Here is a 144,179-nt window from a genome sequence, read left to right as displayed (position 1 = left end):
ACGAAGAAATTCAGGTGAGAAACAGTGGCGACTCATAACAGAGTGAAAGCAACAACATGGTGAGAGTAGTAGCCACAAAGCAGCGTGAGAAGCATGTGGGTTCTAGGTAGGTTTTAAGATATAAACAACAGAATTTATGGAAAAATCAGATTAGTAAAAGAGAGGAGCCAAGGATGATTCCAAGTATTTTGGCTTGAGTACTAGAAGGATGGAGTTGCGGCCAACTGGACGGGGCAGCTATCTGTGATGCTCGTTTGGGAGGAGAGTGAGATGGGGAACTCAATTTGGATATGTTGAATGTGAGGCTCTTATTACACGTCTGCTAGAGATGCCAAGGAAGAAAACGTTCAGAACATGGCATCACTGCAGAGGTTTGGGTTGGAAGTTGCCAATGTATAGACAGCAGTTTAAGATATATGACTAGTACAAAATATTGTAACAACTTTGTATGGTGATAGCTGGTAGCTAGAATTATCATGTATATAAATGTTGAATCACTGTTTTGTACACCTCACCTGAAACTAATGTAATACTGTGTGTCAACTACCCTTCAATAAAAAATAATTATCTACAAAAAAAAAAGATATATGACTAGTAAATCACCTAGCAAGTGACTGTAAATATAGACAGAATCAAAAGTTTCCCTTGAGATGTGCCAGCATTTAGAATTAGGGAGATGATGAGAAAGGAGTAATAAAAACTGAGAAGGCATAGCCAGTGAAATAGGAGGAAAACCAGGAGGGAATGTGCCCTGGGGGGCTAGGTAAAGGATCTGTTCAATAACGATCAGGTGATCAATGTGCAAATCCTGTGGACAGGTCAAGTACTGTGACACCTGAGAAATGACATGGGTTTCAAGGAGGTGGAGCTCACAGAAGACATTGATTAAGTGGAGTGGTAGGAAAGGAAAAATCCGACCGAAATGGGGTCAAGATACACAGGGAGATGACAGGGAGGGTAGACAACCCTTTGAAAATTGTAGCATAAAAGGGGTCAGAGAGAAGCAGATTGAAGAGGCCAGAGCGCAAAGCTGGAAAACAGGAGACCTAGGACTTTGAGGACTTCTATTTAGAAAACACAACAAAAGCAACTGCAGCAATCTTGGAACAGAGTGGAGGCCAGCTCAGAGGGCTTGAAGAGCAGTGAAAGGGCAGTGAGTGGGTCAAATGGGATTAGAGACACAGGCAGGAGCTAGATCAGGTTTGGATTTAGGGAACAGAGTAGTAGGGTGGCTTGAAGCGTAAGCACAGGTGAGAGATCATGTTTACTTTTTGTGCTGGCTGCTCCTAACCTAAACCAGTATGTATGACCAGTCTGGCAATGTTATCTAGTATGTATGACCCATTTGCCAATGGTTAGCTAGTGTTTTGCAACATGCCTTTTCTCTTTTAACCTAATATCTGACTTAATGTTACCTTTAGTATTTACCCAATTTCCTCCTTAACCAAAATCAAAAAAGAACAATTTCTCAAATTGCTTTCTTTTTACAAACAATTCTGGGAAAAACTGAACACAAACAAGTATCTTTAAAAGTATTATTTACTTCTCAATCATAATGTAAGTTGGTCACCAGTACAACATGGAGAATACAGCCAATAATTCTGTAACATGTTCCTATGTTGACAGACAGTAACTGCATTAGCTGGGGTTAGGATTTAATAATAGGGGTAACTGTTGAATCACTGTGCTGTGTACTTGAAACCACTATAAGATTGTATAGCAGTGATACTTCAATTAAAGAAAAAGCATAGTTAGAGTGGGCACCCTTCAGATTCTGAATCTGGTATTGTCAGTACCGAGGCCACTAATTCTGAAAGCCACTTGACCTTATAATGCCTTGATTTCTTCAATTCTTAGAAATGAAAAGCATAAGGTTGTATGGGGACAGGATAGGATTATGAATGAAAAATATTTTAAAAACTGTATACAAATGTAGTCTATTATAATTAGTATTGTGCTATAAAGTATCATGAAATATGGGGGTCAAACTTGAGTGTTTTGATGAATACATTTGTGTTTGGAAATAAAATTCTCTTATTTGTGTTTTATAGAAAGGAAGTTAATTAATTTACTAGTCAAACTCATCCAAATAAGTTAATCTTTTATAACTAAATGACAAAATATGATCTTCAGTTTTAGCCTGGGAAGTGATCATAAATTTATTAGCCTTTCTCCACTATTGAGTATAGTAACTTCACAGTTTCCCCAAAATAAATCAGAAATGGGTAAAAAAATAGTGGAAGGCATGTAAACATCACATCAAGGATATGATTAAATAAATTATGATAAATTCATAAGATGTTGAAAAATCCAAATATTAAATATATGAGAAGAAATTACAGAAATATTCTTTATATATCATTAAGAAATACAATGTGCAGAGATGGCTCCCGAGGCCCCGCAGCGCCGCCGCTGTCGCCCGGGAAGCTCCGCTCGGGGCCATGTAAGGCAGCGGCGGGCTCCGGGCAGCCCCGTCCTTCCGCAGCTCACGGCCAGCGCGGCAGCGGGGCCACGATGACGAAGCAGTTCAATCGCACCGCCAGCTGGCCAACCAGACCGTGGGCAGGGATAGAGACCAGGGAGAGGATTAAAGAGGGCGGCGTGAGAGGAGAGACAGAGGCTTCCTCCTAAAGCTGGATACAATTAGAAAATATAGTTGGCTCAACTAATCCTGAGAGAGCAACAGGAAGAGGGCGGCGCCAGCCTGCACACACCGGGAGAAAAGAGCAGACCTCCCTGAACGGGGTGACGCACCAGAGCTGGGGCTCCGCGACCCGAGCCCCTCCCCCACCCCAGCTCACCGGCGGGAGGAAGAGAAACAGAGCAGGGAGGGAATGGAAGGCCTGGGACTGCTGAATACGTGGCTCCTGAGATCTGCGCTGGGAGCACAAACCTACATTTCATGGTACTTTTCATGAGACTCGCATGACTACCGGGTTGGAAAGTTAATACAGGCAGAGTTCCTGGGGAGACTGGAATTCCGGCCGCTTGTGGAAAGCAGGGATCCATATCCGGCTGCTCTGGGACAAAAACTTACACCTGTGTCCCCGGCCCACTGGCTCAGGCAGTGGACACAGGCACAGCAGCTGGGAGGCGGGGAACAGCTCTTTCCTCCCCCCAGGCACAAGTACCGCTCCCCTGCGACCCCCGAATTGCTTCAGGGGCTCAGCAGCTCCAGAATAGAGCTTCTGGACACTAGAGGGCGCGATATACAAACATGAAACGCCAAAGGAACCTTGTCCAGAGTAAAATTATTAATACAACTCCCCGAGAAAGATTTAAATGATATGGACCTCGAGAAATACTATGTGCAACTGAATATATAGTTAGAGGCAAATTTTAAATAAAATAAAATGCATTGAAATATATATTCATAGAAAAAAATTTTGGAATGAAATAAAATTGTTAATAATGATTATGTACATGGTAGATAAATTGGTAATTTGGATTTTCTTTATTTTGTTTTCTAAAATATACAAAGACCATGAATGGTTTTTATAGACAGTAAAAAAAAGAAGACAATGATAAAATATGAAATGAAGTGATGCAGCCAAAATACTCAGTTTCAAGACCTAAACTGGCCACATCATAGTACTTTATTGGAAGAGCCATAAAGATAAAAATGCAAATGTTTGCATGTGCCCGCATGTGTGCCTGAATTCTTGGGTACTTGTGTCTATAAGACAGACACACACACACACTCTGTGTGTGACACAGTGATCCATTATAACACAATACATACTTATAGAGACTTAAGAGCTCAATTTCTTTTTATAAACATGAGTATGTCAACTTCTGTTTACTGAGTTTGTCTAATGGCTTGAAACTAGGTAAACTACAACTCATAGGCTAAATGAGGCCCTTGGCTTCTTTATATACTGTCTATGTCCGCTTTCATGCTAAAATGGCAAAGTTGAGCTAATGTGAAAGACTTTATAGCCTTCAAACCTCAAAATTACTACCCAGTACTTTAGAGAAAATGTTTTTTGAACTCTAACAGTCTAACAGGTCTGTAATATATCCCTCAAGTAAAAATGAATGGTATCCAATTAGTTGAAACTACATTTTCAGATGATTTATATTGTATGCCCATTCAAATAAAATTAGGAATATTTATAATATGATAAATATTAAAATATTAAGTTTAAAAAGCCAATATGAACTTGTGTATATAACAAAATCAAAAGGTAACAATAACCCAATGAATAGAAAAAGACTGAAATAAAATACGTCAAAATATTAAGAGTGGTGATTTTTAAGAGGGGAGAAAATAAGGGATTTCCCTCTCTTCTAAGTTTAGTGTATTTTTCTCAAATTTGTCATAATATGTTTTGCTTTTATAATGGAGAAAATGTTAAATGAATTCATTATAAAAATAAAATTCAATAGATAAGCATCAAAAACATCCATTTTGGACCATTTCCATACATTTAAAAAGCCAAGCTAATTTTTAGAAATTAAACAATCTAAGAAATGAAATAGCTGAATATTAAATAATTGGAAAATTAAATGAGTTTATATTAGCTAGTTTTTTAATAGATTTTTATTTTTGACAGAAATAAAGAAATTTAAGCTAAATGTGTTTATACTGGAATCCTTTAGGACTGTGTACTGTACAAGTTCATGTTTAAAAAAGTCAAGGGAAAGAAAAGAAATAGATAATGACCATCAGTTAACCTTCTAATTATTTGCCTATGATGCACAGTTCAGTATTTAGGCCTTAACTGAACACTTCAGAGAAGCATAGCTTGGTTGCCCAAGGTAGGAGTACTTTTATATCCATAATATTAAGATATTTGTCAAGCGAGAAATCTCCCAATGGTTCACCGCAGCTTAGTCCTGCTGTAATAAAAAGCCAATGATGCCATAACAGGCATAGAACCTGTGCTATAAAGTATACTAACTGCAGTATGTGATTGAGGAGCAACTAATTTGCAGAAGATACTCCGGCTGGTCCTGAGAATTAAGTGATTAAGTATAGAAGAAAATTTTGCAGATGAAGGCTGTCAGATGATTTCCCTCTAGAAATGAAACCATCATATTATGTTTTGAGTTAGGTTAGTTATAATGTGGTTTGAATGTTTCTTTAAAAGTTTTGCGATAATTTGTACTCTTACTAGGATATATTCTGCTAGGAACAGAGTCAATAAAAAACAAAATATAAATCAGGCAAACACCAGTTTTCACATAAGTGGGATTTTTGGCCATGTACTTAAAAAATATAAGATTTGGGTACATAAAATAAATGAAATTGCTCTTTTATATTATTTGGTTTGAAAAAAATATCATTATATGTGGCTGTTTTGTTCAACCATTTAGAGGATTGTGTATAAACTTGTCCCCCAGGTGGAAAAAAATGGTCGTTAAAAAGTTTTATCCAGAAGGCATAATATGAATTTTGAAAAATAATCTATTTTAAAAACTGAAAACCCCAGCAGTCTCTCTAAAAATGTAGTTTAATAAATTAAAGTTCTATTATTCTGCTAAAAAGTTAAACTAAGTAGACATTTTATGTAACATTTAGAGGTTCTAACAGACTTACTAATTAACTATCTATGAAATGGATTAATGTAGCAGTTTATAATCATTGGGAAAAAAATTATATATCCTGGAGAAAAAAATATTGAGGCAATATTGTCATGTTATAAAGAAATCATAAACAGCGGTTACCCTGCTATGCATATATCTTGATCTTTAAATATAAGATATAATTTTTGTTTCTCATTGGCAAAAATAAAAATGTTTAATGTGCTCAGTTGGTACAGGTACATAAACTTTGATTAGAAATCTATTGGTAGAATCTCTATGGAGGGCAATTTGGCATTATATAGTAAAATTTTTTAAATATTCATATCCTATGATAAAGAAAATTCTACATATATACAAGAGCAGTCATTGCAGTACTATTGATAAAAGTTTGAAACACCTTAAATACCCAATAAAAGTGACTGATTAAATAAAAATGGTGCTGCATCCATCCAGTGGACAGTGAAGCCATAAAAAAGAATGAGGCAGTTTTATATGTAATAAAATTAAAAAGTTGGGATACTATTCTATTTTAAATTAACAAATTACAGAATATTGTGGATATATTGGTCTCATTTCTGTAAAATAATATAAGGAATTCACATAAATGCTTACAAATGAATAGAGTATTTCTGGAAGGATACACAAGAAACTTATAATAGTGGTTGTTCTAGAGGTGGGATTATGAATGACTGGGGGACAAGAGTGGGATAATGACTTGTCACTTACGCATCCTTTTGTACTAGGTATGATTTGATGCATTGGTCCAAAATATTTCTTTGACTATGACATTATAATTTCAACCACAGAAGTCATTCTTTTAGAATTTAGATGTGCTTTCTAAAAATCTAAGATAATTTCAGTTTTAGAAGCATGGAACTATGAGTGAGATTAGACTGGGATAGGATTGAGACTGGTGGGGAAATAGAAGCGGCACGGCGTATGGGCGTTCATGGGGCAGCAGTCGATTTTGGTGGGGAATTGTGGATATTCAATGGCATCTAAAGGAAGGAAGGGCCAAGGATTCACCCACTTGAATACCTCTGGTTTACTAGTGCGCTCTGGGCTAAGCCTACACTGAAATTCTCTCTAAAGCACTTGTACATTTTTTTCCTACTTAAAAGTACTTTCGTATTTACTATACAGTCTTGAAGGACTTTGGTGACTTCCATTCTTGATAAAGGAAACTCAGTCTTTAATTTGAAAAACAGTGGAAGCCATAACAAATCTTGCATTAGTAGCTATTGATGGAAGTATTCCATTTTGAACTCAGGATGATCAGGTAAAGACTTAATCTGTTCTTTTTAAGGTGCACTATGATTTTCTATTTTAGATTCTTAAAAACCGTTTAGGTTTAATTTTAATTTTAATTTGTGAATTTAACACACAAGGAACACTGGGAAACACATTACTGGGTAATCTTCCTTCCTTCTGATTAAATATGTCTTTGGTGGAAAATTATCTCAACATTGAACATTGAAAACTTAGCTCAACATAGAACTTTCCAGAGAAGTCTGGAAAATTCTAGAGCAATTTAATTAAGGATTTTTAATGGTGTATGATGTTAACCATAAATGAACAAAACTGGGAAAAGAGGCAGGCCTGAGCATCATGTCTGTGATGGCAAACTGTCACAGGGGAGGAATTTGTCCATGGAGTTTGCCCCCTCAGATAATCTTAATAGATTTCTCAAACCTGTCCTCCAAGAGGTAGAGTACTTAATGTATTTAATGACTCTAATCTTTAGTGAAAATACCTGAATCTTATCTCATAAATGTTAGATTGTCATTTCTGTTCTAGAAATCTTATGGCAGATTAAATGACATTACAATCTCTCTTTATCTGTGGTGCAATGGCCAAATTAATAATCCTTAATATATTTTGGTCAACACTTAAATAATTTTAAATTTATATAGATATGCATAGCTATCTTATGTTGATAATTTGTATTCATCAATTTACAAAAACCCAATGTTACTTTGTGGCTAGAAGAGGTCTTTCTACAAAATATCTCCATGGTTTTGGTGTAATGAAATAAATACACATGAATTAGATGTCTTTTAAAACATAAGTCAGCCTAGAAATTAAAGGGTGTTATAAATTTTAACAATTTATTTAACAACATAAAATTTTAACAATTGTGATTTTTTTAAGTGATAATGTGGTAATACTGTGAACAAGTGAGTGTCCTTGTTTTCTGATGGTGGTTCAATAAATTAGGGCAATTTGTGGAGGAGAAGAGATTTGGCAGTTTGTGATCAAATACTTAAAAATATTTAAACCTTTCTACTCAACAACCTTGGTCTTAAGACAATATAAAAAACCAAGGTAGACACTCATGTGTACAGATTGGACAGATTTGGAGACAAAGATGTTCACAGCAGCATTATTTCTACTAATGAAAGAAATTTTAAAAAACACCATATATTCAAAGATTGGGTAATAAGTAAACAAATGACAACATATGCCTAAAACAGGATTGTGGATAAAATGAGAGTTCCTGTGGCCAGGATTCTCACCTGGCCATGGCTGACTAGCTCACTGCACACCTGTGGGCAATACGAGGCTGTTGACTCTATATAAAGAGCTCCGCCCAGTGCTCTGGGCACGACGTGGTAGCAGGGCTGCAAGGCTGCAGGAGAGCAGAGCAGAGGCTGGAGTGGTGGCAGTGCCGAGGACAGAGGCCCAGAGGATGGCTGTGCAGACAGAGGGGCCCAGAGGCAGAGACCGGCTTGCTGCATGCAAACTCCCTCTGAGTGAATGGGATTTTAGTGACTGACCTGCCACCTGGAAATAAAGTTGGGTACAACACTTTCACCCCAAGAACGTTTTGCTGTCAATTTCTTTGGTTACACTGAATCCATAGCGAACTTGCCCAGGCCTGAAACCCATTGGCAAGTGAAGGCTATATACAGTCAAGAGAAGGATATATACAGTCACTAAAGTAGTATTCTGAAGAGCAACCCATAGGAAAGTGGGGAAAAAAAACAGTCTACAATTTTGCATATATATATTTGATTCTATTTTTCATGTTAATTCAATTTCTTATAAAAAGAAAAGAAACAAAAGAAAATACAAGGCATGATTATTGGCTGGAATTATGAGTACTTTGTATGTTCATTTCATTTGAACTCTTAAATGTTTTCCAAATTCCCTATGATGACCATATATTTATGTTAAAATAAAACTCTAGTTTTTAATTTTAAAAAAGCAAATAAATGAAGATGAATTTAATATAACCAGCAAACCTAAAATTAGGTTGGGTCTTTCAATTTCAATTTTAATATCCCAACAGCTAACATGCAGAAAACATGGCATATATAAAATATACTCACAATATCAATGCTGATTAGCTAAGATTTGCCATATCGGAAAAAAAACAGGGTAAAATTAAACTTAATATAATTGCTTATCTTAGAAGATGTATCTAATAAAAATATGAATATTTTTCAAGTTTATATTACTCAGTTTGATATATTACTCAGTTTAATTACTTACAGTAATTAAATTATATTCTTAATAATTGCTCTAGCAGGGATAATTTCTCAATTATTCTTTGCATTCTGCAGCTCTGATCTGGGCTTGGTATTCCCAAGGATTCTATTTCCAATGGTACAGAACTAAAGGAGAAATGAGTTGAGTCACTTAAGTGCCCATTTAAATGGTGATATGTAGCCTTATATGAGATGGCCAATTGACAAACTACCCACACTAAATTATTCAAAATTTTTGCATCTGCCCTTTTTTTTTACCCAAGGAAGCACAATTTGCCATGAGCCCTTTACAATTCATATCCTAGTTCTCCTTTCACAAGAATTTCATTGGGAATCAAAATTACGGCTTTTGAATAGCTTTCTTCCACATAACACTAATTACCCTATATGGGAGTCAAACCTGCAATTTTAACCTCATTAGTACCATATTCTAATCAATTTAGCTGACTCCTATTTATTCAAAAATCAGCAAATGGAAAATTATTTTTATTCAGCGTAATGTAAAATCACAGTACTCATTTTATTCTTTCCAGGAAAAGGCTTATAATAATGAAAGATACTGAAGTTATTAGGCCCTTTTGCATGGAGTTGTACAAGAAATGAACGGAAACATTAATTTAAAGAAAAATGAATAAGAAAGAAAAATCTATAGGAAATTAGGGTAAAATGTGAGGGACCTAAAACATTCATATTGAATATTGAATATTTGTTCTATCTAAGTAATACAAAGTAGATAATTGGTAAGAATTCAGCATTTAGTAGCTGATATCAACATCAACTTGGAACTGTTTTCACAATGTTTTATCTCTGTTAGAAAGATGGGTGTCTGTTACACTAAGATAAAAATCTAGAACGAAATCTCATCATTTAGTCAGTCCGTCAGTCAGCTCCTCACTTCCCATTTGTTAGGATTTCCCAGGTGTGCCAACTTGCTACAGTGCACTTGAAGGAACTGAGTTAATCCTTGGTGTTTTCTTACAGCCTTAGCCTTTTTCCTTGCCCCAGGACCTCATCTTTTCCCAGAAAGCTACTTAAATCAAAGTTCTATTGATGGAAACACATTGCATCCTCTGGCCAGGAACCCCTGGGGTAAGGTGAGTTTACAGATGCTTGGATCAAATGAAATTATGTTGGTATACTAAAATAGTTTTTACAGACTTGAGTGCCACACAATCAGAGGTAGGGTTCATACAATTAGAGAGAAGGATTTTCTCCTACGATTGTTGGGGACTAAGTAGCAGACTAACATTTGGAAACACCTGCTTTGCTTATGGAACTCCAGTGTTACGGTGTCTGTGGAATTATTCATAAGCCCCTGTAAAGGCACATAGCATGAGGTAATGATGGCAAATGGCAGGAGCTTATGCCCACTACAAAGCTAGTTTAAAGTTTCATTTTTAGTTTGTCTGGTGACTGTTGAATCTTTAGAGAGATTTCCAGTTCACCTTAATTAAATTAGATAATGTAACTCGTGGTTGTTTCTGGACCACTGCTCTTCTCACTGTAGTGGAAATCAATGAAAAAGTAAGAGGCTTACTTATAAAATAGGAAATAGTGCTTTTAAAATTTCAGAAAAGCAGTTCCTGATTATATGGGCAGTATACTAACTGGCTAGAATTGGTTAACAGTATACATTATTTCAGTTTAATATTTGCAATATTTTTAACTTTCTGGACTAAAAATTATTTTGCTTTGAGAAGATTTTCTTATAACTCCTATAAATAAATAGCGTTTCCATTAGAAAATACAAAAGCTTGTCAATGACCTGGAGTTGATGCTACTAATCTGTTAGTAGCAGGAAAGGTAGCTTCTGTGTATTGGGTTATTTTCTCTTTAAGTGTACAGAAAAAAACATCAATAATAATAGCATCCTAGAGTTGGAGATGGTAATTTCCTTCAATTTTTTATTAAAGTATTATTATTGATATACAGTCTTACGTTGGTTTCAAATATACAACACAGTGGTTCAACAGATATTATTAAATCCTCAGCGCCTCTGGTGGGATTACTATCCATCTCCTTCATGTTTTAACAAAGAAGAAAATCCATTTGAAGAGAACCTTCCTCTCTGCCTCTTCTTCACGTTTTTTGCAAAAACAGGTTATTCAATTATTTATCAAGTACCTAATATATGGTGACCTCTGTTTTGTTAGAGGTACACAGATTTTTTAAAAAAATCCCAAACAACAGATTCCTGCCTTTAAACTACTATAACTTTGTAGGGAAGACAGTCAAAAAGGTTAACTTTTATGCATATAAAGAAGTACTTGGGTGGCATCTAGGACAAGCAGGTAACCTATACGGGGGGTGGTCACAAAACTGAAAACTGAAATAGATCCTGGAGAGCAAGTAGGACTTCCAGGTATGATCAAATCATTATGGCGGCAGCATGACATGTTTGTAATGTCCTTGACAGGGCAGTCATAGGAAAAAAACCCAGCAAAAACAAAGTAATAATAGATGAAATGACATAGTTTCTACTTTGTGTCACTGTTCTAAGGATTTTACATATGTGAATTCATTTAATACACCTTTCTCAGTAACAGTACTATTATTTCTAACATTCTACAGCTGAGAAAATTGAGGCCCACAGAAATTAAATGACTTGCCAGAAGTGACCCAGATAACAAACGATTGAACTGAAATTTAAGCTTCCTCTGACACTTGGGTTAGAGCTCAAGATGAGAGTGGTAGGCACAGTACATCACAGTAAGGTCTGGAATGAATTCTGACAGTGATACGGAACCACTGAAACAATTTGAGCCAAAAAAATAGTTGGGATTTATAAGGCAGAATTGTTGAGGATGGCTTGGAGGGAAGCAGGATCCCGGCAAGACAAACATTCAAACGTTCTGGAAATAGTCCAAACGAAGTAATAAGGGCTTCAAGAAGGCAGAGGGCAGATGTCAAATGCCCCTTGGCAGAAAAAAAAAATTCAGTTGAATTTTTCAGTATATTGAACAGAAACTTCTAGCTTATGTACAGTATCACAGGGTTAAATAGGGGGTCCAAAACCATACTAGTAGCACAGATGGGGAAAACCCTTTGGACAAATATGATTAATGTCCATTCTAATATTTACTTCACAATAAGTATTGCTAGAATACACTGAGTACATAAAGAGGCCTGGAAAATTTATGTAGTTTATATTGTGGCCTAATAAAGTTAATTTTTACTTAGAATAGTTGTTTTACTAGACTATTCTTTAACCATATTACATAAAAGTCACTATAATAAAAATATTTTGATTGTCCTGTAAGGTTGAAGAGATTCACTAGATAAATATGTCCTGAAGACGTCTAAAATTTAAGTCAATTGCATCATGCATTTTAGAATAAAATTTTTAGGGAAACTTGCTTTATGATGGGTTTGAGTTCCTTGGGAAATCAAAGTAATTGAAGATAGTGAGATCAGAAACAAAGCCAACATAAACATTTCACCCTATTAAACAATAATGAGGTGGCTTTACATTCACCATAAAGATAAAACAATGAATAGCTGCACGTCCTCCCTGAGACGGTAATCTGCTCACAGAGGCACTTCTCAGCATTTTTATTTATGCTTCACTATAATATGATGGTTTATCAGCTGATGCTTGAAGTTAACTTAACATTAACTAACACTATTGAATGACACACAGCTAAGAATTCTTTTGTAAACTCCAGAATAAATATGAGGACATTTCAAGTGAGTATCCCCCATCCCAAGTGTGTTTCTGAGGGTTGCTTGATTGGCCTAAACATACTGAATGAAATAATAATATTTGAAGTAGATATGTACATCTGACCTGATGTACCTAACTAAAATCTGTTTATCTCCTTCCCTGCGGAGGAAAATCTCTTTCATATCTCTGGATTTTCCAAGCTCCATTGGGTTAGCTCAGGCTGAAGACATTAATTATTTTCATTCCTTAGTAATATTCTGATTATTAAATGCAATATATTAAAGGTTGTCACCTGTAAAATGAATGTGTGAATGATAAGATTAAAAATAGTCAAATTAGTTACTAATTATCAAAATATTCATGCTTTAAATTTTTTAAACTAAACTTTGGGTGTATTTTTACATTAAAAATACGAATCACAATGATGATCATAACAGCAAAATGATAATTATAAAAGTGGTACAGGAGCTCACATTTATTAACCAGGTATTATATGATCAGGCTACTCATGTTACTTCACTGTTTCTTCACCACAACCTTAGAAAGTAGGTATGATTATTATTCCCTTGATGTGCCTGAAGAGATTGTGTCTTGCAGAGAGCCAGTAATTTACCCAAATGCAAGTTAGGATGTAGCAGCTTTCTAAGTCTATATTATTAGTCATTATTCTATATAATTTACATTGTTTGATGAGAAACAAAACAATAATACTGGATGAAACTTCAGTGCATAAAAAAACAGATACACTGCTTGGCAGTGATTATTGTTACAGTCCCAAATTTACTCATATGTGGTGAAACTGGGTTTGGACCTCGGAACTTTATTTCTCCTTTGCCACATGATTTCTAATTAGAATCTTTCATTAAAGAGAGATAGTAGTCACAAAAGAGAGAGAGAGAGAGAGAGAGATTGTAAAGCAGGAAGAAGAGAGAGAAAGGACGATCTTTGTTCCTGTTTTCTGCAGGGAATTGTTACTGGTTAACGATCATCTCATGTTCAAAAATAAATATTTTTTAAAACTGCCATGATTTTGCTCATTCAGTTTAAACATTTATTTTCTTCTCTTACAAGATGAGATAATTGATATCTGCTTCAAAATGTGCTTAAAATGTCATTTGAAAGTAGCGAGTAAAATATGTAGCAATTCTGAACATTCAAAGTTAAACTTGCATAGAAAGGAAGAACAAGGTAAATTAGCTTATGGCAACAGCAGAATTAATACTGTAGCAAAGACTACATTTGTGAGCTAACAATACCTTTTTATTCTGTTTTATATAAAAAATTTAACTCTTTACAACAGACGTTTTCAATATGCACAAAAATGAAACAGAAGAGTATACTGAACCTACACATAATCTTGTTTTAACAAATCTTGTAATTTTGGTTCATCTATTCCACTCCCGCTCGCTTTTTATTTTACTTTTTCTTTGAAGTTTTTTAATCCCCCAAATCATATAATTTCTCTTGAAATCCTTCAATATATATCTCTAAAAGACAATCATTTTTTAAAACTATAGTACCTTTAATATGCCTAAGAAATTTAATCACAATTTCTTAATATCTTCCACTATCCAGTTTATATTCAAGTTTCCACATTGTCTCAAAATGTCTTCTTCTTCTGATTTGTTCAGATTAAAACCCAAAAGTTATCTATACTTGCATTTGTAACAACTAGTCCTTTCATTTCTCTCTATTTTTAATAGGGGGTAGAAAGTACAGAAAGTACAATTTGAAATAGAAGCTGTGATAGCAAGATTTCAATTTTTCACTATTTAATTTGATGAAGAAAACAGGTCATTTAGCCTGCAAAACTTCTGTTATTTATATTTGGCTGATTACTTCTTTATGTGTAATTGAACTTGTTCCTAACTCTCCCAGATTTTCTGTGAACAGATAGCTAGAATTAGAGGTTTGGATAGATTCCACTTAAATTTTGGGGGTGGGGGTCAAGACTACTTTATAAATGGTGCTATGAATTCTTCCAAACATTTAAGGAAGAAATAATAGCAATTGTACTCAAATTTTTCCCACCAAATATAAATATATTTTAAAATTAAAATATAAGCATGTGTATTTATATAAATGACACATAGAGCTTTACATGAATATAAAAATAAATTTGCATTTATAAGTACACATACTAATATAAATTTATGTAATAAATACAAACTAAGTGGGTTTAATGCAGGAATACCGTGTTGTAGCCTCAACATTGTTTAATGTATTTCACCACATTGACAGAATGAAGAAGAAAAATATTAGCTCAATAAATACATAAAAAAGAATTTGATAAAATTCAAAATTTATTCATGGTAACAACTCAGAACACTGCAAATATAAGGGATACTGTATAACCACTACAAAGTTTCTACAATCTGTAGCAAACATCATATGTAATAGTTGGAATATTAACATATCTTTTCACATGGGTAATGAGAAACGTTGCTTTGCTGTCACAGCTTCTATTTCAAATTGTGCTTTTAATTTAAAGTGTGTCATCAATGTAACGACTAGCCCTGTGTCCTGCTTCATTTGTCTCCAGAGAGCCTATCGCTTCCCAAGATACTGGATGTTTCTTTTTATGTCTCTTGGGGTCAGAGAGTGAGCTTCACAAAGAAGGGATTTATTTGTGGGTACTGCTATATCCCTGTGCTGGGCCCTGTGGGTTCTCAATAATTGCCCTTCAAACGAGCGAAAATAGTAAGTTAAAAAATGTTATTAAAATTCAAGTCCACCTTACTAGTTGTCTTTACATTTTTCACAGAATTCATTGTTCCCTTGGTTTCAGATAACTTTTTTCTGAATGTATAATTTATGCAGAAAATTTAGAAAATACAGAAAAGTAGAAAAAGGAAAACCTACCATTCAATAATAATTATTTGCTGAATTTGGAAGACTCTCCTCATTAAAAAAGAGAAATCAATGCCAAATTTTATTTTCTGCTCTATCTAAAAATCACATAGATTCTTACTCTATTTTACTTATTTTTATTTTCCATATATTTGTCCATTATTTTTAAAGAATGAATGAATAAAATAGTTAACTATTTTTTATCATTTGTATTTTTAATGTCTTCTCATTAAAATAACACTGTAATAAATATACTTCTACATTTCTATGATTATCCCACAGGGTAAATTACTTAAATGAAAATTTCTGAATCTCATTTTTTTTTAATAGTTAAGTCACATAAAAATTGAAAAGAAAATACAAAGTGTAACGAGTGAAAAATTTCCCTTGCATTTTTTCATTTTAATCATCTCCCCTGTCCCTCCAAAGTCATCAGTATAATCAGACCTTAACATAATATTCCTGTTATATGCTATGTATATGTTCTGATATATCCTCTGTATTTGTAGATTTACCCATATTCCTTTTTATTTATATTTATACAGATAGTAGCATATCACGCATACTGATCTGCAGCTTGCTTGTCACTTCATATATTTTGGAGATCTCTCTGTATCAGTATATAGAGAAATAATGTATTTCTGCTTTTTTATGGCTATATGTATTATATCGCATAGATGAACCTTAATTTGCTCAATCAGCCATCAATGGAAATTGAAGGACTTTCTGATAAGTCATTTTCTTTATATTTTTTTCTTTATTACTAGCTTAAGAGAAAAGAAGTAACTGTATTTAGCAAATAGTCCTATAATTTGCCTTCCCATGAAAACCAATCACAATGAAAACAGTAAAAAGTAGACTTTTAAATTCAGCATGATTCATTTTGAGATCCTTAAAACTGACGAGTGCTTATTTTCTTAGCTCACATATACCCGCATACAATATGGAATCTTGAGCTACTTATATCTACTACTAAGATATAGACTCTAGGGTAGAATTGTATCCATTCCAACTCAATGTTCTACACAGTATCAGGAAATGATTACCCCTAAATAAATAAGGCTAGCTAAATAATAATAGACATTCAATCTATGGTCTTGGCACAGAACTAAGAAACTTCATTATGATTCAAGTACAGCTTCTAAATTCTGAGAGTATTTTAACTTCTTCACGATTGGAAGCAATTGATCTGTTATAGAATTGTACCCACTGTATATTAATCAAGGGAGTCAGAAAGTTCTGGCGATGATGCAGCAGCTCTTTTGCTTGCTTGTGGTTATTGTCTGTTCTTTTTCATCAGTCCAGCAACACGCATTTATTAGACAGTGAATACGGGCAAGTATCCTGACTTTAAGTCAAAACACCCTGGTTTAAGTATAAACTAGAAAGTTGAATTTGAAACATAAAAAGGATACCTAGAATATAGGACAACAGAAATCTGTTGCAAGAACGGAACCTATGCACAAAAGGAAGATAAGAAAGTGCACATGAAATTGAACACAAGAAAAGCAATCACACTTTTGCAACTGCTATCAAGCAGATGCGCGTCCAGGAATATGGAATGGTATTAGAGAACTTGTGTGATTTCTAAAATTGGAACTCATATAAAAGCATCTAGTGAGGTGACCAGAGATGATGTTATGAAAACTGAGTAGGCAGGCTTTTGAAGAAGAGAAATTGCAGGGTCATTTTACCTGGAAGGATGGAATTTCCTAGAGGTAAGGTAACTTCAGGTACATTGGAAGAAAAGTACGTGAACTGTTTTGGCCAAGGCATAAAATCTGTGTTGGGAAGCAGTAGGTGACATGCTGGAAATGCAGGTTGGAGATCACATTGACTGTAAAGAGTTTTTAGTGCCAAGCTACTATATTTTGACATTATCACATAAAATACATCAGCTATTGGAAGCTTTAAAAGGTCTATGATGATAAAAAACTTAACAGTAAGCTCTTCTATTTTTTGCAGGTGTTCAGGAACTGGGAGTATAGCCCGTGTGATTCTGACATGGAAGCAAACAAGGCAGGCAGATGATCGGCAGATCTTGATATTTTAAGTATACCCACCTCTGAATTTTTCATGAATAATTAGCTCATGAACAACCATCAGGTCTATTCCCTGCTTGTAAACACTTTTGTAATAGCTGAGTCAATCCGTGAGATTGGGTAGGAAGAAGGATTATGAAAAGATATTTAAGAAGTTCTAGTATGTCCATAACCTTAAAGTTTAAAGTGTCATGAAATAATCTACATAAATTGAAATCCTTTACAATTACATTTGTGGCCTATAGTTTTGTTCAGGAAACATCCTAAAGAATAAATCCTGAGACCTTTCTGGTTGCTTTCCCTGAGATGTTCCCCTTCCCTTCACCTGTCTTTCTCCTAGAGATTCCCACCCCTCTGACAGTGCTAAGGCATCCTGTGATATTTGTTCCCTTTATGGCACTTCTCATAATTGTACCTATGGAAAGATTGGTGAAATATTTATCTGTTTATCCACTACTAAAATGTAGATGTAAAACAAGTTTATTTCACTGAGACACTTAAAGCTTCAAAGGAATTAACACTTGAAGAATTTAGAGTGGAAATGAGACTCTAGAGTCTTTCCATAAATGTCACATGTAACACTACTCTGAAGGCTAAATGCCAAGAAATAAGCAAGCACTTCAAGGTAAAGTCCGAGGTACTTAATCACAGCAAGAGTAGCACAGCGGTGGCTCAACTCCACTGACATTCTTTGGCTGCTACAGATGACTTAACCTCAGAATTACTATTTTTGAGAGCTGTCTTTAAGGGCAAGAACATTTCCAAATTTGGGAAAGATCTAATTGATTTTATATTTACATGGCAAATAAAAAGCAACTGCAAACTGTTTCATAACATTTAAAACATTGGTTTTCTTTTGTAAATGCTCTGGTGTTTTAATTTTGGTATACTGTTGTCTAAATATGAACTGCAAGCTAAATCAGGAAATTTTTAAAAACCTATTAGAAGCTTAAGTAGAAAAAACAGAAAACTTGAGATTTGAAAACTAGAAATAGTTATTGGCTATCTTTTCTATTAGTAGTACTGAAACATGATAATTATAAAGTAATATTAATATATTTTTGAATTTTGAGTTAATAAACATATTTCTGTTTGCTGTCACTTATTATGTAATAGATATTAAAAAATGAATTAGTCAAAATATCCACTTTAAGGCATTCTCTAGTGTTGTAAATCAAAGCCCATTCCATTTGCTTCCACTATACACTATCTTATAAAGTCTGTTAAAAAGAAAATAGTTTTATAGTTGCTGTACTTTATCACAACATATCATTAAATTGTTTACCTAATTGGCTCCTTAAGTGTCAATTTTTAAAGGGTATCCTATTATTTTCCTATAGGAATTTAGCAGCAAACCAATGAATGAATCTAATTATTCTATTTACAGTTAGTAGTTCCACTATCCCAGATACTAAGATAGACCTACTACTGTCAGTAAAGGATTGTGGTTCAATCAACCAATCATTATTAAACAGCCTATAATTACCTCTTTAGAATCAATCTCTTCCTATAAATCATTCTTCAAAAGAATTTTCAGTTCTCAGCCAAGAATAAGTTAGAATCAGCAAGTGAACTGAAAGTTCCAATAGCATTAGCCAAGAGATGGTCAGCTACGTTCACCTTGAGATCTATGTACTAGCAATGTATTCAAGAATTGCTGATGCTCACAAAAATGAAGCTGTGGGCAAACACTCTTGTCTTTATAACAAGCACAGTGAGGGAATTTTCCGCCCCCCTTTTTCCTAAGTCAAGTTCTACTTGGGGTCCTAGTGTGGCACAGAGGCTCTTAGATGCTTGCAGTTACCATAGTAATGGATAAGCCATATTATCCAGATATGGTCAAATCAAGGGAGGAACCCACAACACATAAAATGAATAGAAGTTTCTTCACAGGAAGAGAATTTTCTTCAAAGACTTTATCAGTTTCACACCATGAAAATTTTTTCTGATTAGTTAGTGTTTAAAGTAGTGAAATAAAACTGGGCATATTGAAGCCATATTGTAGAAGTGCCACTGAAGAAGGTTCACTTGTAATTTTCTGGTCATTACATAGCTAGCATTCTAACAGTTTCTAAAGAATTATTCTTGGCCGCCTTCTATTCTCTACAACTGACAGTTTGATAACGAACCCATCAACTTCTCAATGTTAAATTAAGACTGATAGAGGCTGAGAACACCTTTGCAAAACTACATCTTCTATTCTGAGAGTTCTTAAAGACTTTTAGCAGAAACTATTAAAATGTTCCTGTGAGGCTATTGTAACATTTAGTGGATGTTTTTCTCAGAAAAATTCAGATGCAAGAAAGTGATATGTTTCCAAAGCAACAAAAGCCATTGTGAGTGTCCAACCATAAACTTGAGAGATAATCAAATATCTCCTTGTTTGGAACTCAAATTCTTCTGAGTTTGTTCCCTGTGTCTACCTCTTAGATTGTCTCTCTGATACCCCCCGAAACACACACTCTCTCTCTTTCTCCTTACCCCTTCCCCACCTTCTACAAAATTTACTAAGATTGTACTTAATAGTAGAACAAATAAATCAGTTTAACTATGGAATCTCTAGGTTCTAGCTCGGTCATACATTCTCCCTTGATTTCTGTATTTCCTCCATCCAAATTGCTTTTTTGCTGCTCTTTGCTGGAGAAGGAAAGACAATTCTTTCATCTTTTAATGCAGAGTTTTGAGATGCTTTGATAAAATTTGTTTTTTCTCTTACACTTGTTAAAATCAAAACAAGTGAAACTAACTTTAAAAATTCTGCGAGCAGACAAAACCAGTTTATGCAAGAAAAGCTTAATTTAGCTTATTATGCAAGACTAACCTGACCTGGGTCATTTCTTGCTTATGCCTCTGGAAGTCACAAGCAAAACTTAAAGTGTTTTCTAAGGTGGATATGAGGTAACCATTGACCAATTCCCTATCACTTCAGACATTTCTAAAATACAATCAATTGTGAAGAATAAACAGTCCCTGAACCTCATTCCATGTTTCGGTTCGAGGGCTCCCACTTTACAAATTGTCTTTTTGGTGTGTGCATAATAAACTTTTACTAATTACTACTTAGGTGATTCACTGGTTTTACTTCTCTTATTTCTGAATGTTTGACATTTCATGGTGTCAGAAGTAAGATTCAAACAAGACCCCCTCAATGGTTCTGAGGCTGAACAGGAGCTGGTGCCCACAGAGCCTGCTGAGTTCACTACTTCCTTGCTGACCCTGGCATTTGAGAGTAAGTCTCTCCTGGACCTGAGCTCTGCTCTCTTTGCATTTTGAGCTCTCCAACTTTATTGTGCATAACCATATTTTATTTAGTGAAGCTTATTGGTAAGTCACCCTACTCTGTTCAAAAGGTGGGAGGAAATACATGATACCCTGTGTTTTGGAAACAAGAAAACAAGGCCCTTTGTAGTTAGGATGTCATAGGGCATCTACAGGCAAAGATGGTTTCTGCCTGGTCTATGGCCCAGGATCTTGTGCCTTTTGGAAAAACTGATGAACTTTTGGAATTGTAGTGGTCACTTTGGGGAGCCTTTAACTTAATAAGTTCACATTATGGGATACCTTAAAAGAGAGGATCCCAAACTTCTCAGAGACAATGGAATACATTCTTTGGTATGAAGAGTTTCTTATGACAAAATTACTCCAAAAACAGCTCTAAAAGGATCCTTATGGCATGTGAAGGTAAAAAATCTTTAGTAAAAACTCTTTGGCCATCTAAGCATGAAACCTTAACAGTCCATCTGATTTATGTTACAGATATGTGATTTTTTTTACTTCCAATGGTATTGCCAAAGTTAATTTGTAAAGAGCTCTATTTAATTGGCTTGAAGAAAAACAAGCCCTTATATAAATTAGATATTCTTAAAGCTCTTGGAAATATAGAAACTAACCCAAATGTCTTTCAAATTCACATCATCTGAGACAATCTTTGATGTGTAATAGCTAGTTTAAATTTGTTGGCTTAATAAAAACAGGCATGTCTTCAGAATAATGAAGTGTAACATAAACATACAACTTTTCCTAGGTGGGTTTACCAATCAAATAAACTCCATGCTATCTCCAATGTCTTCAAAATTTGTCAACAAGAAATTTAAGATGATGGTTAAGTGTTTAATGTCTAATCCAAGCATAATTGTTAAAAACATGTTATTTATTTTATTAAGGTATCATTGGTAGACAATCTTACGGAAGTTTCACATGAGCAACACTGTTGTTACAACATTCACCCATATTATCAACCCCCTACTCCAAACCCCATTGCAGTCACTGTCCATCAGCATAGGAAGATGGTATATATGACTTCTAGTCTTCTCCAAACAGCAAATAATTTAAATAAAAATAAAAAGGATACAATTTATACAAGTTAAACTAAATAATGGATATTCATTGAATAAATCATTTCCAAGTAAGATAAACACTAAATGCTAAACATAAGTTTATCTATTTTGCCTTTCAAATTTTTTTACCAAGAGACAAAAGATATTGGGGTCTATTAATAAATGTTTTGTGCAACATTGAAAATTTACTACAAAGACAAATATACTCAAGAAATGATAAATTTGCCATCCCACACTTGGCTTACTTCTTAAGTTTTCATTGGAAATTAAGGATTCTAAGGGTTAAGAATTCTAATTTATACATGTAACTAAAACTACTAGAAATAATAAGGGTGAAAGAAAATGACTGTGTATGAAAAGTAAGGAAAATAGAATTTTTTTTGGATTAGGAAAGGTATGAAGGACTTTTTTTGTTTGTTTTTGTTTTATTGTTTCCTTTGTTTTTGGCAAGGAAAAAAGGAAGGTAATTTTGTTCTAAAGTAAAATGACTGTTTCAGAATAAGAAAGGAAAAAAGACTAAAGTTAAAATATTATAAAAAGTTTAGAAGGTTTGTGAAAAGGAATTTTGAGAAGAAATTTTATATGTGGTCATGCTGACTGGAATAGATTTATTTAACTTAAAAAAGAAAAAAGGAGTTTTGTATAAAAGTACAGTGCAAAATTAGAATTTATTTTATTCTCTGTGTTAAAAGGATAAAGTTTTCTTATATTATTTGTTTGCTCTTAATCAGAAATTATAAACAAATGTTTTTTCTTTACCTTTAATGTAATCTGCTTAAGAAACAAAGATTCTAGGTCTTATGAAAATAATTTCCTGTACTTCACATTGTCTTATCAGGTCTTTGATGATTTCAAACAAACAAACTGGTTCTGCTCTATTAAAAGAACTAAGGGTTTTTTTACAAGTATATAACTTTCTGTATTTGCCTTTGAAATCTTTTAACTGTCATTTCGTTAAACAGCTAACAAAGCATTGTTTCACAGATCCAATTTGATCAAGTATTTAACTTTTTTGACAGATCTTAAACAAACTTCCCTAAATCAAATTCTGAATAAAAAACAAATGCTATCTATACATTAAATTGCATGAGAAACATTATCAAATAAAAGGCAATGATTAAGCATCTTAGATCATATTTATATGGTACATATATCATTAAATAAGCAATTCAGAAATTATATGAAATTAAAAAAAATATGATATATCCTGGTATAATGTTACCAGTCATAATTCCAGCTATTACTGTGAAATATTTTATATCACAAAAATAACCAAATTGACTTTTCAATTGCATCATTTTTTGTGTGTGTGTATATGTGAACTCCTACCAGATATTTAACCATGGCTATTTTTGAGTCTTCTGTCACTCACTAAGTTTTTGTTTTACTCTTGATTCTTCTCTGAAAGCATTTACGATCAACTACAGGAAAAGTGCTTCGACTTCAGGGCAATTCAAAACTGACAAAAACTCTAAAGTGTAGATTTCTGGTAACATAAAGCTTATAATACTGAACAGGTAAGAATTTCTAGATTTCTAATGGAAAACTTATTGATTCATAAAGCTGTTAGCACAAGACGAAGTAAAAAAGGAATACATAATACTGAATGAACTATTGAAGATGATTATAATTTTTAGGACTTCTTTTAAAATATTGCTCATTCTTTATTGTTTTGCATTCCAGATTTAAAGGACCCCTTTTCTTTCTCTCTTTTAAGCTATTTATAAGCTATTTACAGCAGTTTGGTAAAGTGTATCTGTGTAACAAAGGCTGACACTTTTAATCTTTTTCTCCTAACCTGATCCCTCCAGAATTCAGAGAGTTTTATGAACTTTTCATGATAATACATGTATTTGCATAAGTTCAATACAACTTTGTAACAGGACACAACTGGACAAGTCCTTCTGAGGTAGAGCAGGACATGGACAAACATCATGATTACTTTTTCCTGCCTTTGATTAAAAAATGCCAAGATATAAATAGTGTAGTAAGAACAGGAAGGACTCCATCTTAAGGCTAAAATCCCATTTGAAAAAGCAGGGAATTAGGAGGTAATATTCCTAACACATTTTATGATAATCAGCCAGTAACCTACCCTATATGAAGGCAGGGCATGCCATCCTAAATGATATGTTCCTATTGCTTAAGGAAAACCACTATCTTGGAGAAGAACAGAATCAATAAATTCCTTGTGTTCTTTATCTTATAGAATATCTAGAGGACAGACTATGGATGGTGACATAAAGTCTCTCACTGGAGATAGACATCATTGGACTACATGTCAAGCCTATGCTCCCAAGGCCCGTTACCCCATTCTCAAAATCCTGAGAAGACCTGAATCCTAAGACTTTAAGCACACCTCCGCTCAGAGGCTGTCCATGCTCCCCTTTCCTTGATAGTACACTTTGCCTTAAATAAAGCCTTCTTGCTGCTTAATTTACTATATTTTGTCTCTGTGTTCTCCCAAGCCTTTAGGGAGGTTAAGGGAAACCCCTTTCCCAGTGGTAACCACTTTTGTTACTTCACTATTTCATTTAATTTTCTAGACTAAAGCACTAGTCTTCAGTCTCTCTGTTCTACTTCAGACAAGTACGAAGGGCCACTGAGAGCTCTGATTTGGGCTTGCAAGTTCCTGTCGCTTGGGTAACCCGTAGAGACTACAGCTGTACCATCATGCTCTTTCGTAGCCTGCCTGAAAATCTCCTTTCTTTGCTTTTGGGAAGTTCTCAGAGCATAACCTCACTCCTTCCAGTGCTCTGTGACTCCCCCAATTCTGGGGTGGTAGGGACTTAGTTCCCATAACATGCAGATTCAAACAGACACTGGATGCCAGGCGACCCTGTTTCAGGAGTTGGCAAAAGATTTGCCCTCTCTGAACAGGAGTTCAGTAAACTTTCCTATCCTCACTCTGCTCTTCCTTGCTCTCTACTGCCTGCATGGCTACTGCCATTCACTAGTACTGTTGCTTTGAATTCCTTCCTCACCTACAGTTGTCTGACCTGTTGGAGAATTGTTTCTCAATCAGTCAAGAGCCCTCCTGTGTCTGGGTTGAGGCTCAGCTAGTGCGGAGAGAGAAATACCCAGATGCAGCTGCCTGGCAACCCTCTGCTTCTCTTCCTAGCTTTGAGAGACTTCTGAAAGTGCAACCTGAAATTCCTTTGAAAGAGCTTCAGCAAGGCAGGTTTAAAAGTCATGGTCAGTTGTGGTCAGTCACTACATGTCAATTACTATTCTTGCTTCATTTATGTAAATATTCAGGCCAAGTTCATTGAACCTAAACTTAAAATGTACAAAGGTGATTAGTCTCACTGTGGTTACATTTGATAGAAATGGGGACCATCATAGAGAGAAAATCTTTGAAAAATACATCTAGTGCTTTAACTGTCTTTGGGGTTTTGCTTTCTACCTGTAAACTGGAGTGGATCCTGAGTTCTAGTTTCTTCCAGTATTTGGCTAGAATGATCCAAACTAACATTTTCAATTTTCTGCCAACTCTTTTGACTGGGAATCATTATGAAACTAAAACTGGCCTTTTTCCTGAAGCCATGCAAACTAAAGCTGGGCAACTTAATACAGACTTCAGAGAAATCACTGCAATAGTTCATGTGTGGACAACCTTCACATCTGTGGCCATGTGGCCGCTCAAAAACATCACCAGAGACATTCATACCACAAATGAGGAAAACCTGTCAGATTGCCACTGCTTGCCCTTGATGCTTAGAAGCAACATCTACCAATCTCAGTGGGCTCCTCTCCAAACTCAGGATATTAACTTTTAATTTGCTGAAACTTCTAATGCTTTTCTTTTGTTTCCATAGAAAAGTCTCTCATTAAATTACCTTTTGCTCACACCAAATAGAGGGGTTATTTAGACAGATATTCACTTCCAACACCATCTCCTAAAATAAAACATCCTCATATTCATCCTAAGTAGTCATGAGGATATATACTTGCTAATACATCATGTTGTGCCTATGTAAATAACTTTTAAAAATTATAATCCTTTTGAGTTATTTAACTGGCAAAGTCTTGACTCCTAGGAATCTGTGCTTCAGAGAATTCTTCAATTATTGGCTATTGTTCTCCTTTTAGTCATCATATTAACCTCTCCAGTGGGTTGTATACTTTTGAGGGTTTTAAATGCCTGTTGGCAGCCACTCACACACCAAATGGTATGTATCAGCATCAGAAACTGGATGAAATCAACAATAATCACATAAAAGATGGAGATGGTGACTACATGACCTTCCAGCCTGATGATTCAACTGGGTGAAAACACCCAGTGTGTGATTCTTTGGCCTGACAGCATCAGCAGAGATAAGCAAGAATAATGCTACACTGGTTGGTCATACACAGCCTCCTGGAAGAAGAACCAACAGCGGGCAGTTGTTAAACTCAAAAAACAAATAGAGACTGGCTTTGAAAATCGTCTGAGTAGACAAAACCAGCTTAGCCATACAAGCAAAGTTAATTTAGCTCCCTTTGCAAGACTAACTTGACCTGGGTCATTTTTTGCTTATGCCCTTATGCCTCTGAAAGCCACTGACCAGTTCCCTACCACTAAAGGGAATTCTAAGGTCATAACCAATTGCTGTGGAAAACAAACGGTTCCTGCTTTCTCACTACATGAGTTGCTTTCTAATAATATACTCCAAAGCCTCATTCCCTGCTTGGGTTTGTGGGCTCCCAGTTTACAAACTGTCATTTTGGTGAGCACAATAAACTTTTACTAATTACTACCTAGGTGATTCATTGGTTTTACTTCTGTTGTTTCTGAACTTTTAACACTCTTTCTGTAAAATACATGTCTTGTGTATTTATGGATATTGAATAATTTTTTTTAAAATGTGCACTTCTGTGCTTACAAAAATTAAGAATGTTGTTATTAGTGCAATTACAATGACTAATTCAAATAAAAAGCTTTAAGAAAGGTTTAAAGTAACCACTCTTAGAGTTGCCAGATTCACAAATGCAGCAATTCAACTCTCTTCCTCTGAGCAAAATATGCGTATTTTTTCTTCAGTATGATTTCTTTTTACTGCTAAATTCTGGGGTATCATAATACCAAATATACTAGATTACCATCTTACCACTCTGATGAATGGTCTTCCCCTTCCAAGAAATGACACCAGTAGTGCTGTCTTTCAAAAATCTCTACCTTCAAGGAAAAAGTGGTGATTTTATCACAAAATAAAATCTGAATTTTAATATTTTTCTCATTTGAAACATAATGATGGACATATCAAATAGTACATAGTAAAGGCAACATGCAACTTCTGCAGCTATCATTTTTTATTTGCTAACATATTTGGTTGAATTAATTGTGGAGTTAAGAAAGAAAAAGTCAGGTTCATTAAAAGACAAATCTCATCATGTTGCAATTATGGGAACCATACAGTTCCTGAAATATAAAATAGTATCAAAAAATAAATATAAATGTGCAGCCACCAAGTCAAAATAAACCCCTAAAATTCCTGACATCTCACATACAGACTGAGCAGGCCAATTTGTAATTATTTTAAATGGTGACACAACCTTCCTTTCCTGTTTGAAATGTAAATACACTTGAGAGAATAACACATGGATTTAAATTCATACACAGCTGTAAAAGACTGCCAGTGGATCTATTCCCAAGCACAGGTTTTAATAGGGACAGGATGATAAGAATCTGGGAAGAGGAAAGAGAATAAGGGGCAAAGGATTGACCTTAAATATTAATCTGATCTCCTTCAGAAAGTTCTTGCAGTCAGTCCTGAAATCCCACCATCGATCACCTCAACTTTAACACCCTTTCCCTATTTGTATTCCAGAATAACAAGCTCATTCCTATTATTCTATTACCGTGTTTTTACATTCTTTAAATATCTAACCTCTCACTGCTTTCAAAGAATTTTTTTGATAGCTCACTACGTAACAAAAAGATATTTTAAAAAATGGATTCTAGGTCACAGCAGAGGGAGCAGGAGCCGCAGGTGATTGTGCTAATTGTATAACTCCCTGACTTCTGCACAACTTTGTATTGTCATTCTGACAGAAATGTCATGAGTCATTATTTATTGTTATATTTTTATTCTTGCAGATTTTAAAAGAAATCCAGGATCACGGGAAGATGGCAGCGTGAGTAGTTCAGAGGAAATCTCCTCCCCAAAACATATATATTTATGAAAATACAATAAATACAACTATTCCTAAAAGAGACAACAGTGGATGTAGTACAACAGCCAGGATACATCTACATCTGCAAGAACTTAACATCACATGAAGGGGGTAAGATACAAGCCACGGCCAGGAGGGACCTGAACCCTTCCCCACCCCAAAACCCGGCAGGAAGAAAGGAGTCAGAATGGGGAGGGAGTGAAAGCCCAGGACTGCTAAACAACCAGCTCTAGAAATCCACACCTGGAACGCAGACACAAGGTGCACAGGGTGCTGGATATTAAAGAAACGGAAACACAAAACCTGCGGGCAGGTCCCCGCAACTGGCGCCCCTCAGACAAAAAGAAAAGTGAGTGCTTTCTGCAAGTCTTAAAGAGACAGGGACCCCATAGCTGGACGAAGTTGTCCCGGCAGCTGGGAATACTGGGGAAACTTTGGCGCCCTAAACCCCGGGGAGGCAGTGCAGCTCTGAAGCCCCTCACAGCAATAAGCAGCCTGCCAGTCATTCCTCCAAGTGGCGCTGACCCCAACACAACGGCCCAGTAGCAGGAGAGTGGCAGCACGTGCCAGGGACGGCAGCACCAGAAGGGACCGAGAGCAGATCCGTGCACTGCAGGAGAGGCTTGTGCTAGTCTGCAGCGGTGCAACCAAACAGCCTGGGCGTGGGTTGCGCGCACTGGTGGCAGTGAAGCCAGAGGAGCCCGGTAGAAACCTGTGTGGAAGAGCCCCGCATGCACCTGCAGCAGAGCCAGAGGGAGCAGACGCGCTCCCAGCAACCAACCGGAATCCCGGCCCAATGCACAGCCACCCAGGCCAGACCCAAAGGCCGCTGCTACCACACAGCTGCCCGGCAGAATCGCCGCTAGCACAGAGGAGCGCACATGGCATGCCTGCCACTCCCCGCAGGGCTCCGCGCTGCTCTGACAGACACCCCGCCAACAGCAGCTTAGGGGACTAACCCGTGGGTGCTCCAGGAGTGCGAGTAACTGTCACAGGCAGCAGAGAAGGGCAAGGCATCCAGAAAGCAGGAAAGGACTTTCTTCTTCCAGCTGACACACCCGCAACCTGCGTACAGCCACTGCTACCACCATGAAAAGGCAAAAAAATCTGGTCCAGTCCAAGATAGTTACACCTGAGAAAGGCTCTGCAGAGGCAGACCTAACCAGTCTCCCTGAAAAGGAATTCAAAATAAAAATCATAAACATGCTGACAGAGCTGCAGAGAAATAGGCAAGAGCAAACAGATGAAGTCTAGAGGGAGATTACAGACGTCCAAAGGGAGATTACAGAAGTGAAACAAACTCTGGAAGGATTTATAAGCAGAATGGATAAGATGCAAGAGGCCATTGATGGAAGAGAAACCAGAGAACAGGAACGCATAGAAGCTGATGCAGAGAGAGATAAAAGGATCTCCAGGAAAGAAACAATATTAAGAGAACTGTGTGACCAATCCAAAAGGAACAATATCCGCATTATAGGGGTACCAGAGGAAGAAGAGAGAGAAAAAGGGATAGAAAGTGTCTTTGAAGAAATAATTGCTGAGAACTTCCCCGAACTGGGGGAGGAAATAGTTGCTCAGACTACGGAGGCACACAGAACACCTGCGAGACGGGACCCAAAGAGGACAACACCAAGACACATAATACTTAAAATGGCAAAGATCAAGGACAAGGACAGAGAATTAAAGGCAGCCAGAGAGAGAAAAAAGGTCACGTACAAAGGAAAACCCATCAGGCTATCATCAGACTTCTCAACAGAAACCTTACAGGCCAGAAGAGAATGGCATGATATATTTAATGCAATGAAACAGAAGGGCCTTGAACCAAGGATACTTTATATCCAGCATTATTATCATTTAAATATGAAGGAGGGATTAAACAATTCCCAGAAAAGCAAAAGTTGAGGGTATTTGTCTCCCACAAACCACCTCTACAGGGTATCTTAGAGGGAGTGCTCTAGATGGGAGCAATCCTAAAAAGAGAACAGAACAAAACACCCAACATATGAAGAATGGAAAAGGAGGAAAAAGAAGGGAAAGAAATAATCATCACTGTGTTTATAACAGCTCAATAAGTGAGTGAGATAAGACAGTAAGTTAGTAAACAAGCTAACCTTGAACCTTTCGTAACCACAAATCTAAAGCCTGCAATGGCAATAAGTACATATCTTTCAATAAGCAACCTAAATGTAAATGGAATGAATGCACCAATCAAAAGACACAGAGTAATAAAGTGGATAAAAAAGCAAGACCCATCTATATGCTGCTTACAAGAGACTCACCTCATACCCAAAGACATGCACAGATTAAAAGTCAAGGGATAGAGAAAGATATTTAATGCAAACAACAGAGAGAAAAAAGTAGGTGTCACAATACTAGTATCAGACAAAATAGACTTCAAAATAAAGACAGTAACAAGAGATAAAGAAGGACATTAAATAATGATAAAGGACTCACTCCAACAAGAGGATATAACCATTATAAATATATATGCACCCAAAACAGGAGCACAAATCTATGTGAAACAAATACTAACAGAATTAAAGGAGGAAATAGAATGCAATGCATTCATTTTTGGGAGACTTTAACACACCACTCACTCCAAAGGACAGATCCACTGGACAGAAAATAAGTAAGGACACAGAGGCACAGAACAACATACTAGAACAGATGGACCTAATAGACATCTATAGAACTCTACATCCAAAAGAAACAGGATACACATTCTTCTCAAGTGCACATGGAATATTCTCCAGAATAGACCACATACTAGGACACAAAAAGAACCTCAGTAAATTCCAAAAGATTGAAATCCTATCAGCCAACTTTTCAGACCACAGAGGTATAAAACTAGAAATAAATTGTACAAAGCAAGCAAAAAGGCTCACAAACACATGGAGACTAAACAACATGCTCCTAAATAATCAATGGATCAATAACCAAATTAAAATGGAGATCCAGCAATACATGGAAACAAATGACAACAACAACACAAAGCCCCAACTACTGTGGGATGCAGCGAAAGCAGTCTTAAGAGGAAAGTATACAGCAATCTAGGCATATTTAAAGAGGGAAGAACAATCCCAAATCAACAGTCTAATGTCACAATTATGGAAATTGGAAAGAGAAGAACAAATGAGGCCTAAGGTCAGCAGAAGGAGGGACATAATAAAGATCAGAGAAGAAATAAATAAAATTGAGAAGAATAAAACAATAGAAAAAATCAATGAAACCAAGAGCTGGTTCTTTGAGAGAATAAACAAAATAGATAAGCCTCTAGCCAGACTTATTAAGAGAAAAAGACAATCAACACACATCAACAGAATCAGAAACGAGAAAGGAAAAATCACGATGGACTCCACAGAAATACGAAGAACTATTAGAGAATACTATGAAAACCTATATGCTAACAAGTGGGAAAACCTAGGAGAAATGGACAACTTCCTAGAGAAATACAGCCTTCCAAGAGTAACCAGAAAGAAACAGAAAATCTAAACACACCAATTACCAGCAATGAAATTGAATCGGTAATCAAAAGACTACCCAAGAACAAAGCCCCCGGGCAAGATGGATTTACCTCAGAATTTTATCAGACATACAGAGAACACATCCTCCTTAACGTTTTCCAAAAAATAAAAGAGGAGGGAATACTTCCAAACTCATTCTATGAAGCCAACATCACCCTAATACCAAAACCAGGCAAAGACCCCACCAAAAAAGAAAACTACCGACCAATATCCCTGATGAACGTAGATGCAAAAATACTCAACAAAATATTAGCAAACCGAATTCAAAAATACATCAGAGGATCATACACCATGACCAAGTGGGATTCATCCCAGGGATGCAAGGTTGGCACAGCATTCCAAAATCCATCAACATCATCCACCACATCAACAAAAAGAAGGACAAAAACTACATGATCATCTCCACAGATGCTGAAAAAGCATTCGACAAAATTCAACATCCACTCATGATAAAAACTCTCAACAAAATGGGCATAGAGGGCAAGTACCTCAACATAATAAACGCCATATATGATAAACCCACAGCTAACATCATACTGAACAGCGAGAGGTTAAAACCTTTTCCTCTGAGATTGGGAACAAGACAGGGATGCCCACACTTCCCACTGTTATTCAACGTGGCACTGGAGGTCTTAGCCTCAGCAATCAGACAAAACAAAGAAATACAAGGAATCCAGATTGGTAAAGAAGAAGTCAAACTGTCACTATTTGCAGATGACATGATATTGTACATAAAATACCCCAAAAACTCCACCCAAGAACTACTAGAATTAATATTGGAATTCAGCAAAGTTGCAGGCTACAAAATTAACACACAGAAATCTGTAGCTTTCCTATACACTAACAATGAACTAATAGAAAGAGAAATCAGAACAACAGTTCCATTCACAATAGCATCAAAAAGAATAAAATACCTAGGAATAAACCTAACCAAGGAAGTGAAAGACCCATACCCTGAAAACTACAAGACACTCTTAAGAGAAATTAAAGAGGTCACTAACAAATGGAAACTCATCCCATGCTCTTGGCTGGGAAAATCAATATCGTCAAAATGGCCATCCTGCCCAAAGCAATATACAGATTCGATGCAATCCCTGTCAAATTACCAACAGCATTCTTTAATGAACTGGAAAAAATAGTTCAAAAGTTCATATCAAACCACCAAAGACCCCGAATAGCCAAAGCAATCCTGAGAAGGAAGAATAAAGTGGGGACGAATCTCGCTCCCTAGCTTCAAGCTCTACTACAAAGCCACAGTAATCAAGACAATTTGGTACTGGCACAAGAACAGAGTCACAGACCAGTGGAACAGATTAGATACTCCAGACATTAACCCAAACATGTATGGTCAATTAATATTTGATAAAGGAGCCATGGACATACAATGGCGAAATGACAGTCTCTTCAACAGATGGTGCTGGCAAAACTGGACAGCTCCATGTAGGAGAAGGAAACTGGACTATTGTCTAACCCCATACACAAAAGCAAATTCAAAATGGATCAAAGACCTGAATGTAAGTCATGAAACCATAAAACTCTTAGAAAAAAACATAGGCAAAAACCTTTTAGACATAAACATGAGTGACCTCTTCTTGAACATATCTCCCCGGGCAAGGAAAACAACAGTAACAATGAACAAGTGGGACTATATTAAGCTGAAAAGCTTCTGTACAGCAAAAGATACCATCAATAGAACAAAAAGGAACCCTACAGTATGGGGGAATATATTTGAAAATGACAGATCCGATAAAGGCTTGACTTCCAGAATATATAAAGAGCTCACATGCCTCAACAAACAAAAAGCAAATAATCCAATTAAAAAATGGGCAGAGGAGCTGAATAGACAGTTCTCTAAGGAAGAAATCCAGATGGCCAACAGGCACATGAAAAGATGCTCCATATCGCTAATCATCAGAGAAATGCAAATTAAAACCACAATGAGATATCACCTCACACCAGTAAAGATCGCCATCATTGAAAAGACCAACAACAACAAATGTTGGCGAGGGTGCGAAGAAAGGGGAACCCTCCTACACTGCTGGTGGGAATGTAAACTAGTTCAACCATTGTGGAAAGCAGTATGGAGGTTCCTCAGAATGCTCAAAATAGAAATACCATTTGACCTAGGAATTCCACTTCTAGGAATTTACCCTAAGAATGCAGCAGCCCAGTTTGAAAAAGAGAGATGCACCCCTATGTTTATTGTTGCACTATTTACAATAGCCAAGATATGGAAGCAACCTAAATGTCCATCAGTAGATGAATGGATAAAGAAGATGTGGTACATATACACAGTGGAATATTAGGCAGCCATCAGAAAAAAAACAGATCCTACCATTCGCAACAACATGGATGGAGCTAGAGGGTATTATGCTCAGTAAAATAAGCCAGGCAGAGAAGGACAAGTACCAAATGATTTCACTCACATGTGGAGTATAAGAACAAAGGAAAACTGAAGGAACAAAACAGCAGCAGAATCACAGAACCCAAGAATGGACTAATAGTTACCAAAGGGAAAGGGACTGGGGACGATGGGTGGGAAGGGAGGGATAAGGGTGGGGAAAAAGAAAGAGGGCATTACGATTAGCATGTATACAGCGTGGGGGGCACGGGGAGGGCTGTCCAACACAGAGAAGACAAGTAGTGATTTTACAACATCTTACTACACAGATGGACAGTGACTGTGAAGGGGTATGTGTGGGGGACTTAGTGAAGGGGAGAACCTAGTAAACATAATGTTCTTTCTGTAATTGTAGATTAATGATACCAAAATAAAAAATTAAAAAATTAAAAAAAAAAGAAATCCAATAAGGGAGTTAATGAACAGTCAATGATATTGATAGGATCCACTCTTACTCCTATGATAACCATATGTTTCTGCTGGTTTTTTGAAACCATAACATCACTGTATTCTAGGAAAAGGCCTGATGCATTAATAAAATACAAGCTTTGTGGATGTCCTGAATAAAACTATACAGTTGACCCTTGAAAAACATGAGAAGTAGAGGTGCTGTACACCCTCCACCCCCTCAACCCATGCAGAAGGAAATTTCATGTAACTTTTGACTCCCCTAAAACTTTACTAATAGCCTATTGATCTTTCATCACACTTGGCACCCAGGAGCCTCCTTTTCTTGGCTAAGGCCTCTTTATATAATTTTACGGATAGACTCCATCGTTTTTCTTTTTGTTTTTCCTGACTGCTCCAGCCTCCCATGCTTTCTCTAAATGACTTTAACTCTGGGCAAGGCCGAAGGCTGACTCTTCTTTTTCCCATCTCTTTCATCCTTTAGGAATTTAATCCAATTTGGCCCGAAGCAGAACTACAAAGAAAGAAGAGTCTTTCCAGCAGCAAAATCCTCTGTCTCAGTAGTTGGTGACTGCTGGAATCAAGCATCTTGCCTTGAGATAGATTTTTTTTTATAGGGGAGTCAATGCTCAATGCAGAATCATTAATCCACCCCAAGCCTAATTCTCGTCAGTCTCCAATCTTCTGAAGCATAACGAACAAGTTCTTACTGCCTGTAGACTATGTGTTAATCCGAGCTAGACAAGGGCATTAAAACATCCACGGATGCAGAAGATTTCTCTCAAAACAGGGGGGGGGGTGAGGTTCTAAGCCTCACCACTGTTGATCCCCAATTTCTCACCTGATGGCCCCCCTGCAACTGTGCCTGTCTTAGGTTGTTCCTCCCTTGAGGAATCTTACCCGTCTCTGGCTAACCAGTCATCTTTTGGGGCCATACAGGGAAAAGTAAAGTTGGTAAGTGAGAGAGAAGCCTTATTGTTTGAAAAGGTTAGCTTTTTACTTCTTTGCAGATTTATGCCCTGTGGCTTTTATGCCCAGCATTTGTCTTGAGGTATCTTTACCACTTGGAGGAATTATGATACTTAGTAAATTCGATATGAGGCATGAATTCTATTTAAGGGCTGTAATTAGGAAGGACGAAGGAAAGCCATAGAGGTAGCAGATGGAAGAAAACATGGGAGGATTGATTATTTCTTTGACGTATCTTCTTGTAGAGTCACTTAAGCATGTATAGGTTTTAACTACTAATTAAATTGAGCACACACATTAACATAATAGGAATACAGTTACATAACAAAAGCAGATCTATAATTACCAGCCATCTCCAGTGAAGCCAAGAAAACCAGTTAGACACCCTAGGCATTTGTGAAAATTTATCTATGATATGATGGATATTGTCCTACTGTACTTGAACAGTCTGAGAGAAATCAGACAAATTAAAACAACCAATTCCTGGGAACTGTTCACATCCCATATGTTCTTTTAACAGTAGATAGTCTGTAGTCGTAAGATTTTGGAGCGCTACAACTTTCACTTCTCCTAATTCTTGGTTGAGTTCCAACCGTATAGATCCAGTCAAATGTGTTGCTTTACAGAAAGCACAGGCCAGCTTAGATATCTCCTTCTTCATTCCAATGCCATGTCCAGGAACCGGTGGGATGGATGCAGCTACAACTGCAGCATCTCCTGGATCTTTGTTGAGGTTTTTTGAGGATCATCTTCTGGAAGAACTCTTCCAGAGAGTGCTGATGTTGGAAGTTCTTCTTCATATCGTATCTTAGTTCATTTTCTGGGTAGCCAAATTAGGCTTTGATCCTCTGTATAAACACAAACAGACCCTTTGCCCACACTTTGATATGCCCTTTATACCATTGTGTAGAACTCACTGGAGGTCACCACACAGGAACTGCTTTTTATTTTTTAAGAGAAAGAAATATTATCAGAAAAGTATACCTCCATAGCCGATCATCTGACACCCTTTAAGTGATCAAAATTAAGGATATTTAAAGCATGCATTAATTGTTGATTTACAGTTAGTTTTATCCCATTAAGGAGTAATCCCCCTTTTCTCTTTCTCTCTCTTTCTTTCTTCCTTCCTTCCTTCCTTCCTTCCTTCCTTCCTTCCTTCCTTCCTTCCTTCCTTCCTTCCTTCCTTCCTTCCTTCCTTCCTTCCTTCCTTCCTTCCTTTCTTTCTTTCTTTCTTTCTTTCTTTCTTTCTTTCTTTCTTTCTTTCTTTCTTTCTTTCTTTCTTTCATCTTAAATCTACACTTACATGAAGGATATTATGTTTACTAGGCTCTCCCCTATACCAGCTTCCCAATATAGACCACTTTACAGTCACTGTCCATCAGCATAGCAAAATGTTGTAGAATCACTACTTGTCTTCTCTGTGTTGTACAGCCCTCCCCTTTCTCCCTCCCCCCCATGCATGCTAATCTTAATACCCCCTTTCTTCTTCCCCCCTTATCCCTCCCTACCCACCCATCCTCTCCAGTCCCTTTCCCTTTGGTACCTGTTAGTCCATTTTTCGGTTCTGTAATTCTGCTGCTGTTTTATTCCTTCAGTTTTTCCTTTGTTCTTATACTCCACAGATGAGTGAAATCATTCTGCATTTGTCTTTCTCTGCTTGGCTTACTTCACTGAGCATAATACCCTCCAGCTCCATCCATGTTGCTGCAAATGGTAGGATTTGCCCTCTTCTTATGGCTGAGTAGTATTCCATTGTGTATATGTACCACATCTTCTTTATCCATTCATCTACTGATGGACATTTAGGTTGCTTCCAATTCTTAGCTATTGTAAATAGTACTGCAATAAACATAGGGGTGCACCTGTCTTTCTCAAACTTGATTGCTGCGTTCTTAGGGTAAATTCCTAGAAGTGGAATTCCTAGGTCAAATGGTATTTCTATTTTGAGCATTCTGAGGAACCTCCATACTGCTTTCCACAATGGTTAAAATAATTTACATTCCCACCAGCAGTGTAAGAGGGTTCCCCTTTCTCCACAGCCTCACCAACATTTGTTGTCGTTTGTGTTTTGGATGGCAGCCATCCTTACTGGTGTGAGGTGATATCTCATTGTAGTTTTAATTTGCATTTCTCTGATAATTAGCGATGTGGAGCATCTTTTCATGTGTCTGTTGGCCATCTGGATTTCTTTTTTGGAGAACTGTCTATTCAGTTCTTCTGCCCATTTTTTAATTGGATTATTTGTTTTTGTTTGTTGAGGCATGTGAGCTCTTTATATATTTTGGACGTCAAGCCTTTATCGGATCTGTCATTTACAAATATATTCTCCCATACTGTAGGGTTCCTTGTTGTTCTATTGATGGTGTCTTTTGCTGTACAGAAGCTTTCAGCTTAATATAGTCCCACTTGTTCATTTTTGCTGTTGTTTTCCTTGCCTGGGGAGATATGTTCAAGAAGAGGTCACTCATGTTTATGTCTAAAAGGTTTTTGCCTATGTTTTTTCCTAAGAGTTTTATGGTTTCATGACTTACATTCAGGTCTTTGATCCACTTTGAATTTACGTTTGTGTATGGGGTTAGACAATGGTCCATTTTCATTCTCCTACATGGAGCTGTCCAGTTTTGCCAGCACCATCTGTTGAAGAGACTGTCATTTCGCCATTGTATGTCCATGGCTCCTTTATGAAATATTAATTGACCATATATGTTTGGGCTAATATCTGGAGTCTCTAATCTGTTCCACTGGTCTGTGGCTCTTTTCTTGTGCCAGTACCAATTGTTTTGATTACTGTGGCTTTGTAGTAGAGCTTGAAATTGGGGAGTGAGATCCCCCCTACTTTATTCTTCTTTCTCAGGATTGCTTTGGCTATTTGGGGTCTTTTTAAATTATTTGTTCCAGTTCATTGAAGAATGTTGATGATAATTTGATAGGGATTGCATCAAATCTGTATATTGCTTTGGGCAGGATGGCCATTTTGATTATATTAATTCTTCCTAGCCAGAGCATGGGATGAGTTTCCATTTGTTAGTGTCCCCTTTAATTTCTCTTAAGAGTGACTTGTAGTTTTCAGGGTATAGGACTTTCACTTCTTTGGTTAGGTTTATTCCTAGGTATTTTATTATTTTTGATGCTATTGTGAATGGAATTGTTGTCCTGATTTCTCTTTCTATTAGTTCATTGTTAGTATATAGGAAAGCTAGAGATTTCTGTGTGTTAATTTTGCAGCCTGCAACTTTGCTGTATTCCGATATCAGTTCTAATAGTTTTTGAGTGGAGTCTTTAGGGTTTTTTATGTACAATATGATGTCATCTGCAAATAGTGACAGTTTAACTTCTTCTTTACCGATCTGGATTCCTTGTAGTTCTTTGTTTTACCTGATTGCCATGGCTAGGACCTCTAGTACTATGTTAAATAACAGTGGGGAGAGTGGGCATCCCTGTCTAGTTCCCGATCTCAGAGGAAAATCTTTCAGCTTCTCGCTGTTCAGTATAATGCCGGCTGTGGGTTTATCATATATGGCCTTTATTATGTTGAGGTACTTACCCTCTATTCCCATTTTGCTGAGAGCTTTTATCATGAATGGATGTTGAATTTTGTCAAATGCTTTTTCAGCATCTTTGGAGATGATCATGTGGTTTTTGTCTTTCTTTTTGTTGATGTGGTGGATGATGTTGATGTATTTTGGAATGCTGTGCCATCCTTGCATCCCTGGGATGAATCCCACTTGGTCATGGTGTATGATCCTTTTGATATACTGTTGAATTCTGTTTGCTAATATTTTATTGAGTATTTTTGCATCTACATTCATCAGGGATATTGGTCTGTAATTTTCTTTTTTGGTGGGGTCTTTGCCTGGTTTTGGTATTAGGGTGATGTTGGCTTCATAGAATTTGTTTGGGAGTATTCTCTCCTCTTCTATTTTTTGGAAAACTTTAAGGAGAATGGGTATTATGTCTTCTCTGTGTGTCTGATAAGATTCCTAGGTAAATCCGTCCGCCACCGGGGTTTTGTTCTTGGGTAGTTTTTTGATTACCCTTTCAATTTCTTTGCTTGTAATTGGTTTGTTTAACTTTTGTGTTTCTTCCTTGGTCAGTCTTGGGAGGTTGTATTTTTCTAGGAAGTTGTCCATTTCTTCTAGGTTTTCCGGCTTTTTGGCATATATGTTTTCATAGTAGTCTTTAATAATTCTTTGTATTTCTGTGGAGTCTGTCGTGATTTTTCCATTCTCATTTCTGATTATGTTGATTTGTGTTGACTCTCTTTTTCTCTTAATAAGTTTGGCTAGAGGCTTATCTATTTTGTTTATTTTCTCAAAGAACCAGCTCTTGGTTTCATTGATTTTTGCTATTGTTTTATTCTTCTCAATTTTGTTTATTTCTTCTCTGATCTTTATTATGTCCCTCCTTCTGCTGACTTTAGGCCTCACTTGTTCTTCTTTTTCCAGTTTCGATAATTGTGATGTTAGACTATTCATTTGGGATTGTTCTTCCTTCTTCAAGTATGCCTGGATCACTATATACTTTCCTCTTAAGACTGCTTTCGCTGCATCCCACAGAAGTTGGGGCTTTGTGTTGTTGTTGTCATTTGTTTCTATATATTCCTTGATCTCTATTTTGATTTGTTCATTGATCCATTGATTATTTAGGAGCATGTTGTTAAGCCTCCATGTGTTTGTGAGCCTTTTTGTTTTCTTTGTAGAATTTATTTCTAGTTTTATACCTTTGTGGTCTGAAAAATTGGTTGGTAGAAGTTCAATATTTTGGAATTTACTGAGGCTCTTTTTGTGAGCTAGTATGTGGTCTATTCTGGAGAATGTTCCATGTGCACTTGAGAAGAATGTATATCCTGTTGCTTTTGGATGTAGAGTTCTATAGATGTCTATTAGGTCCATCTGTTCTAGTGTGTTGTTCTGTGCCTCTGTGTCCTTACTTATTTTCTGCCCGGTGGATCTATCCTTTGGGGTGAGTGGTGTGTTGAAGTCTCCTAAAATGAGTGCACTGCAGTCTATTTCCCTCTTTAGTTCTGTTAGTATTTGTTTCACCTATACTGGTGCTCCTGTGTTGGGTGCATATATATTTAGAATGGTTATATCCTCTTGTTGGACTGAGCCCTTTATCGTTATGTAGTGTCCCTCTTTATCTCTTGTTACTTTCTTTGTTTTGAAGTCTGATATTTTGTCTGATATTAGTACTGCAACCCCTGCTTTCTTCTCACTGTTTACCTGAAATATGTTTTTCCATCCCTTGACTTTTAGTCTGTGCACATCTTTGGGTTTGAGGTGAGTTTCTTGTAAGTAGCATATAGATGGGTCTTGCTTTTTTATCCATTCTATTACTCTGTGTCTTTTGATTGGGGCATTACATCCATTTACATTTAGGCTGACTATTGAGAGATATGTACTTATTGCCATTGCAGGCTTTAAATTCATGGTTACCAAAGGTTAAAGGTTAGCCTCTTTAGTATCTTACTGCCTAACTTAGGTCGCTTATTGAGCTGTTATATACACTGTCTGGAGATTCTTTTCTTCTCTCCCTTCTTATTCCTCCTCCTCCATTCTTCATATGTTGTGTGTTTTGTTCTGTGCTCTTTTTAGGAGTGCTCCCATCTAGAGCAATCCCTGTAAGATGCCCTATAGAGGTGGTTTGTGGGAAGCAAATTCCCTCAGCTTTTGCTTGTCTGGGAATTGTTTAATCCCACCATCATATTTAAATGATAGTCGTGCTAGATACAGTATCCTTGGTTCAAGGCCCTTCTGCTTCATTGTATTAAATATATCATGCCATTGTGTTCTGGCCTGTAGGGTTTCTGTCAAGAAGCCTGATGATAGCCTGATGGGTTTTCCTTTATAGGTGACCTTTTTCTCTCTAGCTGTCTTTAAAACTCTTTCCTTGTCCTTGATCCTTGCCATTTTAATTATTATGTGTCTTGGTGTTGTCTTCCTTGGATCATTTCTGTTGGGGGTTCTGTGTATTTCCGTGTTCTGTTCGATTATTTCCTCCCCCAGTTTGGCGACGTTTTCAGCAATTATTTCCTCAAAGACACCTTCTATCCCCTTTCCTCTCTCTTCTTCTTCTGGTACCCCTATAATATGGATATTGTTCCTTTTGGATTGGTCACATAGTTCCCTTAGTATTGTTTCGTTCCTGGAGATCCTTTTATGTCAGCTACTACACGTTCCTGTTCTCTGGTTTCTATTCCTTCAATGGCCTCTTGCATCTTATCCATTCTGCTTATAAATCCTTCCAGGGTTTGTTTCACTTCTGTGATCTCCTTCCTGACATCTGTGATCTCCCTCTGGACTTCATTCCATTGCTCTTACATTTTTCTCTGCATCTCCGTCAGCATGTTCATGATTTTTATTTTGAATTCTTTTTCAGGAAGACTGGTTAGGTCTGTCTCCTTCTCTGGTGTTGACTCTGTGATCTTTGTCTGCCTGTAGTTTTGCCTTTTCATGGTGGTAGAGATAGTTTGCAGAGCTGGTACGAGTGATGGCTAGAAGAGCATTCCTTCTTGTTGGTTTGTGGCCTTCCTCTCCTGGGAGAATAGTGAACTCTAGTGGCTTGTTCTGGGCAGCTGTGCACAGACAGGGCTTTTACTTCCTGCCCGGCTGCTATGGAGTGTATCTCCGCTATTGCTGTGGGCGTTTCCTGGCTCCAGCTGCTGCTCCAAAATGGTGGAGCCCCGTTGGAGGGGGAGCGGCCGGGAGGCTATTTATCTCCGTAAGGGGCCTCCATGCTCCCTGCTGCCCAGGGGGTTAGAGTGCCCAGAGATCCCAGATTCCCTGCCTCTGGACTAAGTGTCCTGCCCTGCCCCTTTAAGACTTCCAAAAAGCACTCTCCAAACCAAAACAACAGCAGAAAAAAAAAAATGCATGATTTTCTTTGTCCTCACGTGCCAGTCTCAGGCACCCACTCACTGGTCTTGCTACCCTGTTTCCCTAGTATTGAGGTCTCTGTCCCTTTAAGACTTCCAAGAAACACTCGCCAAAAAAAAAAAAAAAAATGGCTGCTCCTGTTTCTTTGTTTTCTGGCGTCAGCCTCAGGCAGCCGCTCACCGGTCCTGCCGCCCTGTTTCCCTAGTATCCAGGACCCCGCGCATACACTGTGTCTGCACTCTGGTCCGGATGGCTGGGGCTGGGTGTTCAGCAGTCCTGGGCTCCTTCTCCCTCCTGCTCATATCTCTCTCTTCCCACTGGGAGCTGGCGGGAGGGGGGCACTCGGGACCCGCCGGGCCGGGGTTTGTATCTTACCCCCTTCCTGAGGTGCTGGGTTTTCACAGGTGTCGATGTGGTCTGGATGTTGTCCTGTGTCCTCTGGTCTCTATTTTAGGAAGAGTTGTCTTTGTTATATTTTCATAGATATATGTGGTTTTGGGAGGAGATTTCCACTGCTCTACTCACGCCGCCATGTTGGCTCCACCCTTGTGTCTTTTGATTGGTGCATTCAGTCTATTTACATTTAGGGTGATTATTGAAAGGTATGTACTCATTGCTATTGCAGGCTTTAAGTTTGTGTTTACCAAAGGTTCAAGGTTTGTTTCTTTACTATGTTACTGTCTAACTTAATTCGCTTATTGAGCTATTATAAACACAGTCTGTTGATTCTTTCTTTCTCTCCCTTCTTATTCCTCCTCCTCCCTTCTTCATATGTTGGGTGTTTTGTTCTCTGCTCTTTTTAGGAGTGCTCCCATCTAGAGCAGTCCCTGTAAGGTGCCCTGTAGAGGTGGTTTGTGGGAGACAAATTCCCTCAACTTTTGCTTGTGTGGGAATTGCTTAATCCCTTCTTCATATTTAAATGATAATCGTGCTGGATACAGTATTCTTGGTTCAAGGCCCTTCTGTTTCATTGCATTAAGTATATCATGCCATTGTCTTCTGGCCTGTAAGGTTTCTGTTGAGAAGTCTCGTGATAGCCTGATGTGTTTTCCTTTGTAGGTGACCTTTTTTTTTTTCTCTCTGGCTGCGTTTAATACTCTGTCCTTGTCTTTGATCTTTGCCATTTTCATTATTATGTGTCTTGGTGTTGCCCTCCTTGGATCCCTTGTCATGGGAGTTCTGTGTACCTCTGTGGTCTGAGAGGCCATTTCCTCCCCTAGTTTGGGGAAGTTTTCAGCAATTATTTCTTCAAAGACTCTTTCATCCCTTTTTCTCTCTCTTCTTCTTCTGGTACCCCTATAATGCAAATATTGCTCCATTTCAATTGGTCACACAGTTCTCTTAAAATTCTTTCATTCCTGGAGATCCTTTTATCTCTCTCTGCATCAGATTCTCTGTGTTCCTGTTCTGTGTTTTCTAGTCCATTAATGGTCTCTTGCATCTTGTCCATTCTGCTTTGAAGTCCTTGCAGAGATTGTTTTATTTCTTTATTTTCCCTTCTTAGTTCTTGCATATTTCTCTGCAAGTCCATCAGCATGGTTACGACTTTTGTTTTGAATTCTTTTTCAGGAAGACTGTTTAAATCTATCTCCCCACATTCCTTCTCAGGGGAAGATGTAGAAGATGTCAAAGCTTCCTGGGTTAATCTTGTCTGGATCAAATATTTTTGCCTTTTCATGTTGATATGTGCAGTGTTATGCTATTGACGCATCTGTCAGCTGGGAGAGCATAGACTTTTTCCAATTGCTCCTGGCCTTTCTTTACTGGGACAACCGTGACCCCTAGTGGCTTGTGTTGTGCAATTGCATGTAGACTGGGTCTCTGTATCTTGCCCGGCCAGCCGGTATGGAGGAAGCTCCCTTGCTGTGAGCATTGCCAGTCTCAGGCAGTTGCTCTGCTATGGCAGGGCCCCGGAGGGGTAATGGACGATGGGTTCTTTGGCTGTTTACCTCTTTGAGGAGTCTCAGAGCTGTTGCCCAGGGGGTTAGTGTGCCCAGAGTTCCCTGGAATTTCCAGCTGCTGGACTGTTACCTGGGATGCTTCCGTCCAGCTGTGGGGTCCCTGTCCCTTTAAGACTTTCAAAAAGCTCTTGCTTTTCTGTGTCCCAGGAGTGCCAGTTGTGGGACCCACACACAGGTCTTACTGTCCTGCTTCTCTAGTTTCTGGCACCCATGCATGCACTGTGTGTCTGTGCTCTGGTGTGGATGGCTAGGGCTGGGTGTTTAGCAGTCCTGGGCTTCCTCTCCCTCCCGTCTCTGACTCCTCTCCTCCTGCCGGGAGTTGTGGTGAGGTGCATCAGGTCCCGCCATGTTGTGGCATGTATCTTACCCCTTTCACCAGGCACTGGGTTCTCGCAGGTGTGGATGTAGTCTGGCTGTTGTCCTGTGTCCTCTGGTCTCTCTTTTAGGGATAGTTGTATTTGTTCTATTTTCAAAAATATATATGTTTTTGGGAGGAGATTCCCACTGTCCTACTCATGCCGCCATCTTGGCTCTGCCTCCGGAAGGCATGTTTTAAAGAAAGACTCTTCTCAAGCTAAGAAAAAGCAAGAGGGCAATTTGTTTAAGATATTTACCTCTAAATTGCATGAGGATTTAAAAGGGTAGAACCTTGTTAATTGTATCTCATTAAAGCTGGAAAAAATATAAAGTGCATTGCTTAAAGTAAATTGAAGAAAAGTAAGGGGATAAAGCTCTTCAGTACTTCTAAATGTATGGATCCCAAAATGTTAGGGATAGCTGCACGAGGTGTAACAATCCCTGTCAGAGTCTAAAAACTAGTCAGTGTGACTCATCAGAAATGTGCTCAAAGGTTCTTCTTATATACTGTGTTAAATACACTTGGAAAACAGCACATTCGTATCCTAATGGAAGCCCCCTGAAGTGGTTCCCCTGGGACCAAGGGGTGACTCAACAAGAGGAAAAATAAAAAGAAGAATTTAAAGGCTGGCAATGGCCTTTGCAAGAAATAAACTATTACCAGTTGCTCAAGCACAATGTTCTGGCAATGATTTTGGTGATGTTTATGCAGAACACCAGAGCTTAGTCACACTTACTTCTTGACCAGTCGGACCAGAGGGATCTGGACTAGGAGCCGAGCAAGGAAGGCAGCTGGGGGCGCAGGTGGGGCTTTGTCTTTTCTGAGGCTGGTTTTCTGGACAGGTCTCTAAGGTCCTCTCATGCCCCTCCCACACTTGTGGACACTTGATGCACAGAATTTGTCCCCCCCTCCTTCAACATGAACCTTCTCTGTTGCCAGAGTCCGCTCCTTCTCTGGGGTGTCATGCCATGTTCTCCCTCTCTGCCTAGCCTCTTTGGGTGGCTGAGTCCCCCAGCCCATCTCCTTCATTGGAGTTGATAGCCAGTCCTAAGTGCTACTTGTCCAACCACTTTGTCAGCTCCACACACCTCAGCTCATAGGAAGGTTGTGTGCTCAGCGCTGGTTCCCAGGAATCCATTGTGTATGACCTAAATCTCCACTTGACTAAGATGGAAATTGGCCAGGCATGAGGTATAACTACAGAGTCAACACCAGAGGCAGGTATGTTCAGCATAGAGGGTCTCCAGAGAGCGGAGAGGCACGTGTCAGGGACTGGCATGTGACGAGGTGGCCAGAGCAGGCGTGATCCTATGACTGGGGACAGCCCCTCAAGAACAAGCAGATTCTTATGGCAATGACCCTAATATTACTGCTGGCCCAGGTCTGGCACATCAGCCTCCAGGTGACTATCTGGCTTGGGTAAAGATGGGCCCATGGGTATCCTGCCCCACAAAAAGGAGCTCAGTTCTACAGAGTTCTGGGAATATCATTAGATCAATGGTTCATAATCCAAGGGTGTAAGCAGAATTATCCTTGGAGTTTTTTTCAAAATCAACACACAAGGGCTTCACTCTGCACATGACAAATTAGAATCTCAGACAAGTTTGGGGTGGGATGAGCAGGAAAAGATAACATTACACTCAGATACAACCTGCCACTCCCTGCCCAAGGTGAGTTGTGCCATTTGAGGACAGAGACCATATCTTTTTACTTTATATTCAGTACAGTTCTCCCCATACAATAGGCCTCAAATAATACTTGTTAATTGATTGAATGAATGAATATGATTATATGCAAACACTTCCAGTGGCTGAAAGAACTGTTGGTTCTGTCAACAAATGCAGGGAAGGAACCGATTTCTCATAATAGATTTTTAACTACAGTTGTAAGGAAGCCTTCCAGTTATCCATTCATAAGAACAGCTAACTATGACAACACTAATGTGTATTTTATCAACTAGGGTGATATGGCAATATATGGGGTTACTGAATGAAGCATGTATTTGTATTAACATCATATATGAGAGCATAAAATGAAAGGAGGCAGTCTACGTAAGTCTCAACTAATTATAAAATCTGAGTCTTAATTCTGGCTTTGGAAACAATGGGTACCATAACTGCAAGCCCAAATAGAACCCCACAAGTGTTTGACAAGAAGCACGTAAGGCTCCTTAACAGGATTAAAGATGGCAGTGTGAGATGTGAGACAGAGACCTCCTCCTAAAACCATATATAATATGAAAATATAATTAATACAATGAATACTGAGAGAGCAATAGAAAAGAAGGCTGCATCAGACTGCACATACCTGGAGAAAAGAGCAGACCCCATGGGACAGCATAACATGCCAAAGCTGTGACCCAGCAGGGCCCAAGCCCTTCTCCCACCACAGCTCACTGGTGAGAGGAAAAGAAACAGAGCAGAGAGGGAGTGGAGGCCTGGGACTGATGAATACCTAGCCCTGGATATCTGCTCTGGGAGCATCAACCTACATTGCATGGTGCTCTGGTGATTTAGTGGGGTTGGAAAGCTAAGACAGGTGGAATACCTGGAGAGATGGAGATTCCAGCTGCTTGTGGAAAACAGGGTTTCATATCTGGCTGATCTGGGTGGGCAGTCTGAGAGACTTCCTAAAAGCAATAGGGCTGCGAAATGGGCAAGGATTGCACAGAGCTTACTTCTCAGGAGTAAGGACAGGTAGACAAAATGGTCCAGGTACACTCTGCCCAGCAGGTTGAGAACTTAAACGATCTTCAGGTACTACATCCCCATGGATGGTTAGCAGCTCCAAGGCCCCTGAATGTGATATGCAGCCTGCTGTGTCTTCCTCCTGGCTAGCATGTACCTGACTCAAGCTCACAAATCAGCAACCCCTACCCTGGTGTCAGGACAGCCAGAGGGAAGCCCTGCCTACAGCAGCTACAAACACAAAGCATAGAGGCTTACACCTTTGTGTTTATCCCACTGGTTCTGGCAGTGGAGACAGGCATAGGAGCTGAGAAGCAGGAAATTGCCCTTTCCTCCCTTCAAGCAACAACGCTGCTCCCTTGTGACCCCCAACATTGCTTCAGGCGCTGAGCAGCTCTGGAGACTAGAGCTTCTGGGAACTAGAGAGCACCACAGACAAATTATAAAACTTCAAAGGAACCTGGTTCAGAGCAAAATTATGTGTACACCTGAAAAAGATTCAAATGAAATCGACCTCATGAATCTTCCTGAAAGAGATTTCAAAATAAAAATCATTAACATGCTCATGAAGGTACAGAAAAATATTCAAGAACTCAAGAATGAATTTAGGATGGAGATCCAATCATTGAAAAACATAATGGAGGGTATTAAAAGCAGATTAGATATGGTAGAGGAGACGATAAATGAAAGAGAAATTAGGGGAGAGGAATACAAAGCAGCTGAGGCACAAAGACAAAAAGGATCTCTAAGAATGAAAGAATACTGAGAGAATTGTGTGACCCCAATCCAAACAGAACAATATTCGTATTACAGGGGTACCAGAAGAAAAAGAGAGGAAAAAGAGAAAGAAAGTGTCTTTGCGAAAGTAATTGCTGAAAACTTCCCCAATCTGGGGAAGGAGATAGTCTCTCAGGCCATGGAGGTGCACAGATCTCCCAACACAAAGACTGAAGGAGGACAACACCCAAACACATAATAATTAAAATGGCAAAGATCAAGGATAAAGACAGACTATTAAAGGCAGCCAGAGAGAGAAATAAGATCACATACAATGGAAAACCCATCAGGCTATCATCAGACTTCTCAGCAGAAATCTGAACAGGGCAGAAGGGAGTGGCATGATGTATTTAATGCAATGAAGCAGAAGGGCCTTGAACCAAGAATACTTTATCTGGCAAGATTATCATTTAAATTTGAAGGAAGGATTAACAATTTCCAGATAAGCAAAACCTGAGAGAATTGACCTCCCACAAATGATCTCTACAGTACATTTTGGAGGGTCTGCTATAGATGGAAGTGTTCCTAAGGTTTAATAACCTTAGTAATTAAGGTTTTTCCAGGAATAATAAAACCACAGTAAAGAAAGTAGAACAGCTAATTACTAAGCAAATGCAAAATTAAATTAACCATCCCCAAAGTCATTCAAGTGATAGACAAAGAGTACAGAATATGGTACCTAATATATAAAGATGGGAGGAGGAAGAAAAAGTAGGAGAAAAAAAGAACCTTTAGATTGTGTTTGTAATAGCATGTTAAGTGAGTTAAGTTAGACTTTTTAGACAGTAAGAAAGTTAAACTTGAACCTTTGGTAACCACGAATCTAGAGCCTGCAGTGGCAATAAGTACATGTCTATCGATAATCACCCTAAATGTAAATAATCTGAATGCACAAATCAAAAGACATAGAGTCACTTAATGGATAAAAAAACAAGACCCATCTATATGCTGCCTACAAGAGACTGGCTTCAAACCTAAAGACATACACAGCCTAAAAGTGAAGGGATGGAAAAAGATATTTCATGCACCTAAGAGGGAGAAAAAAACAGGAGTTGCAGTACTTGTATCAGACAAAATAGACTTCAAAAGAAAGAGAGTCACAAGAGACAAGGACATTACATAATGATTAAGGGGTCTATCAAAAAGGAAGATAGAACCATTATAAACATTTATGCACCCAACACAGGAGTGTTGAAACAAATACTAACAGAATTAAAAGGGGAAGTGCAATCCAATGCATTCATTCTAGGAGTCTTCAACACTCCACTCACACTGAAGGATAGATAAAGTAGACAGAAAATAAGTAAGGACACAGAGGCACTGAACAACACATTAGAACAGGTGGACCTAACAGTCATCTACAGAACTCTACACCCAAAAGCAGCACTTCTTCTCAAGTGACATGGAACATTTTCAAGAATAGATCATATACTAGGCCACAAAAAGATCCTCAGTAAATTAAAAAAGATTGAAATTGTACCAATCAGTTTCTGAGACCACAAAGGTATGAAACTAGAAATAAATAATACAAAGAAAATTAAAAATCCCACAAATACATGGAGGCTTCACAACATGCTCCTAAATAACCAATGGATCAATGACCAAGTAAAAACAGAGATCAAGCCATATATGGAGACAAATGAAAACAATAATTCAACACTGCAAAATCTGTGGGACACAGTGAAGGCCGTGCTAAGAGGAAAGCATGTTGCAATACAAGCTTACCTCAGGGAAGAAGAACAATCCCATATGAACACTCTAAACTCATAAGTAATGAAAGTAGAAAAAGAAGAACAAAAAGACACAGTCAGTAGAAGGAGGGACATAATAAATATTAGAGCAGAAATAAATAAAACCGAGAAGGTTAAAATAATAGAAAGAATCAATGAAAGCAAGAGCTGGTTCTTTGAGAAAATAAACAAAAATAGATAAACCCCTAGCCAGACTTATCAAGAAACAAAGAGAATCTACACACATAAACAGAATCAGAAATGAGGAAGGAAAAATCACTATGGACACCAGAGGAATACAAAGAATTATTAGAGCATATTATGAAAAATTATATGCCAACAAACTGGATAACCTAGAAGAAATGGACAACTTTTTAGAAAAATACAACCTTCCAAGGCTGACCCAGAAAGAAACAGAACATCTGAACATATCAATTGCCAACAACCAAATTGAATTGGTAATCAAAATACTACCTAAGAACAAAACTCCTGGACCAGGTGGCTTCAACACTGAATTTTATCAAACATTTAGTGAAGACCTAATACCCATCCTCCTTAAAGTTTTCTAAAGAGTAGAATAAGAGGGAATACTTCCAAACTAGATGACGCCAGCATCACTCTAATACCAAAACCAGGCAGACACCACAAAAAAGAAAATTACAGACCAATATCCCTGATGAACATAGATGCAAAAATACTCAACAAAATATAACTGAACCAAATTCAAAAATACATCTAAAAGATCATCCATCATGATCAAGTAGGATTTATTCCAGGGATGCAAGGATGGTACGACATTTGAAAATCCATCAACATCATCCACCACATTAAAAAAAAAAAGGACAAAAACCACATGATCATCTCCATAGATACTGAAAAACCATTTGACAAATTCAACATACATTCACGATAAAAACTCTCAATAAAATGGATATAGAGGGAAAGTACCTCAACATAATAAGGGCCATATATGACAAACCCATTGCCAGCATTGTACTTAACAGTGAGAAGCTGAAAGCTTTTCCTTTAAGATCAGGAACCAGACAAGGATGCCCACTCTCTCCACTTCTATACAACATAGTACTGAAGGACCTAGCCGCGAAAATCAGAGAACACAAAGAAATAAAATGCATCCAGATTGGCAAGGAAGAAGTTAAACTGTCCCTCTTTGCAGATGACATGATATTGTACATAAAAATCCCTGAAGAATCCACTCCAAAACTACTAGAACTAATATCTGATTTCAGCAAAGTTGCAGGATACAAAATTAATACCCAGAAATGTGTTGCATTCTTATACACTAATGATGAAGTAGCAGAAAGAGAAATCAGGAAAACAATTCCTTTCACAATTGCATCAAACAGAATAAAATATCTAGGAATAAACCTAACCAAGGAAGTGAAAGAACTATACCCTGAAAACTACAAAACACTCAAGAGAAATTAAAGAGGACACTAACAAATGTAAACTCATCCTATGTTCTTTGCTAGGAAGAATTAATATTGTCAAAATGGCCATCCTGTCCAAAGCAATATACAGATTCAATGCAATCCCTATCAAATTCCAACAGCATACTTCAATGAACTGGAACAAATAGTTCAAAAATTCATATGGAACCACCAAAGATCCTGAATAGCCAAAGCAATTCTGAGAAGGAAGAAAAAAGTTGGGGGAATTATGCTCCCCACTTCAAGCACCACTACAAAGCCACAGTAATCAAGACAATTTGTTACTGAATAAGAACAGAATCATAGACCAATGGAACAGACTAGAGAGCCCCGATATAAACCCAAACATATATGGTCAATTAATATATGCTAAAGGAGCCATGGACATACCATGGGGAAATGACTGCCTCTTCAGTATTGGCAGAACTGGACAGCTACATGCAAGAGAATGAAACTGGATTATTATTTAACCCCATATACAAAAGTAAACTCGAAATGGATCAAAGACCTGGATGTAAGTCATGAAACCATAAAACTCTTAGAAGACAGCATAGGCAAAAATCTCCTGAATATAAGCACGAGCAACTTCCTCCTGAAGGCATCTCCTTGAGCAAGGGAAACAAAAGCAAAAATGAACACATGGGACTACATCAAGCTAAAAACTTTCTCTATGACAAACGACACCATCAACAGAACAAAAAAGGCATCCTACAGTATGGGTGAATAAATTTGTAAATGACATATCTGACAAAGGGTTAACATCCAAAATATTTAAAGAACTCACACACCTCAGTACCCAAAAAGCAAATAACACTATTAAAAATGGGCAGAGGATATGAACAGACAATTCTCCAAAGAAGAAATTCAGATGACCAACAAACACACGAAAAAATGTTTCACATCACTAATCATCAGGGAAATGCAAATTAAAACCGCAAATGAGATATCACCTCATACTAGTAAGGATGGACAGCATCGAAAAGACTAAGAACAAAAAATGCTGGCAAGGATGCAGGGAAAGGGGAACACTCCTACTCAGCTGGTAAGAATGTAAGCTACTTCAACCATTGCGGAAAGCAATATTGGGGTTCCTCAGAAAACTAAAAATAGAAATATCATTTGACCTGGGAATGCCACTCCTTGGAATTTACCCAAAGAATACAACTGCTCACACTCAAAAAGACATATGTACCCCTATGTTTATTCCAGCACTGTTTACAATAGCCAAGATATGGGAGCAACCTAAGTGTCCATCAGCAGATGAAAGAATCAAGAAGAAGTGGTACATATACACAATGGAATACTATTCAGCCATAAGAAAGAAAGAAATCCTACCATTTGCAACAACATGGATGGAGCTGGAGGATATTATGCTCAGTGAAATAAGCCAGGCGGAGAAAGACAAGTGCCAAATTATTTCCCTCATTTGTGGAGTATAACAATGAAGCAAAACTGAAAGAACAAAATAGCAGCAGACTCAGAGACTCCAAGAAGGGATTAGTTGTTACCAAAGGGGAGGGGTGTGGGAGGGTGGGTCGGGAGGGAGGGAGAAGGGGATGGAGGGGTATTATGTTTAGTGCTCATGGTGTGGAGGGTCATGGGGAAAACAGTGTAGCACAAGAGAAGGCAAACAGTGAATCTGTGGCATCTTACTACACTGATGGACAGTAACTGCATTGGGGTATGGGTGGGGACATGATAATTTGGGTAAATGTAGTAACCACATTGTTTTTTCATGTGAAACCTTCATAAGAGTGTATGTCAATAATACCTTAATAAAAAATAAAAAATTAACATTAACCTGAGATTATTATCTCAATTCTATGAGGTTTTTGTAGATTTATAAGAAGATGGTAGAGAACACAATAGAAAAACAAGCAATGTGCATGGAAAAGCAATTCACAGAAGAGGAAAACAAACAGCTAATGTATAGGCGAAGAGATGCTCAACATCATTAGTTATCATTGCAGTGCAAGTGAAAGTAACAGGGGAACACCTCATAGGAACATCAGTGTACTTCTGACAGTATAGCAATTGGTCACCAGCCCAGAACTGGCATGACAGGTACATGAGTGGAATGGCTATGGTGGCAAAGAGAGAGGACATTGTTTTGGTCCACGTCCCGAGACCGATCTAGATACTGCTGCCTCTGAATATTCAACTTGTCAGCAACAGAGACCAACGTGTGTCCTTGATAGGGCACTACTTCTTGAGGAGACCAATGGCTACTTGGCACCCGGTTGGTTGAGCACATCAGGCCCCTTCCATTGGAAAAGCCACTGGTTCATCCCCCAGGAATGAATTTTCCAGGTATGAGTTTGCCTTCCTGCCTGCAAAGCCGCAGCTGCAACACTGTCTGTGGTTATCGGATCCACAGGCATAGGACCTCACATAGCAAAGCTCACTGCACAGTGAGCAGAGGTGCAGGAGCAGCCCCATGAGCATGGAACCTGCTGGTTTTGTCACGTACGCCCCATCCAGAGGCAGCTTTCTGGAGCGGCCTTCTCAAGGAGCAGCTGGCATGCTAGCTTAGAGAAGACTCGGAAAGAATAGGGGTGCCATGCTTCAAGATACAGTATATTTATATCAATTCAGAGAGCTGTACGTGGTGCTCTGTTCCCAAATAGGAAGAGTACAGGGGTCCAGGAATCAAGGTTTGTAAATAGGTATGGCCCCACTGACCACCACTCCTAATGCCTAATCGGAGGATTTTGTGCTTCCGTTCCTGCAACTCCGAGCTGTTCAGTGTTGGAGGTTCTGATCCCAAACAGAGCAGATTGTTGCCAAGTGACACAGCAAGTCTCATTGAATTGTAAACTGCTGCAGGGCATGTTGGATTTATTTTGCCCGGGGACCCGCAAGTAAAGGGCCCAGTTCTCTGGTGGAGGTAATTGACTCTGATCAGCAGCAAGAGGTCAGGCAGCTTTTACAAAAGCAGTGGGTGGAACCTCAGGGATGCATTTGGGGGCCTCCTGGGGCTCCCCTACCCCAACAACTGTGAGCAGACATGGGCAGCAGCTGTGAACTGGGAAAGGGCATGACTCTGGAGGGTTCAGGCACTTCAGGGTGATGAGCTATACAGCCTGTTAGCTGCCCACACCTGATGAGATGACCTCTGAGGATGAGGGGCGTTCAGAGTGGATAAGGGAGGAGGGAGTGGATGAATTGCAGCCCGGAGATCAACTACAATGACCGGGACTTTACTTCATCTGCCTAATATCCTTCCTATTAGTTTCTCCTCAGGAAAAGGCCCATGGGAACCATGGAGGCACTGCTCCCCAACCCGTGCAGACAAGCAGATCTGTAGCTCACGAAGTGCATGGCAGTAGCCGTGATAATGTGCCTCATGAACCCCCAACCAGAAGGAGCACAACTGACCGAAGGCCCTCCGTGAAATACACCAAGGCCACGCCCCTCAAGGGCTTCTCCCAGCATCGACTGTGTGGCGAGAACGCTGAGGCCCCTCCTGGGAGTCCCAAGACCCCCGGTGGCCAGCTGGTTTGAGGACTCACTGAGGCCCCGACTCTTCCTTAGATGGGGCGGCGCAGGCGCAGGACTCTTCTGCCCCGGCTTCTCTCCGATTTGCCCTGGGAGTTGACAGCTGTCCCAGCCTTACGCAGCTCCTCCCCTCATTTCTTTCACACAGGCATTTCCCCTAATAAGTCCTTGCACAGTTAATCTCGTCTGGTGTCTGCTTCTCAGAGGAGCAGAACTAACATACCTTGTACGTGAGGGACGTATGGAGGGAGAAGAGCTAAGAATGACGCCCTGATTTCGAACCTGGGTACTGGGAGCACGGTGATTGTCAGGCACGGAGATTAGGAGACCGGACACCTCTGTTAGGGAGAAAAGGCACAAGAGGACAGAAGAAGGGCTGTGAAGGACCAAGGTGGGCAGGCAGCGGCCCCAGGCCAGGGCGGCAGTTCAGCCTGTACAGGTTCCTGTTGCTGATGAAGTTGTCCTTGGGTGGGTGGTCAGCGAAGGCCTGGTCCCAGTTCCCCGCATCTTAAGAGGAACTCCAACTGCCCCCACGGCTCAGAGGCAGATTCTCATGAAAACGTGGCCGGAGATCAGAGACACATATCCTACCGTGGGGCTTCTGTCTTCGTCATCTCAGGCTCCTATAACAAAATACTACAGTGTTGCTCACAGTTCTGGAGGCTGGAAGTCCAAGGTCAAAGCGCAGAGTGGGTTTCTGGTGAGGCCCCTCGTCCTGGTTTGCAGACAGCTCCACTGGCTGTGTCCTCATATGGCCGTTCCCTGGTGCGTGTTCATGGAGGGAGATCTCGGTCTGCCTCTTCTAATAAAGATCCCACCCTCATGACCCCATCTAAATCCAATCACCTCCCAGAGGCCCCACCTCCAATACCATCACACTGAGGGGTTGGGATTACTGTATGAATTTTGGTGGTCGGGGTGAGTGTGTGTTGGGGGGACACAATCATTTAGTAGTAACAGTTTTTTTCCGCTTTATTAGGAGGTGCTCATTGTAACGGCTGCTCGTCTTTACAAAGTTCCCATACCATGTGGATTCTTGGCCTAGATGGCTCCAAGATGTTCCCCATTCCTGATAGGAAGAAGAAACTAAACATTAACCTACAGAAAGTAATAGCAAAGCACCTTCACCCAACTCTCCATTCTCCAACTGGTTCCACTGTTTTCTGTAGACTTTTTACAGACCCTGTTCTTTAGGCTGAAAGAGTGGTGTTTTGGACCTAAGTGCTTCACCAAGGACTATTTTTTCCTTATCTCGCTGTCCTTATTCTCCATCCCTTTTTTTATCTGCAAGTACATTTTAAAACGGGTGAAATTTCATGTGTCAGTACAATTCCAGAACAAACCCAGAAACACCTTCTTGACAACTTTGTCAGGTTTCCTAAGCAAGAGCATGGTGTGGCTGAGTGGAGAACAGAAGAGCAGTGCCTCCAGCAACGCAGGGCTAGAACCGTTTTCTTAGAAATGCAGAACAGTTTAAAGTATTGCCTTGGGACAATGTGATTTTATTCTGGCATGTGAACCCCCTGGTTTCTAATAAAAATTTTTTCCCCAAGTCTTAGTGTTAACAATGTCACACCTCAATATGCTTCAATTATTCGCCCATGGGTTCCCAGAGGTTAGGCTATGGATTATTTCTCACTCAGCCTCTGTCTAGCTATTTTCTTGATATTCACATAAACCCAACATTGCAGTCCCTGTTCAGAACTCTGGTTAAAGAATTGGCAATGTCAATAAGATATTGTTCTGGGTATTGGTTTTTCCCTGTTAATAACTGAATGCTTTGACACGTTTATCAGTCTCACTTGCTTAACAAATATGTTTAAAACTGGAACTCTGGTTCTACAGGCTCCAAGGTAAATGGAACAAGTATTGTTGGCTTGAACATTTCCTTCTTGCAGTAAATCAGGGTTCAAAGAAGCAACGGAATTAAGCAGTGCGGTTTTCGTGTGTAATTCAGTTCAGCAAACATGCATTGTGAAAAATTTCTTTCTTTTCCTTCTTGATACAGTGGGTCCTTTATAGCAGAGGGAGTTCAGTTGTGGCTATTTCCAGTTGTGGTTATCAGTGGTGCAGGGTTGGGGAAATCTCTGCTCTGCTGCTGTGTTTGTCTCCCCTGTACTGCCTTTTCTTTGCACTACCTCCAAACATCCAAAGAATAGCACCATAAAACAGAAGGAACATTGGATTCAGTTTCTCCCCACCCTGTTCATTTATTTGGGGCTACAGCAACCCACACTTCTCATCACTCAGCCACAATCCCCCAGGCCCACTGCCCAGTGGACTGGCCAGGTCTGGCTTACTCCATAGCGGACAATGTAAGAACCCTCTCATGGGAGGCAGAGACTCCTAGGAAAGTAGTGATATCTGGATGCATATGGGACTGTCATCTGGGTAGTCAGACCCACCCATTGCTCAGAGATAAATAGCTCTTCGCACACTCCTACTCGGATTTGTCTAACTTGGGGTATCTAGTGGTTGCTTAGCTTGTTGGAGAAGGCCTGAGATAGCGTGGTGAAGACATTTAGAGGGATTTTGAACAGAGGAAATGTCACAGAGGCTCAAAGGGCAGGGAGGTTCTGTGTGTGATAGGTAGAAGCTGTGGATAAGTGGCACCTGGAATAAAGAGAGTAGTGCTGCCATGGCTCCAGGGTGCAGGGTTTCCTGAAGCCCATCCTTGGGGCCTCGAAGGACCCGTGGGGTCCAGGTGAGATGCTGCTGCCGTGGTACCTGCCCACACAGGCAGAATGGCGGGCAGCGGGGAGTGCAGGCCGTGCTGCTGTCACACAGGGAAAGCTGAAGGGCAGGTCTGGGGTCCTGGGGAGTTACTGGCGGAGGGCTCGCATGTTGGGAGGCCCCCCCACAAAGGCCTGGGAGGGACATGGGGCTGTGAGGTCCTGACCACGCCCCAGGAACCGTGACTGACTGCTGGTTTTGGCACAATCGCTTCAACTCTCACACCGGGCTGAGGATTTCCTTCTTACTGTGTTGTAGGGAAAAAGATGTCATTCATCTGAAAACAACAACTTAATGTTTGTCATCAGGGAGCCCAAATACCACTACAATATTTTCCCGTCTTTTCCTCGGTGGGCAGTGTGAGGTGCTTCTGTGGCTTACAGAGGCCTTTCCTCCTCGTGATAAGCCCGAGGTCAGTCACTGTCCACCCAGCACAGGGAAGCTGAGGCTCTGGGCAGTGTAGAGGCTTGTCCTGGTGTCCTCAGCCTGTGGTGGGTAGAGGCATGGCTCCAAGCTCAGTGCCTTCTCCATCACACCCCCTACTTGGTTCTTGGTCAGACCAAGTAGGTCTTTGTGTTTAGGATTTCACTGCATCAGTAGTGCTCACTGTCATCCCTGTAACAAAGACCACCCACCAGCTACTTCTTTGCTCTCTGCCTCAGTTGCAAGGTTCTGCAAGTGGTTGGAAGGCACTAGGGTGTGTGACCTCCCTGGGATGTGACTCTAGGAACTCTGCTCTCCCTCCCCTCCACAAGGAAAGAATTACCCATCTATACAATGCCGGGGAACTTTGGAAAGGTGCCAAGGCTCCCTGAGCCTAGAGTTGGTGAGGTCTAGAGAAGGAATCCAGCTCCAAAAGGAAGAGATGAGTGTAGAGACTCAAGGAGCTGTTACGGGAGCCTTGGGCACAAAGGTGAGTGGGGCAGCTCTGTCTCCCATGATGTAGGACCTCTGTGTCCATCCAGAGTCTGCTCAGGAGGGGACCTGTGTTCACACCAGACCACCCAGGGTGAACAGTGGATACCTATTCATGCCTAAGAGAAGGCTCTGGACCAGAGATGTATGACTTCCTGAGCGGAAGGTGGCTCCCAGGAGGATCACTAAGCCTCAGGCCAATGGGGAACAGCCCACAGGAGAGTGACACTATCTTGGGAGATGTGGGGAGGGACTGCCGCCTCAGTGGAGGGCAATGAAGCTGACCTGGGGAGTCCGGGAGGAAGCCGATTCACCACTATGGAGGACCTCAGGGCAAAAGGAACCTTCCTGAAATCATAGTAACTGGAGTTGGGGAACCGATTCTTGTTCCAGATCGCCAGGCCCTCAGACTAGGTTTTGTCCATTGCTTATTTGGATTTTCTTTTATTTTAATCAAACAGTTTTTGCACAGTTTGGGTGAATTTACAGGATAATCTGATGAAGACATTTTCCCAAGTCTCTGCCCATGATTTGGATTGAAGCTGCCCTGCTGAGGCGCATGATCTGTTGGACCCAGGGCTATGCCATGACACAGCTTTCTCCAGGTGAACCCTCCTGATGGACCCACAGGGAGTCCTAGTGTGTAAGTCACCTAAAAATTTATGTGAATCCCTTATTTCTCCCAAGTCTCTGTGGGGTAACTTAGTAAAGGGAGGAGCTTCTTGAGAACTTCTTGTGTTTTGTGGCCATCTGCCAATGATTTCCTTCCCTCAGTTATTGAAATGGAAGATTAGGTGGTGATTTATCAGGTAGTGGGAAAAGCTTGTCGTCATTGCTAAGGTCTCAGATATTGGCAGGCTGCAAGTCTCTGGCTAGAAGGTAAGCTCTGATTCATTGGTTTTGTATTTTCTAGAAGAGTTGTATGTAATGTGAAAACTAGACGGCCAACGAACTGAGATCTCTGCTCTTCTGCAGTTAGGAAGAGTTAGAGCTAATATTTATGGAGAGGGAGGCATGGCTGGGAATGGCTCAGGGCTGGGGCTTTGTTGGCAGGTAGACCCAGGTTAGGGTCATGGCTCTGCTAATTGGGATCTTGGAAAGTTACTCAAGTCTAACCTTCAGTTTGCTTCCTTAGGTTAATTTTCTTCTTAATTCTATTAGTTTTTCAGTAAATTCTCTTGGATTTTCTAGGTAGGCAATCCTATTTTCTACAACTAATGATACTTTTCCTCTTCCTTTTTAGTATATATTAGACATTCTCTGCTCTTGTTTTACTGCAGTGGTTAGATGTAGCACAATGATATTGGATGGGAACAGTGAGAATGGATCACATTCCTGGTCCTTAATGGGGATGTTTTGAAAGCTTCCTGTTAAGTATGATGATTGCTCTGTGTTCTCGTAGACATTGTTTGTGAGCTTAAGAAACTTTCCATGTGCTTTTTAAATATCATGAATGAATGTGACATGTTCTTCTCATCTTTTGAGCAAAGTGATCAAATAGCTTTTATTCTTTAATCTGTTAAGGTATTGCATTTCATTCATAGTTTATCTATTAATGAATTATTTTCCTCTTTCAAATCATCCTTAAATTCCTTACATGAGCCTTAGTTAATGTATTTTTCTTTTTAATATTGCTGGACTTGACTTGATCAGATTTTATTTAGGATTTAAAAAATCTTAGTTAAGAAGTATTCAGGTTCCATTTTCTTGTGTGCCATCTTTTATCAGGTTTTGCGGATCTAATTTTTCATTAATTGTGTTGATTTAAGGAGCAGGCCGGGAGGGAGAAGTAGACATGCTGAAGGAGCTCCAGCTCTCCCTGTCGGTCATCCTGCTGCTTGCTTGTGTCTTCTTCTACCAGCTCACCCTGAAGTCCACCTGCCTCTTCTCCTGCCTGCCTCCCTACAAGTCCCAGCAGGGGCTGGAAGCCCTCCTGAGCCATGGGCGCAGCATCGTGTTCCTGGAGAACTCAGAGAGAATGGAGCCATCGCCCCTGGTCTCCTGTGCTGTGGAGTCTGCTGCCAAGATTTATCCAGAGCAGCCTGTGGTGTTGTTTATGAAGGGTCTCAACAATTCCGCACAGCTGCCCACCAACTCCACCTACCGAGCCCTTTCCCTTCTCGTAGCAATAGACAATGTTTTCCTCTTCCCTCTGGATATGGAAAGGCTGTTTGAAGACACACCATTGCTTTCATGGTACTCTCAAGTAAGTGTTCAGAGAATCTTAGAATGTCAGTTTTGGGAGGGACCACAGAATATGGGGGCCATCTACTCACTTCATAGATGAGTAAACTGAGGGTAAGGACTCACTGTCAAAGACAGGACTAGAGCCCAGATCCTTTGACCCTTGCCTGGCCTTTTCCTCTGGCATCAGCATCAACTCATGATTCAAATAAAAAGAAGACTTAAGCAAGGCTGATCTTTCCCCTGGGGTCATTTGCTTCCAGCCTTACCTCTTAGGATCTAGGTTACTTTGAGACTATTCTTAACTAATGAGTTTCTGTATCTTCTCTAGGTATACAGACTACTTATTTTTTACTGACAGTTTTAAATCCATCTATGTGAAACTTTAGCACCAGAAGGAGAAACTAGGTAATATTTAACTGTAAAATGATATAAATAGAAAATTCATGAGAGATCAGGTGGCATGCTATGTGAGATTGGATTATTATTAAGATATGATCAAGAAAGCCCTGGAGCTCTTGGGAATTTTGTAATCTCCATCTCAGTAACATAGCATAAAAAAGAAATAGTATTTCAATTAAACAGCTCCCTCATGAGAACCCACAACCAGGTAATGCTTACGGAAATGATAGTACAACCACTCAATGATTCCATTCTGCAGGTTTTAGCTATGGCATCATATATAGGCTACAACTCAATGAGGATTAAATATTCCTACATTATAATGTCATTATAATTATTTTAGCTCTTCAAAACTCCCTATATCTATGTGGAAGAAAAGACCTGAAGAAAATACACAACACACAGTAAAAGTAGATGTTTAAGTATGATTATGTTATGAGTGAATTTAGTGATGAGAATGTTAATTTATAAATAAAATTATTTAAAAAAAATTAATTTAAAAATTGTCATCAAAGTAGTATAATTTGTTTACCATACAATGTCCAATCTAAGTTCCAACCACAGGCTTAACTAAATGTCAGCAACCTTTTTCTCTGTAAAGGGCCAGATGTTAAATACTGAGGATTTGCAGACCCAGAGGCAACACTGAGTCCCTTGTGTTAGTTGTACTGTGTCAGTTGCCTATGGCTGCTGCAGTGGATAACCGCAAAGCTGGTGACCTGAAACAAGATAAATTCATTCTCTTACAGTCACGGAGACCAGAAACTCCACCGGTGTTAATGGGCAAGGCAGGTGCTGGTGGGCCTTGTTCCTGGGGGGCTCCAGGGAGAATCCCCTCCTAGAAGCCAGTCCCTGCAGTCTCTGCCTCCATCCACCATCCCCCTTTCCTCTGTGTGTGTGTGTGTAAACTCTCCCTCCCCCTCTCTGGAACTGACACTTTGATCGCATTTAGGGCCCACCAGGAAAATCCAGGATAATCTCTCCATCTTAAGATCCTTAATGTAATGATTTCTGCAAAGACTCCTTTCCCATATGAGGTCACGGTTCCAGGTTCCAGGACTTAGGGCCTGATGTGCTTGAGTGGCCATTATTCCACCAACAAGGATAGTTACATATACAAAAGGAAAACTTGTGTTCCGTCCTGACTCATTCACCTGGGGTTGGGCGGGCTGTCCTGGGTGGAGAACACACTTGTGCTTGGTTGCTGTCAGCTGGAGACATTTTCCGGACAGGCCCGAGTATTTGTGAGAGGGGCAGTGGTCAGTGTGACTCTTGGCCCCATGTGACTTCTAGATCCCAGTGTGCCCATCTCTTCTCCTGAAAAGCCTGAAAGTCTCAGACTGGGACCTGTCAGGCGGAGGTGGAGTGACTCACCGGACTGAGATTTTATCTGCAGTTGTCAGCTCAGAGGTCCTAACCAACAGGTGACAGGCAGCGCAGCTGGGCAGTGTCCCGGCAGGCTGTGGGCCGGGAGATAGGCACTGGCAGAGGAGAGGGACCTAGTGGGGCGACACACTGGCTAGGTTCCTGTGTCTTTTCAGTGCTAGCCTGCTAGCGGGTGCTCCAGGACTGTACCAGGGCAGGCGGCCTGCTAGCTCCAGGCCTACTGTCCCCACGCCAGCGCTAGAGTAACATTACCTAAAGTACCTTACTCAAATTGTTTTGGATGACACTATGTGCTACAGCTTTTTCTCACAGAGTAATCCCTGTGGATGAGGAGATGAAAGGCTCGATGTTGTTCTGAACTGTGGAAACTTTAATTTGAGTCAACCCAGCATTTTCTAAAAGCATGGACCCTCTTTCAGTTCTGACATAGATCTTTTCTTGGAGCTCTTGTTCCTTGGAGCACAGTCTGAGCTGCATACCTCACTGTTCCTGTGTTCGGTTTCAGGACTAAGGTGGGCCTGGGATGCAGAGCCCCAGATGAGCCGGTAGGGCACCCTACCAGGCCATGCGCCTACGATGGTCACGTAAGATACCCCTGGGATGCCTGGCTGAGGCGCGCTCTGCCTTTGTTAGACACCTCAGGATTGCCGGGGGCCAGCTTGCAGAGGTGACTCAATGTGCCATCACCTGCTAGTGGCCACTGGGTATGCTGTGTGGACTGGCAAGTGCAGGCCTTGAAGATGCCCAGGGATGAGTAGTGGGGGCGGAAAGGGATGAGCAGCCAGAGGCCTAAGCCCCTTTCCGGTGCGTCAGGGGTTTCTTGAGTTTTAGGTTGTTGTCTGTGCAGTGCCCACATCAGAGCAGGCTTCTTCCTTCTCTGGTTCCGTGTGGCTTCTGATGTCTAGTGTTTCTGGGTCTGTTCACTCACAATCATCAATTTACCAAATAATCAACTTTACTTATTTTTACCAAACCCTTGATTCTTTTGAATGGATGGATCTCTGGAGCCAGGCTGCCTGGGTTCAAACCCAGCCTCTGCCTCTTAGCTTGGACAGATTACTGAACTTTTCTGTCCTTTCAGTTTTGTACTTAAAAAATGGGAATAGTTACAATACTGCTCTTTGAGGTTTTGTGTAGATTAGAAAGAGCTTGGGACACAGTTTTGATAAATTTAGCTCTTATTATTTATGAGGTTTTCAGTAGTTGCATACATCAATGGGACACTGACAACTCATGTGATGATTTCTGCATGGTATTACTTGGCCTGCTCTCCTTGGGCTTTGAGGTGGAATTTTAAAGAACATTTGTTTTGTTAAAAGCCAAGTGTTGTCCTTTAATCTTCTAATCAGCATATATCAATTACAAAAATCTAATTTGTTTTCTGTACTCAAAAGTTTAGCATTTCATGTGGGAACATTGTCATTTATGTTGATTTATTTTTATATGTTTTCAAAGTCGTTTCCTGCTTTGCTCCCATTTTAGCATTTGCAGTCATCCCTGACCCCTCTCTCCCCACTCCACATCCAATCCAGCAAAACCCAGACTGGCATTATCTTTACCATGTGCCCAGGGTCTGACTGTTTCTCCCACTGCCTCCATTATCATCCTCCTGCACTCTCATCTCTTGCCTGCATTATTTCAACAGCCTCTTAACTTGTCTCTGTGCTTCTGCCCCTGCCCCCCCAAACTCCTCCCCTGTTTTCCACACAGCAGCCAGTGTGACCCTTTTAAGACTGACTCAGATCACATGTCTCCTTTCTTCCAACCTTTCCAAAGAATTTCAGTCTCTACCCCAGCCTATGTGACCTGCTGCCATCCCGATCCCAGTGTTTTCTGATCTCATCTCCTTCCTATTCTGCCTGGGCCACAAAGCCTCCTTCCTATTTATGCATACAGAGCTCCTCCCTTTGCACTTGTAGCAAAGCCCTCATAGAGCTAACTTCCTTTGCACTTGCTGTCCCTTTGCCTGGCACCTTCTTTTCCAAAATGTCCGCATGGTTCACCCATCCACTTCATTCAAGTTTCTCCTGGAACCCAAAATAAAGCAGTGTTCCCCCACTGCCCCCTTCAGAACCTCCTCATCTAGCTTTTTTTCCTTCATAGTCCTTCTGAACATCCAACCTATTGTGTATTTACAATTGATCCTTGAATAACACCAGTTTTGAACAGCACAGACCCACTCACATGCAGAATTTTTTCAGTAAATATATTGGAGAATTTTTTGGAGAGTTGTAACAATTTGAAAAAAAAAGCATTTTCTTTTCTGTAGGTTACTTTATTGTAATCAAACAGTATATGATAGATATGACATACACTGTATGTGCTAATCAATTTGTTTATCTTTTCAGTAAGGCTTCTGGTCAACAGCAGGCTATTAGTAGTTAAGTTAAGGTTTGGGGAGTCAAATATTATACATGGATTTTCTAGTGTGTGGGGGCTGGCACCACTAACCCCTGTGTTGTTCAAGAGTAAACTGTATTTGTTTACTGTCTATCTCTTCCCAGGAGGGACTTCTGTCTTTCATTGATAAGTGCTTAACAGCTGTGACAAAGCTTGGCACATTGCATGTAAGCCTTCACCTAATATTATTAGTGTAATTAATTAGTGAATGAAGGCATGCATGCAAGTATGCATTTTAAGATTCTTTTACCAATTCCCAAAGAGCACACGTAGTGAACTATTGCATTTTCCTAGGTTTTTTTTTTTGGTCAGTTTCTGGCACTTTTAGGACTTGGAGAGAATTCTTTCTTCACAGTCATATTTGTGGCTAATGTACACCCTGCTTTAAATGACTCACCCAGTTCATGTTGAAACCCCTTCTGGGTTTCTTCTTTACCTTTCCACTGCTTTTAATTTTTCTTTTTTAACAGTTTCATGAAATCTTTAAAGCTGCTAAAATCTTCCCATTGATACTGATTGCAGTGACCTTTTTACTTAAAGGCAACTCTTTTGTGAAAGGAAAGGAGCGACACATAGCAGCAATTCACCAGAGAGTTACGCTTTATTAGGGAAAGGTGCTGGGTTATATAGGAAGGGGCATGAATTGATTGAGGTGTCACTTCTACGGGGCTGTTGGCTGTTGGCTAGGTGCTGGGATTGGGAAGGGGGCGAGAGGTGATTGGGCTTCAGGTGGCGCCGGCGGGAACTGAGGACCCCGAAGAGAAGCTGGAAGTTTGCCATCTTACTGGTGGGGACCCTTCATTCCCCCCTTTCTCCTCTATGGGTTTGTGGATGTTGCTTTCTCTCTGGCTGCTTCCTGCTGAACAGGGGCGGAGAAGGGAGTGAGGGCTTGAGGATTGGGAGGAAAGGGTTGATAGGACTCCCCTCAGTAAGGACGAGTAGATGTGGACTTCTTCAGGTTTGGAAATCAATGAAGGTTCCCTGTAACCATAGGTTGAGGACCTGTTGATTCCAATGGTGCCAAGAGGATATGGGTGTCAGGAGCCAGGCGTCTGCGGCCATTGTTTCCAGGAACAGTTTCCAGTGGAGAGAGGGGTCCATCTCAGCGTGTAGTGTGGAGGTCACGTGAGGGTGAGAGTTCTTCTGTGGCCAGAAGCTGGTAGTTCCTAAGTAAAAGCTGGTTGAAAGCTTGATTAGAGACTTTTCCGACTTGGGATTTGATGAACTTTATTATACAGGGTAAGAAGAGACAGGCGAGAAGAATGATTATTATGGGGCCTGCAATGGGCCAGAGCTAGGTGAGGAGGGGGTTTGTTAGTATTGAGGAGAATGGGTTGGAATTGGAAGCAGAGTGGAGGCTGGAGGCAAGGTCGGTGAGTTTGGTAATGTTAGTTTCTACAATGCCGGAATAGCAGCACTCTTCCCAGAGGAAGACACAGGTGCCGCCCTTCTTGGCTGTAAGCAGATCTAGGGCCCCCCGGTTTTGAAGGGTGACTTTAGTTAGCGAAGTGACCTGTCTTTGGAGAGAGGCTAGAGAATCGGCAGTGGATGTCAGGGCTCCCTCAAGGTTGGCGTTGAGATCTCTAACTGCCCATAGAGAGTGACCCAAGGCTTCTCCCGAAAACCCTGCCCCAATGGCTGAGGTGATCAAAGAGATACCGACCATGATGGGAAGGAAAGCAGCTCTTTTTGTGTAAGAGGGCAAGGGAGGTTGGAGCTCAAGAAATTCTGCCATGCTGTAAAGTGTAAGCTGTGGAATTAGGGTGACGAGAATGCAGGGTGTATTGGAGCTGAGAGGCAGTGAGTTGAAAAGACTGCCATTACACCAAAAGAAGTGTCTCGGTTGCATAAAAGTCTTAGAGCCGGAGGTAGGGGTGTAGATAGAGAGGCAGTGAAGTGCGCTGGAGGGGGGTGGAGTTGGGCCTACACAGTGGTGGATGGTGAGATTATCTGCGTATTCTGGTTCCCATAGGGGTATGTCTGCCAGGGGGCAGAGGGGTTGTCCTTCTGCATGGAAGGAGTAGTTGGAAATATTAAGGGGCATGGCGGCCAGCAGTGGGCGCTGTAGTGATGCACACAAGAAACAATTGGCGGTGTTGAGGGTGTGGTTGACAAAGATGGTGGTGTCCTAAATGAGCTGTAATGAAGAGTAAGAGAAATGGGAAGAGGTGCAGGGATAAGAAGATGAAGAGGCACCGTCAAGAGTTTGGATAATGACTTTTTCGGAATGTCTGTTATCTGATGCAACTTGAGAGATCTGGGAATGAGAGGGAACATAATTTTGAGAGATATGAAGGGTACCGTGGGGGGTCAAGGAACCCCCTGTAGTAAACTGAGGCTGTGACTCTGGCAGCCTATCGAGAGTCCCAGGGATCTGGGATTGATAAGGAGAATGAGCCGTTGGGATATTTCATGAAACGGTTGGAGGAGTAATACTGTGGGTACTGGAAGTTACTCATGTAGTGAATGGCGCAAGACCAGTAGGGACATCTCCTGTAGGTGTCTGGCCATCGCCTGCAATAGGCTTGTTTTTGGTCATAGAGGAAGCAGAGGTAGGGAGAATAAGGGTAGCTGCTAGTGAACACTTCAGTGGAGGGAGGAAAGTGGAGGTATAAAGGCTCAGAGCAGCTTTTCAGAGGGCAGTCTGGTGTGGCAATGAGGGCAGTAACTTTTGTTTGATGCTGTGTGTAAGTCTGTCTGACTTTGAATCGCCATACAAAGGATGCTGGGGTGGTGGGTAAGACAATAAGAATGAGGAAAAAAGCAAGAGAGCAGTAAAGGAGGAAAAAGTCATGATTCGGGTATGGATTGCAAAGGGGGTGAACGGGATTTTGGAGGAAAGAGGACAGTAAGGTCAGGAGTCTGGAGGGAGGGAGAGTCTGTAAACTTTTGTAGGTTAAGAGGTCCTTTAGGTGATGTGGGGACAGAATGGTAAGGGGCACCCTGAATGTTGGTTTATGAGCTGCCTTCTGCAAGAGCTGTCTAGCAGCTAATGCTCGTAGGCAGGGGGCCCATCCCTGAACTGTGGGGTCTAATTGCTTGGAGAGATAAGCTACTGGGGCAAAGGATGGGCCATAATATTGGCTTAGGACTCCTAGAGCTTGACTGGACCTCTCATGAATGTATAATGAGAAGGGCTTCGACAAATCAGGAAGATGGAGAGCTGGGGCTTCTACAAGGGCTTGACAGAGCTTAATGAAGGAGTGTCAGGGTGAGAAGGATAATGGTTCTTTAGGGGAGCTCTTGCTGAGGTCGTATAGGGGTCTTGCCAACAGGGAGAAGTTAGGGATCTACGCTCTAAAATATTTAGCCAGGCCTAGAAAGGAAAGGATTTCTGTCTTGGTTTTGGGAACGGGCAGGTCAGAGAGGAGCCATTTTCTGTCTAAGGTAATGGACTTTCTTTGTTGAGATAGAAGGAATCTGAGGTAAGTGCCAGGAGGGGAAGAGATTTGAGCTTTGACAGGGGATACTCGGTAACCTCTGGAAGCTAGAAGGTTAAGTAGGGAGGCAGTGTCAAGTAGAGACTGTTCCCACGAGGGACTGCAGAGTAGAAGATTGTCCATGTATTGTAATAAGGTGGACTTGGAGTGATCATGATGAAACTGTTTGAGGTCCTGAGCTAGGACCTGTCTAAAAATATGGGGACTATCTCCAAAGCTTTGTGGCAAAACTGTCCAAGTGAGTTGTTTAGAATGTCTTGTGTATGTGTCCGTCCAGGTGAAGATGAAAAAATCATGGGAGCTGGGGTCTAGAGGGATAGAAAAATGGGTCTTTGAGATCTAGGACTGAGAAGTGGGATGCTGAGGCAGGGATCTGCGATAAAAGGCTGTATGGATTTGGAACTAAGGGATGGATAGGGACAACGGCCATGTTGATGAGGTGAAGGTCTTGGACAAGGCGGAAAGATACGTTGGTTTTTTTAACAGCTAATATGGGGGTATTAAATGGGGAGTGAGTGGGTCTGAGGTAATTTTTGTTTAAGAGATCTTGAATGATGGGTTGGAGGCCTATGAGGGCTGAAGTGGTTAGGGGGTATTGGGCCTGACAGATATACTGAGAGGGGTCACGTAATTTGACAGAGGCAGGGGGACATAGGGCCACGGAGGGGCTTGTAATGTCCCAAACTTTGGGATTTACAGGGTGTATGAGGGCGGAACCGGAGCTTTCATTGGGTAGACGGGGGTTGTCGGCTATGAGGGCCATCAGAAAGGGAGTACTGGGGGCTGTGGGAGTGGATATAGTTATGGAAACGTGGAGGAGGGAAAGGAAGTCTCATCCTAGTAAAGGGATGGGACACTGGGACATAACTAGGAAGGAGTGGGAGAAAGGTATGGGACTGTCTAGGATTGTGCATAAAAGAGGGGGGGCATTTAATGGGAAAATCTGTTTACCTCCTACCCCAACTATAGGAGTAATGGCTGGCATGGTAGGGCCCTGGTATTCTCACAAGACTGAGAAGGTGGCTCCTGTATCTAGGAGGAAGGAGATGGGGCGACTGTCTACTGTTAAAGTAACCCTGGGCTCCTGTTTGGTGATGGAAATGGTCGGGCGAGAAGCCCCCGGGCCCCGTCAATCTTCTTCTGCCAGCCTCACTACGGCGGGCGTAGGATGGGGGTTGTTCGTCTAGCCTCCCCTTTGGGTGGTTGGGCAATTAGACCCCCAGTGGCCCTTTCTGTGGCATCTGGGGCATGGGGTGGTAGGAGATCAGGGGGAGGGGCATGCCCTTGACCAATGTCCCTCTCTTCCGCACTTGAAACAAGCTCCTGGGGGGGGGCTTGTTTGTAGAGGGGCGCCCAGGTTGTGGTTTTATCAGCTGGGCCAACATCTGGAAATTGGCCTGATCAGCCTTTTGTTTACGGCATTCTTCCTCCTCCTTTAAAGTTATGGAAGACTTTAAAGGCTACTGTTAGGATCTCAGTCTGTGGGGTAGCGGGGCCCTGTTCTAACTTTTTGAGTTTAGCTTTAATATCGGGGTAGCTTTGAGCTAGGAAGTATGTCATAAGGACCTGTCTTCCTTTAGGTGTTTCTGGGTCTAGGCTGGTATACTGTATAGGGCTTGAGTGAGTCTGTCTAAGAACTCGGAGGGGGTTTCATCTCTCTTTTGAATTATGTCTTGGAGCTTTTGAAAATTGACTACTTTACGAGCTGCCTTTTTCAGACCTGCTATTAAGCAGGAGGCAAAAATATTTCGAGAGCAGAGACTCATGGCGGTGTTATAATCTCAGTGTGGGTCTTGTTCAGGGACAGCAGTGGGGCCAGGGGGATAGGTGGGGTCAGTCTTGTGGGTTTCGGTAGCGTGCGTTTGGGCGAAGTCCCAAACTCATCTACGCTCTTCAGGGAGGAGAGTATTGGCCAGGAGCATGAAAATGTCATGATGTGTGAGGCTGTAAGACTGGAGGGTCCATTGAAACTCCCTGATGTATGTCGTGGGATCAGTGGAAAAGGAACTTAGGTGTTTCTCTAGTTGGGCTAAATCTCCTAAGGAGAAAGGGATGTGAACGCACACGATGCCTTCGGATCTTGCTACTTCCCAGAGGGGGGTGATAATTTTGGGAGGCCCTCGGGACCGAATCTGAGGGGGACTGAAGGGTTCCGGCTCAGTCTGTGGGGGAGTGACGTGGTCTAGCCATGCCTAGTCGAGCAGGTCCTGAAGTGCAGAAGGGGGGGCAAAGAAAATAAAGAAAGATAGAATTGGACCCACGTGTCGCCAGCTAGCAGCCCAGCTGCTTGCCTCTGCTGCTTTAGTTGGGCTTGAACTCATAACTCTGAGGTTAAGAGTCCCATGCTCTACTAATTGAGCTACAGCAGGGCTCCAGTTAATTGCTTATGGAATGCATAAACAGAATGTTCTTTGTTCTCCATTCCTGCCACATTGGCAAGTGGGGGAAGGGCATATTTAGAAGCAGGGGCGGTGTTTCTACACATCTTCAAGGTCTCCCTATTTTCAGAGTGAGGAGTCTTGGCTCATCTTCGAGGACAAGATATGTTTTTGTGCACAGATAACTTCCAAGGACTGCACCGGTTGTTCTCTAGCTTGTGCTTTCCCATGCTGCGTTCAGACATGGGGGAAGGTGCTTTCCCATTCTCTCTACAAACATGTGAGAAGACAAAGGCAGTCCCTAACAGGGGAGAAACAGGTGATGAGGGCAAAGATGGAGGAGGCCCTTGGGACCTAGTTAAAGGGGGGGCTGAAAGGCTCAGGCTTAATCTGTGGGGGACGAAGGCGGAGGAGGTGAGATGGGGGAGGAGATGGTGGGGGAGGAAGCGAGAAGGGCTGTTGTAGGAGAAGAAGGGGAAGGGAGTGAACGGGAGGCTTCTGCGGGGGCGGCGGCTTGCAGGCTAGGAGAACTTGGGAGGGGGCGGGGAGAGGAGGAGGCGGAAAGCTTCAATATAGAGAATCTCCTTCCATTTTTTCAGGCGCTGGCAGTAGTTAAAAAGATCGCGAGTGATGTTAGGATCAAGAGTTCCCCCTGCGGGCAATTGGTTGTTATTGTCTAGGGGGTATGTCGGCCAATCTTGGGAGCAATATTTACGGAGAAGTTTTGGTTTTATATCAGGCGTCAGGGAGAGGGTATGCTTAAGCAGGCATTCAAGAGGTGAACCTTCAGGGAGGGATGAGGAGGCTCCCATGGCTAAAGGACAGAGAAGGAGACAAATAGAGGAAGACGAACGGAGATCCTCGGACTGGAAGCAGACCACAAGGAGACAAAGGGCGTCCCCGATGATCCTTGGTGGTCTGCGGAAACTCGTACACGAGTCGGAATTTCTTAGGAAGTGTGGGTCGTCACCCAGACTTCCCTAAGGAGGCAGAGTGCCGGAGTCACGAGGTACCTAGCGCTAGGCGTTTTCGGCGGACGGAGCAGAAGGAGGAGGGGGGGAAAAGGGAGCGTTCTCATCTACAAAGGAGTCACCTCGTTTATGGCTGTTGGAGGGGTGTACCTGAGAGTCGGCCACAGCCGTGAAGGCCTGAGGCGGGGATTTATGGCTGTTTGGGGAGGGGCCTGAGGGTCCGCCGCAGCCGTGAAGGCCTGAGGCGGGGAGAGTTCCTCCTCATCCCTGAGCGTCAGGGCCTTGCCGGACGATCACGGTCAATGGCACTGCGATAGCTGGGGGAAGAGTGGCCCACCCCGGGGAAATTTTGCTTAAAAACTTTCAGCACTGATGGAAGGGATGGTGAATGAGTTTATGACTGTTGGAGGAGGGGCCTGGGCGTCCGCTGCAGCCGTAAAGGCTTGAGGCGGGGATTTATGGCTGTTGGAGGAGGGGCCTGAGGGTCCACCACAGCCATGAAGGCCTGAGGCAGGGAGCGTTCCCTCCTCATCCCCGAGCGTCAGGGCCTTGCCGGACGATCACGGTCAATGGCACTGCGATAGCTCGGGGAAGAGCGGCCCACTCCGGGGGGAAAACTTACCTAAAGGCCGGAGAGGAGTGGTGAGTGTGATGAGCCAGTGCCGGAAAAAGAGGATGAGGGCAAGCTGCTGCTGGTGTCGGGGGGAAGACGGGGCCCAGTTGGGGTGTCCCGTCTCCCGGGTTTCGGCACCAATGAAAGGAAAGGAGCGACACATAGCAGCAATTCACCGGAGAGTTACGCTTTATTAGGGAAAGGTGCTGGGTTATATAGGAAGGGGCATGAATTGATTGAGGTGTCACTTCTACGGGGCTAATGGCTGTTGGCTAGGTGCTGGGATTGGGAGGCAGGCAAGAGGTGATTGGGCTTCAGGTGGCGCTGGCGGGAACTGAGGACCCTGAAGAGAAGCCGGAAGTTTGCCATCTTACTGGTGGGGACCCTTCATTTTGGGTGGAGATAAGTTTGGTAAATTTGCAAAACTAGGCTTTGGGTAAATAGATTTTTGAGAAGCTAGCTTGCTTCCTCCTGCTGGGCTACCTGGGCCTGGCCCCCTACTGTGACACCCCTCCCTCTTCCCTGCTAATTTTCACCTGCTCCTGCAGATCAATGCCAGTGCCGAGAGACACTGGCTCCATGTCAGCTCAGATGCGTGCCGTCTCGCCATCATCTGGAAATATGGCGGCATCTACATGGACACCGATGTCATTTCCATCAGGCCCATTCCTGAGGAGAACTTGGCTGCACAGTCTTCTCATTACTCTAGCAACAGGGTGTTTGGATTCCTGCCCCACCACCCTTTTCTGTGGGAGTGCATGGAAAACTTTGTTGAACACTACAATTTGGACGTTTGGGGCAACCAGGGTCCCAATTTGATGACAAGGATATTGAGACTGTGGTGCAAACTCAGAGACTTCCAGGAGGTGAGCGACGTCAGGTGTCAGAACTTGTCCTTCCTACATCCCCACAGATTTTGTCCCATCTCCTATCCACAGTGGAGGTGCTACTATGAAGTCTGGGGCCCAGAACCAAGCTTCAACTACTCCTATGCCCTGCACCTGTGGAACTACATGAATCATAACAAGAAGGTCGTGGTCAGAGGGGGCAACACAATGGTGGAAAATCTCTACCATAAGCACTGTCCCAGGACTTACAGATACCTGATTCAATGCCCAGAGGGGCTGGTGTCTGGGATGCCAGGGCCAGGTAACAAATAGAGCCAACCCTGGGGTGTTGCTGACGTGGTGTGGAACTGGACTTTTGTGGAGTGCCACACTTTCACTTCATCTCCACTTCCCTAGGGGTGTGGAGCTTGCCCACCTATCAGTTAGGATTAGCTTTGTCTCTCTATAATAGAAAAATCCCAAAGACCATTGGTATATAAAATATAGACATTTATTTCTCTCTCATATACATGAAGTCTGAAGGCAGACAATTCAGGGTGGGTATGGTGACTGCAGTCATGAGGGACCTAGGATTCTTGCATCTCTCTAAGTGTCATCCTTAGTACCAGTATCCCACCCATGGTCCGTGTGTCTTTTTGATCAGCCCATTGTGTCTGCATTTCAAGCAAAAGGATGAAGGAAAGAGAAAGTGTTCCTCTTTTATTTTATGAAGCCTTCCAGCAAGTACCATATAACACTTCCCCTTACATCTTACTGGCCAGGCTGTAGCTGCAAGAGAGGCTAGGAAATTTAAGGAGGAAAAGAGAATGGGACAGGCAGCTAATAGTTTGGCTCATATTAAATTTATTTCTGTAAGATCAGTTCCAGGGTCTTTTAGAGAATGGACTGGGAAAGAAAGATAATTGATTTCTAACCTGATTTTGATATACATTAATGCATTTAGTCAATAAATATTAATTGAGCCCCTTCTGTGTGTTGAGCACTGACTCAAGTGCTGAAGAGACAGCTGGATCAAGCAGACAAGGTCCTGTCTTAATCATTTCAGCTGCAATAACAAAGCGCCACAGACTGGGTGGCTTATCAATAACAGAAATTTCTATCTCACAGTTCCAGAGGCTGGAAGTCCAATGTCAACATGATTGGGTTCTAGTGAGGATCCTCTTCCAGGTGGCAGATGGCACGCTTCTTGTTGAATTCTTATATGGCAGAAGGGCAAGGGAGCTCTCTGGCATCCCATTTACAAAGGAATTAACCCCATTCATGAGGGCTCCACCCTCATGACCTAATTACCTCCCCAAGGCCCTGCTGACTAGTTTCATCACATTGGGGGTTAGGATTTCCATATATGAATTTTGGGGGGACTTAAATATTCAGTCCATCGTAGGTCCCTAGATCTTACGTCCTAGTGACTGCCCATATCCCCCTGGCACAGTCCCCTCCCCTCTCCAGAGTGTCTGCTGTTCCTCACTCTACCTGCACTGGCTCATAAAAGCCAATTACAAGTTCAAAATTTAAAGCTGCTACCCCTTTTATGGTCACATAAGAATTCACCTCCTCTTTCCAGAGGGTATGATAATTAATATTTTTACCACAGATATTCATCAGACAAGATTTTCCAGAACTTTCCTTTTGGTAGTTTGCTTTATAGGAAAAATAAATATAGTTTCTTCAACTATGAATTTATGATCCTTTTTCAAAGAACATGCATCCATCCTCTTTCATTCTGATATTTCTCCCTTTGAGAATCACTGCTTTGACAATTTTATTTTAAAATACTCAGAAGTCATGTGTTCTTCCCCACCTTTATTTATTCCCAGCTACTTGCTCTGGATTCTTAGATATCTGACACCATTACCCCCAAAGTAAGACTTTGAAACCTGCTGGTATTCCCCAGGGCTGTGTTCTGAGTTGTGTCTCCAGAGTCCCTGCTAGTTTTCGGCTTTCCTGATTGTCTCCACAGGTGAGGGTTCTTAGGGTGGGCCCTCTCAGGGAGGAGAAGGGTCACGCACATTGGTTCCATTTCCCACATCTGGAGAATGCATGACAAATGGTTCTCCAATTAACATTGCCAACCACTATGGTTTTGAAGGCTTTGGTTAGAAATGTTTTCATTGTTTCAAAAACTGTATGAATTGTCTCATCATGGGACCAAACAGGTCAGCATGAATGTCACATTTTTTAATGCTGGGCTGTGATTATATGAATTCACTGTGGTGATATTAGTAATTTGATGTTGTGGGGAAGTTGGGGTTCCTATGGCCAGGAACCTCACTGAACTTAGATAACCTGATGATGTAACTGGCCTGTTGCTAGGATACCGCTTCCACACCTTTAGGCAATAAGCTATTATTGCACTAAATGGGCGGAGGCAGAGATGCTAGTGCTTGACCTACTGCTGGACAACAAGCCGGGTAATAAATAAACCCTTTCACCCCAAAGAATGTTTTGCTATCAATTTCTTTGGTCACATTGAATCTATAGCAAACTTGCCTGGGGCTGAAACTAATTGGCAAGACGGCTGTTTATAGAGAGTTTTACCTGGCAGAAAAATATTTGTGGTTAATAAAAGGTGGCACATAAATTAACAATGTGCTACTTAGGTGCAGTTTGTTGAGTAGAAAAGAATATTTCAAAACATGATGATAGTGGAGGGGATTAGGCCAAACCAAGTAATAAGAGTAAACAGTGGTAAGTGGGATTCCTAGGACCCCAGATGACTCTGGATTCCTTCTGGCCTGGTAGTGGTCTATGCCACACGGTTATGTCATGATACGTTTTCAAAAGCATTCATGCCGGTATTTTCCCCTATAGGATTTTTTTTTCAAATCTCACACTCATCCTTAGAATTTCAAACAATGAGATTGTATGGGGCAAATGATGAAGTGCCTCTTGTACCCCTGTCAAATTCGGTTCTGTCTCTCACTTTTTCTCTGTATACATAACCATGCTATTGGTAGGAAGTCTTGGCCACAAGCCTTCCAAGTATCCCCCCCTGCCATTTTGTCTGCCTTCTCTCTTCCCCCAGGACCGCTGCAATGCAGCTGCTAAAGGGTTAAGATTGGCCCCAGAGGGCTGTCCAGTTTCCCACATAGGCTAGTGCCTGAGCCAACTTGTGGTTAAATATTTTGAATATCAGCCCTGAATTTCTCATATGTGTAGTCTTTTAAAAACATAAATGGATCAAAGAATACATATTATTATATCGGGTGTTTTTTACTCTAACAGTATGCATGTCCTTGATGCCTTTTTCATTAGCATACCAAAATATACTTCAGTCTTCATAATGACTGCAGTATTTTAGTGGAGAATCCATCATCATGCGTTTAATCAATATCCAACAAGTGCCCATTTAAATTGATTTTAATTTTAATTGTACATGTAATGCTCTAGCAAACGTCCTGATTACCACATATTTGAGGACTTAAATTTTGGTATGTGCTGCCACATTGTTTTCAAACAGGCTAGTTGAAATTGTCCACTTTCCCATCCTTTGCTGGTGTCAAAAATCTAGTTCATTGTGGCCAATATGATAGTTTTAAGAAAGCATCAAATTGTCCTGTTAATTTTGTTGAGGCTGACTGTTCCACATGTAGTATTTATTTTCTTTTGCTGTGAATTGCCTAATAGCCTTGTCCACTTTCCTTTTGGGTTGCTTTTCCTTTTCTTGTTGATAACATAACCATTTATATGAAGGATACAAACCTTTTATTATCTTGCTGCAGTTTTTCCAGTCTGCCCCGGCCCACCATTCTGGGTTTGTTTCTGGATCCAGAGAGTGGGTCCTGATCAGGCTGACCTCATGTTTTTATTTTGCAAGAGAGGACAGCTTTTTCCTGAGATAGTAGTTTTTTTTCTGTAAGTGCACAGACTTCCTTCAAGCGCTTTTTTCAGGGGATGGGCTAGATTGTCGGCTCTGCTTAGGGAAGAGGTTCCCCCTCAGGTCCAGCCAAATCTTGACAAGTGGGCATGCAGGCCTTTTGTTGCCAGAACCTCAGATTTTTCAAGAGAAACCAGCAAACCAGATTTTTATGAAAAATCCCCCTCTGACTATATGTCTGCATATATACACCAACACTGTGAAAACCCAACCATACATCTCTGATCTAAAATCAACTCAGGGACCATTAATGGCCAGCATCCCAGCATCAGGAGACCTATGTGGTAACACTTCAGATGCCCTTCCGGAAAGCGGGATAGGGAGTGGGCTTCCGAGGTGTGATGCCAACATCAGACAGCAGAGGGCACTCCTATTGTGGCCTGCCTAGAGTCTAAAGTCCACCTTCCATTAGCAGCAGCGTGGGTCCCGCTGTTGCCTGACACATCCCTAAGCGTAGGAAGGAGACCAGCTGTGACGGTGTCCCTGCTGCGTCAGGGAGCAGGCCTCTAGCACTGGCCTGAGGAATGGGTGAGGCCAGAGGGCAAGATGGAAACTGTGTATCCTGAGAACCCACCCTCCTGTCCTCCCATCCTGTAGTTAGGGCCCAGATCCTTAGGGTGACAGGACCGTCCCCTGGACTAGACATCTAGGGCCAGTCTCCTTTGGCCTGTTCCTATGTCATGGACTGCACACTTGTCCCTAATGGTGCTGCCAAATCTGTGTGTGCTGTCGCAGAGGGTGGGTGACAACTTCCCAGGGCTAAATGATCTAGTCCTCTATAAGCTCTCGGTGTTCTTGGGACCTAGAACCGAGCCTGGCATACAGCAGGCACTCACTAACCCTTGAATTTGAATGTTGAACTTCCCAGTTAAAGGAAGGGTGTGAAGGTTCCAGTCACGGGAGGCCTTGGTTGGCTGAAGACGGAGTCTTTAGTGTTTGGCATTACCGACAAGGTAGACCTGTTTTTCACAACAGCCCTGCACAAGAGGGCAGGCACCCTGTTTACACATGAGGGAATTTAGGCTGATGGAAATGGCACACACAAACACACCCAGGTACCCTAGAGCTACTTTCTGCATGCTTAGTGATATGGTGGGAAGAGAGCTGAGAAGTGCTCCAAGCCCCCCAAATTCTACACTCGACTGAACTGGGGAGGACACACTACTGACTGCCTGGTGCTGGGCTGAGCCTAGAGGGTCTTCAGCGAAGTTGGTTCTCGTAATGACCCTGCTTGGTAGAGTTTATTTTTCCATCTTACACAGAGGTTAAATGACTTGCTCAGGGTTACACATCCTGTGAATGTGGAATGTAACTATGACTTTGACTCCAGAGCCTGGACTCTTCTCCCCTCTGACGGGTGGCAGTAACTGCTTGAGTGAAAAGCATGCCCTGACCAGGGGAGGAGAGGAGAGACAAGGTTCCCCACCAGAGTAGAGAGCTTGCAAACTTCCCCACTGGCTCGTGCTCTCTGCTCTCTACTTCTTTTTTTGTTTTAGAAATTGTAGTAAAATAAACACACCAAGAATGTTACCATTTTCACCATTTTCAAGTTTATAATTCAGTTAAGTACTTTTGTATTATTGCACAAGAAACACCTTTATCCATCTCTAGAACTTTTTTGCCATCCCAAACTGAAACCTTGTATCCATTAAATAACTTCTTATTCCCTAGCTCCCAGCGCAGCTCCTGGGAACCAGCAGTTTACTTCTGGACTATCTCTATGAATTTGACTGTTCTATGGACCTTGAAGAAGTGGAGTCATGTAATATTAGTCCTTTTGTTCACTTAGCCTAGTGTTTTCAAGGTTGTTCTAGGATGTATCAGTTTCATGCTTTTAGAAGGCCTGATAATGTTTCATTATATTTACATACCACGTTTTATTTCCCCATTCATATGTGGGTGGACACGTTTACCTTTGGCCATTGTAAATAATGCTGTTAGGAATATGTATGTGCAAATATCTGCTTGAGTCCCTGCTTTCAGTTCTTTTGATTATATACCCAGAGGTGGAATTGCTGGATCATATAGTAATTCTATGTTTAAATTTTTGAGGAATCACCATTCTCTTTTCTGCATTGGTTGTACCATTTCATATTCCCACCAGCAAGGCACAGGGATTCCAATTTCTCCACATTTTTGCCAACACTTGTTCCCATACCCATGTGTTTTGGCTGTCCCCAAATACAGAGCTTGGCAGACGGAGGCTGCGGTGGGAGAAAGGCATTGAAAAAATTCCCAGAAACCTGAGTGTCAGTAAAGCAACCACTGGCTATGGGAAGGGGAAGGGATCAGGGAGGGACTGACACAAGGAGAGAGAGTTCTTTGGTTCTGAGTTTTACAGTGGACCCACGGGGCAAGCCAGAACGTTGGGAGGTGGACACACCCAAAGGACTAGTGTGAGGCCGAATCGGAAACCAGGAAGGTCCCCTTAGTTTGGGGCCGGTGTACTGGGCATTGGCCTGGAGGGTGCAGCTGCCCCAGCTTTCAGCAGGCCAGCAGGTTATACCCGAGTGGTGTTGTATGTATGTATGTGTGTGTGTGTGTGTGTGTGTGTGTGTGTGTGTGTGGTGTGAGTGGATGAGTGTGTGTTGTGTGTATATGGTATGTGTGTGTGTATGTGTGTGCTGTGTGTGTGTGTGTGGTGTGTGTGTCTGTGTATGTGTGTCTGGGTGGGTGCTGTGTGTGGTGTGTGTGGGTATGTGGTGTGCGTGTCTGTGTATGTGTGTCTTGGGGGTGCTGTGCCTCTGTGGTGGGGGTGGGTATGCGGGTCTGTGTGTGTGTGTGTGAGGACAGGAGCATGTGCAGCCTGGCTGGGCTCTGCTTGGCCTCTCAGCAAGGCCTGGGAGCCATTCATTCACTTGGATCCTGGATTTTCCTAAAGAATTAAACATGGCATTCCCTCCTTCCACTGCCCAACAGACCTAAAAATAGCTGGTCCCAGAGGGGCAGGGCAGAGGCTCCACCCCTCCCTGGGCCGCGGTGGGGCGGCGGTGGTGGGAGCAGAGGCACTGGCGACCCCAGGCCGTGACCTGCCGGTTTGCAGAGGCTCACGCATCTCCGGACCCGCAGGTTGGCAGCGCCGGTTTGGGCCGGGCAGGCTCTGTCCCGTCTCCGGGGGTGCCCGGGCCACAGGGCTGGAGAAGCACCCCTGGCCCGCACAGGCGGCGACGGTTCTGAGAAGGGCTGAGGCGCCGCAGGTCGGTGGAGCAACTGGGAGGCGGGCTGGGGTCCCAGACGCCGAGCAGGCACCGCGGGACCTCCCTGCTCCCCAGCTACCGTGACCCCCAGGTGAGCTGGGCCTCGTGGGAAAGCTATGCCAGGAATCTGGTCCGGGAGGGGGCGCCCCAGGCTGAGGGAGCGGTGCTCCGGCCGCAGGAGGTTAAACGTTAGCGCCCTGCACGTCCGGCAATGGACCCGCCCGGAGCCGCGAGCCAGAGCTGCGCAGGGCTCGCCCCCCAGCGCGCCCCTCCCCGCACGCCGGCCCTGCTCTGGCCCTGCCCCGCCCTGCACCTCGGCTTCTTGGGCTGCTCTGGATCGAGGTACCCGGGAGGAAAGAAGAGCCGAACCCCCAGGACTGGGCTTCCCGGGGTGGACGGCGTGGGATATTTACTTCTTGAAACAGGTAAAATGATCTGGGGGCTTGAGACTTTGAGTTCTGCAGCAAAATGGGGATCCTTCAGTAATGAGATGATGTAAAAACAAACACATCAGCACCTCTGCTTCCATCCTCCTTGCACTCTGGCGCTGGAGTTTGGCAGGATGCAGCCATAGTGCTTGTGTAGGAGACCTGCTTTGCTCAGGACACAGGCCGGAAGGCCAGGCAGAGGAGGGGGTCTGGAGGGTGTGGGCAGGGGCTGCTGTGCCCCCAGCATCCCTCAGGTCCCAGGGCCTGCCTTGTCTCCTGGCATTTGATTTCTAACAGGACTTGGAAGAGAGGCCTAGTTTGTATGAGGTTCTCATACTGACCTGTCACACTCCCGTCTGCACACAGGGAGGGGGGCCCCCTTCTGTCACAGCCCTTAACACTTGCTCCTGGAGCTGAGGACTGGCCAGTGAGAACAACCCCACCCAGAGAAGGCTGGGCCTCAAGCCAAGTGGCTGATAAGGGGTCTTTCGTCAGCACCAAGGGTCTGAAGACATCGCCCTCATGTGGAAATATTTTTGGGTACCATGGAACTTGATAAAATGTTGCCATGAAGTCCTGTGCTTCCGGCTGGGAACAGGAACCTGAATTTACTGCGCAACAACCTACCTGAGTTCTGCCAGAGCTGGAGTTTGGCCAGAAGTCTTGTTGCTCAAGCGATGCTGACAGGAGCAAAGAAGGGGGCAACGAGGTGGGCCGTTCTGCACTGCCCTGTGGGACCCTCGCACGAGGCCCTGTCCTGGGGAGCAGGGTTATGTGCCTGCAACGCCATCTGACACTGGGCTTTGCACCTCTAGGGAGGTTCTGGGTGGGTCTGAAAACTTTTCCAAGAAGCGATGACTCCTCCGTGGCAAAGAAAACACCACTAGATTCTAGTGGGTTTCTTTTAGAATGTGAAAAGCAGTGTTAGTTTTTGACAATTCTGTACTTGGGAAGATAGGTCATATCAGTTTGTGGTCTTCACTTCAAAAATACACCTGAGCAATGTTAATTAAATCCCTACCCTGAATTTCTGTTTTAAAGAAAATCGTCTTGGTGGCAAAAACCTAACATAGACTTTGAAAACTATGGATGCTGTCTTTAAAAACATCCCCTTAAAATTGCTGGGAATGGAGGCCAGCTGCGAGGGAGAGCTGTGTGCCTGGTGGAGTGGATCTCTCTCTTCCTTGCTCCTTGATGGTTCTGGGAGTGGGTGCAGCCCCCATGATGGGCAAGAAAGAGCAGAAAGGGGGACTCTGTTCCTTAGAAAACAACAAATCAACCGCAGAATATGTCTAAGGTCTCTAACAATGGCACTCCAGGAGAGCTCGTGGGCCACTCTCATCCCCGCTGGGGTCTCTGGCACTCCCTTGCCTACGGTGTGTGCACAGCCTGTTTGCAAACTGTGCGACGGTTTCCTTGGCAGCCACAACAATTAGCACTAATGGCGCGCCTGAGCTCCCTGAGGCGGGCAGCGAGGCAGTGAGCTCTGGAGCCAGGCGGGCTTGGCAGTGATCGCTGGGCGGCTGGCTGCCCGGGAAGGCTGGCTCTCCCAAGTGCTCCTCTCGGTTGCATTCTTGAGGACACAGAAGAGACACTAAGGGGACACTGGTGGTGGTGTAGCGTAGCTGTCAGTTTCTATTAAAAAATAGGTCAGATTTTTATTGAAAAAGTCAGCCATTTTGTTAATTTTGTGGCAGTTGTCCTTGACAGATTACAGCTGGGCAAGTTTCCGAAGAGCCATAAAGACGCCAGGAATTGTTTCAGTGGGATGGCTGCCTTATGAGGGGGTGAATGCCCCATCGCTGTGGGTGTGCAAAGCAAGGGTGGTAGATGGACTTTCTTTCTTGGCTGTGGGATTGCATCAGCTAGAAACCATCTGTTGGGCAATGAAGCGAGTTCAGAACGCTAGCATAAACGTCGCTCTTTTGGGTCCCACTAACTCATAACATTGGTCTGAGGCTGAGAAGTTTTCTGGGATCCCTCAAAACATCTAGAGATGGTTCACCCAGCTTCAGATTTCCTAAGGGCAGCAAATCATTTCTGCCCTGTGTTTCTCTGTTCCCAGATGTGGGCAAAGCTAATTCAGCTCATTCAGCCTGGAGAGAGCACAGTGTCCCTGCCCCTTGGGGGGTGTGGTTTCCTGGTAACCTGTGACACCCTAATAGGGCTTTGTCTTGTGCCCGTGCTTATGAGGTCACACACTGTGGAGCCTGAGTCATATTCCACGAAGCTCTGTTGAGGGGCACTGGAAGCTGAGTCTCTCCAGCACTAGCCCTGTTGCGATTTGCTGTTCACTCTTTCAGCACTTGCAGTCTGGCCACAAAATCTCAGGTACTGTAATTTCTATCATGGGAAATAATTTCTGTATCACCAGCACCATCATCAGTAGGTAGTTAGGCATAATTCAAAACCTTTGGAGTCAGACAGACCTTGATCTGAATCTTGGTTTCGTTACTTTGTAGTTGAGTGGCTCGGGGCAGATCCCTCAGGTTTTCTGAGTCTCAGTTTCTGTGTTTGTTGGATGAGGCAAATAATAGCTACATACAAGGCTGAGTGATGGCTAGAAATAGTACTTGAAAGGCTGACACAGTGCCTGGCACATTGATACTCAAGAAATGATGGCTGCTCTCAGCATCATAATTTTCAAATTCCTATTGTTCTGCTTACCTTTTGATGTCAGAGCTCTAGGACTTACAAGAATTGGACCCTTTGGGTTCTGACAGAAGACAGGCATGATCAGTAAAACCACATGAACTCAGATCCCTAATTTAGAATTCTGTATAACTGGGAGTGGGGCTGCCATCCTCAGTGTTTACGGAATGTGCTCAGAAGGTAAACATAGGGGTTTCAGGGCTGCTTAGGGGGCAAGCTAGAGCACTGTGAGCACATCTTGACTGTCAGTGTGGGCTCTGGGGCCTCTCACTGGGGAGCCTGCACCCGCCCGCAAGGACTCTTGCATGCCAGGCTTTTATTAGTGGCCAGTGGGACTAAGCTATGGACACACATGGTCCACAAACCCAGCATTTTACTAAATCCGAATGGCATTTTTTTCAGTGAATCCAAATTAAGGACTCTGAACTCCATTCTTCTCTTTATTTCCATTCTTGCTGGTCCATAGCCTCAATTCTCCAAGACCCCAAGAATAGGGATTTTTTGAAGCAGATATTCTAAGATTTTGACAATTCTGCTCCATTCAGTAGCAAACTGGGTTGCAGGTGATATGCTGGAATACAGTCCATAGGAAAAGCCATGGTCTCTGCCCTCTTGGAGCTTGTAGTGGGGGGAGTGGGGTATAGGTGAAGGCAGTCAGATTGTCCTGGTATAGCCCCTCCTCGGTGCTCCTGCAGCCCCTGTCCTAGCTCCTGCCCTGGCAGTTCCCGCTCTGTAGGGGATTTTTCTGTCTGTCTGGAAAACAAACTGAGGAGCCGGACACCACCACTTACTAGTATGTGACTGTGGGAAAGTTGTTTTTCATCGGAGTACTGGGTTGTAGAGAGAAGTAAGTAGGCTGAGTCTTGGGAAGCCTTATAACTGTGTGTGGAGCGTACAATTCCAGAACTATTTTTATCAGCCATGGCAGGGACTGCTGCCTGGGTGACCATCAGTCCTGAGTCCTAGTCCTGGTGTCTGGCACGTGGTGGGGGCTCAGGCATGTTCTGTTGATGGGACGGATGAATGAATGTTGTACAGCTGCTCCAAAACAGACCAAACTATAGTAAGGTTGCCCGAAGGAGTGTATGCTCTGTGCTCTGGGAGCCCAGGGGAGGGGCAGGGAATTCTGACTGTAGGCTTGGAAGGGGTTTATGGGCAGTCGTGTATGAGCAAGGCTTGCCGCATGCATTCACCTTCAGTAGGAGCAGAAGAAAGTGGTGGAGACTTGGTTCGATGAGTGGCTAACAGCTGACTTTCTAAGCAGGCTGTATGGGTTTTGATCCTGCCTCCTGCTCCTGGGACAAACTTCTTCACTTCTTTGTGGCTGAGATAATAATAAGTAGTAATAATAACAACAATAGCCTCCTTGAGGGGTTAGTCCTTATAAAGCACTTAAAAACAGTACCTAAAAATAAATAGCCTAGAGATATGAAAATGTGGACAGCAAGAAGCATGGTAAGAGGGAAACGCAGCTGGAAGGGTAGTTTGGAAACAGTTCGTAGAGGCCTTTGAATATCTTTTTATTTTTATTATTATTTGTTTTTTGTTATGTTATCATTAATCTACAATTACATGAAGAACATTATGTTTACTAGGCTTTCCCCTACCCCATGTCCCCCGCAAAACCCCATTGCAGCCACTGTCCATCAGCATAATAAGATGTTGTAGAATCAGTACTTGTCTTCTCTGTGTTACACAGCCCTCCCCTTTCCCCCACACCCCATATTATACATGCTAATCATAATATCCCCTTTCTTCTTCCCCGCCCTTATTCCTCCCTATCCTCCCATTCTCACCAGTCTCTTTCCCTTTGGTAACCGTTAGTCCATTCTTTGGTTCTGTGATTCTGCTGCTGTTTTGTTCCTTCAGTTTTTCTTTTGTTCTTACACTCCACAGATGAGTGAAATCATTTGGTATTTGTCTTTCTCTGCTTGGCTTATTTCACTGAGCATAATACCCTCTAGCTCCATCCATGTTGTTGCAAATTGTAGGATTTGTTTTCTTCTTCTGGCTGAATAATATTCCATTGTGTATATGTACCACATCTTCTTTATCCATTCATCTACTGATGGACACTTAGGTTGCTTCCATTTCTTGGCTATTGTAAATAGTGCTGCGATAAACATAGGGGTGCATCTGTCTTTTTCAAACTGGAGTGCTGCATCTTTAGGGTAAACTCCTAGAAGTGGAATTCCTGGGTCAAATGGTAGGTCTGTTTTGAGCATTTTGATGAACCTCCATACTGCTTTCCACAATGGTTGAACTTATTTACATTCCCACCAGCAGTGTAGGAGGGTTCCCCTTTCTCCACAACCTCGCCAACATTTGTTGTTTGTCTTTTGGATGGTAGCCATCCTTACTGCTGTGAGGTGATATCTCATTGTGGTTTTAGTTTGCATTTCTCTGATAACTAGCGATGTGGAGCATCTTTTCATGTGTCTCTTGGCCATCTGAGTTTCTTCTTTGGAGAACTGTCTGTGCAGCTCCTCTGCCCATTTTTTAATTGGATCATTTGCTTTTTGTTTGTTGAGGTGCGTGAGCTCTTTATATATTTTGGATGTCAAGCCTTTATCAGATCTGTCATTTACGAATATATTCTCCCATACTGTAGCGTACCTTTTTGTTCTACTGATGATGTCCTTTGCTGTACAGAAGCTTTTCAGCTTGATATAGTCCCACTTGTTCATTTTTGCTTTTGTTTTCCTTGCCCCGGGAGATATGTTCATGAAGAAGTCACTAATGTTTATGTCCAAGAGATTTTTGCCTATGTTTTTTTCTAAGAGTTTTATGGTTTCAAGACTTACATTCAGGTCTTTGATCCATTTTGAATTTACTTTTGTGTTTGGGGTTAGACAGTGATCCAGTTTCATTCTCCTACATGTAGGTGTCCAGTTTTGCCAGCACCATTTGTTGAAGAGACTGTCATTTCCCCATTGTATGTCCATGGCTCCATTATCAAATATTAATTGACCATATATGATTGGGTTAATGTCTGGAGTCTCCAATCTGTTCCACTGGTCTGTGGCTCTGTTCTTGTGCCAGTACCAAATTGTCTTGATTACTATGGCTTTGTAGTAGAGCTTGAAGTTGGGGAGTAAGATTCCACCCCCCACCCCACTTTATTCTTCTTTCTCAGGATTGCTTTGGCTATTCAGGGTCTTTGCTGTTTCCATATGAATTTTTGAACTATTTGTTCCAGTTCGTTGAAGAATGTTATTGGTAATTTGATAGGGATTGCATCAAATCTGTATATTGCTTTCGGCAGGATGGCCATTTTGACAATATTAATTCTTCCTACCCAAGAGCATGGTATGAGTTTCCATTTGTTAGTGTCCTCTTTAATTTCTCTTAAGAGCGTCTTATAATTTTCAGCGTATATAGGTCTTTCCCTTCTTTGGTTAGGTTTATTCCTAGGTATTTTATTCTTTTTGATGCAATTGTGAATGGAATTGTTTTCCTGATTTCTCTTTCTATTGGCTCATTGTTAGTGTATAGGAAAGACACAGATTTCTGTGTGTTAATTTTGTATCCTGCAACTTTGCTGTATTGTGATAGCAGTTCTAGTAGTTTTGGAGTGGAGTCTTTAGGGTTTTTTATGTACAATATGATGTCATCTGCAAATAGTGACACTTTAACTTCTTTACCAATCTGGATTCCTTGTATTTCTTTGTTTTGTCTAATTGCCATGGCTAGGACCTCCAGTACTATGTTAAATAACAGTGGGGAGAGTGGGCATCCCTGTCTTGTTCCTGATCTCAGAAGAAAAGCTTTCACCTTCTCACTGTTCAGTGTGATGTTAGCTGTGGGTTTATGATATCTGGCCTTTATTATGTTGAGGTACTTGCCCTCTATACCCATTTTGCTGAGTTTTTATCATGAATGGATGTTGAATTTTGTCGAATGCTTTTTCAGCATCTATGGAGATGATCATGTGGTTTTTGTCTTTCTTTTTGTTGATGTGGTGGATGATGTTGCTGTATTTTCGAATGTTGTACTATCCTTGCATCCCTGGGATGAATCCCACTTGGTCATGGTGTATGATCCTTTTGATATACTGTTGAATTCGGTTTGCTAATATTGAGTATTTTTGCATCTACGTTCATCAGGGATATTGGTCTGTAATTTTCTTTTTTGGTGGGGTCTTTGCCTGGTTTTGGAATTAGGGTGATGTTGGCTTCATAGAATGAGTTTGGGAATATTCCCTCCTCTTCTATTTTTCGGAAAACTTTAAGGAGAATAGGTATTATATCTTCTCTGTATGTCTGATAAAATTCTGAGGTAAATCCATCTGGCCCGGGGGGTTTTTCTTGGGTAGTTTTTTGATTACTGCTTCAATTTCTTTGTTAGTTAATTGGTTTGTTTAGATTTTGTTTTTCTTCCATGTTCAGTCTTGGAAGGTTGTATTTTTCTAGGATGTTGTCCATTTCTTCTAGGTTTTCCAGCTTCTTAGCATATAGGTTTTCATAGTAGTCTCTAATAATTCTTTGTATTTCTGTTGATTCCGTCATGATATTTCCTTTCTCGTTTCTGATTCTGTTGATGTGTGTTTATTATCTTTTTGTCTTAACAAGTCTGGCTAGAGGCTTATCTATTTTGTTTATTTTCTCAAAGAACCAGCTCTTGGTTTCATTGATTTTTTTCTATTGTTTTATTCTTCTCAATTTTGTTCATTTCTTCTCTGAGCTTTATTATGTCCCTCCTTCTGCTGACTTTAGGCCTCATTTGTTCTTCTTTTTCCAATTTTGATCATTGTAATGTTAGGCTATCCATTTGGGTTTGTTCTTCCTTCTTTAAATATGCCTGGATTGCCATATACTTTCCTCTTAAGACTGCTTTCGCTGCATCTGACAGAATTTGGGGCTTTGTGTTGTTGTTGTCATTTATTTCCATATATTGCTGGATCTCCATTTTAATTTGGTCATTGATCCATTGACTATTTAGAAGTGTGTTGTTAAGCCTCCATGTGTTTGTGAGCCTTTTTGCTTTCTTTGTACAATTTATTTCTAGTTTTATCCCTTTGTGGTCTGAAAAGTTGGTTGGTAGAATTTCAATCTTTTTGAATTTACTGAGGCTCTTTTTGTGGCCTAGTGTGTGGTCTATTCTGGAGAATGTTCCATGTGCACTTGACAAGAATGTGTATCCTGTTGCTTTTGGGTGTAGAGTTCTATAGATGTCTATTAGGTCCATCTGTTCTATTGTGTTTTTCAGTGTCTCTGTGTCCTTACTCATTTTCTGTCTGGTGGATCTGTCCTTTGGAGTGAATGGTGTGTTGAAGTCTCCTAAAATGAATGCATTGCATTATATTTTCTCCTTTAATTCTGTTAGTATTTGTTTCACATATGCTGGTGCTCCTGTGTTGGGCACAATTATATTTATAATGGTTATATCTTCTTGTTGGACTGAGCCCTTTGTCATTATGTAATGTCCTTCTTCATCTCTTGTTACTTTCTTTGTTTTGAAGTCTGTTTTGTCTGATACTAGTACTGCAACACCTGCTTTTTTCTCCCTATTGTTTGCATGAAATAACTTTTTCCATCACTTGACTTTTATTCTGTGCATGTCTTTGGGTTTGAGGTGAGTCTCTTGTAAGCAACATATAGATGGGTCTTGTTTTTTTATCCATTCAGTGACTCTATGTCTTTTGATTGGTGCATTCAGTCCATTTACATTTAGGGTGATTATCGATAGGTATGTATTTATTGCCATTGCAGGCTTTAGATTCGTAGTTACCAAAGGTTCCAGGTTACTTTCCTCTAAAAGTCTAACTTAACTCACTTAGTATGCTGTTATAAACATAATCTAAGGGTTCTTTTCTATTTCTCCTCCTTTTTCTTTCTCCTTTATTTTTTATATATTAGGTATCAAATTCTGTACTTTTTGTCTATACCTTGATTGACTTTTGTGATAGTCAATTTAATTTTGTATTTGCCTCACAATCAGCTGCTCCATCTGCCCTACCATGGTTTTACTAGCTCTGGTGACAGCTATCCAACCCTAGGAACACTTCCATCTATAGCAGTCCCTCCAAAATAGACTGCAGAGATGGTTTGTGGGAGGTAAACTCTCTCAGCTTTTGCATATCTGGAAATTGTTTAATCCCTCCCTTAAATTTAAATGATAATCTCACCGGATAAAGTAATCTTGGTTCCAGGCCCTTCTGCTTGATGTCATCATGCCACTCCCTTCTGGCCCATAAGGTTTCTGCTGAGAAGTCTGATGTTAGCCTGATGGGCTTTCCTTTGTATGTGATCTTATTTCTGCCTCTGGCTGCTTTTAACAGTCTGTCCTTATCCTTGATCTTTCCCATTTTAATTACTATGTGTCTTGGTGTTGTCTTCCTTGGGTCCCTTGTGTTGGGAGATCTGTTGATCTCCCTGGCCTGAGAGACTATCTCCTTCCCCAGATTGGGGAAGTTTTCAGCAACTACCTCCTCAAAGACACTTTCTATCCCTTTCTCTCACTCTTCTTCTGGTATCCCTATAATGTGAATATTGTTCCACTTGGATTGGTCACACAGTTCTGTCAACATTCTTTCATTTTTAGAGATCCTTTTTTCTCTCTGTGCCTCAGCTTCTTTGTATTACTCTTCTCTAGTTTCTATTTCATTTATTGTCTCCTCCAGCGTATCCAACTTGCTTTTAATACCCTCCATTGTGTTCTTCAACGATTGGCGCTCTGACCTGAATTCATTCCTGAGTTCTTGGATGTCTTTCCGTACCTCCATTAGAATGTTGATGATTTTTATTTTGAATTCCCTTTCAGGAAGAGTCACGAGGTCCATACCATTTAAATCTTTCTCGGGAGTGTATTAACAATTTTACTCTGGACATTTCCTTTGGCATTTCATGTTTGTATGTGATGCCCTCTAGTGTCCAGAAGGTGTAGTCTCTGGAGCTGCTCAGCCCCTGAAGCAATGTTGGGGGTTGCAGGGGAGTGGTAATGGTGCCTGGGGGGAGGAAACCTCCCAGCTGCTGTGCCTGTCTCTACTGCCTGAGCCAGTGGGCCGAGCACACAGGTATAAGTTTTTGTCCCAGAGCAGCCAGATATGGATCCCTGCTTTCCACAAGGAGCCGGAATCCCAGTCTCTCCAGGAACTCTGCCTGTATTAACTTTTCAACCCGGTAGTCATGCGAGTCTCATGAATGCACCTTGAAATGTAGGTTTGTGCTCCCAGAACAGATCTTCGGAGCTAGGTATTCAGCAGTCCCGCGCCTTCTGCTCCCTCCCTGATCAGTTTCTCTTCCTCCCGCTCTTGAGATGGGGTGGGGGAGGGGCTCGGGTCCCGCGAAGCCACAGCTCTGGTGCGTTACCCCGTTCGCTGAGGTCTGCTCTTTTCTCCAGGTGTGTGCAGTCTGATGCCTCCTCTTTCCTGTTGCTCTCTCAGGATTAGTTGCGCCAATTAAATTTTCTACTTTGTATCCAGTTTTAGGAGGAAACCCCTGTCTCTTCTCTCACACCGCCATGTTTAATTGTTTTTTTCCCTGAATATCTTTTTAATGAATTTGGAATTAGCCCATGAGGAACACCTAAAATCCATTCCCATGTGGCTGGACCTCAATGGTGGCTGCCCCTTTTAAGTAAGGTGTGTACTCTGCATTTTGCCACCATCTCTAACACTGCCTGCTGCAGTGGTTCTGAATCACTAAATCTGGAGATGTGCATTTCTATCAAGTTCCCAGTTGATGCTGATGCTGCTGGTCAGGGACCACACTTTGAGAACCACTGCCTACTTGTATTTGAAACACTAACACGGGGAATCAGTTGCCACTATCATGAAACTTGTACTGCAGTTTCTCTTACACCTGGCAGGCATGTTTCCTGCATTAAATGCTACCTTCCTGGCCCTGGTGGAATTTGGATTTACAATGTCTAGTGTTGGATTCCCCCAGAGGAGGACGCCGCCCCAAATCATTCACGAAAGGCATCTCTTGATGCAACAAGCAAGAGGAATTTATTCAGGAACCAGCTAGCTGGGGTCCAAGTGTTAGCCCGACACAGCGGGTCTCAACAAGGACCCCGAGCAGTCAAAGCCGGAGGTTTTTATAGCATTTTCTAAAAAGACAGTATTGTTCTACAAGCACGTAACAGGGTTTTTTTTCCAAGGAGGCATAAATCTTCGGTTGGCGCCACATCCCGGGGGTTTCACGAGATAAGAACACCCTCAGCCATACAGTGTTTCAGCAAGATAAGCTTGGTATGTATGACTAACTGACCAAGGTTAGCTGTCTGAAGGCCGCAGCTGCCCACCACCTGGTATTCATGATTAACTTGTTTTTCACCTTGTTTTTCAAGGGCTTTCTGAACATATTCAGAAAATGGCCTCTGGGTTTCTTAAGATGCCTGTGCTCAGGCTAACCTGCTGTCTTCACTGAATGTTTAGGTCCTACATTTCCCCACTTTCTCTTTGATCATTCCAATCATGGAATGTTTGTTTCTTCTTGCTGTGTAAGAGAGTGATACTGCTGCCTCAGCATTAGTACCTGAACGGCACTCACTCTTTCTCTAACAAAGGATATTAGCCGGTTTAAAACACAGTGACCAAAAGTGAGAAGCAATACAAGAATAAGCAGGGGTCCCATTAGGGTGGATATCAGTGTTGTAAGCCATGGGGATCTAGTAAACCAAGATTCAAATAGACTTTGGCTAGCCTCCCGTTCTCTCTTCCTTTGATCTAGTCTTTCTCTGAGTTTAGACATCGAGTCTCTTACTATTCCAGAATGGTCTGCATAGAAGCAGCATTCTTCTTTTAGGGCTGCACACAATCCTCCCTCTTTTAAGAACAGTAGATCTAGTCCTCGCCTATTCTGCAGCACTACTTCAGAAAGAGAGGTTAGGGACTCTTCAAGTTTAGTAATGGATTGTTCTATAGTTTCCAAATCTTCATCAATAGCTGCCCTTAGTCCCTCATAGTGTTGGTTTCCTTGAATAATGGCGGCTGTCCCTGTTCCTACTCCAGCTGCAACTCCTACTCCCAGCAACACGGCCAGGGTTAGCTAGACTGGCTCTCTTCTAAACCTCTGGTTGGACTCAAATTCTGTTATGAATGATGAATCATCATGGTACATCAGTCTAGGTACTAGTTGGACCATAATGCAGAAGTCACGGGAGGAGTTGAAGGTGGAAGTGGAGACACATGGGGTTAGTCCAGTATTGCAAGCCCACCATCCCTCAGGAGGAGGGATTAAATACCTGTTTTTACCGGGGAAGGCTATGGGTATGGTCTCATTACATAAATGTTCGTGGGTGGGGGGAACTGTACCTAGACATTTCCCTCTTCCCGTTATTTCAGTCAGAGTCAGCTTCTTATGGCTGCCCCAGCTACAGATTTCATGGCTGGTTGTATTGTCAACACTTCCTGTCAAACCCAATCCTTCATAGTATGGGGGCCCAGAGAAAAAGCATAGCCAACAGGATTTAGTGGTTTTAGGACTGGTAGTGTTTAAAACCCGGAAAGCCCCGTCAAGAAGGTTGAGGAGGTGTTGTCCGGTGCCAGGAAAGGGGGTTATCTGGCCAAGGGTGGGGGTAACAGGAGTAGCGGCGGGGTCTACTGGTGGGGCTAGAGTCTGTTTCGGGGCCGGGGTGGGAAGTTTCTTCTGAGGTGTGGGAACATGCAGCTGATCTTTTAAGATAGCATTAGGTCCTACTGGGGCAGCTGGTAGGGTCTCAATCTTGAGCCTAACAGTAAATATGAGGCCTTTGTCATCTCCAGATCTGTAATATCTAAGTCCCCACTGACGTCCCAGGACCCACCCATCATACTGACGTCCTTTATCACTGAACATGATATTTAAAGGGTTGCATAGCCCTGTCTGTTCACAGTTAGGGGATGTATGATTCTGGACTACCTTAAGGAGGTCCCAGCTGGATACAGGATTCCAATAAACGTCTCCTGTAGTTTCACATCCCCAAGAATCACAATAAAAGGACTGTGGGCCCCCACATTGCTGAGCTTGTTGATAGGTTCATCTGTTGCGGGGACAGACATAAAAGGCAGTGGTTTTTGTCTTATTTCGAGCTTCAGGTGTACTGCATCCAAAACCAGCGGGCCACCAGCCGCTCACTAGGGGGTGATTGAGAGCTAGGTGGGCCTGTTTCCAGGGTATATTAGGTATGTCCCAGGTATCTAACCTGGCAACTAGGGCGCAGACATCAGGGTGCAGGGACAGCCACCAGGTCTTAAGAGGGGCGGCCTTAGAAATAGACCACACTGACTCTCCTGACTGGGAGTAGACCTGCCATGTCAGTAACCTAGGCTCATGAGGTTAGTGTTCTGGTGGGTTGGGGTTAGTAGGAGCATTAGAGTCACTAATAACATAATTCTTCCTACACAAGCGAAGCTTAAGAGGGTTATCAGTCCGAGTTACTCGCCAATCCGAGTCCAACTGGGGCACTTTCTTCATATGTGAAGCGTGTACCCAGGAGGAGATGCCATCTACTTTCATGGCTGTGGGAGTGGTCAAGAGGACGATGAAGGGTCCTTTCCACCGAGGCTCAAGGTTTCCTGTTCGGTGTCGTCTTATGTAAACGGGGTCTCCCACCTGGAACTGATGAGGCACCAACAGGTCTTCCGGCCGATAGGCTTCCCAGATGGTGGCCCACACTTCTCTCTGTACAACTTCTAGGGCCCGTAACCTTTCAAGCAGAAACTTATTAGTTACACATTCGGGGGATGCGTGGAGGTGAGCCGACTCAAGCGGAGCCGGGTCTCCAAACATTATCTCAAAGGGTGTTAGCCCAAAGCGGCCGGGAGTGTTTCGGACTCAAAATAAAGCGAAGGGAAGGAGGACCAACCAATCACACAAACCAGTCTCTATGGACAATTTAGTCAAGGTCTCTTTTAGAGTTCTATTCATCCTTTCTACCTGTCCTGAGCTCTGGGGCCTGTATGCACAATGCAATTTCCAATCTGTCCCCAGGATCTTGGCCAATCCCTGACTTACCTGGGCAACGAAAGCAGGTCCATTATCGGAACCAATTACCTTGGGGATTCTGAACCTCGGAAAAATTTCTTCAAGTATCTTTTTGGATACCGTCTGGGCTGTCTCGGTCTTGGTGGGGAAAGCCTCTGTCCATCCTGAAAAAGTATCCAAAAAAACTAAAAGGTACTTATGTCCATATTTAGCAGGCTTAATTTCAGTGAAGTCAACTTCCCAGTAAGATCCCGGCCAATATCCGCGAAGCCTTTTTCCGCATATCATTTGATGTCTATTCACATTTACTAGTTGGCAAGGAACACAATTCTTCACCACCTCGTCTGCCATTTTTTCTAAACCAATGATATGATAAGGGGAGTGTCGAACCAGGGCTTTTAGGTTCTTGGCTCCTAAATGTGTCAATTGATGTTATTGCCTCAAATATTCTCCTGCCTCTTTCTGGGGCAGAATGTTTTTCCCATTTCCTGACTTATATGTTCTGAGGGGTGAAGATTTTTGGAACCCCAGTTTGTCCATCCGAGTGAGATCCTCAGGTGTATACTGGAAGCTCTTGATACATATTGCTTCCGGGTGCACCTTCTGCCATCCTTAGAGCCTGAGTCAAGGCAACGAGTTCCGCTCGCTGTGCAGAAGTGCCCGTTGGAAGTCCGCTGGCCCACACGATCCGGTCATCATCCACTACTGCAGCTCCCGCCATCCTCTTACCTTCCATGATGTAACTGCTCCCATCTGTGTACCAAGTCAGGAGTCCTGGTCCTTCCAGGGGCTGATCTCGTAAGTCCCGGCAGGTCCCTGTCTCCTCAGCCAGGATTTCCTGGCAGGTATGGAGTACTTCTTTCCCCGGATCGGGGAGCAGAGTAGCCAGGTTTAGGATGGCGGGCAGGGCAAATTCCACACGATCGTGATTTAGGAGCAAGGTTTGGTAGTGAGTCATTCTGGCGTTTGACATCCATCTTTCGGGTGGTTGCCAAATTACACTTTCCAGCGCATGTGGAGCAACTACAACAAGCTTCTGTCCCAGAGTTAGTTTATCAGAATCTTTAACTAAGAGGGCCACAGCCGCCACTACTCTCAAGCAGGCAGGCCATCCACTACTCACTGGGTCTAATTTCTTTGACAAGTAAGCGACTGGTCTCTTCCAAGGTCCCCATTGCTGGGTCAACACTCCCTGAGCCACTCCGCTCCGTTCATCCACAAAGAGGACAAATGGCTTAGTCACATCTGGCAATGCCAGAGCAGGTGCCGACAAGAGGGCTTTCTTAATATCATCAAAGGCCTGTTGTTGTTCAGGTCCCCATACAAACGGGACCGCCCCTTTGGTTAGGGGATAAGAGGGGCAGCTAAGGTGGCATATCCGGGTATCCACAATCTACAAAACCCTGCCGTCCCCAGAAACTCGCGAACCTGGCATGGAGTAGTGGGAACTGGGATCTGCATCACAGTCTGCTTTCGGGCTTCAGTTAGCCACCTTTTCCCCTCTCTCAGGGAATATCCCAAATAAGTCACTTGTAGTTGACAAATCTGTGCCTTCTTGGCAGATGCCCTATACCCCAATTTAGCAAGTTCAGTCAAAAGGGCTCCAGTGGCCTCTTGGCAGGCTTCCTGAGTAGGGGCTGCTATCAGTAAGTTATCAACATATTGTAACAAAGTTACCTGTGGGTTGGAGGCTCGGTAAAAGGCCAAGTCCTGATGTAAAGCCTCGTCGAAGAGGGTGGGTGAATTCTTGAATCCTTGTGGCAAGCGAGTCCAGGTCAATTGTCCAGTTGTTCCTGTGGAGGGGTCTTTCCATTCAAAAGCAAACAGCGGTTGGCTACTCTGGTGCAGGCGCAAACAAAAGAAGGCGTCTTTTAAATCTAAGACTGTATACCAGGTGTTTTCCGGGGCCAGGGAGCTTAGCAGGTTATAAGGATTCGGCACAGTGGGATGAATGTCCTGTACCCTTTTATTAACTTCTCTTAAATCTTGCACTGTTCGATAATCTCCTGTTCCTGCTTTCTTTACAGGCAGTAAGGGAGTGTTCCATGGGGATTTACATTTTACTAATATCCCCTGCTCTATGAGCCGCTGGATATGGGGTCTAATTCCATCTTTGGCTTCTTTACTCATTGGATATTGTCTCACAGTCACTGGTAGGGCTGAGGCTTTTAATTCTATGACCACCGGGGGCTGGTTCACAGCAAGCCCCATACCCGCCGTCTCCGCCCAGGCCCTTGGAAACTGGTTGAGCCACCCCTGACTAACTCGGGAGGGTTCTGGTTCCTTAAAAAAATGGTACTCGTCTTCTAATCTAATGGTCAGGATACTTAGGCCCAAAGGTTTTTTCTCCCGATTAGTCACTCGAGTGTCTTCAGCCTGAAAGGATATTTGGGCCCCGACTTTGGTCAAGATGTCTCTTCCCAATAGGGGTGTGGGGCATTCCGGTATGACAAGGAATGAGTGGTTTACTCGTCCCACTCCTAAGTCTACCGTTCTTTGGGTAGTCCATGCATATTGTTTCTGACCTGTAGCCCCAAGCACCCAAGACTTTTTGCCAGAGAGGGGGCCCCTAGCTTGAGTCAGTACAGAATGTTGAGCACCGGTGTCCACCAGAAACTCAACGGGTTGCCCCTCCACCTTCAGGGTTACCCTAGGCTCGGGGAGGGGCTCCAAGCCCCGTCCTCCCTAATCTTCTTCCTCCAGCAGAGACAACACCTTCTTCGGAGGTCCCCGCAGTGGCTTCTTAGGGCACTTTTTCACCCAATGCCCCTTTTCTTTGCAGTATGCACATTGGTCCTTCTCTAAAGGGGTCCAGTTGCCCAGGTGCCTTGCCTTGCTAGTTCTGCCACTGGAGGGCGACAGTCCCTTACCTTCTACTACTGCAGCCAAGATCCTTGCTAAATTCTTCTCATGCCTTCTATCTCTTTTTTCTTCTCTTTCCTTAACTCTTTCTCTTCCTCAGTCTCCCTCTTGTGATAAACTTTCTCAGCCTCTTTTATCAAATCTTTCAACGACAAATCTTGTAAACCTTCTAGCCTCTGAAGCTTCTTTCTAATGTCGGGTGCTGACTGCCCGATAAAAGCAAGGGCCACTGAAGCACTATGCTCCTCAGAAGTGGGATCAAAAGGAGTGTACTGCCTGAAGGCTTCCATCAGGCGTTCTAAGAACACTGCGGGTGCCTCGGTGGCTCCCTGACTGACCTCTCTTACCTTGGCCAAATTGGTGGGGCGTCTGGCGGCCCCACAGAGACCCACCACCAAAGCCTGGCGATAGATGGTTAGTCGCTTCCTACCTTCTGGAGAATTAAAGTCCCAGTTGGGTCTGGTCAATGGAAAACCCCTCCCTATGTCATGAGGGAGTTGCGATGGCCGTCCATCGGTCCCAGGCACGTTCTTTCGTGCCTCCAGGAGGATCCTCTCTCTTCCGTGGTGAAGAGCACCTGCAAAACCTGCTGACAATCATCCCAAGTGGGCTGGTGAGAAAACATTAAGGACTCTATTAGCCCAGTTAGTCTTTGTGGTTCCTCTGAAAAGGGAGGGTGATTAGCTTTCCAATTATATAAGTCAGCAGAGGAAAATGGCCAATATTGCAGAGGTTGGAAAGGGGGTTCTCCCTCTTCCCCGACGATGGGAACTCCATAGGACTGGAGAGGAAAAATACCCGATGGGTCCAAGGTGGCCCCTCGGCGGCGCCGAGTTCCCTGGGCAGGCCCTGGAGCCACCCCCACTGCCTCGGCATCAGGGACTGAGGGTGCCGGGGGTGGCGGCGCCGGCAGTGCTGGGGGAGCCGGGGGTGGCGGCGCCGGGGGCAGGGGGAGCAGGGGGATAAGGAGGGGGATCATCAACCATAAGCAAATCTTGAGTGTCAGGGTGAACTCTGATAGTAGTTTCTTTTTCCTTGCCCTGAAGTTTGGTCTGGGCAGCTAGAACTTGAGGGCCCTTTTTCTTTTGCACCCAGGGCTTTACCCAGGGCAGTGGGTTTTCCACCAACTCTTGCCAGACTACAATGTAGGGTTGCTGATCCAGATTGTCCTTGAGGCAAATCCTGGAAGACAACGGCTTTTACTGCTAATAAAGTGGGGAAATCAAAAGTCCCCTCCGAGGGCCACCCAACATTGAAGGTGGGCCATTCGGAGGTACAGAAAGTCTGCCATGGTCCCTTTTTTACTTCTACTGACAAGTTATGCGCCCTCGCTCTGACTTCCGTCCAGTGATCTAACGTCAGGCTAAGGGGGGTTGTCACTGTCTGTCCCATTGTCAGTACAACAATAATTAGGCACGTAAAAGACACAAAAAACAAAGACACACACAAATTAGACACACAGCGGCCGCTTTTCGTTTTTCTCAGATTTTCAATCAGAAACCGAAATGAATCGGAGGGTTGATACTCCTGGCGCCCAAAAATCAACCCTATCTCATCAGGTTCACTTTGCAGGAAAAACAGATGAGAGGCTACCAGGCGTCCCTGGCCCTCCAATCTCCCCGAGGCATCTCCCAGGGTTGCAGCCTGCGGCACTCCAAGTACGTCTACTGACCGCAGTCTCGACCCCTTTATGGGATCGGGATGACTGCCAGACAGAGGGTACCCTTTCAGAATTCCGACCGGTCTCACTGAAAAACAGAAAACAGAACACAGACAACTCAAGGCGCCACTAACCTTACCTTTTCCTCCAAGAGCAACTTCGGGAGTGAAGCGGGGTGAACGCACGATCCCAGACGAGCCCCCAAATGTTGGATTCTCCCAGAGGAGGACGCCGCCCCAAATCACTCATGAAAGGCGTCTCTTGATGCAACAAGCAAGAGGAATTTATTCAGGAACCAGCTAGCTGGGGTCCAAGTGTTAGCCTGACGCAGCGGGTCTCAACAAGGACCCTGAGCAGTCAAAGCCGGAGGTTTTTATAGCATTTTCTAAAAAGACAGTATTGTTCTACAAGCACGTAACAGGGTTTTTTTTCCAAGAACGCATAAATCTTCGGTTGGCGCCACATCCCGGGGGTTTCACAAGATAAGAACACCCTCAGCCATACAGTGTTTCAGCAAGATAAGCTTGGTATGTATGACTAACTGACCAAGGTTAGCTGTCTGAAGGCCGCAGCTGCCCACCACCTGGTGTTCATGATTAACTTGTTTTTCACCTTGTTTTTCAAGGGCTCTCTGAACATATTCAGAAAATGGCCTCTGGGTTTCTTAAGATGCCTGTGCTCAGGCTAACCTGCTGTCTTCACTGAATGTTTAGGTCCTACGCTAGTATAATCAGTATTGGAAGTCTGGATATAGAGGTCCTAAGAGACAGATGGGCCAGTGAGAAAGAGATTTGGGGGTAGCTGAGGCTCGGCCTAAAGCTTGCTAGTGGTTGTGGAAGCTCCAGGTGTGTTTGAGCTTATCCCCTGAGTATGAGCACAGGGAGAGGTGGGTCATGGGTGAACAGCAGAGTATCACAGGGGTGCTGGCACACCCTGCCTTAAAGGAAGGGTGACAGGGTAGCAGCTATTCAAAGGAGATGCTGGAAGGCGCATTCAAAGAAGTGGCTGGAGAGCTGCTGATAAAAGCGTGAGAGTCTTATTATTAGAGAGGAGACTGCGGGCTAACAGCTTAGTAGCCAAAGCTTAGTTAAAACAGTTTGTCAGGTGAGCTCCGGGCCTGTGGGGCGTGTCCCCTGGGGGAGGCAGGTGTCCTGTTACCCTTGCACATGGCATGCCTGCTCACCGGCTGTTGCCCCAAGGCACAGCTTGTTGTGGCAATTGTCTCTGAGGCTCCAGTGACATGGTTGCAGCTTGGAGCTGAGCATGGTGAGTATCATGTCACCAGCCTCCTCTTTTTTTAAAAAAAAATAATGTGACGCCATAAGTAGAAATGTGCTGGTCTCCTTATGGCCATGCTGGGGGTGCTTGTGTGGCTAGGTGTTTTATCTTTTTGGACTGTGAGGAAAGAGTATCAGAAAGGGAGGCAGGGGAGTGATGAAATGGAAAAGGAGGCCAGGGTTCCTGTGGAGGATCTTCCAGACCAGGCTAAAGAGTTTGGACTCAGTACCGTGGCCACAAGAAGCCACTCTGAGCTCCCATGTGGGGTGCAGGAGTGAGGTTAATATACCTGGGGAGTCTAGGGCCTGGTGCTGGGCCTGGCCAAGTGGGCACACTGTGAATGAGAGGGGAGTGAGTGATGAATGTGTTTGAGGAATAAGAACTGATGATCTGATCAAAGCAAAGTTTAAGACAAACAGGCTCGAGCTGTTCAACATCTGCAGGCTCTAGAGTCAGATGCAGCTCTGGCTTCCCCATCTAGTGTAAGACACCAGTTTCCTTGTTTGTGAAGTGGGAATAGTAGTCCCTGTAGTTCCTGTCTGTCACAGAGGCCGGCCCGCCTGCACCTGTGCTGTTTACTCCTGAGGGCCTTCCCCTCGCCCCTCCTCCTGTCCTCAGAGCACCCCTTGGGGGAGGCTAAGGCAGGCTCTCCACCCTGCCACTGCCTCTCACAGTGACAGACAAGCTCAGGGAGGCCAGGGCCTGTCCAGGGCTCCTTCTCCTCTTTGCAATCCCAGTCCCACCGTTTTTTTCAGAGCCTTTCTCCTTCATGAGGGAAATGACCTTTCTTTTCTCTTTCTTTTGGACTGAAGTGTTTGAGTCAGTAATCTAGAAAGACTTTGATTAAGCAGGGTCATGTCTATTTCTTGTTTTCTCAGTCAGACTGTGTTCCTCAAGGGCATAAATTGTATTATTTTCTTCAAAAAGTTATAGAAGTAATAGAGGATGATTGTGGATAAAATGAGAGTTCCTGTGGCCAGAATTCTCACCTGGCCCTGGTGGACTAGCTCACTACACACCTGTGGGTAATACATGGCTGTTGACTCTATATAAGGAGCTCCACCCAGTACTCTGGGTGCAACATAGTGGCAGGGCTACAAGGCTCCAGGGGAGCAGAGCAGAGGCTGGAGTAGAGGCAGCACCAAGGACAGAATCCCAGAGGACGGCTGTGCAGGATGACTGTGCAGACAAGCCCAGAGGACAGCTGTGGGACCGCTGTGCAGGCAGAGGGGCCCAGAGGATATCTCTGCAGACAGAGGGGCCCAGAGGATGGCTGTGTAGGCAGAGGGGCACAGAGGACAACTCTGCAGACAGGGGAGCCCAGAGGACAGCTGTGTAGTCAGAGGGGCCCAGAGGACAGCTCTGCAGACAGGGGTCCCAGAGGTAGACAGTGGCTTGCTGCATGCAGACTCGCTCTGAGTGAATGGGATTTTAGTGACTGACCTGCCACCTGGAAATAAAGTTGGGTGTAACCCTTTCACCCCAAGAACGTTTTGCTGTCAATTTCTTTGGTCACATTGAATCCATAGTGAACTTGTCTGGGGCTAAAACCCATTGGCAAGACAGTAATGCAAAGAACTTTGAATAGTATAGAGAGATAGAAAGTGAAAAGTTAGAGTCCTGTGATCTCCATTCCTGCTCCCAGAGGCAACCATTGCTAACAGCTGGTTTATTTTTCTAGCAATAATCTATTCTTATGAAATAATATAATGAATCATATATTAGGAACCATAAATTAGTGCATTTGATTTAATTATGATTATATGTATATAACAAATATGAATCAATCATGTATGTGTATGTAGCTGTATATTTTTATACATGTACCATTATCATCACTCATCTGTGTAAGGCCTGCCCATTTATCTGTTTATTCATTTCCTACCCATACACCATCCATCTATTCATTCATTTATCCTTATTTCACATTCCCATTTCCCTCCTCTCTCATTGGCAACCATCCTAATGTTAGGTGAGGTGTCTATCTAGCTACCTACCTATTAATCAAAAGATACAGATCTATATGTGAGATACACATATATCCTTCATTTTTGCAAATTATTGTTAAATGTGATATTAATATACCATTTAAATAGAAATAGAAGTATATATCTATATATATCATACCTATTCATGTATCAGTACATGAAAAGCTGCCTTATTTTTATCAATAGCTGTGTAGTATTTCATTGTATAGAGATACCATTTGTATCCCCTATTGTGGTTTATATTTTGCTTTCTTGTACTTTTTCTTGTACTCTGCTGTTACAAACACTGTTACAATGATAATTTTTGCACAAACACCTTTACACATTTGCATGAGTTTATCTGAAGGGTAAATTGTAATTCTTGGTAGTGGAATATTTCATTTTACATTCTTGCTGCTATTGTCAAATCACTCTCCAAAGAGAGAAAATAGTTTTTATGTCCACTAAGAGAGTAGAGAGTAGAATCTGAGTCTTTTGATGACAAACTGAAGCTCTTTTCTAAGCCATTAGGTTTGAAGAAGAGACCTTGATTGGCTGAGCACTATCTGTGCACAGAGACACGGCCGCTCTCTTAAGCAGGCCTTGGCAGTGGTGGACATCATTTCACCCACTTCCCACTACAGAGAACATAATCGTAGGATCATGCGTGATAGCCAGGGAAACTGGAAAGCATAGCCCACCCCTGTTCCACTATAATTTTGTAATTATAGGCAGAGAGGGTGAGGTGCGATGGACATTAGGTGGCTCTGCCTCCCATGACAAGTTACGGACTTTGTTCTGAGATAATGCGGGGTTATAGAAAGGCCCATGCATACGTTTGACAGCTCCCCCCAACAAAGACCTCTTGCAGGCATTCTTATAGTAGACTGAGGACCTACTATGTGCCAGGCACTAACTGGGTACTTCACCTGCCTCATTCTTAACCATAAGCCTGCAAAGTGGGCCCCACGATCCCAATTATACCCAGGAGGCTTAGAACTGGGAAGGGGCTTGCCCAAGGCTGAGGATGGGAATCCACATGTGTGTGACAGGGAAGCCCACAGCTGTGGCCATGTCAGCACCTTCCACGCATAGCAGGCTGTGGCACAGATGCCTCACTTCACCCACTTAGTCTCTTGCTGACCAGCCACATGCATCTTGCCTAACTTGGACTCTCTTCTCATTTTCCAGGCCCTCTCTCAGCTCCTTTGCCTGCTGCCGTGGCCTTGGGGGCACCCACCCATGGCGGTCAGCCCAGGGCTTCCCCTGCCCATGCAGTCCCTCACGACCACTGCCGAGGGCCTCAGTGTCTCTGTCTTTGGGACTTTTACCTTCCCTACCTTTAAGTTCCAGTCTCACTGTGAAAGCATAGACTGGAGGCGCATTAGCGCCCTGGATGTGGACCGTGTGGCACGGGAGGTGGACGTGGCCATCCTGCAGGAGCTCCTCAATGGTGTCACTTTCTGCAACTTGGACCGGGAGGTGTGCATCCGCTGTGGGCAGCCTGTGGACCCTGCACTGCTCAAGGTTCTGCGCTTGACACAGCTCATCATCGAGTACCTGCTGCACTGCCAGGACTGCCTGAGTGCCAGTGTGATCCACCTGGAGGCACGGTTGCAGGCCAGCCTGGAGCAGCAGGATCGTGGCCAGCAGGAGCTGGCCCGCCAGGCTGATGAGCTCAAGGGAGTGCGGCAGGAGAGCCACCAGCGTCGCAAGTTGATTGGCACCTTGCAGCAACTGCTGCTGCAGACAGGCGCCTACAGCTACCACCCGGTGAGGAATCTCTGCAGGGTGAGGAGAGGGGAGAGCCCTGAGCTTGGCCACCAGGCCTCCTAGGCAGCAGCACATCCACCCTGGGCCCCAAGGCCACTGTGGGTCATTCTCACTGGGGTTTGGAACAGATTTTAGAGATGCTGCTCAAGACCAGAGGGCCTGAGGGTGTCTCATCGGGTTCTAGAATGTGTGTGCATATGTATGTAGGGAGACTGCACTATGTGGTGGGTGTGTATGAATGCTGCATGTGCACATGTTTATGTAGAGAGTGCCTGACCAGTGTGTGCATGTGTGAACGTATGGAGGGCATGTGTTTATGAATGGTGTGAATATGTTTGACTAATGTGTATATTTGCATGTTTGGAATTTACATCTGTGCATGGTAGGGGTGTGTGATGTGTAACTTGTGCTTGTGTGCATATAAAAATATATTTATGGTGTGTGTGTCAATGAATGAGGGTGTATGATGTGTGTATTTATGGAGGGTGTGTGTATGTATGAAGAGTTTGTGTGTAAGTAGAGTGTGATGTGTAAAGGTGTGTATGTGTATGTGTGTGTTTAATCAGTGTGTAGCAAGGTACTGGAAGAACCAGGCCCATTCTGGAAAAGTAACTTCATTCAACCAAGTTACAGTTCATAACTCAGGGTGGCATTTGAGCATTTGCATCTCTCCCCATGGAAAATGTGGACTGGGGACACTTACCCTTTAATAAATTGTCATGGTGGCCAGGATCTGTGCCAGGAACCATCCATGTTCCTACTTGTTCCATGTAGGAGCAAGTCGTGCTGGTTCGGGTTTTCAGGAAATTCGATTTGGGAGTGGGTGGGACAGAATGAATCATATGATATAATGTCAATAGATTGAATGGTAATTGATATAATGTTAATTATGATAAAAAGGGTGAGAACCCTTTCAGTAGTAAAACGACAAAATAGCAATCTAACCTGGTTTAAGCCAATAAGGAATTTGTTGGTTATTTTAATGGGAAAATCCAAGGTTATTGTGGGACTCAGGTATGGCTTGCCCCAGGAACCAATGATGGCACCAGAATCTAGTTTCTCTCCCTGAAGCTCCTGGTGATTGTTCCTTAGTGTGGGTTCCACTCTCAAAAAAGTCCTGTCCGTCTGATAGCAGATTGGGCCACTGCAATGCACACATCTCATTCTTCCAGACTCAAGGCCGGCATGATGGTGGGCCTCCTCCGGTCTCAGCAGCCCAGCCAGCATTTCTCCTTGTCTCCTGTTGTTTGGCTGGGTTCGTGTTGTAGCGTTTGTTCCCCTACTCACTTTCTCCACATTTGAATTATTTAAAGTGCATCAGCAATGTGATTTTATTTGAAAATATTTCAGTATGTATCTCTAAAAGCAAGGACTGTCACCTTTCAACATAAGCATAATACCATAATCATACTCTGAAAAACTAACAAAAATTCCTTGGAATCATCAAATGACTTGTCAGTGTTCACAGTTACTCAGGGACCTGGTTGTGTTTTAAAGCTCAGAATATACATTTTAGGTTGATATCACTGCCTTACTAAGGAAATCAAACTCCATTTCTAAAGAAGCCCAGGGGTCCCAGAGAAACTGGAATTTTTATATAGGAAGAATCTCCAGCCGACTCCAGTGACCTAATGCTGCCCTTCTCTACTGCTTCCCTTCTGCACAGTGCCACCTGTGTGACAAGACATTCACGAATGCCGCCTATCTCCAGGGCCACATCCAGCGCAGGCATGCGGGCACGGCAGAAGGCGGTGAGTCCCGGTGGCCCTCCTGGGACGGGGGAAGGGCCTGGCCTGGCACTCAGTGGGTGGGAGGCATATATACCACGAAAGCTTCGTTCAGAACCTCATCATCCAGTTGAGGATGAGGTGATCCAACCCTCCACAGGGCTGGGAGGGTTTCTGACCATGTGTGTAGAGACAAAAGGCTGTGAGCCACATAGGTAGGTCCGAGTTGTAGCTTTGTCCTTTTCTATTATCTGACCACGATGGGTGCCTTCCCCACTGGGCCTCAGCGGCCTTCACTGTGAATGGGGCAGTCAGATGGAGCGACTGTGAAAAGCTCTTACCCTCCAGCCTTTTGTAAATCTGCTAATTCTCTTATGCTAACTAGGAATGAACTTAAATGGGGTTAATGAGCAGTCAGACCAGTTCTTTGATTATTTTTATGTATGTAAGTGTAGTATGACTTAGTCACTTTAATTTTAACATTTCAGTTTCCAAAATGAGCAGCACTGCTGTGTGTTTTCCCATAAAGAGATTTACATGCTTTGTATCCAGACTTTGAGGTAAAAATTTTACTGAACAGTAAAAAATAGCTCTTATAACATTAAAATAAATATAGATGTGAAAATATAAATATGATAGCCTCATTCAATAAAACTTTTCTTAAGGACAGAGTTTTAAGATACTACCATGTATTTGCCTAGTTGCTACGCATTTATTATATATCTACTGCTTCTTGGTTCTGAATTGGAGTTACTAAAGAAAAATGGATTTTCTATTTCTTAAATAACTTTTTCTGATAAAAACACATGTCTTTGAAGAGATGTTTGTACACTCATGTTCATAGCAGTGTTATACAAAGTGGCTAAGATGTGGAAGCAACCCAAATGTCCACTGACAGATGAATAGATAAATAAAATGTAGTAAAACCATACCAGTGAATATTGTTCAGCCTTAAAGAGAAAGGAAATTCTGCAATATGCTACAACATAGATGGACTTTGAGGATATTATGCTAAGTGAAATAAGTCAGCCACAAAAAGGCAAATATATGAGTTCCCTTACATGGGATACCTAGAGTAATCAAATTCATAGGCACAGAAAGTAGAATGGTGGTTCCCAGGGACTGGGCATAGGGGAAATGGGGAGCCCTTGTTTCATGGGTGGAGTTTCTGTTTTATAAGATGCAGAGAGTTATGGAGATGATGGTGGTGATGGATGCACAACATTATCAAGGTATTAATGCCACTGAACTGTATATTTAAAAGTGGCTCAGATCGTAAATTTTATATTCTATGTCTTTTACCACAATATAAAAATTGGAAAAAAAAAGTAGGCCTTTGATAAAACTTAAGTACAGGAAGGTAGAAAAGAGAAAATAAAAAATCATGGACATTATCACCTGCAGTTAATATTTCGGTTCATTTCCTGCCATTATTTTTCTGTATGTATGTATAGATATAGGTATAACCGTATAATGTGGAGTTTTGACTATTGTTGATTTTCAATTAAGAATACATCACGTTTTCCAATGTTATTAAATCATCTTTGAAAACATGATTTTTAATGGCTGAATAGTATCCCACCATATAGCTATCATAATTTATTTCACAGCTGAATTATTCCATAAGTCATATGGTTTACTAAAAAATGTATAGTAACCTATTATAAATCATATGATAATCAACATTCCTGTATACAAATCTTTGTGCATATTCCTTACTATTTCCTTAATCTGAGTACTGTAAGGACAGGAAAATATGTTCTTAAGGCACCTTTTGCTACATTAATGCTCATGACTTTTCTATTCTCAGGCTCCAATAAACCTGCTGTCCTATTCCATACTAACCTCAAATCCCTTTATTAACCCAAATTAATTTCTACTGCAAGTAAAAATTGTTTGTTTCAAAAACGTCCAATCTGAGAAAAGCCATGTCTGTTTTCAAAGAAAGTCTTAGAGTTTTAATAATAATGCCCTCTATCTAGTAATCACTACATGTACTTTAAAAAGTGACAAATGTTCAAGTACAATTGTGCAATCTTTGATTTTTTTCATTAACCCGTAATTCTTGGTTTATTAGTATGTGGTTTAGTTGGAATGTTCTTTTATAATTCTTTCTTCTTCAGTCTTAAAATATTTAAAGTATACACTTAAAGCAACCTTAGCTAAAAGGTTTCTTCATCATGCCTGGTGCCTTTTGGCATTGAAATTTAAAACCACACATTTAAACCGTACTAACATTGTAAAAGTGGACTACAGTGATTTCCATTACTTTAAATTCCTTTCTGATTGCTGTTGGGATACATAGATAAGGCCGTTGTATTAGCAGTCAGTGCGTGCCTGCTATTGGGTGTTCTGCTTGTGTTAGCCTACTAATTTTGCATTCACGTTTCCATGTGTCAGTACTGTCAAAACAGGTCTTTAGATGATAATGATAGTTCACATTTATTGAGCTGTCATGCCAGGCACTGTGCTAGCGCTTTGCATGATCACATTTCAGCCTCAGAACAACCCTCTGAGTTAGGTGCTATTATTATCTCCATTTTCCAGGGCGGGGAAACTGAGGGTCAGGGAGGTTACGTCGCTTGCCCAAGGTCAGTGTACAGTGTAAGTGGTGAAGCTGCTCCCAGATTGAGGTGTGACTGCCTTGGTGCGGAGCTACACTTGATTGACTTTGTTAAAGCGGTCACCCTCTCTTTGCATAGATACGGCAGAAAAACAGAAAAATGAGGAAAAACAGCCAGTGGAGGAGTTAGAAGAGCTGCGGGCCAAGCTGAAGTGGACCCAAGGGGAGCTGGAGGCCCGGAGGGACGCTGAGAGGCAGCGGCAGCTCCAGGTGGGCAGGAGAAGCACAGTCAGGGAGACTCCGTCCGGGACCAAGCCCACGGCCCGTGAAGCACGTGCATCCCACCGGGCCGGGGTTCCCGCTGGCTTCCAGGGCCGGGGTCGGGGCTCGGACGGCGGCTTCCTGGAAGGGACAAATGATTTTAGGCAGTCAGAAAGGAAAAGTCCAGTGTTGGCCAGACCCGTATGGCCAAAAGCAGAGCAGAGCAGTGCCGTTCCTGTGTTCTTCACCCCCTCTGAGGGGGTCTGCACCTGAATTGTAACTTCTTTCATGATGCTGGTAATTAGCTTTTTGAGGACAAAGACTGGGTAAAGCTCCAGAATCCGCCCTAAGGAGGTACTCAGCACCTATTTGTAGAATGAAGATACATAAATATCCTCACTCATTCTTTGAGTTATTCATTCATGATTCATTCCCTCAAGATGCATGTATTGCACACCAACTGTGTCAGCCACTGTGAGAAATATAAAGAGAAAAGACATGATCCTCATGGGACTTTAAGTTCAGATAATATTTGTCCCACTCCAAGTGCAAACAATGGGACAAATGGTCTTTAGGTCTCCATACTGACTTGCATGGGGAAGGGTCCCTGGCCGTTTCTCAGTACATATTTGCCATAATATGGAATTAATGATTCTATTATTCTTGCTTTTCTTTGTAGGAAGCAGAGAGCACTCGTCAGAGAGAAATACAAGCTGAGAAGCTGTTTGATGAATGGAAAGAAAAAGAGCTGGTCAATCTATATGGGGAAATAGACAAGCTAAAAAAATTCCTGTGGGATGAACTTAAAAGTGTTGTCAACCAAACTTCCATGTTAGAAGAGGTACCTGATTTAAAAGGCTTTTCAAAGTTGTTTTGTTGAAAATCTTATTTGTTCTCAAAATTCATTTTTTAGTTTGTACTAGTTTTATTTCATCTGCCATTTGGGCCTAATACACTGTGAAGCCAGATACCCAAGGCCATGCCTGGGATCGCATCCCTGTACTTTCACATACAGACTGTGTAACCTTTCTGTGCTTCCATTTCTTTCTTGTAACAGAGGTTGCCAAATGGTTAAATTAGCACATAGACAACACTTAATATCCTCTGTTACATAATAAGAACTCCCTAGATATCACCCTTAGTTTACGAAGGGCTTTCATCACTGGACAATAAATGAGGCAAACTTTAAGTGAATGCGTTTTTCTCCCAAGAAACATTCGCTGGGCACAGGCTTTGTGCCAGCCACAAGTAAGAACTAACTTTTACTGTTTGTATTTACTGTTTTCCAGCCCCTATGCAGTGTGCTTTGTATATACTAACTTTTAATCCCCACAACAACCAAACAACCAAACATTCTCAAAGCAGGTACATCATTAGTTCACTAATTTATTTTTTAAAGTTTCTTTTTTCTTAAGCTCACATCATTCCTCCTTTACTGGTGAAGACACCGAGGCCATATAAGTTGCCCACAGTCACACAAATATTACGAACTGGGATTTGGACCCAGTCATTGCAACTTGAAAGCCCCTGCTCTTCTGGGTATATTACCAAGTTTATTCAGGCGTATAATCCTGTATGACTAAAACTGTATTAGGGAAAAAGTTTTGAGGAGAAATATTTTCTGAATGTATTCAGCTTTTAGTGGTCTTCCTCAAGTCAAGGAGAATCTTTTCTTGTTTTTGAAAATGAACTAATGGTGTTTCTCACAATCATTCCATGTTCTGCCCAAAGAAACACCTAGACAACTGTTCCAGATGGGGATTGTCCTAGGATATGCTTGGAGTCTGGGTGAACCGCCGTCTTAGTCTGAGGTGGAAAGCCAAGGAGGGAAGGTGGTGGGGTTGAAATGAGGTGCATGTGCGCGTGTGTGTGATCTCTAGTGACCCAAGCCGTCCCATCCTACATGTTCCCCTAACATGGAAAAGGATGCCTTGTGGATGGCAGGATGCAGCTCCACCATACGGACGTCAGACTCCAGCTCCATACCCATCATTCCTGAGCTCATCTAAGCCTTTCCTGACTCCCACACAGTGCTAGCTGACTAGACATTGGATAAATGGTATTAATTCAAATTTGGAGTTGTTCAGAAACCAGGGTTACTTTTGCTTCGGAGATTCTGAGTTTCAGTAGAGGACATAATTCTTATCATCCATGGCTTCCTTTTAACTCGGATCACAACTGGAGCATCTCATGTACTATTACTATTGTTGTCTTTCCCCCTAGAGGATTGCTTACGTTGTGTTTTTGTGTGTCTCCCCCATCTCCTCTCACCTGACACTTCATTATTTTACTTATATTAAAGCATAGGAACCAAACTGGGTAAGAAATTCTCACTACAGTTGGATAATTATTTTGTTAAATTTTTTTAAATCCTGAGGGGAAAACGTAAGATTCCGTTTACAGTGCTGTGAATAACACTGTAAGCTAGTACATTTCAAAACACAAGAAAAGGTTCCCCTTCATGTCAGTGGGGGACAATGAGAGCTCCATACATTTTGAAACTATTTCTCCTAAAAACTTTCCCCATGGTACTGAGAGCTTCCTTTGACTCAGTTACCTGACTGAAGGAAGAACTTTCGATTGGATACAGGGCAAATCCAGCTTTCAAAGGACTGCCTAGTTGAAGGGAAAATACCGTGAAGGTTTGTAGTGCCAAGAAAGCCAGTCCTCTGGTGTGTCCTGAGCAGTAGTGTGAAGACTGAAGTGACAGGCTTATCAGAAGCTGAGAGTTGTGCATACATCTGAGCATTTGACTCTATGAAAATATTCAAGGGGTTTAAAAATGGTTAACATTTGGGCCCAGTATTGCTTTAGCACTACTGGAGAAGAATTAAAGATTAGCAAGAATGACACCAAGTTAATTTAGGGACATGGAGTTCTTTAAAGCTTTAATAGGGCTTATGAGTTTAGTATCTTATAGAAATGGATATATTTGCTTTTGTTACTACATGCGGTAGGGATGTATTTGAAAATATAACCATAGGCGGGTGGCAAGGCATCTTCTCTTTGACCCACTTTCTGTGCCTTTCCCTTCAGGTCACGCACGGCTAGCCCAGGAATCATTTGGCATAGGTGTCCTGACTCCAAGCTGTGCAAAGCCAGGCCCTCTTGGTGACAGCTAGGACTTTTTTGTGGGAGGAGGGGAAGGAGTCCTTGGAATGGTCTGGGGTGCCTGGGACCCTCCCAAACACTCTGACAGCCTGATTCTCTTCACCCATTTTGAGCCTGAGGAAGAAATGGGGCAGCTGTCAGGTGAGCTCTGGGTTTCGAGGACAGCAGAATTCCATGCAATTGAAGTTATACCCTTGAATTCTGTTATCACATGGGAACTGGCTTCTCCTGCACAAGGGCTGAGCGCTCAGGAGAACCCAAGTGGAGGGACATGCAGGCTTGTGAGTATCTGCAGGTGTGCACATACCTAAGGAGGACAGGCTGGGGGTTGGTTGTAGGTGGGCTAAGCTTTGCCCTCCTGACATTGCTCAAGACAACATCAAGATTCGATCTTCATTTAAATAAAACTACACCCTGGCCTTTTCAGAAACTGCAGGTGCTGCAGTCCCACAGTGTGAGAGAGTCCAACCTCGGGTCACTGCAGGATGAGGAATCTGAGGAGCAACTCAGGCAGCCTCAGGCGCTCCAGGCCCTGAAGGAGAAAATGGAAGTACAGGTGAGCTGATGCCTCATGCTTCTTGCTGAAGCCAGTCAAGAACCATGTTGTCTTCCAACAAAGTTACTCATTTTTGTTCTATGGTTTGAGGGAAGTTGAAAGACAAAGTTTTCAGACCTTCTGCCAATACAGGGACCCATGGAATAGGATTCTTAGGGTTCTGAGGTGAGGTTGGTGGATTCCATGCGTGCAGGATCAGATTTGCTTGGGACCTTTTTCAAAGTGCACAGAGCTGTGTCTCTTATTGGACACCCTGCCATCATTTTGATTCCAACCCAGTTGAAAATAAACCCTTACAAAGTGTGACAGTCTCCTGGATTTGAAGATATTTGGGGTGGACCAGGTGGTGTGATGGTAAATATTTAACAACCAGATCTCTGGAACAAAGAAAGCCTTCATTTATAGCATCTGCTTATTTCTGTGGTATGCCAGCAATGGGTAAATCTTAAAACACTCCAGTTACATGTGGTCCGTGTCACTGATCATTTCACGGCAATGAAGAGCAGTTGACAGTCATTACAGAAATGAACCCAACCGTTTGTTGTTCTTGTTGCAGCTATTTTCTCCACACCATTGGTCCTTCAACTTTACCATGGTTTAGTCATACAAAATTAATAATGTTCATATGCTCAAAATTATCAAATTACCAATCTTTTGCTTATGGTCACTCTGAGATCTAAAAAGAAAATATTCCTATATTTTCTTTTAGTACTTTTATGGTCTCATTAATTCATTCATTCCACTTTATTAAGGTATGGCTGACATGTAAAAACCCGTATATATTTAATGTATATAACTGAGCGAGTTTGGGAATAAGTATACATCCTTGAAACCATCACCACCACCAGACCATAGACGTGTCCATCATCTCCCAAATCCTCCTGCCTTCTTTATCATTATTTTCTCTTTGTGTGTGTGTGGGGGGGTAATAACACTTACATAAGATCTATCTTCTTAGCATATTTTAAGTACCCAGTACAGTACTTAACTCTGATCCTCATTATTCCCTTCTTTTTGCTGACTTAGGGCTGAGACTTTCTAGTTTTTCAAAGTGTCAAGTTAGGTTGTTTATTTGAGACCTTTCTTTTTCTTAATGTAGAAGTTTATCACTATTAACATCCCTCTTAGAACTTCTTTTGCTGATTCTGTAAGTCTTGGTATGTTGTATTTCCATTTTAGTTTGTCACAAGATATGTTTTTGGTTTCTCTTTTGATTTCCTCTGTGAATTATTAGCTGTTCAGGAGTGTTTTGTTTAATTCCACATATTAGTGAATTTACTATTTACCTCATGTTACTGTTTTCTAGTTACATAGTATTATGGTTGGGAAAGATCAATGTGATATATTTCAAGCTTAAATTGGTAGGTCTTGTTTTGTGAGCACACACATGATCTATCCTGGAGAATGTTCCTTGGGGCCTTTAGAAGAATGTATTCTGCTTTTTTTGGATGGAGTGTTCTGTATATGTCTGCTTGGTCCCTTTGCTCTATAGTGATATTTCAGTTTGCCTTTTCCTTATTGATTTTCTGTCTGGATGATATATCCATTGTAGAAAGTGGGGCACTGAAGTCTCCTACTATTATTGTTTTGCTATCTCTTCCTTTAGGTCTGTTCATATTTGCTTTATATATTTGGCTCTGATATTGGCTGCCTATATATTTAAAATTGTTATATCCTTTTGATGAATTGACCCCTTTATCATTACATAGTGACTTTTATTTCTCGTAACAGTTTTTTTTTACTTAAAGTCTATTTTGTCTAAGTATAGCTACCTCTGTTTCTTTTGGTTTCCATTTGCATAAAATATATTTTTCCATCCCTTCAGTTTCAGCCAACACATGTCCTTAAAGTTAAAGTGAGTCTCTTGTAGACAGCATATGAAAAACCAAATTGGTTTCTGTTTTTGCTTTTATCCATTCAGCCATTCTTCATCTTTTGACTGGAGAATTTAATCCATTTAAATTTAAAGTATTTGTTGAAAAGTAAGAAGTTACTATTGCCATTGTGTTCTTTTCAGACTGTTTTGTAGCTAATTTGTTCCTACTTCTCCTGCTGTCTTCCTGTGTGATTTGATGCTTCTTGTGTGTATGCTTTGATTCTTTTACCTTTTGCATGCCTACTATAGGTTTTCTTCTTTGTGGCTAGTATTAGACTTACACAAGGCATCTTACAATTGCAGCAGTCTGGTTTAAGCAAACACCAGCGTAACTCCGAATACACACAGATACTCTGCACCTGTGCCTCTCTGTCTCTCACACTGTCTGGTGTCCCCCAGCCAGCTGGTAGACCTGCATCTGGGTGTTGAGATCCTTGTGCCAGTGTCTCAGACGGTTTCAGCTGTGCAGCTTCCCTCAGTTCTGGGTGGGGTGAGACGGAAATGGGCCTCCTGGGCAGTGTCCCTCAAGGTTGGAGCAGTTGGGTGCTCACTCACTCCCACTAACCTTCTCACCCCACCCCGTGAGAGAAATTGTGGGCTGAGAGTGTCTCTCTTGGCACTGAGCTGTGCCACCACGGGGCGGGGGATGCAGGCAAAGTGAAACTGTTCTTCCCGCTTCAACACGCCTCTTCCCAGATGTGCTCCACCGAGATGCTGGGAACTCTCAGCCGGATGCCAGGGCTCCCATAGGGTATTCTCCTCTGTGGAGAACCTCCTAATCCACCATCTTGCTGATGTCACTTCTGTTTTTTAAGTTTAAATCTTTGACCCACCTAGAGTTTATTTTGGTTTAAGAGATGAAATGAAGATCCAAGTTCATATTTTTTTTTGCCCAGACAGTTATTAGCTATGTGTTTGAACACCATTTGTCAATAATCCATCTTCCCCCAGACTTAAGATTTCATTCACCCTGCCTCACTCCACCTTTGTGTGGCCTTTCTATTCATTTCACTGTTCTGTCTGCTTAATCATGAGCCAGTACTTTTACATTCTTATGGCTTTATTCTGTATTTTAATACCTAGAGGAGGCCCATTTGATAAACCACTCATCTTTTCCAGGAAGCAGAATGGAAGAAAAAAATGAAGGACCTGCAGAGGAAGCACACAGCTCAGAACAGAGAGGTAGCTGTCCTTGGGTGGTCTGGGGGAGCTTCGTTTCCCATGACCTCCTCTCATCCTTCACCCCCATAGTTCACACACACCCCCACCCTTGAACTGGTTGGCAGATATTTTGTTGCTAATATTGTTCCTGGCTGCTGACCCCCATCAACACACAGAAAAGGTTGACTGTGTGGACAGCAGCTTCCTTGGCCAGGAGTAGGGGCCTCCAGATCTTTTCTTCTGAACCCAACCCATCCTTCCCTCTGTGGTCCCTTCTGCAGTGACCCTTCCAGGCCCTCCCGGAGGGTTGTGCTGTAAACCTCAGGTGAATCGCCAGGTTATTTTGGTATGTGGGGCTTTCTTTGAAATTCCACCTAGGAGAGAACCAGGTGGCTGTGGACCTCAGCCGTAGTTCAGGGGAGCCCAATGGGAAGGGCTCAGATGAGACTAGTGAACAGAGAGCTGCAGGCCTCAAGGCAGAGAGAACAGCTCCTGTAAAAATGCCCTTGAGGAAGAGGAAAGGGGAGGAGGAAGCTGATTAACAGGAGCCCCAGGTTCCACCTGCGGGAAGCTGAGATGAACGTGCCTAGGTCAGAGTCTGGCACATGATAGGCACCCCCCATTCCAATAGTTCCCATCTGATGGTTTTATTTTATTGGAAACACTTTAAAATGGGAAATATATTGTTGCAAAAGCAGAATATATTAAGATACACAGATAAAGTTGCATTTCCACCTAGTTTCCATCTACCTGTCCCCAAAACCCACCCACTGGTGACCACTTTTATTGCTTTCTTGTGTATTCTTCTAGAGTTTCTTTATGTAAATACAAATAAATAGTTTCATTTATCTCTCTGGTCTTACAACAGAGGTAACATATAACCATATTTTCTTTACCTTTTGTTTTCTCCTAAAAACATCTATTTGATGACTTTTTTTTTTTTTTTTTTTTTTAGTGCTCAATAAATGCCTTTTTTTTTTTTTGAGAGGGTATCTCTCATATTTATTGATCAAATGGTTGTTAACAACAATAAAATTCAGTATAGGGAGGTCAATGCTCAATGTACAATCATTAATCCATCTCAAGTCTAATTCTCATCAGTCTCCAATCTTCTGAAGCATAACCAACAAGTTCTTACATGGTGAACGAATTCTTACATAGTGAATAAATTCTTACATGGTGAACAGTACAAGGGCATTCATCACAGAAACTTTCGGTTTTGATCACGCATTATGAACTATAAACAATCAGGTCAAATATGAATATTCGTTTGATTTTTGTACTTGATTTATATGTTGATCCCACATTTCTCCCTGTATTATTATTATTATTTTTATTTTTAATAAAATGCTGAAGTGGTAGGTAGATGCAAGATAAAGGTAGAAAACATAGTTTAGTGCTGTAAGAGGGCAAATGTAGATGATCAGATGATCAGGTGTGTGCCTATGAACTAAGTATTAATCCAGGCTAGACAAGGGCAGCAAAACATCCACGGATGCAGAAGATTTCTCTCAAAGCAGGGGGGGTGAGGTTCTGAGCCTCTGTTGATCCCCAGATTCTCACCTGATGGCCCCCCTGCGACTGTGGCTGTCTTAGGTTGTTCCTCCCTTGAGGAATCTTACCCGTCTCTGGCTAACCAGTCATCTTCCGGGGCCATACAGGGAAATGTAAAGTTGGTAAGTGAGAGAGAAGCCATATTGTTTGAAATGTTTAGCTTTTTACTTCTTTGCAGATTTATGCCCTGTGGCTTCTATGCCCAGCACTTGTCTCGAGGTATCTTTACCACCTGGAGGAATTATGATACTCAGTAAATTCGATATGAGGCACGAATTCTATTTAAGGGTTGTAATTAGAAAGGAAGAAGAAAAGCTATAGAGGTAGCATATGGAAGAAAACATGGGAGGATTGATTATTTCTTTGACATATCTTCTTGTAGAGTACCTTAAGTATGTATAGGTTTTAAACTACTAACTAATTTGCGCTCACATATTAACATAATAGGAATACGGTGACATAAACAAAGCAAATCTATAATTACCATCCATCTCCAGTGATCTGATGACTTTTGTATGGCCTCAGCTTACCTGCCTGTCCTTCAGTGGGTGGCCACACTTGACAGAGAGCCTTTACCCTGATCTTGGGGGCTGGCATTCAGTTCTGACTTCTCAGGCACAGCTTGGAAATGTCCCCACACTGGAAGGTAGTCAGTCTTGTTAGAAAGCCAGCTGCCCAGGTCTGGAAACCCTTTCCCCCGCTTATGGTGAAGCCCTGACCAGGGTTTGCCTGTAGGTGCAGACCCTGCAGACAGTGGGCACACAGAGGTTGCTGAAGACATTTGACTGACAGGACCTTCTGTGCCTACCAGCTCCAGGAGCAGAACAAGAGGCTCCAGGAGCAGAGGAAAGCTGCTGCCCAGCCTCAGCACCATATCAATGCCCTCCGTGCCCAGCTGCAGGAACAAGCCCAGCTCATCGCCACCCAGGAGGACATGGTAGGTCTGTCCCGTCCTTAGCCAGGTCCTGGTGCTGCTAGGCCTAGGCCTCTTCCCTGTGAAGCTCTCCTGAGGTTCTTCTGCACCCACCAGCTCTAGTCTCATTAGTCAGGCTCTTTAAGGACAGAGAAGAGTCCTCCGGCATGAGGGGCATGAAGTGACGAGGTTGCAGCCTACCATTCTCCGTGGTGGGATGGACCTGCTGTCCCCAGAGGCTCTTAGTGGGTTCACACTCACACCAGAGACCCTCTAAGTGCCAGCACCTGGTTGAGACTTTGCTTATTACCTCATTTAAGTCTCACACTGCCCTCACCTTCTCCCCATCTTCCTCTGACAGGTGATGGAACAGGCTAGAGAAGTCAGGTGGCTCAAGTCCCCACAGGGCACTCCCTAGGTGACAGGGCTGACATTCAACCCCAGCTGGGCAGGTGGGGTGCAAAGCTTGTGCTTTCCTCGCCATGCTCTCAAACACAACTTCTTAACCAGTAGCATTTTCAAACATTAACAGCCCCTGATGAGGTTGCCAGATAAACTAGTGTGATGAAAAGGCACCTACTCTGCTAAGCCCCCATTCCTAGAATGAGCCCCTGTGACTCTTCACCTGCTGTTGATAATTCTGTGCCCAGCCTTGCTCGGCTCTCCCCCTTCTGAGCCTTGGGCCAGTGGGGCCCCTCCTATGGCTCAGGTCCATGCCGTGGATCTGGTACCATCCTCCACGCAGCTTCCCTGGGTTGAGCACCCACTGTCACTGTCCACTTGCCCCTGTCCACTGTCTCTGTCTTCCTGTTTCTGCCCCCCTTGCTGTTTGTGCTTTTCTGTTCTCCCAGCCACACGTCACTCAGACAATGTATCTCACCCACTGCCCTGCTGCTCTTCTTTTCACTGTTTCTCCCCACCCCAAATGCTTAGCTCTTCACTGCTGTGGTGTCCCATATGGCGTTCTCTGAGTCATTCACCAGGTCCAGTCTGGAGGTTTCCTTCTTCTGTTACCCAGAGCTCTTGTTTGCAAATGTTTCAGTTCGGAACCCATTGCCTAAACATAGTGGACTAGGGTAATAGGGTCCGTTTATATTGTAACAGCAAAGGAGCTGACAGCTGAAGGCCTTAGTTTGGCACCAAAATCATGCCATTAGAAATTCAGATTCCATTTTTCTTTTTACCATCTTTAGCATGTTGACTTTTGTTCTCATGCTCGACTGTCATGGTTGCAAGATGGCTGCCTTAGCCCTAACCATCACAACCATATTCAATGGAATAAATTAGTGAAAAGGCCCCTTCCCAAGACTTCTGATTATATTTTATTGGTCAAAGCTGTGTTATGTGGGCAACTATAGCTGCATGAAAGGTTAAAAAGTGAATAATTAGTTTGACAGTTTCTAGAGTAGAGGTAGGCAAAGGAGGAAAGGATTGGAAATGGACTCTGGATGAGTCATTCATCAGTAGGTAATACAAAGTAATTCAAACTTGAGCAGAAGATGGAAATTGTCATAAGTATAGACAGGGTCTACACCGAGCTCAAGGCAGGGGAACAGCTGATTCTTGGAATAAACTGGAACTAGAGACATGAACATAGTCAGGAGTTTTCCTCTGCTGTCTTTCTTCCTTTCTCTGTATCTGCTTCAACTGTTTCTTTTACTCTGAAGACCAACTTCTACTTCATATCTGTCCCATGTGGCAAAGCAACAAGGAAACAAATAAATAAACAGGGAAAACCACAACCAGCTGGCTGAGAGTAGCTCTTGGCTCTGCATGTTACCGTCTAGAGTTCTGTGCCCAGACCTGGACAGTCAGCTACGGCTGTGTGTAGGATCATATGGTCACAGGTGGCTGCCCCAGGTGCAACTACGTGGAAGGAGGAGGAAGGGCACTCCCTGGAAAAGGGGGGCTGAGCAGACAGTTCAGGGACTGTCCACGTCAGCTTCCTTCCTCCCCAGGCGGCTCAGCTCAGATGCCTGCAGTGAGGGAGGGCAGCCTACCTTGCCCTGGCTGTTTTCCCCCACTCGTACCAGTGGTACTGACCATGGGTCTGACCCATTCTCTCCTGCCCTTCAAGTCACAGTCCCCCTCTGAAGCCCTACTCTTGCCTGCCCACTATGGGAGGGTGGCTCTCAGAGCCACGCTGGTTGCTGCCATTCAACTTTGGTGCTGTCCCCTTCTGTATGGGGGGCAAGAGATGCTCTGGGGGTTTGGGGTGGTGTGCTCTGAGCTCCCTCTAGTTCCCAGCAGGTGGCATGGGAAGAGTGGCTGTCCCTTCTTCACGGAGCTGGGCAGACCCAGTGCTCAGAGCAGAGTTCCCTGCTGGCTGTAACCTGCTCTGTTCCATCTTTGCAGATCCAGACCCTGTCTCTCAGGAAGGTGGAGGGTAAGCCTGCATGTGATGGTTTATAACAATTGTGGCTGTTGTTTGGCTTCTTCTCTCTCCTGTCTCTCACCTGTCAATTTACAGGGTGAGGGTGGGTCACGTGGTGTCAGGCCCTCTGGCTGGGTCGGGAAGGGTGAGAAGGCATTTGCTCTGGGTCGGACAGGGCTCCAGATGGTGTCTGTGCTGCAGGCATTCTCCACAGCTGGCAGGGTATCCTGCCTGGCCTGCTCTTCTCCATACGGTGGTGGAGACGTGGGGTGGGGTGGGTGAGGACCCTGGGGCCTGTGATAGATGGAGCAGATTCATGAACAGGCTCTTTCTAGGTCACTGTGCCTGTGGTTCAGGCCATGAACTTTTACATTGCTCCCAGCATGTGGGAACCACACATCTATGAGCACGTGGCCTGGTGGGAGTGCATACTGTCCTCCTCTGGGTGTCTAGTGTCTGTGTGGGTGCATGTGTAGGTGTGCATCCAGCAGAGGGCAGGTGTTGGCATCTGAAGGGAGACAGGTACCCACAGAGGACTGCTCCTGCTTGGAAGACCTTAGTCTGCTGCTTATGAGGCCTGGTGCTCTCACTGCATCCCACCTCCCCTGGCCTGTCCCTTTAGCTACCCTTCTGTCTTTTCCTATAAAGCCACACATCTCTCCTGTCCCCCACCTTAAAGCTAGACATTTCTTTCCCAGCCCTGCAAGCAGTCTGGAGGCATGTTCCCATGACCCCAGGCTTCCTGAGTGCCTCTAATAGCAGCTGTGTGCCATGTGCTTTGCCAACCACTTCTGATTCGCTGTTTCATTACATCGTGGGCCCATGTGATGTGCGGGGGTGTCGTTGGCCTCACTTTGCAGATGAGGACACCGAGGCTGAGAGAGGCTGCAGGACTCACTGCATGGGGCACAGCTAGGGCAGGGCAGAGGCAGCACGCAGCTCTGATCTTCCTGCCTCCAGCGTCTGTGCCTGTGACCGCTGCTCCCACTGCCTCTCTCTGGTGAAGAAACAACAGAGGGCTTGCTCTTTCTGGCTGGCCCTTCCATGGTGACCCACACTTTTCTCTAAGTCAGGGATGGCGTCCAGGGCATGGGTGCCACTAACTGCTCCTGCTCTCCTCAGGGATCCACGAGGGCCCGAAGGCTGTGGCCACTGAAGAGGACTCTTCTGACCAAGGTGGGGCCTCCTTTTCTTCTCCAGGCATCCAGTGCAGAAAACAGAGCTACTGCTCTATTCATTATTCAGTTCATGTCTGCTCGACTGAATCTGGCTCCCTGAAACTGGGGGAAAGGAACTAGGGATATGAAATAAATATTTCTTAAGCACCTTGTATGTGCCAGAGGTGTCCTACACAGGTGCTGACATGCAGTCTGCAGGGTCACTGATGGGGAAACCCAGGCCCAGAGAGGGTCAGTGCCTTGCCCATAGTCACAGAGCCAGCAGGTGGGGGACCCAGGATTTGGAGCCGTGTCTGATACAGAGCTAGTCCCTTGCACCTGCTCTGCCACCTCTCATCCAGTACTGCTCAGAGCAGTGGTTGAGGACACTGTCGTGGCTTAAGAGAGCCCTTGCTGTTGTACTCTGTGGGGTGAGTGTGCTGCAGACAATCACGCGGGGCCTGACTCTGTGCAGGGCCCCCCAGAGCTCCCTGCAGAGCCCTGGGTGCCTGCTGTGGTGAGTCACTTGGGCAGGGACTGACTTTGATTTGTAGAGCTCTCAGCCATTTGATTTTAGGTGATGCAACGAGGAAGTGAAAAAATAGACATGCTCCCTGACCATGGGATCCGCCTGGGACAGTCCGGGAGAAGGAGCTCCCAGGGAAGCTCTGAGGGAGCCCAGAGACTGCCTGCCCACCAGGGCCCGCCTGCCCCCGCCAGGCTGTGACCTGACAATTCCAAAGCGACCCAACACCTGCACCCAGGACAGGTCACCAAGGAGCCCATCATGGAGTAGACAATATTTTCCTTTACTTTTGAGATGGTAATATGTGGTCTTGCCAAAGAAAGGCAAGCAAGGAAAAGGGCACACAGTGAGAACTAGATCTCCCTCCTGCCTGGCTATCTAGGTTCTTCCCAGAGACCCACTGTTACAGGTTTCTCATCTATCTTGCCAGACATACTTGGTGCAGATATAAGCCCATATGCATATGCATTCTTTTCCTTTTCTCCAAATGCAAGCACAAACATATTGTACTGCATGTAGTTATTTATTTTCTTATTTGGGAAATCATCTCATATTCCTTTATGTAAAGCTGTTTTTTCAGGGCTTTGCAGTATTCCATTGGATGGATGAACCAATTTTTATTTAAAGTCCTCTCCTACTCCCACTCCCACAGTGCATTTAAACTTGGGAAATGGTAGTAAGAACTAGAGTTCCATTAACTTGGGGGAAAGGTGTCTTTGCATGACACAACCTGTTACTGGACCTGTTGCTGTCCAGAGGGGATGAACCAAATCCTCCAGCAGGGGGCGCTGAGTTCTAGTGAGGAGGAGGCTGAAAAGGGTGGGTGCGCAAGCCCCTGGAGCCTATCCTGCTGGGTGGAGGTCTCACGCACTCACACTGGGCTCAGCCTTTTCACGTGCTCGCTCACCTCTTCTCATCCCAGACCAGTTGGAGCAGCATCACTTGGAAAATTGTTCAAAATGCAGATGCTCAATTTCTCCACCTCATCCCACACAGACTGAATCAGAGATTCTGGAAGCAGGGCCTCGCAGCCTGTGTTTTCTCCCCTCCTCCAGCACATTTGATTCTTGCTCAAGTTTGAGAACCACTGTGGACCAGTGGCTCTAGAACCAGGTGCATGTTAAGAATTACTCAGGTTGCTTGTACCTATCCGGAGGACCATGCTAGTCCCCCCACTACTGAAATAAGAATGTGTAGGAGGTAGACTCCAGGCATCAGCAGTGTTTAAAACTCCCAGCTGATTCCAACACGCAGCCAAGGTTGGGGCCCATGCCGCAGTGCAGACCTCTCAGTGGAGAATCAACCTGGTGGGGCAGCTTGTTAAAACACAGGCTGCTGGGCTCTACCTCCAGAACTTCGGGTAGGATTGGCGTGGGACCTTAGGATCTGCAATCCTAATACATTACCAGGTGCAGCAATGCTGCCACTCACACGTTGAGAATGATTGCTCTAGAATAATTGGTTCTCAGGTTTGGTTCATTGTTAGAAGGTCTGGGTGGTTTTAAAAATAAATATTAAGGCCTGGGCCCACACTCAGAGGTTCTGATGTAATTACCTTGGGATGGGGCCCAGGTGATTCAAATACGCAGCCAGAGTTGAGGTTACCACCCTTAAATGTGAACTCCTTGAGGGTTTTCTTCTGTTTCCAGCACTGGCCTGCTTACTCTCATGTTGTCAGAAAATGTCTGTAAGTGCATCAACGAGCTGGTCCAGCAGTAACTGCAGTGGACTGGAGATCCCTTCCAGGAGGCCTTCCCTGAGCCTGGACAGCCCCTTTGCAGCAGTTACCAAGTTGTGTTGTAATTGCTTATTTTGTTACCCTCTGGGTTGATATTTCCTAAGGTATGGTCTGTGGCTCACTTCCGTCAGAAACATCTGAGCAAATTAAAATGTTAGAAGGTCTGGGGAGTTTTAAAAATAAATATTAAGGTCTGGGCCCACACTCAGAGGTTCTGATGTAATTACCTTGGCCCTTCTGCAGGTCTGTGGAATCAGACTCTCTGGAGGGTGGGGGCTGGGAGGATGCGTTTTTAACCCATGAGCTGCTGAGGTGTGCTACCGCCTGAGGGAGAATCCCGATCCACACAGTCAACCCCAGGGGAGCAGGGACCTGTCCTATCCTGCCCACCATTTCTGCCTCTGGACGGGATGGAGCCTGGCATGTCAGTGGAGTGGGGACATTGGGTGGGGCCAGGATTATGCTGGAGCCAGCGGTAGGCTGGGCCTAGAATCCAGGAGCAGGACTGAAGTGCAAGTCAGAAAACCTGAAAGACCCCAGGTAACCTGGGGTGGGTCTGAGCCCGGATCTTGGAGGTCCAGACGGCACAGGATGAGAACCCCGAAGGTGGGTGGGGGGCCTGAGGCAGTGGTACCCGGGGACAGAAACACCCCATCTTATGACCCAGGGATGGACACTCAGGTGGGGTCTGCAAGTCCTGGGCTCCCAGGCTGAGTGTGGACCAGGTGGCTGCAGGCAGCGCTTTGGGAGTGGAGGTTTCGGACGTCCAGGCTGACCGTGGTGGCTGTCCTCTGTTGCAGAGCTGGAGGACTCCCGAGATGGGCTGCAGAATGTGCTGGCAGCTGTGAGGCAGAACCCCACCTTGCTGAAGCAGTTCAGGCCAGTCCTGGAGGACGCCCTGGAAGAGAAACTGGAAAGCCTGGGGATAAAGAGAGTAAGCTCAGAGCCGCTGTTCTAAGGGCCGCTCCTACCACTTAGCCCTGGGGAGTTCTTAAACCAATGAATGTTCAATTGCTCTTTACATTGTGGCCTTAGGCATCTCATATGTTCCAAGTGAGGCGCCTCTGGTACCTGGGAATATAAACCCACACAGCTGCTCCCCTCGCCTGACAGTGATAGTGTGGCCTGTCCTCTCTGTTTCCGCCAGTGGCCTCTTTTGAGATGTCAACCTGTGTCCTGACCTCTCCATTCTCTCTGCACATTGGATTCTTCCTTCTGTGTCTCTTTTTCTGACAAAGGAAATTTAATTGGTTTAATCTTGCCTCTGGATGGGGCCTCGGATGGGTGGTCCCCTGGATAGATTAAATGTCTGTTATTGGTGGCGTGGCACACGTGGCCATGCTCCATCAGCAGGTGGCTGTGGGTCAGGTGGGCACTGAAAGCCATGTCTGGTACAAATTTGTATTGGAATGCCACTGTTCCCTCGTGCTCACGGTAAACCAGAGCATGCACAATATTATTAAAGGCATCTATGAAAGCTATTATTAAATAAAAACACACCTTGTTATTAAAGAAGCCAAATACCACATCACTGAAAATAGTTTTTTTATTTAAGTGTTGTTAATATACAATCTTTTGTTGGTTTCAGACACGCATCACAGTGGTTCAACATTCCCCATGATGATCTTATATTATGACTGCAAAGTATTGTGCCCTTTATCCCCCTCCCCCTCACCCCTGCACCCACCCCAACCCCATCCCAACTAGTCACTTCTCATTGTCTATGAGTCTACTGCTCTCTTGTTCATTCCATTTTGCTTTGTTTTTATATTCCACAAATAAGTGAAATAATATGGTATTTGTCTTCCCCCACCTGGCTTATTTCACTAAGCATAATACCCTCTCAGCCCCTCCATGTCATTGCAAATGACAGGATTTCTTTTCTTTTTATGGCTGAATAATATTGCATTGTATATGTGTACCACATCTTTATCCATTCATCTATTGAGGGACACTCAGGTTGCACCCATATCTTGGCTATTGTAAATAGTGCTGTGATAAACATAGGGGTGCATATGACTTCTTGAATCAGGGATCTTGTTTTCTTCAGGTAGATTCCTAGGAGTGGAATTACTGGGTGAAATCAAATGGTATTCTATTTTTAGTTTTTTGAGGCACCTTCATATTACTTTCCACAATGGTTGAACTAATATACATTCCCTCCAACAGTGTAGGAGTGTTTTCCTTTCTCTGTATCCTCTCTAGCATTTGTTGTTCTTTGTCTTTTGAATGTCATCCTTACTGGTGTGACATGCTATCTCACTGTGGTTTTAATTTGCTTTTCCTTGATAAATTTGTCATGTGGATCGTTTTTCATGTGCTTGTTGGCCATCTGAATTTCTTCTTTGGGGAAGTGTCTGTTCAGATCCTCTGCCCATTTCATATTATTTATTTATTATTTATTATTTTTATTTTTATCAGGTTATTTGCATTTTGGGTGTTGAGGCATGTGAGCTGTTTATATATTATGGATGTTAACCCCTTATCAGATGAGTCATTTATGAATATATTCTCCACACAGTAGGATGCCTTATTGTTCTGCTGATGGTACCCTCTGATATACAGAAGCTTTTTAGTTTGATGTAGTCCCATTTGTTCATTTTTGCTTTTGTTTCCCTTTCCCAGGGAGATGGGTCCAGGAAAAAATCCATCAGATTATATTCAAGAGATTTTTGCCTACATTTTCTTCTAAGATTTTTATGTTTTTATGTCTTACATTCAGGTCTTTGGTTCGTTTTGAGTGTACTTTTGTGCATGGAGTTAGAGAATAATCCACTTTGATTCTCTTACATGTGGCTGTCCAGTTTTTCCAACATCAGTTGTTCAAAAAGCTGTCATTTCCCCATTGTATATCCATGGCTCCTTTATTGTACATTAATTGGCCACATATGTGTGGATTTACATCTGTGCTCTCTATTCTGTTCCATTGATCTATGGGTCTTTTCCTGTGGCAGCACCAAATTGTCTTGATTACTGTGGCTTTGCAATAGAGCTTGAAATCAGGGAGCGTTATCCCCACACCTTTGTTCTTCTTTCTCAGGATTGCTTTGGCTACTTGGGGTCTTGTGGTTTCATACAAATTTTAGAACTATTAGTTCTAGTTCATTGAAGAATGCTGTTGTTATCTTGGCAGGGATTGCATTGAATCTGTAGAATGCTTTAGGCAGGGTGGCCATTTTGACAATATTAATTCTTCCTATCCATGAGCATGGGATAGATTTTCGTTTATTGGTGTCTAATTTCTCTCCTGAGCTTCTTGTAGTGTTCAGAGTATGGGTCTTTTACCTTCTTGGTTAGGTTTATTCCTAGGTATTTTCTCCTCTTTGATGCAATTGTAAATGGAGTTGTTTTCCTGAGTGCTCTTTCTGCTAGTTCATCATTAGTATCTAGGAATGCCAGATTTCTGTGTATGAATTTTGTATCCTGCAACTTTGCTAAATTCAGTTATTACTTCTAGTTGTTTTGGGTGGATTATTTAGGGTTTTCTATGATATGTCATCACAAACAGTGACAGTTTAACTTCTTCTTTACTGGGATGCCTATTGTCTCTTTGTCTTGTCTAGTTGCTGTGGTTAGGACCTCCAGTATTAAGTGGAATAAAAGTCGAGAGTGGGCATCCTTGTCTTTTTCCCAGTCTAAGAGGAAAAGCTTTCAGCTTTTTGCTATTAAGTATGATGTTGGCTGTGGGTTTGTCATGTATGGCTTTTATTATTTTGAGGTACTTGCCCTCTATACCCATTTTGCTGAGAGTTTTTATCATTAAAGAGTGTTGAATTTTGTGAAATGCTTTTTCAGCATCTAGTGTGATGATCATGTGATTTTTGTCCTTCCTTTTATTGATGTGGTATATGATGTTGATGGATTTTTTAATATTGTACCATCCTTGCATTCCTGGAATAAATCCTACTTGATCATGATGGATGATCTCTTTGATGTATGTTTTAATTTTGTTGAGGGTTTTTACATGTATGTTCATCAGGGATATACATCTATAATATTCGGTATTTGTGGTGTCTTTGCCTGGTTTTGGTATTAGAGTGATGCTGGCCTCACAGAATGAGTTTGGAAGGATTCTGTCCTCTTCTACTTCTTGGAAAACTTTAAGGAATATGGGTATTATGTCTTCTCTAAATGTTTGATAAAATTCAGCAGTGAAACCAACTGGTCCATGGATTTTGTTCTTAGGTAGTGTTTTGATTACCAATTCCATTTCATTGCTGTAATGGGTCTGTTTAGATTTTCTGTTTCTTCCTGGGTCAGCCTTGCCAGGTTGTATTCTTCTAGGCAGTTGTCCATGTCTTCTAGGTTGTCCAATTTGTTGGTATATAATTTTTCATAGTATTCTTTAATAATTCTTATGTGCATATACTCTTTTCTTCTTGATAAGTCTGGTTAGGGTTTTATGTATTTTATTTTCTCAAAGAACCATTTTCTGGTTTCATTGATTTTTTTCTATTGTATTCTTCTCAATTTTGTTTATTTCTGCTCTGATCTTTATTATGTCCCTCCTTCTTCTAACTTTGGGCTTCATTTGTTCCTCTTTTCATAGTTTCTTTAATTGTGACTTTAGAGTGTTTATTTGGGATTATTCTTGTTTCTTGCAGTAGGCCTGTATTGCTATGTACTCTCCTCTTATAACTGCCTTTGCTGCCCTCCACAGATATTGCATTGTTGTTTTTGTTTTCATTTGTCTCCATGTATTGCTTGATCTCTGTTTTAATTTGTTCATTGATCCATTGATTATTTGGAAGCATGTTGTTTAGCTCTATGTGTTTGTAGGCTTTTTGTTTTCTTTATGTAATTTATTTCTAGTATACTATTGTGTTTGAGAAATTGCTTGATACAATTTCAATCATTTTGAATTTTGTGGCATGGTATGTGATCTATTCTAGATAATGTTCCATCTACACTTGAGAAAAATGTGTATCCTGCTGCTTTTGGGTGGAGTGTTCTATAGATGTCTGTCAAGTCTGTTTGATCTAGTGTATTGTTCAGTGCCTCTGCTTCCTTGTTTATTTTCTGTCTGTTTGATGTCTACCGATGTGAGTGGTGTGTTAAAGTCTAGAATGAATGTGTTCCCATCTATTTCCCCCTTTAATTCTTTTAGTTTATGTTTTACATATTTAGGTGCTTCTATGTTGAGTGCATAGATATTTATAATGGTTACATCCTCTTGTTGGACTGCTCCCTTTATCTTTATTTAATGTCCTTCTTTGTCCCTTGTTACTTTTTTCTTTGAAATCTATTTTTTCTTATATAAGATACTGCTAATCCTGCTTTTTTCTCCCTATTAATTACATAGAATATCTTTTTCCATCCCTTCACTTTTAGTCTGTGTATGTCTTTGGGTCTGAAATGAGTCTTTTGTAGCAGCATATATGTGGGTCTTGCTTCTTTATCCATTCTTCCACTCTATGTCTTTTATTTGGTACATTCAGTCCATTTACATTTAAGGTGATATTGATAGATATGTACTTATTTCCATTTTATTAATTGTTTTCTGGATCTTTTTTCTCATTCTTCCTTCTTCCTTTTTTCCTTTCTTATACTCTTCTCTTGTTATTGATGATATTCTTTAGTGTTGTAGTTGGATTTCTCATTTATTTGTTTATTTATTTTGCATGCACGCATGTGTGTGTGTGTGTTGTGTGTGTGTTTACTGTAGGTTTTAGTTTTGTGGTTACCAAAGATTTAAGGGCAGCTTACTTACTATATAATAGTCTATTTTAAATTGCTGATCACTCTATTTGAAGCACAATACAAATGTACTTTTTTCCCCTTCTTCCTCCTCCACTTTTTTCATATTAGATCTTATAATCTGCTCTTCTTGTGAATCCCTTCACTAATTTTGTGTGTAGTTGATTTTGTTTTTGTTTTCTTTTAATTTCATACTTGCTTGATAATTTGTTGGTCTACTACCTTCCCTGTGGGTTTATTTTCATTGGTGGAAGCTATTTAGCCTTAGGGAAATTTCCATCTATAGCAGTGCCTTTAACATATCTTGCAAGGCTGGCTTAGTAGTGGTGAATTTCTTCTACTTTTGTTTGTCTGGAAATTGTTTAATGCTGGCTTCAAATTTAAATGATAATATTTCCAGGTAGAGGATTCTTGGTTGGAGGTCCTTCTGTTTCATTACATTAAATATATCATCACCTTCTGGCCTGTACAGTTTCTGCTGAGAAGTCTGCTGATAGCCTGATGGGATTTCCTTTAAAAGTAATAATTTTTCTTTCATTGGCTGCTTTCCACACTCTCCTTATCATTGATCTTTGCCATTTTAATTATTATGGGTCTTGGTGTTGTCTCCTTTTGTTCCTTTTGTTAGGGTATCTCTGTGCTTCCATGACCTGAGCGTCTATTTCCTTTGCCAGATTGGGGAAGTTTTTAACAATTATTTCCTTAAAGAGACTTTCTATCCCTTTGTCTTTCTCTTCTCCTGGTACCCCCATTATGCAAATATTGTTTCATTTGGATTGGTCACACAGATGTCATCACTCTTTCATTCCTAGACGTCCTTTTTTCTCTGTTTCTCAGCCTCTTTGTTTTCCTGTTCTCTAGTTTCCATTTCATTTACCATCTCCTCTACATGCTCTACATCTCCTCTACATCTACTCTTAAATCCCTCCATTGTATTTTTCATTTCAGACACTATCCTTCAGCTCTGAGTGGCTCTTTTTCAGGTCTTCTATCTCTTTGCTGAAGTCCTCCCTGAGATCTTGGATACTTTCCTGTAAATCCCTGAGCATGTTTATGACTTTTATTTTCAAATCTTTATCAACAAGACTGATGATCTCCATTTCATTTAGCCCTCCTTCTAGGGTTCTGTTCTGTAGTTTTGTTTGGACCATATTCCTCTGCCTCCTCATTTTGTCAGGGTTTCTGTGTTTCTTCCTCTGTATTAGATGACTCTGCTATGCTTCCTGACCTATATAATAGCTTTATGAAGAGGGCAAGAGCTTTATGGTGCCCAAAAGCCCAATATTTTTTACTCTCTGGTGCCTAGTCCTATTTTGCAGGGGCCACAGCTGCTGGCATGCTGTGGGCAGAGTGTCTTTCTGTGCTGGCATTTTGCTTCAGCTGCCACCTTTGTGATCAACTCAGGAGTCTCTGTTGAGCTTGCTGTGGGTGGGGCCACCCTCTGCCTGGCCTGCAGCAATGACGGGGCTGAAGGGAAAAGTGGGGTGGGTGAGCTGATGTGCAGGTTTGCCTGGGTTGGACACACAGCACTGGGTTTGGACACCAGCAGGGAGGAAGGAGCTCTTGGGGCTGGGTCTTGCAGACACCTCCCAGTTGGGCTGAAACAGAGCCAAGGAAACAGGGAGAATCTCCTTCTGCCTGCCAGGCAGCAAAATCTGATGCTGCTGCTGAGTGGGTTGGCTACTGGCAGCACGTGCAGGGAGTAGCCTTGGGGCTGAGTTGCCAGCAAAGGGGAATGTTGCATCTGGGGCTCCCAAGAGTCCCCGATTTGTTGGGCTTAGGAAGGGCTGGGAGAGTATCCTCCACCTGCCCTTTCTCCTGAGGAGAGATTTCCATCCAACCCTCTCTTGTCTGGTACCCCTGCCACTGACAAGTCTTTCAAACCGCCACCTCTGCTTTGGGTCTCAGGACTGATGGAGTGTGCCTGTCCTCCACACTGGCTGGAGTCTCAGCCTCTGTGTGTTCCCCTGTCCCTGATGTCCAGCCCTGCCAATCACCAGAACCAAGTGTAATGTGGGCTCATGATCACGGGGCAGATCTCCAGCCCGGGTGTGCAGTGCTCCTGGGCTCCTACCCCCTTCCTGCTCTGTTCCTCTTTATCCCACCTGTAGGCTGGGTTTGTGGGGTGGGCTTGGGTCTTGCTCTTGATCTTGGCTCTGCCACTTTACCCTTTTCTGTGTGGTCTTCTCTTCTTCCTCACATGTAGGTGGTCTGTTCATTGTTTTTACATCATTTTTTTAGTTGTATTTACTGTATTTTCTTCTTTTATGTGTTTTTGGGAGGTTTCTGCTTTGCCTACTACTCCACCATCTTTTTCCAGAACCCCCTGAAAATACTCTTTGTACAGAGTAAAATTAGAAAAAAAATACATATCTAGGTTTCATTTAGTGTGTTCACTAATCTATTTTCAGTCCCTGCTCAATCTAACTTTGGCTGTATATTCAGACTTAATTAAAACATTTCTTTCTAACCTTGAATGAAGCCTCATGGATTCTGCTTGGATGTCAAAAGCTGGAGAAACTTCCAGTAGGTGTTGGATAAGTACCTGGCTTTTGTTTTTGAAGTTGATTTTTTTAAACCTTATTAGCCATGGAGGACAATGTGTCTGGCCTATTGAGAGTGCCTGAGGTATAAAAAGGAGCAAGCCATGGTCTCCCAACCTCAGATTTAGTTGGGCGGTAGAAAAGCGTGTCCCGTCTAAGCCCCATATACTGAGATGTCAATGCAAAGTTGTGTAATCTTGCTCTGCATGCTTTGATGCGGCTCCCAACCCTAAGCCACCTCACATGCAGCAGTGTGTGAAGCCACTGCTCACTCTGCTCTGACACTCATCTCATCCTCTCCCAGAAAGCGCCTGGCCCTGATCAGTGACTCCAGGCTGGCAGCAGGTTGGAGAGGCTTAGGGGAAGGAGAAGGAAGGGAGGCCCTGTCTCCAAAGGGGAACTTCTGTCCCTTCCAGGGTACAAAGGGAATCCCTACTCAGGTTCTCAGACAACTGGAGCCCATCCTGAGAGCCCAGCGGGAGAAGGCTAGGTGGTTTCCTAAATTCCGGAGTCTGAGAGAAAAACTCATCAAGGAAGTCACCAGCAGGATGAAAGAGAGAGTGAGGAATGGGGCCCTGGCATCCCAGCCAGGTGGCAAGACTCCAGGTAAGCTGGTGAGAGGCTTCCTTGGGGACTCTGATGCAGGAGAGTTGTTTACATATGAGGAGGGCGTTATCCCTGCCCCCTTTGAGGCATTGGTCTGAACGGTGGCATGGGAGGGTCCTCACTGGTGTTGAGTCTAAAAATCCTCTGTTGGGAACCGAATCCGGGGGTGGGGTGGGGTGGGCACCAGGTCATGCAGGGAAGTGGGAGGTGAGCCAGAGGCAGTGCTGTGGCTGCCCCTGAACGTCCCCAGCTCAGATAGGTAGCTTCACCCATAATTGGGTTCTACACTGCTTTCCCTGCTTCACTCCAACAGAGAGCAGCCCATCCCTTTTCTGGCTCTATACACCAGGTATGTCGGCTGGGAGAAGGCCCAGGGCTTTTTCCACTGAGAGCATTGGGGCTGCAGGAGGGGGCAAATATCAAACAAATGAAGACTCTGCTCTGGAGCAGTGGGAGGGTGTGCAAGGCTGTGCGGGTTCTGCATGCAAACAAGCACTCAGAGCTCAGAGTTGGTTCCCTGGGTTGTGGCACAGGTGCTGCTTTGTCCCAGGGATTGTGACAAGGAAAAGCCCTGTGGCTCTTGTGGAGGATTAAAGTATGTGGATGAGGATCCTCAAGTCTCTGTCCTCAAGGAACTTACGGGGCAAGACCATTTGTGTTCCTGGGTTGGAGAGCTCCCCACTTCTAGAGGCTTCCGAGATCCACTGGACTGCTATGATTGGAAGCTTTGGGGAGGGCTTCAGCAGCTCTGGGGCTGCTCGTGCAGGGTGATGCCCCAGCCCTGTTCATGCATGGGCATACATACCCAGAGATACTCTGTGTCCAGGCACACCCAACCTCAGCTCTTCGTGCAAAGGAATTTCCAGAGTATAGGCCACATAGCTCTTGCCACATAGCTTATTTTAGTTGGCACACAGACCAATCATTTAAAAATTTACTAAGGCTGGCTGTGTTTCAGGGCGTGTCACCTCAGCTGGTAAACCGGCCGGGCAGAGGTAACATGCTGGAGCCAAGAGCAGGGGAATGGGAGCCCCAGGGAGAGGAGAGATGGGAGCCCCGGGGAGAGGGCTGGAAGCACCCTCTGAGTCCAGGCTACCAAGAGAGGAGAGCCATCTGCACTTCCAGGTGCTGCCCTCCCCTCTGGCCCTCGGTCCGGTAGTCGGAAGGCTGGAGTGAGATCCCCCTGCCCCTCTCCCCTTCGCTGGCCTTGTGGTCCTGCCTTCCAGGGCATGTCATCAAGGTGTGAGATAAGTGTTGTGTCCTCACAGCATGGGTAGACCTCTTTCTCCAGCCCTAGGCCTGCTCATCCCCTTTCTAGGTCCCAAGAGTGCAACACAAATGCCCACCTCCCATCTCTGCTCAGACCGTACCTCTTATGCTTTGGGGCAAAGCTGTGGGATGCAGCAAGGCAGTGGCAGGAGCCCTGCGTTTGGGGTGGCCGACAGCCTTGTCAGCAGCTACCGCTCACTTCCATGGAATTGTGAACCTTGAAGCAAGTCCCTGAATCTCTTGCAGCCTCTGTGAAGTAGAAAACGATACCCTCTGAAGGTGTGGGGTGCTAACTGGATGTTGCACCAATGTGCATAGTTGGTGTCTGCGCACGTAACTGTAGCTACTATTGTAATTTTCCTGCAGCAAGTGTGTCTGCCTTCCTTTTCTCCTCAGTTTACTCTTTTCTCTAGAGAAGGTTTCTTCTTTGTAAATGCATTGCATGAGAGCAGCGTGTTTCAAATATTTTTGATCTTGAAACGCAGTAAGAAATACTTACACTGCACACACGTCAGAGTTTCAGGGAACAGTCCTTACTCTGACTCCCTGTGATTGCACTTCTCTCCTCTTTTCTTTCCATGAAAAAGTTGATGATTCTAGATCCTCTCCTGGCCCCCAAAGGGTGTTGGTGAAGTTTAGAAAATGAAAGGTCTGTGTCTGCCCTTCTGCCTTATCACTCTTGCCCCAAAGGCCTGTGCTGGGAGGAGGGCGTAGTGACCTGTGGCGACCTCTGGTGGCAGCGGCCCCTTCCTGCAAGGCTGCTGGCTCCAGTGGCTGCAGTTTGGGTTGGTGGAAAGGGTAGGTCTGCTTCTAGGGTGCTGCTGAGGGTTGGCGGGGGTGGAGGGGTGAGCTGAGGACCTGCTAGGCCCCAGTCCAGACCTGCTGACTCCTGTGTGTCTCCTGGAACACCAGCTGCTCTCCTGGTTTCTGAAAAGACTGTGGGTCCCAGCCTTGAGTCTGGCCAGCAGGGGGCACCAGGGATGGGGGAAACGACCAAATCTGCTGTGTTTATTGTGGGGTGTATACTGTAACTGAATGACTTGTCTATTTCTACTGTGTTGGAGTCTCTTTCTACATACATCCTCTTAGACTTGGGGTCCCAGCTGGGTATCCCCTGATACTCATTCCTACCTGTGTTTCTAGTCAAAAGCCAGCGGAACCGAATGGTTACCAAAGAATCCCAGCCACAGACCAGGACCCTGCATGTGGCAGCGCCATCCAAGCTGGCAGAGCCACCGACAATGGCTGTTCAGGGTTGGAGCAGCTGTGGCCCTGGCCCGGCCCCTGTGCCCATCCCTACTCCATGCCCCCGAGCTCATGGACCCTCCGGTACCTCTGCTTCCCCAGGGCCTGGGCTGAGGTGAGTGCCGGTGTCAGCACCCTCACTGGGCCTGGGTGGTGGCTCCCCACCTCAGGCAGCACCTGTGCTGGGCTCCCCGCTGGCTTCTGCTGACAGGTGAGGGGCAGAGACAGAAGTGAACAGAAGGGGCCACAGGTGGGATCCTGAGACCCCAAGAAGAGACTGGGGCCCTCTGCTCTTGGCCAGGGCAAACCTCCCTCTCTTCAGCAACTCTTCTCCAAGCCCTGCTTGCCACACTGGAAGTGCTGGGTCCTCGCCTTCTAAGGGGAAGCTGGTGTAGCCACCACACTCCAGGGTGATACCTGCCTGCTTGTTACTGGGGCCCAAGGAGGGGAGCAGGGCTGGCTCTGAATAAACCAAACACGTTTGCAGGTGGGGAAGTTTGGCTTTTAAAGTTTCCTTTCTGGCCCGTGCATCCCTCATTTCTCCTCCATGGCAGTACGCCCCCGTTCAGTTCTGAAGAGGACGCGGAGGGAGATTCCGGGCGGCGGGCGTCTCTTCCACCCCCACGAGTTCCTTCCAAGATGGAGCCCCAGCCAGAGGACAACGGGGACTGGTCTGACACTGAGACCTCCGAGGGGAGTGTGCAGCCTCCTGGCGAGGGCTCAGGTGGGCTGGCGTCCTCAGGTGGGTGGTCTGGGACCACTGGGGTAGCCCTTCTCCTGCCAGATTTCTCTAGGAAACATCCTTTGATTTTCTTTGAGTTTTATGGTTTGGCAACTCACTGTGACTTGAAGAGAATGAGCCCACTCCCCTCCGACTTTTCCTGGGATAGCGGAGATATCAGGACGAGAACAGAATTTGAGAGAGGTTTATTTTGTCATGGAATTGTTTAACTCTTGGAGGCTGGGGAGAGCCCACTCACCCCTTCCTCCTCCAAGTTCTTAGGGTAGAGAATGAACACGGTGGCAGACCCGGTGAGATTCAAGTGCTGCTGTGTTACTGGTGACAGGCCCAGCGAGGCCTAAGTCACAGGCTTCTGTTACAGCTGGGTTGCCTCCTGAGGCGGAAGTGAGGACCCTTGCAGCCTCCCCAGTCCCAGACCCTGACCACACCTGAGCACGGGGCTGGGCCGGATAGCAGACCCTGAGTGGGCTGAAGCAGGCCGCGAAGCCCCGGCACAGGTGCGGGCAGAGGGGCAGAGGGAAAACGGAAGTGGGCATTGCCAACTGTCACGCAGCCGAAACAGTCCCTGGGCTTGAACCCCCTCTTGTGGGTAAGAGAGAATAAAAAGGTGTTAGGAGACCCTGGGAGGGTGTCCTCCATGCTTGCCCAGCCTGGAGGGAGGGCAGTTTGCCCAGACACCGCACGTGAGGCAAGGCTGCCACATGCATCCTTACCGATGTCCAGACTAAGCCTCTGAGACCGTAAATTATTTGTTCAACATCACAGAACAACTATCATGGAAAACTGAGAGTCTGTATTATGTTTCTGAAATTAATGTGTTGGATTATTATTATTTCTTTTTTTACTTGAAGTTTTTTTGTCCCAAAAGGAACAGCCTTTAGCTATTTTCCTACTGTTTGGAATCTGCAGTACAGTCTTTTCTGGTGCTTGAGTTAATTAGCACCAGATCAGGGTCACCTGATTCCCCATCATCCCAGTAAAAGTGGCCTCCAGGGCAAACATAGGGTACAACTAGGTTCAGTTACAATGAGTATTTTGACAAACAGATTTTTCTGTAGCAGAAACATGTCTAACAGACATCATTTTTTAAACAAAAGAATGGCAGAAAGTGTGGTTTCCCTGCTGACCTTTGCAAAGGGAGGGTGACAGCTTCAGAAGGTAACAAGGAACCTTCAGAGCAGGTGCCCAGGGCTCCCCCAGTGCCTTTGGGCACAGCAGCCTTCTTAATCTCACAAGGTCTTTGCTCTTTTCAGCAAAGAGACAGAAATTCAATTTGACGTAAACGGCATCACAGAACTTTAAGGGAAATGTGGTTAACTGGAGTGAAAATATCCATTAAACTTGTCACTTTCTAACAAGTTACAGTGACTGAGCCATTTTCGTTCTCAAAACTGCTGAGTCAACTCCCATTCTTTCAAGATTTTCTTATAAAACTGTTAATGAACACGGGTGTGGCATCTGGCTTCTAACACAGGCTTAGGTAAAGAATATGGAAGTGACAGTTGAGTAAGTGGAAGTCCCGGGATGTAAGCCCAGGTCTGTGCCGTCTGCACACTGCACACTCTTACTGTGTTCAGAAGAACTTCATTTTGTCTACAGCACATTCCAAGCTTCCAGTCCATCTGGATCCACCTGTCTTGCCAATGGGTTTCAGCCCTGGGCAAGTTCACTATGGAATCAATGAGACCAAAGACATGACAATGGAATGTTCTTGGGGTGAAAGGGTTATACCCAACTTTATTCCCACGGTGGCAGGTCAGTCACTAGAATCCCATCCACTCAGAGTGAGTCTGCCTGCAGCAAGCCAGTCTCTGCCTCTGGGCTTCTCTGCCCACACAGCCATCTCAGTCTCTGTCCTCGGTGCTGCCACCACCCCAGTTTCTGCTGTCCTGCAGCCTTGCAGCTCTGCCACCGTGTCACCCAGAGCACTGGGTGGGGCTCTTTATATAGAGTCAGTAACCACATATTGCCCGCAAGTGTAGCGAGCTAGCTGACCAGGGCCAGGTGAGAACCCTGGCCACAGGAACCTGCACGTTATCCACCAGAACCAGATTTTTGGAGAAGTATTGATGACGACTGTGATCGTGAAGTATTGCCAGGTGGGGCAATAATGTTTCAATTCCTTTGTTGTAAAATGAGAGAAGGTATCTGGACAAGATGGTTAGTGAGGGACACAGTGCCAGGTACATAATAGGCCCTTCACAAACATTTCTGGAACGAATCAATGAGCCAAGGACTGTTGCAGCTCTAGACGTCCACTCAGGCCCTCAGCCTTTTGAATCCTGGAAGGCTGTGGTTAGCTTCCTGCGTCTTGGCCATTCCTGAGATCTGAACGTCCACCTTGGTGTACCCGGTCACCAGAAGTTCATCACAATCTATGTCCCTGCAAAGCCCCCTCCTGCACAGAGTTCCAAGAATGACTGTCTGGCTCTCAGCCCTCCTGTGCTAATTTCACATAGGATACATTTGTGTCAGTGAAGACGCTGAGGGAGGGTGTGTCAGCGTGTTAGCCTTGCCGTTCATGTTCCAACTGAGTAGAGGCTCTGCCTCTGCCTCCCATTAAGAAGGAAGAAGAGATTCTGAAGCCTCTGTTGCACGCTGTGTGGTTAAGGGCGTAGTGACGTCTTCAGGGTGCCCCAGGCCTCCGGGTCACCGTGCATGATGGCCTGAGCCTTCTCTCTCCTTGCTCCTCCTCTGCAGTTGCCCTTCTTCCTTCCTCTTGACCCTTCTGCACACTCCATCTATCCACACCAGGGCCTGGACACAACCCACAAGGACGTAGCATTCATTCTCTGGTGTTTTCTCTTGGCTTGCTTTCCAGGGACACTGGTGCAGTCGATGGTCAGAAACCTGGAGAAGCAGCTAAAGGCTCCAGTGAAGAAGCCAGCTGGAGGGGTCAGTCTGTTCTTAATGCCCAACGCTGGGCCACCGAGGGCTGCCATGCCAGGAAGGAAGCCTCAGGTAGGGTGTAGGACACTTGGTGGTTGCCCTGCCATTCCCCACAGAGCCAGCTCTGAGTTTTGGGCATCTGGGGTGGAGGAGGAGGGTCCAGGCAGTGTCAGCCTTGGCCGTAATGGGACAGTGTAGATGACATTACTGGAGAGATGGCCACTTTCAAATGCTTCCTGTGTCCTTATTACCATTAAAGAGGCTTTTGGTTCATCAAACAAGGAACTGCTCAGTAGCTGGTTTCTCCTGCCCACTCAGGCTCCCATTTCCTGCCTCTGAGGAAGTCCGGACCTGGCTCTGGGTCTGGCTTCCGCAGGAGCTGCTCTCTCCGGGCTCTGCTCAGCCCACGGAGGGCCTGCCTCCTTCCTTCACTCCCTCGGGGACACTGAGACCTGGCTGGGAGCACAGCAGATTGATTTTCAAAGACAGGTTATGAGTCACATCGTGCAGCACGTGCATGTGGCTGCCTACATGCAGTGGGGATGTTTGTTACATTTCGTCCACATATTCGTGGCCTTGCCTCTCTCAGCCTCTAGCCACCATCAGATTTAGAGCTGGGAGGCTCAGCCTGTCCACTGTATGACCTTAGGAGACCCTGCTGATGGCCCCCGTCACACCCTTCCTACTTCCTTAGGCAGAAACATTTTCAGTTCTCATTACCTCACATACCTCTCTCGCCCTCTTCAATCAAAAGAGCACATCCTGGGATGACCGACATATTGCCCTAAAATTCAGAAGTAGGGCCATCACTTTTTGGTTCTTAATAGCATAACTACTGCCCTTCACCCCCTCCCCCACTTTACAACATGATGTGTCTGGTTTTTCATGCACCTCATGTGTTGTGTTTGTGAGTAATGGGGCCAGATGATCCTAATTCTGATGAAAATGCTCTTACTGTAGAAGGGCACCAACAGCCTGGAAGCAGGTTGAGGCACTGCTCATAGCTTGCTGTCCTGGGCCCTGGGTGGTTTCTGACCGGGTGGCCTTACATTCCAGGAGAAAGTGCCCAGGATGCTTACATGAGGGTCTACATGGCCTGGGCCTTGTGCCAGCAGGGTCTGAGAGCTCTGGAGGGTGACTGTGGTCTGGGCAAGCCCGTTGGCTGCAGCCAGGCCCTGTCCAGGCGGAAGGCTCCCTGGCATTCCAGAGGACCCTGGTGTTCCTTCGCTCAGTGTTTACCTGGCCTGAGAGAAGCAGTCTGAGATGGGGTCCGGTGGGCACTGGAGCCCCTGATTCAGCTCAGGAATTTGGAAAAGTCAAGGGTCTGGGCTTCCAGCTCCATCAGCGTGGAGCATTAAGAAATCTGCACAAAGTTAGAGTTACAACAAGGGCAACCTGATTTGCCATCGGCCTTTCTGAGAGCTTGCCTTCGTTTTGTTGGAGTCTCAGGACTGTCTGAAATTCTCTGAGCCCAGGTCTCTGAAGCAAGTCCTTGGGCAACAACCTAACGACCAGGAGGAGCAGCACCTCCTAATGCTTTCCTCCCAGTCTGCACTTTGTCCCCGTGTCCGTCCGCATTTCCATCTGCCCTGCTGAAGTGCCTTCTCTCCTCCCCTTTCCCTCTGCACAGCTCTCGGATGATGAGAGTGACTTGGAGATTTCATCCTTGGAGGATCTCCCCCAGGACCTGGACCAGATTGGGAAACCGAGACCTCTGTCTCTCTCAAAGTTCCCGGAGAAGTTTGGTACCAGCCCTCGGGGCCCTGGCCACCCCAGGGTGCTTGGCTGGTGATCCTGTCCCCAGGCATGGCTGCGGCCAGCTCAGGGCCCACTCCGGCAGAACAGGCTGCTGGGCCGCTTGTCTTCAGTGACCAAGAGTTCTTCTCCCTTGGAGAGACACGGAGCAGAAGATGGATGAGATTTCTCCCCTCCTGCCTCCTACCCTTCCCCAGAGTGCTAGGGGGGCCTGGCTGGGTGTCTTCAGATCCCACAGCTTGAGCAAGGGTGGTAATGAGCAGTTTCATTCCTCCACCTCCTCCAGACTGAAAGGATCCACTTGGTCTCTATTCCCCAATGTTCAGTAAGCCTGCGGGAATGCTGTGGGGATGGGTCTTCTGTGTGCCTCCCTGTGTCATTCGTGGTTGATCCTGTGCCAAGTCATCCACCTCTCACGGCCGAGGTGGCGTGCGGGTACGGGTGGATAGTGCAGAAAGTTTGGGGAGCAATCTAGTGACAGAGGTTAGTGTGCATATTACAGGCTGCCCAGTGCAGCCGGGAGTGGTCTTGGAGAGCTTCCCAGAGTTGACGTCTGGCAGTGTTCACTCTTGGGTAGGTGGGAAGGAAGCCTCATAGCCACCAAAGGACCACACATTTAATTTCTGATGTTAGGTTATAAGTATAACCGCTGTATTTTTTTTAATGTGAAAAGCATTAATTTATTGTGTGTAAACATTGAAATACAGCATGACTTTTAACTCTCGGGTTTTCTGCATTATTCCTAGGGCCTCAGCAGGGGCAGGCAGGGGTGAAACAACTTGCACTCAATCGTGTCGGTTAAGCCAGAGCACAGAGATCAAGGGCTGTGTGTGGGATTTGGGGCCAGCCCAGCCCTGGCTGGCTGGGGCGTCAATTCCCTTTGTGTATCCCATACCTCTGAAAGCTGAGAATGGAGATAGACAGTTCCAGTGGCTGTGTGGGGAGGAGAAGGGGCCGCGAGTGGGGAGTGGTGGTGGGGCTTCACCCCCATCCCAGCAGTCTGCCAAAAAAGTCCTGTTTTCTCTTCACCTGGGTTTGGGCAAGGGATGCATTAAAGATGTGATGCCCCTGGCTATATCCCGGTTCCCTGCAGCATTGAGCAAACATCCCGTGCCAGGCCCTCACATCACACACACACATGCCCGAGGTCACTTGTTCGCCTCAGACTTGTTTCTGACACTGAGAGGTGGCACGATCTGCTTGCAGGAGCCCGGAGGTGTGGGAGAGCAACACTACCAGGGCAGCCCACATGCAAGGTGGGATGCGAGCTGGTGAGTAACCAGTCCGGCCCTACCATGCTGCGGTAGGACAATTCTGAGGTCTTTCAGGCAGTTTCTCAGAGTCCCCAGTGGGAGTGAATCCCAGTTACTTACAGCAATCACTACTTACCAATGTGCCCTTTACTGGCCTCTCTCCCTCCTGTTCCATCTTTCTCACTTCTGCTTCTTGGGAGCATCTCTGAAATGAATTAACCTGTACCCAAGTCCTTGCCTCAGGCTCTGCTTTTAAGGGGAACCCAAGTGAAATAGATGTGTGTACACATGTGTCTGCCATGTACACATAAACTGGTGATAATTACCAATGAGAATGACTCTGTTACTGAATGCTCATTATTAAGTTTTATGTTTCCAAGTGTGTTTATCTACTTTAGAGACTAACATATTAGTTTTGCATTTCTATCCTGTTTACTCCTTCCCACATCCAAATACATTTTAAAAACTTTTCACAAGATCTATAAGAACTTTGGAGTGTATGTATATTAGTTAGAGTTCTCCAGAGAAATAAAAGCAATAGGATCTATCTATCTATCTATCTATCTATCTATCTATCTATCTATCTATCTATCTATCTATCTATCTATCATCTATCTATCCATCTATCTATCATCATCATCTATATCTATCTATCTATCTATCTGTCTGTCTATCTATCTATCTATCTATCATCTATCTATCATCTATCTATATCTATCTATCTATGTACCTATCACCTATCTATCTTGATATGGTGGGATTTATTATGGGAATTGGTCACATGGTTTTGGAGGCTAAGAAGTCACATGACTTACTATCTGCAAGCTGGAGAAGGAAAGTTGCTGGTGTCAGTCCTAGAGTCCAAAGTCCAAGAGCCAGGAACTGTGATGTTCATGGGCAGGAGAGGATAGACACCCCAGCTCAAGAAGAGACAGCTAATTCCTTCTTCCTCTGCTTTTTTTCTATTTGGGCCTTTAGCAGATTGGATGATGCCTTACCACATTGGTGAGGGTGCATCTTCTTTACCAACTCTACTGACTGAAATGCTAATCTCTTCCAGAAACACCTTGAGAGAAACACGTAGAAATACTACTGTTTTATCAGCTTTCTGGTCATCCCTTAGTCCAGTCAAATTGACACATAAAATTAACCATCACAATATGTAACAAATTATTTAGAAATTACACAGATGATAACATTGGTGTAAGAAAATTAGAAAGCAGATAATCACAAATAAAAATAAATTAGAGGGAGCCAAGATGGCGGCGTGAGTAGAGCAGTGGAAATCTCCTCCCAAAAACACATAGAGCTATGAAAATATAACAAACAAAACTCTTCCTAAAATAGAGACCAGAGGACACAGGACAACATCCAGACCACATCCACACATGCAAGAACCAAGCACCTTGCGAAGGGGGTAAGATACAAGCCCTGGCCCGGCGGGACCCGAGCGCCCCTCCCCCCGGCTCCCAGCGGGTGGAAAGAAACCGGAGCGGTTTTTTTTTTTTTTGGCGAGAGCTTTTTGGAAGCCTTAAAGGGAAAGGGACCCCGTTGCTAGAGAGGCAGGGCGGCGGGACCGGTGAGCGGTGCCTGGGACCAGTGCCTGAGGACAAAGATTACCGCATGTTTTTCCCTATGGGACAGGTGGGCGGGTGCCTGAGACCAGCGCCTGAGGACGGAGGAAATCACGCATTTTCCCCCTTTTTTTTTCTCTCTCTCTTTTTGGCGAGTGCTTTTTGGAAGCCTTAAAGGGACAGGGACCCTGGTGCTAGGGAGGCAGGGCAGCGGGACTGGTGAGCGGGTGCCTGGGACCGGCGCCTGAGGACAAAGACTATCCCGTGTTTTTCGCTGCGGGACCAGAGGGCAGGTGCCTGAGACCGGCGCCTGAGGATGGAGGAAATCACGCGTTTTCCCCCTTTTTTTTTCTCTTTTTGGTGAGTGCTTTTTGGAAGCCTTAAAGGGACAGGGACCCTGGTGCTAGGGAGGCAGAGCAGCAGGACCGGTGAGCGGGTGCCTGGGACCGGCACCTGAGGACAAAAAAAAAAAATCACATGTTTTTTCCTTTTTTTTTTTTTTTTTTTTCTGTTCCCTCTCTCATTGTTGCTGTTGTTGTTTTGGTTTGGAGAGTGCTTTTTGGAAGTCTTAAAGGGGCAGGACAGGACACTTAGCCCAGAGGCAGGGAATCTGGGGATCTCTGGGCACTCTAACCCCCTGGGCAACAGGGAGCACAGAGGCCCCTTATGGAGAAAAATAGCCTCCCGGCCGCTCCCCCTCCAACGGGGCTCCACCACTTTGGAGGAGCAGCTGCAGCCAGGCCACGCCCACAGCAACAGCAGAGATAAACTCCATAGGAAACGGGCAGGTAGCAGAAGCCCTGTCTGCGCACAGCTGACAAGCATAAGCCACTAGAGGTCGCTATTCTCCAAGGAGAGGAAGGCCACAAACCAACAAGAAGGGAAGCTCTTCCAGCTGTCACTCGTACCAGGTCTGCAAGCTATCTCTATCACCATGAAAAGGAAAAACTACAGGCAGACAAAGATCACAGAGACAACACCTGAGAAGGAGACAGACCTAACCAGTCCTCCTGAAAAAGAATTCAAAATAAAAATCATGAACATGCTGACAGAGATGCAGAGAAAAATGCAAGAGCAATGGGATGAGATGCAGAGAAAAATGCAAGAGCAATGGGATGAAGTCCGGAGGGAGATCACAGATGTCAGGAAGGAGATCACAGAAGTGAAACAATCCCTGGAAGGATTTATAAGCAGAATGGATAAGATGCAAGAAGCCATTGAAGGAATAGAAGCCAGAGAGCAGGAACGTATAGAAGCTGACATAGAGAGAGATAAAAGGATCTCCAGGAATGAAACAACACTAAGAGAACTATGTGACCAAACAAAAAGGAATAATATTCGTATTATAGGGGTACCAGAAGAAGAAGAAAGAGGAAAAGGGATAGAAAGTCTCTTTGAAGAAATAATTGCTGAGAACTTCCCCAAACTGGGGGAGGAAATAATCGAACAGACCATGGAATTACACAGAACCCCCAACAGAAAGGATCCAAGGAGGACAACACCAAGACAC

At 43.4% G+C, this 144,179-nt stretch overlaps 2 protein-coding genes and 1 long non-coding RNA gene across 10 annotated transcripts; all 3 read left to right on the top strand.

Moving 5' to 3' along the window:
- Positions 1-2,416: 2,416 nt before the first annotated feature.
- On the top strand, positions 2,417-24,692 carry LOC118973282 (uncharacterized). Of its 3 annotated transcripts, XR_012129531.1 has the most exons (6): positions 2,417-2,905; positions 10,002-10,114; positions 17,500-17,587; positions 20,698-20,805; positions 23,322-23,430; positions 24,123-24,692. It is a non-coding gene; the product is annotated as an uncharacterized lncRNA (long non-coding RNA). The 3 variants fall into 3 exon arrangements; XR_005062547.2 differs by lacking the exon at positions 23,322-23,430 and having other exon boundaries at positions 2,423-2,905; positions 24,123-24,690; XR_005062548.2 differs by lacking the exon at positions 23,322-23,430 and having other exon boundaries at positions 2,424-2,905; positions 10,026-10,114; positions 24,123-24,690.
- A 35,085-nt stretch (positions 24,693-59,777) lies between these two features.
- Positions 59,778-75,402, top strand: LOC140848226 (alpha-1,4-N-acetylglucosaminyltransferase-like). The gene is made up of 2 exons (XM_073230438.1): positions 59,778-60,559; positions 72,676-75,402. Exons 1-2 carry the CDS (start codon positions 60,149-60,151, stop codon positions 73,285-73,287), a joined length of 1,023 nt encoding a protein of 340 aa, XP_073086539.1. The 5' UTR covers positions 59,778-60,148; the 3' UTR covers positions 73,288-75,402.
- Positions 75,403-79,253: 3,851 nt separating this feature from the next.
- On the top strand, positions 79,254-143,134 carry LOC108402585 (cilium assembly protein DZIP1L-like). 6 transcript variants are annotated; one of them, XM_073232395.1, is made up of 17 exons: positions 79,254-79,351; positions 79,922-80,474; positions 102,998-103,579; positions 105,246-105,330; positions 108,009-108,139; positions 108,810-108,971; positions 111,669-111,797; positions 114,793-114,855; positions 117,200-117,325; positions 119,657-119,687; positions 120,798-120,851; positions 123,897-124,030; positions 131,753-131,942; positions 134,355-134,571; positions 135,011-135,198; positions 138,020-138,159; positions 139,718-143,134. In XM_073232395.1, the coding sequence occupies exons 2-17, from the start codon at positions 80,166-80,168 to the stop codon at positions 139,877-139,879; spliced, it is 2,703 nt and encodes a 900-aa protein (XP_073088496.1). In that variant the 5' UTR covers positions 79,254-79,351; positions 79,922-80,165; the 3' UTR covers positions 139,880-143,134. The 6 variants fall into 6 exon arrangements, with proteins under 6 accessions (XP_073088496.1, XP_073088498.1, XP_073088495.1 ...); XM_073232397.1 differs by lacking the exon at positions 79,254-79,351 and having other exon boundaries at positions 79,627-80,140; XM_073232394.1 differs by lacking the exon at positions 79,254-79,351 and having other exon boundaries at positions 79,628-80,474.
- The last annotated feature ends 1,045 nt before the right edge of the window (positions 143,135-144,179 follow it).

Source organism: Manis javanica, chromosome 3 (genome assembly GCF_040802235.1).
Source record: "Manis javanica isolate MJ-LG chromosome 3, MJ_LKY, whole genome shotgun sequence".
In the NCBI taxonomy this organism is placed as follows: domain Eukaryota; kingdom Metazoa; phylum Chordata; class Mammalia; order Pholidota; family Manidae; genus Manis; species Manis javanica.
Note: the sequence above shows the minus strand (reverse complement) of the source record. Positions and strands in the feature narration are given on the sequence as shown.

Bases quoted from the DNA above. Each gene is read 5' to 3' on its own strand.
- LOC108402585 (XM_073232395.1), top strand. From the start codon at position 80,166: ATGCCAGGAATCTGGTCCGGGAGGGGGCGCCCCAGGCTGAGGGAGCGG. The intron at 103,580-105,245 runs GTGAGGAATCTC...CCTTCTGCACAG, and splicing joins GCGCCTACAGCTACCACCCG to TGCCACCTGTGTGACAAGAC. The intron at 120,852-123,896 runs GTGGGGCCTCCT...CCTCTGTTGCAG, and splicing joins AGAGGACTCTTCTGACCAAG to AGCTGGAGGACTCCCGAGAT.
- LOC140848226 (XM_073230438.1), top strand. From the start codon at position 60,149: ATGCTGAAGGAGCTCCAGCTCTCCCTGTCGGTCATCCTGCTGCTTGCT. The intron at 60,560-72,675 runs GTAAGTGTTCAG...CTGCTCCTGCAG, and splicing joins TGCTTTCATGGTACTCTCAA to ATCAATGCCAGTGCCGAGAG.